This window comes from Porites lutea, chromosome 2, assembly GCF_958299795.1.
Source record: "Porites lutea chromosome 2, jaPorLute2.1, whole genome shotgun sequence".
Lineage (NCBI taxonomy): Eukaryota > Metazoa > Cnidaria > Anthozoa > Scleractinia > Poritidae > Porites > Porites lutea.
In genome coordinates this window covers 48,780,451-48,901,539 of record NC_133202.1, presented here as the reverse complement: position 1 = coordinate 48,901,539, position 121,089 = coordinate 48,780,451, and the positions used below count along the sequence as shown (strand labels likewise).

Here is a 121,089-nt window from a genome sequence, read left to right as displayed (position 1 = left end):
TCGTGTTGCTCAAGTGCTCTTTAAAAAATTGCAAGTGTTTCGCTTACATTTGAATTTAACCCCATCCAGATTCAGTGATGCCTTTAAAACTAACGCGTCAATTTTAAAAGTTTTTGCATAAGGCAGTTTCCGTTTAGCGGTTAGTGTTAGTCTGACCGTTTACATAAAGTTATGGAGATCTTGTAAGGACGAATTGAAATATATGAAATGATTCATAAATTGTTTTGAACTGCGGATGAAGGTATGAAAATGAACATGATCATCGCAGTAAAATGCGCAGCCTATTCGGTTACTTTTGCCAGTCTGAAAAGCGTTAACGTTAATCAAATGTACCCGTCGGATACATCTAGAAATCCGTTTTAACCTTACCTTGTGTTTCATTCGATCTTCGATCTTTTACAGAAAACCTCTTTTTGAGCAAACTTTAACCATTTTACCAAATTATTTTAGTATATTTGGTTAAAAACAGTATCCAAAGGAACATGAACAGAAGAGGTGAGAAACGCGTACTAAATGTTTCCGAAGCAAAGGAAAGCCTTTTTTTTAATCGCGCTCGAGTATAGCTTTTTTTTTTTTTTTTTTTTCATTTTGCTGTAGGCCGTTTGACTCGAACTTACAGTAAGGTTATTTGACTACCACCAGATTAGAATACTTATTTGTGACGTAAGCAATTGCATGCCCTCAAATCGATTGAAACTTAATTATGACAAAATTTCTCGTATTTGGTTCCCATTTTTATCCTTTGCTGTTGCTTCGCCTCTATTGTCATTGGCAATGATTTCATAAGCTCAGATATTCGTGTGATTTTTAATGCTCTCAAATTGCGTAAATATACGATAAATATTGTTTTAACTGTTTTTAATATAAATGGTTTCGCTTTGCGTAAACTAAATAAAGATAAATTATCATGAAAATTACGTAAACACGGAATATAACTGATTCAATAAAAGGTTGCTTGGGCGTTGGGCAATAATGCGCACTGGGGAGCTATTGTTTGGCGGTCACTGAAGCATATCATTTCAGTAAGTTTCGTAATTTCAAATGCTTAAGCCTAACTACCAATGACAAATTGCCAAAGTAACCTTTATTGAACTAGGTTTATACACAGTCCAAGTTTGCTTATTAAAAAGTGACAACAGAAGTTAAACAACTGCCACCTCCAACTTCTCCTCTCCCCCTCATTTTTTCTTTTATTTATTTTCCCTCGATCAACCACCATCACATATCTACTTTTTTTTTTTTCACCACAACCACCACCAACACATTTCTGTTGTACTTTCCCCACCACCACCACCATATTTCTATTGTTTTCCGTCCACCACGACCATACCATTTATTCAGTTTATCCTCCTCATCATCTTCATCAGAATCATCTGTATTGTTTTTTCAAAAAAAATTGTAATCAGCCAGAAACTTATTCCTGAATCAGCCTAATGAGAGTTTTTGTTTGCTTTGTTTTATATATATATATATATATATATATACAGCTTTCACCCTGCTCTCCTACTACTGGTTTCGAAAAACTCCGTTTTTCAATAGTGTCTATGTTGACATGGGATTAAGAGGCGTAAGAATGTGAACGTTTTAAATGAGAACCCCTTAAAGTAGACGGGGTCTTCGACCGAGCTTTTCAAGTTTTAGCTTTAAGAAAACTATGACGGGCCACAACTTCCTCTGGGTGATTGAGAAAGACCGATGGTCTTCAAATTATTTCAACTTCCATTGCCAGCTAAGGTCTGCTGTCGGTGATTTAACGTTTACTGGTGAATGACAGGTGTGATTAAAAGGAGAAAGGTAAAATAAAACCGCATGGGTTAAACGACTGCAAATTTGAGGCCTGTAATTTAAACAAACTGCAGAAAATACAGAGTTTTATTACCATTTTCAATACCATTCTACTCATTCCGTAGAAGTAAACATGACGAACCTTTAATGATCTATGCCGGAGCTCATTGAGGGTATATATTAGTATCGATGCGTTTTTGTTAAATTTTATATGCTTTGAGTCTGAGTGAGGAGTATTGCAGACCGAGTATTACAGTCTGTTCCTAGTCATCACTTGCACCTTTTATACCAAGAGAAGCAAAATGTAAGTAACTGCTTTCTTTCGTATTTTATCTCAAATGAAAAAAAAAACTTAAGGCAGCTGTAAATTTATTCTTTCAAGACAGAGTTTTCCATAAACTTGAAGAAAATAATATTCTTTTTGAGGATATAGACATACGTGTTAATTTAGACGCAACACTTTTTTCAGGTTCTAATCTTAATTTTGGCTACCCTCTTGGCTATGTTCACGCTATCCCGGATAGCTTTTCCTGCCGACACGTAAAAGGTTTCCGGTATAGTAGGAACACGGATCCAATATGTAACTCTCCACTTTAAGAGATCGGGGCGGTTCAACTTCGCTCCGTTACAGAAATCGTGACGAAATCAATGTTAACAAGTCTTATCGGATTTACAGGACGTGCAACAGTTTTCGTGCAGGCGCACAAGGTAATAAAAACTGGCTTACGCTTGCCTCCCAGAGCTAATATAGTTCATACATTTCAGTCAACTGTTATTCTTGGAGGCTTCACAAGAAACAAAAGAACAACAACAACAACAACAACAAAATGAAGCCAGGATAAATTTGAACCACACAACATTATTTTGATCTCTTTTGTCATAGTTGACAGTCAGTGAACACTATCCGCCAATAACTCCTTTTAAGGTTGATTTCACTTCAAGCAAGTGTAACTTTACTTTTTTTTCATGCAAATCAGTAACAGTTAATCATGAACAGCTGTCTCCCGCGCTGGCACGAGGTATATAACTCCTTGATAGGAAATAAGGCGGGCCATAACCAATCGGTAGAGACAATTATCAAAAACCGTTAATGTTAATAACCCTGTCTTAACTCGGAAACAAGTTGAGGAGGCAAACTTTTATCGACGCGGTGTTGCAAAGTTTTTTCCGTTTCGAGTCTTGAGTAAAGCATGACTAAAGAATTAGCAATCAGACACCGGATATCGGATATATCCGTCTTCGACCTGCAAAATTCTTCAGATCATAACTCGTACGAAAGCGAATTTAAAGATGATTTTACTTTTCAAAATAATTCAGTGTCTCATACTTTAATGAAATGAAAGCATGCTTTTCTGACCACCCCTATTGATGTTAAATTCCCGTTTTGGAAAGCAAAGGATGGGTAGCCTGCGAGCAAGCTCTCCTATTTGGGCGAGTGAAACGAGTCTCGCGAGAACGCGCGAGCGAGCGGCGAAGCCGCGAGGGGCAGCGGCTAGGATGTAGGATGTTTAGTGTACTCTTTTTGGCTCACACATTCTTCCAATAGAAGGTTTTTTTTTTTACCAGCGAATGCCTGATTCTGTCTAAACGCTGGAGCCGTGATATATTAGTGGAAACTGAAACAATAAAATTTAGATATTAACAACGAAACGGAAATGACTGAAACAACGTGAATTGAGAAACATCACATATCTCAAAATCTAAGTGGGTCAGAAACTGTTGCCGTTTGATACCTAGACTCAACCATTTTTTTGTTGTTATTGAAGGTGCCATTTGGAAACAATCAATGTTAGAAGCGCAAGGTTGACCAGAATGCCCCTTTAATCAAAGGATGCCTGACGAAGTAGACGATATCCGGTTTGCAGTGCTGACCACAGAATGTTGTTTTATATTTATAATCAACACCTTTACGATTGTCGCCTTTGCAAGAAGTCGTCGTCTACGCAAGCGCAGTACATACCTGGTAATAAACCAAACTGTGGCTGATTTGCTGGTTGGAGCTGTGGCGGGACCCGTGTACCAAAATGGTCTACCAGGACCGCAACATGTTCTCAGTTGGAGAAAATGTTGGAGGGCGATTATTGACAGCTTTTATATAGTTTCAGTAGGCAATCTAGCATTGATTTCTTTAGAGCGACTACACGCCACACTTTATCCATTTAACCACTGCTTGGTCCGGAAACGTGTTTACTGTAAGACTATCTTTTGCAGTTGGTTTGGGTCCTTCATTCTAGCATCTGTATTTGACATTCTTGAAATATACGAACCGGTTGCATCTCAAGGTGCGTGGCAAAGCTTTACTTTCGTTACCCTTACACTTCTTACAGCAGCATATGTTATCATTTCATCAAAGGTGTTGAGCAAGCCTTATGCCCAGCGGTTTAGCTCAGTTATTCTAGTGGAGCGAAAACTTTCCATAACTTTATTAATAGTCACCGCAGTCTCTATAGCTACTCTTCTTCCATGGGCAATAACAAGTTGTATTTCTCTACGTTTAGGTTACGCGAGGATTCAATTACCATACAAAAATGTTACAACCCTTATACTTGCAATTTATTACCTAAACTCGATCTTGAATCCACTGATTTATGCCATTACTGAAAGCGACAGTTCAGGAGGGCTTTGAAAGGACTTTTCTGCAAAATACTTCATCTACTTGTCGGGCCCAACCCATTGACCTTCTAGAAATGTAGTGGGCGGTAAACACCACTAAAAAAGAGACCCAAGGGTTAGGGGCCTCTTTGAAGCTATGTTTTGAAACTGAATGAAATTCTAGGGAAATGTTAAATGGGTCTTAGCTTGCAAACCAGTCTACGTTGTCCCATTTATTGATAGTTTTACTTCTTGCTGTTTTATTTACAATATGTTATCTTAGAATTTAGAGATAAATCATAACTGTAAAAAAAAATAATAATTACAATAATAATAAAATCTCAAATCTGATTCGACACTATGCGCCATCGCGGGCGCTCACTTGAGTGGAGTATCCTGTGTTCTAATTAAGGAAAAGCTTGAAATGTCACAAAGTTTCGTTATAGTTATGATTAATTGGTAACAGAAAGCTTCGTGTCGTCTAATTCGGTCTGTAACAACGCTGGTGATTAAACAAATCGGACTCTCTCTAGTATGCAGTCGTCCGCTGATTTTGTTAATTGATCACTCGTACGATTACAGACCGAAATGGACTCCAGTCAGTCCTATTACCATTATTTATAGCGGAGCACCATGGGTAAATAAATCTACCCATCCCAGAAAATTTGGTAATCACGTGACCGACCGACCGAGCGACCGTCCGTCCGCACCAGAGGCATACCAATGTTTACTCTCACACTTTCTAGCTACTTTGGGAGCCCAGGAGAAAGGTGATTGCACATCAATGTTGTCATCAATCGACAGCTGTCAAAACAGGGTATCCGCTGACCAGTATAACCTGAGCGTATCGCCGGGTATCAGGTGTCGACCCATTAAGGTCGAGTAATTTCTGAAGTTATCCGCTGACAATTTACTCGTTTTCAATTGATCGCAGGCACACGTTTACTTTTTTTTAAAATTCATATCAAATATGTTGTGTTTACGCCAGTATCGCTCCGCACTATTACGACTTTTAAAATACAGGCGGGGAAGACCTTTTCTTACCATGGTCACGTGTGGGTCACACTCCACGTCAATTTTTATGCTCTGATTGGTTAAAATTTGACAGGTGAGTTCATGTGTAAAACTTATGCTGCATCTTGAAAGTTGCTTACTTTGACAGCTGAAGCTGACAGAGTTTTGGGTCAACTTGTGATGTTTATAACTGTCTTTTTCCACTGGATGTACAAAATGAAATACAGCTGCTATCAAGAGTGTTCTCTTATTCATGGCTGGTTTGTTAATTGGGTTTTTGGTTGAGAAATGTGTCGCTTGTCAAAGCCGATAATCCGATTTCGGATGGCATCGTTTTTGTTTTTTTTCACCTTCCTGGATGCGTACGAGAATTATAAAGGCTCAAGCGATCCTTGCCTTACTCGATAGCTTTCAGGAGCTGCATCTCGAAATATGGTAAGCCTGAGTAATTATTGTATTTATATCTAATTTCATGAAGTCCAGCGGCGCAGTTTATGAAGCTAGTTTATGCACGTTTGTATTAAGATTTGACTGAGACGCTGATCTGACCTAGTATGAGGTTTGATATAAGCTTAAGCTTACATTTGTTGGCATGTACATCACCTCTAGCTTTTATTGTTAAACTGTGTTATAGGACTGGATTTCTGCAGGTTTCTACAAGCTACAACCATTTGCAAAAGTCGGCTTGAGTCACTGTACCGTATTTCGGCTAAAATGGCCTGTCCATGATCTTGTGCTCGTGACCCCCCCCCCCCCCCCCCCCCCCTTCACCCCTTTTCAAAGTTGCTAGCAATACAAGACCATGCTCAAAACTTGGAGGAACAACTTTGAATGGGGGGAGGAGGGGGGTCACTATTTTATCCCACAGACCTGTGGCTAGCAGCGATTTGAAGCAAGACAGGTTGTTTTTTGGTGAGAGTGTCTCAACATTTTTGCAACTGGTTGTAGCTTAGGATAACTCTATGGGAACCTTTTTATTGATAAAAGTGGCCTTGTCCTTTTGGCCGCTATTACCGAAGAAAATAGTACCGTCCAACGGGATATCCTGAGTTTTAGTAACAGTTGTTGGGAGGTATAACATATCTGGGTTTTTTATTGTTAAACGGTGTTGTACAACTTGATTTCTGTAGGTTTCTGGCTGTATAGGAATGTTTTTATTCATAAAAGTGACCCTGTCCTTTTGGCCGGTATTACCGAAGAAAATAGTACCGTCCAGCGGGACATCCTGAGTTTTAGCAACATTTGTTAGGAGGTATATCATATCTGGGTTTTTATTGTTAAAGCGTGATTCTTTAGGTTTCCAAAAGGTCAGGGTAACTAAGTAGGAGTGTTTTTTTTTTTCTTAAAAAATGCCTTGTCCTTTTGCCTTGTATTTTCTAAGGAAATAGTACCGCCTAGCAGGACATCCCTAACTATGTCAGCAGTTGTTTGCATGTATTACTAAATGACATGCAGCTTGTTATTGTTACGTTGTAATACATACCTTGCTCTCTGAAGGCTTTTTCTTACCAGCTGAAGACAGCTGAACAAAGATAGTTTTATTCATTCCTTGTTGTTGTAATCACCTAAGAATGTCCACCCAGGGGGACAATCTATAGGGGGTACTCAAAACTGACAGCTAGGGGTACCTTTTTTTGTCAGGGAAGCGTCATTTCATGGTATACTTTGCGATGTTTGAGATTCTCATGTTCTTTGAAAAATTCCTGATTGATCACATCAGCAGTCGATTATGTAAATGATATCCTTCCATCATGTTATACAGTTAGACCTATTATTGTCATAAATATTATGTTTATTGTAATTATTTATTATTGTTATAGAATCATTGTTATTTCCTGCCCTCATTATTTTTGTGTTGTTTGACTGGTCAGTATCACTCAGCAAAAAGAAGGTTGGTACCGTTGGCTGTACTCTCTGGGTGGCACTATCAAAACAAATCAAAATTCTTTTTTTTTTTGGGACAACAACATTATTCTCACCCCCCCTCCCCCCCCCCATTCCCTCCACCCCTCCCCCCACTTCTCCATACTGAAATTGTGGTTCAATTTTATCCTTGGTGTAAATTTTATTTTCTTTTGTTTCAAACTCATTATCATACACTACCATACTCAAAAACCTACCTACCTTGGCAGCAACCAACCTTGGTTGTTGATTCTGGAGACTCTCTATTTTTAACTTCCCCCCTCTCCCCAACTGTCAACAGCCCCAATAACCCAACTACCGGTCGGAGAAATAACTCATGTAAACAAGATCCTTGCGTTGCTCTGTGCTGCTCACTAGTGTTCATTTCAAAAAAATTGAAAAAAGAATTGAACAAAAAAAACTTTGAAGAGGAAGCTAGGCTAAATAGACATTACATTGTAACTGTTTACCAATTTCATAACAAGAAACCGTAAAATTCAAAAAATGAGCCCCTCCATGTATAAGCCCCTCAAAAGGGGCCTTTGAAAAATATAAGCCCCGGGGCTTATTTTCGGAATTTTACGGTATGCTTTGTTCTTCGTTCGTGGACGAAATTGCAGAAACTCATCAGTGACAAGTTCTGTTCAATTTCTACATTAGAGATGTACCACAGCAATTAAACTCAACTGATTGTGGTGTCTTTGTCTGTATGGTAAGTTTTGCTATTTCATCACCTTTGCAATGAACATTATTGAATGGAAAGTCATTCATTATGCAATTCCATCAAAATAAATATGAACTTTTAAGTATTATCCATCAAAACAATTTTCATACATCACTACTGTTACAGATTAGTTTGCAGAGTACCTCGGCAGGGTATAATGCCCAACTACAAGCATGTATTAAAAATGGGGCACCCAACGTCAATTTTCTGAAAATATCTGTTCACCTAGAATTTTCGGGAGCCTTTTTTTTTGGCTGAAATTTTCGAAAATGTAAGTTTTGATCCCTATAATTTTCAGATCACTAGACTTTCAGCTAGGAAATCAGAACAGATGAAACAATTTTAGGGGATAAAAATATGCCTACATCTACCCTTTAAATACTAAAATACGTTCAACAATGCTATCTTTAAGTGGTTTTGAACCATATTCGCGTTGGGTGCCCCTGTTAAAAGTTCAGACGCTAGACAATTTTCAAAAATAAAAACCATTCCTGTTTGGTTATCCTTGGATTTCAAATGTCAAACCAGAAAAATGGTTTTGCACTTCCCCGATCTGATTACAACAACAAGGAATGAATTAAACTATCTTCGTTCAGGTGTCCCCAGCTGGTAGGAAAAAGCCTTCAGAGAGCAAGGTATGTATTACAATGTAACAATAACAAGCTGCATGTCATGTAGTGATACATGCAAGCAACTGCTGACATAGTTTAGGATGTCCTGCTAGGCGGTACTATTTCCTTAGATAATACAGGCCAAAAGTACAAGGCATTTTATAAGGGAAAAAAAACACTCCTGTTTAGTTACCCAGGCCTTTTAGAAACCTAAAGAATGACCGTTTAGCAATAAAAAACCCAGATATGATATGCCTCCTAACAAATGTTGCTAAAACTCAGGATGTCCCGCTGGACGGTTCCATTTTCTGCCAAAAGGACAAGGCCACTTTTATGAATAAAAATATTCCTATACAGTTATCCTAAGCTTTCTCGATCTAATCTCCAAGCAAGTGGGAGTGAATGCCGCTGTAAGCGCCTTCTTGTCTTTTATCAAATCATGGCATGACGTTAAGGTCTCTATTAAATAAAGGCCCCGAAGGGGTGTCTCATTTTTTGTCTAGGATTACTCTGGCGCATCGTTTCTGTAAATTGATTACGTCTTGGACGTGCGGCTTTGGTTTGCTCCATGTCCCCAAGACAATAACCCCCGTAGTCAAGTATTAGCTGGATAAGTGAGTTGTAAAACAAACTTCTCAGCTTTCAGTCACAGAAATTTATCTGTTCTTTTCAAAAGGCGAAGTCGCTTTCCTATATTCGATACCGTTATTTAAAAACAGTTGTCTATCTTTATGCCAGGTAGTTTAGTATCGGCTACATAATCAAGCTGAACCTCAACTGTTCTCACATTCAGATTTCTGCCGTTCAAGCAGTTAGCCCCAAACTTATGCTGTAGACAATCGCTTGCAGGGACGAGAATCATCACCAAACAAACGTAAACGCAAACACAACTTACATATGAGCTTCTGGGAACGAAAACTCGAACTTACCCTATGGCTATGTGGAAGACGAGCTCAGAGCACTAGCCTAATCACCAATTAACCGACTGCTGCTTCAGCCACGAACACTGAGATACACTTTAGAAAATAGAAGTAGTTGATTATGTAACTGAAAAGGAAGCAGCGTACTTACCACGGAAACTGCAAGGTACTGTTCTCTGTGACGCAACCAGCAGTCAAATGAAAGTTATGCTGCTTGTTAGCTCTAATCAATGGTCAATTTTCTGTACGAGTCATAGAACCGTGAAATCTCGACATTTTGACACTTTTCCAATCGTGAGCTAATGAACCGTTCACCCGCTAGATCACTCTTTCTGTTGACATTTGCTTGAAAGAACTATCTTTGATCCTAGCGCACTTGTAAAATGGATTAAAGGTAAGAAGGCAGTCTTTGCCAAATCATTGATATCGTATCAGAGGATTACGGTTTTTGTTTGATATTAGTCAAAACTAAATCAACTGCGGTAAAGATACAGTCCAGTTCAGAACATCAGGTTAAATTTTCAAAGCTATTCCCGGCGTTGTTTAGCATTGGTCACCCAGTGAACGCCCTTACATAATGGAGACCGTAAGAAAAGGGTGGGTGGTTTTGAGTATTTTTAGAGTCGGGGGTATTTATTTTTAGTGCCATTTAAGAGCGACGGTCAGGAAAAAACGACCAAAATCTTAATTTCGTGACAAGAGTTGAAAAATGAATTTCTTTCATTTTTTGTTCATAGAAAGCTTTTAGGTAGATAAGAAACCTAATGTAGATTGTTTCCTCCAAAAACTTTTTATTTGTAAGAAAAACTAGAAGATCGGTTATCGATGTCGGAGTCCCAGACTGCCCTAATTTTTAACCTGAAATTCGCTAACATCAACTTTCCTTGCGTTCGCAAACGAAGTCGTATGGAGAAATTTGGACACTTTCCACGACCAGAAAAATTCTTTTTCTTCCACTAGAAGATACTTTCAGGGCAATAGCGAAGCTCGTCGTACTGAAATAATTCAAAAATGAGGGATAGGTTTTCAGGATAACAAAAACTTAAGTTCGTTACTCATTATCGACGGCAATATTTAACATGTGGTATAACTCCAAATTCTTTTCATGCTATTTAAATCACACATTTAGACATTCATTAAAAACATACCTGGGAATTGGCTTGGGTTATTGAAGGAAATCTCTGTAAGACACCATCGAAGTTCAGGAATTTTCATGGCAGGCCGATGGTAGCTGTGTAAACACTTCCAATTTCGAAATTCACAAAAGTAGAAACTTACAGCCTAAAGGCTCGTTTTTCGTAGTTCTTGCAGGTTTTCCCATTGCAAAGTTGCTTATTTCAATCAAAGAGTGGAGTAAAAAGGTGAAACTGGGTCAATTTTAGCCATTTTGAAACACTGAACTCTACCAGACGGCGACTCCGCGTGACAATCTCTTCCGTGACAACACCTGACATAACGTACGTTTGAAGAGATGGTGCCGTCAAAATAACAGTCACGGAATCACGTTAGTAACACAACACAGTTCTTGAAAGAGTAACATTTTCGGTGCCGACAGTATTTTGAAGAAGAAAAATATCAAACGTGCTAGTAATCTGGTACTCACTTTTTATCGAGAAATAAGGACTTTAACAATGGTAATTCGCTAAGGATGACGGAACTGGAAGATATTTCGTCTTGTTACTTTACGATCGAGGGAACTTGGAGCCGTTAAATTGTTACGGCCCATCGTCGTACTCGTACTCGGGTCATTAAAAGCCCCGCGAGACTGGACCTGTGAGAGTAGAATAAATTATGTAGATAACACGTCACGTGACTTCCTTGCTAGTCGCTCGTAGATTTGTTGTAAGTCGGGTTCCCGGGCAGTACATCAACCTGTTGTAAATTGGTGTGTATTGTAAATCGAGCGGATTAAAGTTGTGTTCAAGCGTTCAAGTTTGTATTCCATCGCTTCCTTAACATGGTCCTTCACAGCCGGATACAAGGTGACATTTGAACAGTAAATTTGTAATTCTTCGCAAGGTCATCACCACGTGGGCGATAAGATGGCCGCCAATCCAAAGACCGAAAATGATGATTTATCGCAACTTACAGTCGATCAGCTGCGAAAGCTGCTTCAAGAAAAAGGATTACCAACTACTGGAAAAAAGAAGGTCTTGATTGAAAGGTTGGTAGACGATTCAAAGTCAAATGTTGTCAAACCAGAGTCGAAGGAAGAAATGAATCTTGCTGAGTCAGCGGAGTCTTCGAGTGAAGTAGAAATTCAACAGATTAATTCGATCAGACGCAAAGCCAAAGCCTTGCAAATAGATATGGACGGGCTGATTCGGGAAATTTCGGAGCTTAGTCAAAGTACCAGTAACAAAGTGAAAGTAAAGCTGAGAATTGAAAGACTTACCGTGCATAGAGAGAAATATCTTCAGCTGAGAAATGAAATAGTCGCGCTGATCGCGGAGGATATGATAGAAGAAGAACTTCGCAAATGGGGAGACCTTTTACGTGTGGTGGATAAAGCTATCGATGTTGCTCATGAATACCTCCAAAAGGATTCCAAAGTGGAAGATCATCAGTCTTCAAAAGAAAATACACATACTGACAGTCGTCAATCTTCAAGTCTTAAATTGCCCAGGATTGAACTGCCAAAGTTTAATGGGGATGTGTTGAAATTTCAAAACTTCTGGGACCAGTTTGAAGCCGCAGTGCATAACAATGATGACTTACCTAAGGTACAGAAGTTTACTTACCTACGCTCAGTGCTTACTGGTAATGCTTTACAAACAATAGAAGGATTTGAAGTAACTGGAGCAAATTATCAAGCAGCGGTCCATTGCCTCCAACACAGGTATGGAAGAAAACGTATGATAATCTCATCCCTTGTGAAATCTGTCATCCAGATGGATGCTAAGTCGGCGGTCAGCGCATCCGCCCTTAGAGATCTTTATGACACATTTATGAATAGAACCAGAGCCTTAGAAGCGCTTGGTGAAGATCCAACGAGTCATGGTTGTATTTTGTTACCCATCTTTGAGACCAAGTTGCCACCTCAGTTACTAGAAAAATGGGAGTTGGAGCTTGCAGACACTCAAGAGGATAAAATAGATCTTGAGTTGTTTTTCAAATTTCTGAACCGCCAAGTTGTATCCAAAGAGGCGGGGGAGAGAGGTTGTAATGTGAACAATACCCAAAGCAATCGCAGTTCTGATAAGGGTAGAGATAACAGAAGAAAGCCTTCATTTCCTCGAATGGGTGGTGAGGATGGAGCGTATACAGCCTCTGCATTACTTGGTGAGGCACGCGAGCTAACTGGTCCAAGCTGCAATTTCTGTAAGGCAGGTCACGAGTCGCCAAATTGCCCAGTTTTCAATGACAAGTCACTAGATGACAGGTGGAAGCTAGTTCAAGAGAATAAACTGTGTTTCAATTGTTTAAAGCCCAGCAACCACAAGCACTTTTCCAAGATTTGTCGCCAACCTAAGTGTTCTGTGGCAAATTGTGGCCGCCGTCATCATAAATTGTTACATGGTCAGCAGTTAGTGGCTACACCCCAGCAGCCTTCCAACATCAGTTTAAGTGGGTTAGCGTCAGCTAAACCGGCATTGCCCTTGAAGGAAACACTGCTACAGACAGCGCTGGCGAGGTTAACTGTCAATGGTCAAGAAATGAAAGTCCGTGTTTTGCTAGACTCTGGTAGTCAACGTTCATATGTGCGCAAGAACATTGCAGAGTCCCTTGGCTTGCAAGGTCCTTCAGAGTTATTAAGTGTTACAATGCTCGGTGGAACAACTAGTGAAACCAAGAGATTGCAGAGAGTTAAATTTGCACTTTCGCCAATGAAAGGAGATTCCAAGGTGGAGATGGAGGCCCTTGCTATTCCCAAGATTTGTAACCCCCTCGGGCCAGTGCAGTTAGACTTTCGTAAGAACTCTCATCTTCAAGGTTTAACTCTCGCAGATTCCTACCCTCGCGATTCCGTCCAAGTAGACGTCCTTATTGGTGCAGACTTTTACTACTCGTTCGTAACTGGGTTGTACAAGAAAGGTAGTTCATCTGAATCACTTGTTGCTGTTGAATCTCATCTCGGGTGGATTCTTACCGGACAAGTAAACCGTTACTCAAGGTATACCACATCCATGCTTACCGTTGTAGAAAACAGTGGACTCACTAAAAGCTTGAAAAGATTCTGGGAACTGGAATCTATTGGCATCGCTGAGACTGAAAACACTGTTGTTTCCCGGGAGGAGGAAGTTGCTGTTGCTGACTTCAATAGAGGATTGAAATTTGACGGAAAGAACTATGAAGTACGACTACCGTGGAAACGTGACCCTCCTAAACTGGAAAGTAACTACATGCAAGCTGTTAGACGTCTGGAAAGCATCGAAAGAAGGTTAAGACATAACCCTGTGAAAGCTAAAGCTTACAATTCTGCAATCAATGAATATGTAGAGAAAGGATTTGCAGAGGTAGTGCCTAACGAGAATGATGAAGATAGAACTGTACGCTACCTGCCGCATCATGCTGTGTTCCGTGATGACAAAACGACGACTAAGTGCAGAATCGTGTTTGATGCTTCCGCGCGAGAAGGAGATGGTGTTTCTCTCAACGATTGTGTCCTTCCCGGTCCTGCTTTACAGCCCAACCTTGCATCTGTACTCATTCGATTTCGTACAAACAGAATTGGTCTCATAGCAGATATTGAAAAGATGTTTCTTCAGGTCAAGCTAGCGCCAGAGGATCGAGACGTTCACCGCTACCTGTGGAGAGATTTACAGTCTAACGAAACACCCAAAGTTTATAGAATGCAAAGACTGACATTTGGTGTGAACTCAAGTCCATTCCTTGCTATTTCGACGGTCCATGCTCATGCAAAAAAATACGCAGAACTGTTCCCAAATGCAGTCCAAGAAATTCTACAAAACATGTATGTGGATGACGTCCTAACAGGAGCCGATACGGTGGACTCGACTGTGAAACTTCAACGAGACATGTTAGAGATCATGTGTAAAGCGGCGTTTAACTTGACAAAGTGGGCAAGTAACTCACAGCTCGTAATGGATGCTATTGCCCCAGCCAAAAGAGCCTCATCGCCACTGGTGGAGTTTGAGTCGAGTGAACCCCTTAAAGCGCTTGGAGTCTCATGGGATTTGACCTCTGACCACTTCCGATTTCTTGCACCGGGTGGAATTGTCTTATCTCCGGATCCAATGACAAAGAGAAGCCTGCTTAGTCTAGCGTCGAAAATATTTGACCCTTTAGGGTTGATATCTCCTTTCACTGTCAGAGCCAAAATCCTCTTCCAAGAACTGTGGTTAAAAGGATTATTGTGGGATGACCCTTTGGACAGTGAAATTAAAGCAAAGTGGCTACATTGGAAGTCAGAGTTGTTGCAACTGAAAGGTGTGACCATACCCCGATGCTTCGGAAATGGCGTCACGCAAGAGTCTAAGATAGAGCTACATGGTTTTGGAGATGCCTCTCCTAAAGCGTACGGAGCAGCAGTTTACATCAGAATAGCAGACAAGCAAGGTCATGTATCCTCGCAGCTGGTAATATCAAAGTCCCGAGTTGCACCTATCAAGAAAGTGTCACTACCCAGACTGGAACTTTTAGCTGCAGTTGTAAATGCCAGGTTGTTGAAGTTTGTTGTAGACACTTTGCCTATGGAAGTGACTAGTGTTGTGTGTTGGACTGATAGTATGGTGGCACTGCATTGGGTAAAAGGTCAGAGTTCTCGTTGGAAACCATTCGTGGCGAATCGAGTGGCAGAAATACAGTCCACGTGGGATCCTGAGTGTTGGAGGTACTGTGCTAGTAAGGAGAATCCTGCAGATTTGTTGACGCGTGGGTTGAGCTGTGATGATATGATTGCCAATATCTTATGGTGGAATGGACCTCGGTGGCTGTCTTCGAGTGACAAACCTTTACCCGTTCAGCCCCAAGGTGGTACTGTCTCCTCTGAAGTATGCGAAGAGGAAAGGAAAATTGCTCATGGTTGTACAGTAGTCGTTAGAGAGCCGTTAATTGATATGTCGCGTTACGGGACATGGTTAAAGTTGATTCGAGTAACCGCTTATGTACTGAGAGCAGTCAAGTTGTTCAAGACTAAATGTAAGTCTTCTGAAAGTGAACTGTCGGCAGAAGAAGTGAAGAAGGCAGAGCTTAAGTGTTGTAAGTGGGTACAGGAAGAGGTCTATAAAGAAGATTACCAGTTGCTAAAGTCCGGACAAACTCTTCCCAAGAACAGTCGCCTTCTCAAACTAGACCCGTATTATGACAGAGAGGATCAGGTTATAAGAGTTGGTGGCCGACTGCAGTTTGCTGATCTACTTGAACAGACCAAGCATCAAGTAATATTGCCTCACGGACATCCCGAAGTCGCAAAGATGGTACTAGACCTACACAAGATCATGTTACATGCGGGCCCAGAAGGCATACTGTCAACCTTAAGACAGAAAATTTGGCTGACCAAAGGGAGACGAGAAGTCAAACGTGTTATCAGAAGATGCGTGGCTTGCCAAAAACAGCGAGTTGGACCTTGCGCGCAAAAAATGGGCCCATTGCCGGAAGAGAGAGTTTCATGTTCACCAGCTTTCGCGCATGTTGGAACTGACTTTGCAGGACCTCTCTATGTAAAAGAAGGTTCAACCATACAGAAAGTGTACGTTTGTCTATTCACATGCGCATCATCTCGTATGATTCACTTGGAACTAACACACAGCCTTACCACTGATGAGTTTCTACAAGCCTTTAGTCGCATGACAAGCCGCAGAGGTCTTTGCCATACAGTGTGGTCCGACAACGCAAAAACCTTTAAGGCTGCAAGCAAGGAAATCCAGAAATTGTATGATCCTAGTACTCAAAGTCGAACGGTGTGGGATACATTGGATCGAAATCGAATTAATTCTGAGCTCTCGTCGAAAGGGATTACGTGGAAATTCATCACCGAGCGTTCACCATGGCGAGGCGGATGGTGGGAACGATTTTTCAGAGCAATCAAAGAATCATTGCGTAAAGTGCTTGGAAAGGCACTTCTCACCTTTTCTGAGTTGAACACATTATTAATTCGAATTGAAGGCATCATCAACTCGCGACCATTAACGGCAGTGAGCGACGATTGCAGAGACCCTTTGCCGGTTACACCTGCTCATCTTGCAATTGGTAGACCAATTAACCAGTTACCTGAGAGTAAAGAAGAAAACTTGGAGGAATCTAGTAAAAGAACTGTCGAAAGGTATCTTTACCTACAGAGACTACTTAACCACTATTGGAAACGTTGGCAACGAGAATATCTGCACCTTCTGTCCGTGAGAAGTAAATGGCAAGAGGAAAACCCCTCCATTCGAGAAGGTGATATCGTATTGGTCTCAGATGATAATGTATCGCGTACCAAGTGGCCAATGGCCAGGGTGGAAAAGGTTCATCCTGGTAAGGACGGACTCGTGCGAACGGCTACCGTGAAAGCACAGAAGGGTGTATTCAACAGGCCTGTTCAACGCTTACACAGATTGGAAATTGATGCAGCGGCCCCACAAGTTACCCGTGAAGCTGATGTTCCTGTTGACGGTGGGGAGAAGCCGCGAGCGAACTCTGTTAATGTTAAAAGTGTACCTATTCGTAAGCCTAAGAAGAGAGTTGTCCTCCCCGAAGGAGGACAAGGTGGGGAGAATGTTACGGCCCATCGTCGTACTCGTACTCGGGTCATTAAAAGCCCCGCGAGACTGGACCTGTGAGAGTAGAATAAATTATGTAGATAACACGTCACGTGACTTCCTTGCTAGTCGCTCGTAGATTTGTTGTAAGTCGGGTTCCCGGGCAGTACATCAACCTGTTGTAAATCGGTGTGTATTGTAAATCGAGCGGATTAAAGTTGTGTTCAAGCGTTCAAGTTTGTATTCCATCGCTTCCTTAACAAAATAAGTTGTTTTGGTCACGCTTCACTATATTTACCCGACTTCGATGCTTTCGTTTGGAGGCGGCTTTTAGGAACCCAAGCCAATTGTCAGGTATGTTTTAGATGAATGTCTAAATGTGTGAATAAACCAGGACTGGGAAAATTTGGAGCTATACCACATGAAGAATAATGTCGCAGAAAACAACTACTAAATTAATGTTTTTGTCACCGTAAAAACCTGTTCTTCGTTTTTGAATTATGTCAGCTTAACGAGTCTCGATACTGCTTTGAGAGTACCTTCTATTGAAAGAAGAAGAGTTGTTCTATTGATGGAAAGTGCCCAAATTTCTCCTTGCGCCTTTATTTGCGAACGCCAGGAGAGTTGATGTTAGCAAATGTCGGGTTGAAAATACGGCCATTTTGGGACTCCGACCACAAAACTGATATTTTAACTTTTCTCAAAAATAAAAGGCTTTTGCGAGAACAACTTACATCAGATAACTTATCTACCTAATAGCTATTTATGGACAAAAAATGAAGGAAATCAAATTTTCAACACTTGCCACTCGATGATCGATATTTCCTGACCGTCGCTCTTAAAAGCCATCTGTGCATGATTTAACAAAAAAGCCATCGTTTATGATTTTTCCAAAAAACTGTTATCATTAAATAGTTTGGAAATGAATAAACTGACGATGAATGGCGAAATTTAGAATTTTAGACCAGACGTCACATTCCCATGTTCAGTTTAGAAAAGGACACGTCATTCATGTTCACTGAACTTGGAATGGACGCGAATGACGCCGGTGTTTTGTAGGAATAAACTTCTTTCGTGGAAACAATCATACCGCTGGGCCGAAAAGTCCCAAGTACATATTTACTGAACGACTTGCCATTTCATTGACTTATTCTAGTTTTGGCTTTTTAAAAACTAGGGGTTTTTCCTACTTATAATTCCGAATAGATTAGCATCTCTGCGGTAGCAGTCACCTGAGTGAGATACACCAGCCAATCCGTATTTCGAAAAGTACAAATTATTAGCTACAAATGCTCTTCTTTTTTCACCACTCTTATATAATTCTATCTCGTTCCAAATGCGCATACTTCTTCAGTTTTCAAAGAACTGACAAAAGTAAATAGAAATAATTTCTATTCTTTTGAAAAACGACTCATCTTTTCCACAACTTTAACCCGAGCCTTTAATACGCCGGTGGAATGCAGACGAAAGCGGGTTTAAAGCGATCAAAGAAGGACTAAATTCCCTCCAACTACTAGAAAATATAGCGGGAAGCGGCCAGAGAAGTCAGAGAAAGCTGAGTTTCGTCGTGCGGAGAAGATCTGGAAAAGGTACTTGGTCCTGGATTACTGAATTGGGGAAAATTAAAATGAGGGATTCGTTCGATAAGCAATATCGTATGATTTCCTGACGGTGGCGAATGACCGTCGAGTTAGAAAGACGGGAATTCCCGTAGTTGTTGATTATGTAAGCTTAAATGATTTTTATTGAGGGTCGCTAACTGGATTCAGCTGTATGGTGATGCTCTTCACTCCCAGCAGCAGCAGCAGCAGCAGCTCCCAGCAGTCGATTATGTAAATGATATCCTTCCATCATGTTATACAGTTAGACCTATTATTGTCATAAATATTATGTTTATTGTAATTATTTATTATTGTTATAGAATCATTGTTATTTCCTGCCCTAATTATTTTTGTGTTGTTTGACTGGTCAGTATCACTCAGCAAAAAGAAGGTTGGTACCGTTGGCTGTACTCTCTGGGTGGCACTATCAAAACAAATCAAAATTCTTTTTTTTTTTGGGACAACAACATTATTCTCACCCCCCCTCCCCCCCCATTCCCTCCACCCCTCCCCCCACTTCTCCATACTGAAATTGTGGTTCAATTTTATCCTTGGTGTAAATTTTATTTTCTTTTGTTTCAAACTCATTATCATACACTACCATACTCAAAAACCTACCTACCTTGGCAGCAACCAACCTTGGTTGTTGATTCTGGAGACTCTCTATTTTTAACTTCCCCCCTCTCCCCAACTGTCAACAGCCCCAATAACCCAACTACCGGTCGGAGAAATAACTCATGTAAACAAGATCCTTGCGTTGCTCTGTGCTGCTCACTAGTGTTCATTTCAAAAAAATTGAAAAAAGAATTGAACAAAAAAAACTTTGAAGAGGAAGCTAGGCTAAATAGACATTACATTGTAACTGTTTACCAATTTCATAACAAGAAACCGTAAAATTCAAAAAATGAGCCCCTCCATGTATAAGCCCCTCAAAAGGGGCCTTTGAAAAATATAAGCCCCGGGGCTTATTCTCGGAATTTTACGGTATGCTTTGTTCTTCGTTCGTGGACGAAATTGCAGAAACTCATCAGTGACAAGTTCTGTTCAATTTCTACATTAGAGATGTACCACAGCAATTAAACTCAACTGATTGTGGTGTCTTTGTCTGTATGGTAGGTTTTGCTATTTCATCACCTTTGCAATGAACATTATTGAATGGAAAGTCATTCATTATGCAATTCCATCAAAATAAATATGAACTTTTAAGTATTATCCATCAAAACAATTTTCATACATCACTACTGTTACAGATTAGTTTGCAGAGTACCTCGGCAGGGTATAATGCCCAACTACAAGCATGTATTAAAACAGGGGCACCCAACGTCAATTTTCTGAAAATATCTGTTCACCTAGAATTTTCGGGAGCCTTTTTTTTTGGCTGAAATTTTCGAAAATGTAAGTTTTGATCCCTATAATTTTCAGATCACTAGACTTTCAGCTAGGAAATCAGAACAGATGAAACAATTTTAGGGGATAAAAATATGCCTACATCTACCCTTTAAATACTAAAATACGTTCAACAATGCTATCTTTAAGTGGTTTTGAACCATATTCGCGTTGGGTGCCCCTGTTAAAAGTTCAGACGCTAGACAATTTTCAAAAATAAAAACCATTCCTGTTTGGTTATCCTTGGATTTCAAATGTCAAACCAGAAAAATGGTTTTGCTCTTCCCCGATCTGATTACAACAACAAGGAATGAATTAAACTATCTTCGTTCAGGTGTCCCCAGCTGGTAGGAAAAAGCCTTCAGAGAGCAAGGTATGTATTACAATGTAACAATAACAAGCTGCATGTCATGTAGTGATACATGCAAGCAACTGCTGACATAGTTTAGGATGTCCTGCTAGGCGGTACTATTTCCTTAGATAATACAGGCCAAAAGTACAAGGCATTTTATACGGGAAAAAAAACACTCCTGTTTAGTTACCCAGGCCTTTTAGAAACCTAAAGAATGACCGTTTAGCAATAAAAAACCCAGATATGATATGCCTCCTAACAAATGTTGCTAAAACTCAGGATGTCCCGCTGGACGGTTCCATTTTCTGCCAAAAGGACAAGGCCACTTTTATGAATAAAAATATTCCTATACAGTTATCCTAAGCTTTCTCGATCTAATCTCCAAGCAAGTGGGAGTGAATGCCGCTGTAAGCGCCTTCTTGTCTTTTATCAAATCATGGCATGACGTTAAGGTCTCTATTAAATAAAGGCCCCGAAGGGGTGTCTCATTTTTTGTCTAGGATTACTCTGGCGCATCGTTTCTGTAAATTGATTACGTCTTGGACGTGCGGCTTTGGTTTGCTCCATGTCCCCAAGACAATAACCCCCGTAGTCAAGTATTAGCTGGATAAGTGAGTTGTAAAACAAACTTCTCAGCTTTCAGTCACAGAAATTTATCTGTTCTTTTCAAAAGGCGAAGTCGCTTTCCTATATTCGATACCGTTATTTAAAAACAGTTGTCTATCTTTATGCCAGGTAGTTTAGTATCGGCTACATAATCAAGCTGAACCTCAACTGTTCTCACATTCAGATTTCTGCCGTTCAAGCAGTTAGCCCCAAACTTATGCTGTAGACAATCGCTTGCAGGGACGAGAATCATCACCAAACAAACGTAAACGCAAACACAACTTACATATGAGCTTCTGGGAACGAAAACTCGAACTTACCCTATGGCTATGTGGAAGACGAGCTCAGAGCACTAGCCTAATCACCAATTAACCGACTGCTGCTTCAGCCACTGGAACACTGAGATACACTTTAGAAAATAGAAGTAGTTGATTATGTAACTGAAAAGGAAGCAGCGTACTTACCACGGAAACTGCAAGGTACTGTTCTCTGTGACGCAACCAGCAGTCAAATGAAAGTTATGCTGCTTGTTAGCTCTAATCAATGGTCAATTTTCTGTACGAGTCATAGAACCGTGAAATCTCGACATTTTGACACTTTTCCAATCGTGAGCTAATGAACCGTTCACCCGCTAGATCATTCTTTCTGTTGACATTTGCTTGAAAGAACTATCTTTGATCCTAGCGCACTTGTAAAATGGATTAAAGGTAAGAAGGCAGTCTTTGCCAAATCATTGATATCGTATCAGAGGATTACGGTTTTTGTTTGATATTAGTCAAAACTAAATCAACTGCGGTAAAGATACAGTCCAGTTCAGAACATCAGGTTAAATTTTCAAAGCTATTCCCGGCGTTGTTTAGCATTGGTCACCCAGTGAACGCCCTTACATAATGGAGACCGTAAGAAAAGGGTGGGTGGTTTTGAGTATTTTTAGAGTCGGGGGTATTTATTTTTAGTGCCTATTTAAGAGCGACGGTCAGGAAAAAACGACCAAAATCTTAATTTCGTGACAAGAGTTGAAAAATGAATTTCTTTCATTTTTTGTTCATAGAAAGCTTTTAGGTAGATAAGAAACCTAATGTAGATTGTTTCCTCCAAAAACTTTTTATTTGTAAGAAAAACTAGAAGATCGGTTATCGATGTCGGAGTCCCAGACTGCCCTAATTTTTAACCTGAAATTCGCTAACATCAACTTTCCTTGCGTTCGCAAACGAAGCCGTATGGAGAAATTTGGACACTTTCCACGACCAGAAAAATTCTTTTTCTTCCACTAGAAGATACTTTCAGGGCAATAGCGAAGCTCGTCGCACTGAAATAATTCAAAAATGAGGGATAGGTTTTCAGGATAACAAAAACTTAAGTTCGTTACTCATTATCGACGGCAATATTTAACATGTGGTATAACTCCAAATTCTTTTCATGCTATTTAAATCACACATTTAGACATTCATTAAAAACATACCTGGGAATTGGCTTGGGTTATTGAAGGAAATCTCTGTAAGACACCATCGAAGTTCAGGAATTTTCATGGCAGGCCGATGGTAGCTGTGTAAACACTTCCAATTTCGAAATTCACAAAAGTAGAAACTTACAGCCTAAAGGCTCGTTTTTCGTAGTTCTTGCAGGTTTTCCCATTGCAAAGTTGCTTATTTCAATCAAAGAGTGGAGTAAAAAGGTGAAACTGGGTCAATTTTAGCCATTTTGAAACACTGAACTCTACCAGACGGCGACTCCGCGTGACAATCTCTTCCGTGACAACACCTGACATAACGTACGTTTGAAGAGATGGTGCCGTCAAAATAACAGTCACGGAATCACGTTAGTAACACAACGCAGTTCTTGAAAGAGTAACATTTTCGGTGCCGACAGTACTTTGAAGAAGAAAAATATCAAACGTGCTAGTAATCTGGTAGTCACTTTTTATCGAGAAATAAGGACTTTAACAATGGTAATTCGCTAAGGATGACGGAACTGGAAGATATTTCGTCTTGTTACTTTACGATCGAGAGAACTTGGAGCCGTTAAATAAGTTGTTTTGGTCACGCTTCACTATATTTACCCGACTTCGATGCTTTCGTTTGGAGGCGGCTTTTAGGAACCCAAGCCAATTGTCAGGTATGTTTTAGATGAATGTCTAAATGTGTGAATAAACCAGGACTGGGAAAATTTGGAGCTATACCACATGAAGAATAATGTCGCAGAAAACAACTACTAAATTAATGTTTTTGTCACCGTAAAAACCTGTTCTTCGTTTTTGAATTATGTCAGCTTAACGAGTCTCGATACTGCTTTGAGAGTACCTTCTATTGAAAGAAGAAGAGTTGTTCTATTGATGGAAAGTGCCCAAATTTCTCCTTGCGCCTTTATTTGCGAACGCGAGGAGAGTTGATGTTAGCAAATGTCGGGTTGAAAATACGGCCATTTTGGGACTCCGACCACAAAACTGATATTTTAACTTTTCTCAAAAATAAAAGGCTTTTGCGAGAACAACTTACATCAGATAACTTATCTACCTAATAGCTATTTATGGACAAAAAATGAAGGAAATCAAATTTTCAACACTTGCCACTCGATGATCGATATTTCCTGACCGTCGCTCTTAAAAGCCATCTGTGCATGATTTAACAAAAAAGCCATCGTTTATGATTTTTCCAAAAAACTGTTATCATTAAATAGTTTGGAAATGAATAAACTGACGATGAATGGCGAAATTTAGAATTTTAGACCAGACGTCACATTCCCATGTTCAGTTTAGAAAAAGACACGTCATTCATGTTCACTGAACTTGGAATGGACGCGAATGACGCCGGTGTTTTGTAGGAATAAACTTCTTTCGTGGAAACAATCATACCGCTGGGCCGAAAAGTCCCAAGTACATATTTACTGAACGACTTGCCATTTCATTGACTTATTCTAGTTTTGGCTTTTTAAAAACTAGGGGTTTTTCCTACTTATAATTCCGAATAGATTAGCATCTCTGCGGTAGCAGTCACCTGAGTGAGATACACCAGCCAATCCGTATTTCGAAAAGTACAAATTATTAGCTACAAATGTTCTTCTTTTTTCACCACTCTTATATAATTCTATCTCGTTCCAAATGCGCATACTTCTTCAGTTTTCAAAGAACTGACAAAAGTAAATAGAAATAATTTCTATTCTTTTGAAAAACGACTCATCTTTTCCACAACTTTAACCCGAGCCTTTAATACGCCGGTGGAATGCAGACGAAAGCGGGTTTAAAGCGATCAAAGAAGGACTAAATTCCCTCCAACTACTAGAAAATATAGCGGGAAGCGGCCAGAGAAGTCAGAGAAAGCTGAGTTTCGTCGTGCGGAGAAGATCTGGAAAAGGTACTTGGTCCTGGATTACTGAATTGGGGAAAATTAAAATGAGGGATTCGTTCGATAAGCAATATCGTATGATTTCCTGACGGTGGCGAATGACCGTCGAGTTAGAAAGACGGGAATTCCCGTAGTTGTTGATTATGTAAGCTTAAATGATTTTTATTGAGGGTCGCTGACTGGATTCAGCTGTATGGTGATGCTCTTCACTCCCTCTAAATTTTCTAAACATCAGCCGAAGCGGGGTAAGTCTATTTTGGGTTCCTTTGTATCATCTTCAAATGGATACCTATTATTATTTTAGCACAAAAACGTGTTAAGGTCGACACCAATCATTCGATCATTTTATAAATTCTCAATAACTGCTAATTGTGTGAAAGTGTAATGTTCACGGAGAATGTTGATGGAGATCACTATTTCTTAAGCCTGATCGCACTGAAACAGCTCAGTTCAGTCACAGTTCTAGTCCATCAGCTGGGGGGTTGTATGGCTCACTTACGGGGAACAAACAAAACATGTGTAATCTAAATCTTTGAGTAAAAAGCATCACAAAAATGCATGATAGCAAGGATAGAACGGTAGCTTTCACTTTGTAAATCGAATTTTAAATTTGCCACTTAAACCCTTTGGTGACGGCCGGCGAGTAGCGAAAAAACCGCATTTTTCACCAATTCCTCTTCTTTGGACATGGTTTTCGACTAATTAGCATGGCTAAAAGAATGGTCAAAAATGAATTTTGCATCAAAAAAAGGCATATTTTCCTACTAATCGAACGTAATTAAATATTTTTTTGTTTTTTACGAATGCGCACAAGCCAAAATTTGGCGTTTTTATTTGCGAATCTATTTCGATCTTTCTCTATCGCTCTCTTTTTTTCTTTGCCTTTCTTCTTTATTCGCAGTTTTTTGCCCACTTTGTCGTTTTTTTTGCATAGAATTGTGGCTAGCCAACTTTTTATTACTTAGGAAAGGAAAAAAAATAATCTTCAAAGAGTAGCAGATAAACTGCCTCATTGGCAGTGGATTTTTCCTCAAAATGTTACCTTTTTTGTGAGTGCAACGTTGTTAGGATTAGTCAGAATATCCAAGACGAGAAATCGCTGGAAACTTTTTGTGACGTTGTTGCTTACAAATTTATTAACTTAAACTGAAAGCTAAATTGGTCTAGGAAGGAAAACATGCATGATCATGCATCGTTCCGTATGGAGTGATAACGACCAAAGCAGTCGTGGAAGGTTTAAGGCCATCGAAATCACAATGCTAGAAGAATATGTTTACAGCGTTGTAACTTCGTTTTCTAGGGAAAGAAATCATACCTCTACCAAGAGGCAATAAGGCACAAATATGAGCAGACAACGTGCTCCGGGGGGGGGGGGGGGGGCGGGGCACTCAAGGGAAGTCTTGGTAGAGCTGGGCTGCCGAGGCCGAGACCTGTTTAAGATTCTGACATTGATTTGTTTCGTTTTACATAAGAATCAAATAGTTTTTCAAACTAACATCACGGAAATAAATACTTTGGAAAAAAATTGTTGGTATTGCAATTTTAAAATGCTCATCGCTAGCCTTCAGAGTCTATTTAAGGCTTCCAGCTCAAAAAGACACTGTTCAAGACGCTTTTGAGCGAATTTACTATTAAAATAGAATTTAACGATTCTACCCCTGTTTTAATACTCAAGACCTTGTGTTTAGCAGCACATACCTGACCTGTATAAGCCAAATAAGGGAGTGCGCTCCCCTCCCCCCCCCCCAACTCGAAACGTGCTCCACTCTTCAGTCTAGAGCTTGTTTTAGAACCAGAGCACTATCATCCCATAACTGACATCATTTGCATAACACCATCCTGCAATGCTGACTCTGGCGTTTGGAAATTTAACATAAACATAGATTCACATGTACTGCATTTGCTGCTCAAACATCATAAGCTGAAGGAGGTTCATACGCATGAGTTGCAACTACTCTACGGTAATGTACCAACGAGGGGAGCAGAACGATGGTTCTTCACATTGAGGCTTGATAAATGTAGCTCCTGTGTTCACACACGGGTGCTTCTGTATCTTGGATTTAAAGTTCTCATTGGATACTGATCACTCTTTCCCCGCGATACTCGCCATAACTCGGACGTACCCTCCGTTGGTTGAAGAAACTGGACTTCTTTCCACTTCCCTTTACCAAAGAAGGCAGAGATGTTATCACAGCCTGTGATCGAGTTTACACCTATAAGAGCTCCTCGTGAAGCAGTGGTTAACATCGCCTCGGTCGAGTCACATAGAATGTTCGTGCCTCTTCCCTTTTGACACCTTTTCAAAGTCAAGTTTGTGCTATGAGTAAGCATTAGGACAAAGACATCAGTCTCAGTGTCAGTGTATCAGAGTGCATCACACTGTCATTCCTGCGCGCACGCCGAGCATGGAGAACAATACGCGTATCAGCCTCTTCGTCATGGAACTGTACCTCAGGAACAGGGTCTCTGCCGCATCACCATGTGTTAACGTCTAATCGCCCGACTGATCTTCGGTTGTCACATGGGAAGTCCGTGATCTAGTTGCTAAGTCTGCTTCTAAATGCTTCGGTTTTGCCCTGTGTCACTAGGAATTTGGCGATTTCAGCTTATTTGCGTTGGCACGTAGCAGCTCGTTCCATGATTTCACAGTATAGTGCATCGCAGTAAATCCCCATATTGTACACTGGCTCTCGGCTTGCCCGAACTGTCCTAGAAGTGCTATCCAAGCACAAGAGGAAGTACTAGATCCTTGTTGCGAACCTTATGTACGGCCTTCACCTTGGCTTTCTTCACTGGATCAAAGAAAGCGTGGGATTGGATGAGCAACGGCTCATTACAAAGTCATTCGCTGGCTGCTTTCTCTTGCCTGTGGAGGGTAGTCAGTCATCACTCACTTCTGTGTAGATAAGCTTGGCGAGTTGCAAATCTCTCTCGTAGTTCGGCCATTATGTTGATTTTGATGAGACGCGCGGGGAATTCACATTCAGCTGAAATCAAAATTCACGTTCAGCTGAAATCTCTCAGACTGATTCCGGTCATGGACGCGTGACTGGATGAGGTTGTCCACTAAGATATTGTTTTCAAGAAGAGGCATTATTCAATACACTTACAATGTAAAAATATGATTTATTAACTTACTCTTTTCTGAAACAATTTTCTAAACCTTACATTTTTTCCAGTTATTAAACAAATTGCGAACTGCCGGTGTTATTGATGAGTGACCAATAACGGGCGATGTTGATTCGCATAGGACGTCAGGTAGTTATAATTTAAGCACTAGAATAAAAGGAAGTCATGTTTTTAGTTCAAATGTGTTTTAAACCCAGGCTAAAACAATATTTGTTTACGTTAAACGAATAAAACCAACTTTTCAGCCTTCCCCGAAATTCAAGATGGCGGCCAAAAGGAGATCATGGGGGGCAAATTTAAATTTCGATTTTCAAAGTAAAAGCTACCGTTTTATCCTTGCTATCATGCATTTTTGTGATGCTTAATATTTAAAGATTAATATGTGACATGTTTCGGCTGTTTCCCTCGAGTGAGTCATAAACCCAAATTTTCGGCTCTCAGCTGATGGACTATTCAGTTTTTAAGTGTGGATCGTAGTGGGTATTTTTACACTGATTAAATCTGTGAAATTAATTGTTTTAAGGGTATAAGGAGTGTAACCACATGAATCAGAGATTTTTAGTAAACAAAGTAATTGCACTTTTGAGCTTTCGTCAAACTCAGGTGGTTGTGAGTTTTAGGTTTGATGTTTAGACTATCTTGTTTGTGTTTTTGCGGTGACTCGAATCTCGATTTGAAATGCCTGTATTTGATTTTTTTTTTTAAGTTTAATGATGAGAATTTGTACTTTTAATTGAATTCGAGTTTTTTTTCTTATGCCATGATTAAAAGGTACTTGAAGTTATTCATAACTTGTGATCAATAATAGATGTTGTTTAGTGTTGTTGAGAGAAGATGGCGATGACCAGCCTTTAATTTTACAAACAAAACTAATCCTAAAGGAAACATCGAAGATAGTGCATGTCCAGCGTTAAGTAAAACAGTTTGGCCTTCCTGATGCAACAGAGCAGCTTAGCCTTTTTAGGCTGTGGCTTTGTGAGAATTTTATTCTCCAGGTGTCTCAGAGAGAACTAAAAATGCGCTTTCAGATATTGATTGAATCTCTGTCCAGCATTAAGAAATACAGCTTGGACTTTCTGACGCGACAGAGCAGCTTAGCCTTTTTAGGCTGTGGTTCTGTGAGAATTTTGGTTCTCCAGGTGTCTCAGAGGGAAATAAAAAATAGCTTTATTTTTAAGACATTTAAGTATTTAGTTCCCAGTATTGTATCGTGTTGCTCAAGTGCTCTTTAAAATATTGCAAGTGTTTCGCTTACATTTGAATTTAACCCCATCCAGATCCAGTGAGGCCTTTAAAACTAACGCGTCAATTTCAAAAGTTTTTGCATAAGGCAGTTTCCGTTTGGCGGTTAGTGTTAGTCTGGCCTTGAATGAAGATTCCATAAAAAGGTTGCGTTTACATAAAGTTATGGAGATCTTGTAAGGACGAATTGAAATACATGAAATGATTCATAAATTGTTTTGAAATGCGGATGAAGGTATGAAAATGAACATGATCATCGCAGTAAAATGCGCAGCCTATTCGGTTACTTTTGCCAGTCTGAAAAGCGTTAATCAAATGTACCCGTCGGATACATCTAGAAATCCGTTTTAACCTTGCCTTGTTTTTCATTCGATCTTCGATCTTTTACAGAAAACCTTTTTTTTTTAGCAAACTTTAACCATTTTATCACATTATTTTATTATATTTGGTTAAAAACAGTATCCAAAGGAACATGAACAGAAGAGGTGAGAAACGCGTACTAAATGTTTCCGAAGCAAAGGAAAGCCTTTTTTTAATCGCGCTGGAGTATAGCTTTTTTTTTTTTCTTTTTTTTTTCATTTTGCTGTAGGCCGTTTGACTCGAACTTACAGTACGGTTATTTTACTACCACCAGATTAGAATACTTATTTGTGACGTAAGCAATTGCATGCCCTCAAATCGATTGAAACTTAATTATGACAAAATTTCTCGTATTTGGCTCCCATTTTTATCCTTTGCTGTTGCTTCGCCTCTATTGTCATTGGCAATGATTTTATAAGCTCAGACATTGGTGTGATTTTTAATGCTCTCAAATTGCGTAAATATACGATAAATATTGTTTTAACTGTTTTTAATATAAATGGTTTCGCTTTGCGTAAACTAAATAAAGATAAATTATCATGAAAATTACGTAAACACGGAATATAACTGATTCAATAAAAGGTTGCTTGGGCGTTGGGCAATAATGCGCACTGGGGAGCTATTGTTTGGCGGTCACTGAAGCATATCATTTCAGTAAGTTTCGTAATTTCAAATGCTTAAGCCCAACTACCAATGACAAATTGCCAAAGCAACCTTTATTGAACTAGGTTTATACACAGTCCAAGTTTACTTATTAAAAAGTGACAACAGAGGTTAAACAACTGCCACCTCCAACTTCTCCTCTCCCCCTCATTTTTTCTTTTATTTATTTTCCCTCGATCAACCACCCTCACATATCTATTGTTTTTTTTTTTTTACCACCACAACCACCACCAACACATTTCTGTTGTACTTTCCCCGCCACCACCACCATATTTCTATTGTTTTCCGTCCACCACCACCACCATAGCATTTATTCAGTTTATCCTCCCCCTCCCCCTCCTCCTCATCGTCATCATCATCATTATCATCATCAGAATCATCTTTATCGTTTTTTCAAAAAAAATTCTAATCAGCCAGGAGCGTATTCCTGAATCAGCTCATAAATGTCGAAGTTAATTTACCTAGAAAACCTCTGAGAATCCTCAAAGAAGTTGCATAATCAGAGTTTTTGTTTGTTTTGTTTTGTTTTTATAATAATACAACTTTTACCCTGCTCTCCTACTACTGGTTTCCGTTTTTCAATAGTGTCTATGTTGACATAGGATTAAGAGGCATAAGAATGTGAACGTTTTAAATGAGAACCCGACCTTCGCAAGTTTTAGCTTTAAGAAAACTATGATGGGCCACAACTTCCTTCTGGGTGATTGAGAAAGAGCGATGGTCTTCGAATTATTGCAACTTCCATTGCCAGCTAAGGTCTGCTGTCGGTGATTTAACGTTTACTGGTGAACGACAGGTGTGATTAAAAGAAGAAAGGTAAAATAAAACCGCGTGGGTTAAACGACTGCAAACTCGAGGCCTGTAATTTAAACAAACTGCGGAAAAGATAGAGTTTTATTACCATATTTAATACCATTCTAATCATTCCGTAGTGGTAAACATGACAAACCTTTAATGATCTAAACACCGGAGCTCATTGAGGGTATATATTAGTATCGATGCGTTTTTGTTAAATTTTATGTTTTGAGTCTGAGTGTGGAGTATTGCAGACCGAGTATTACAGTCTGTTCCTAGTCATCACTTGCACCTTTTATACCAAGAGAAGCAAAATGTAAGTAACTGCTTTCTTTTGTTTTTAATCTCAAATGAGAAAAAAAACTTAAAGCAGCTGTAAATTTAATCTTTCAAGACAGAGTTTTCCATAAACTTGAAGAAAATAATATTCTGGTTGGGGATATAGACATACGTGTTAATTTAGGCCCCAAACGTTTTTCAGGATCTAATCTTAATTTTGGCTGTGTTCACGCTATCCCGGATAGCAATAACTCCTTTTAAGGTTGATTTCACTTCAAGCCAGTGTATCTTTGCTTCTTTTTCATGCAAATCAGTAACAGTTAATCATGAACAGCTGTCTCCCGCGCTTGCACGAGGCATAACTGCTTGATAGAAAATAAGGCGGACCATAACCAATCGGTAGAGACAATTATCAAAAACTGTTAATGTTAATAACCCTGTCTTAACTCGGAAACAAGTTGAGGAGGCAAACTTTTATCGACGCGGTGTTGCAAAGTTTTTTCCGCTTCGAGTCTTGAGTAAAGCATGACTAAAGAATTAGCAATCAGACACCGGATATCGGATATATCCGTCTTCGACCTGCAAAATTCTTCAGATCATAACTCGTACGAAAGCGAATTTAATGATGATTTTACTATTCAAAATAATTCAGTGTCTCATACTTTAAAGAAATGAAAGCATGCTTCTTTGAACACCCCTATTGACGTTAAATTCCCGTTTTGGTAAGCAAATTCAGGACGTACATTACCAGAAATTTAAGACAAAATGGCGGACGCCCAGACTCGGCCCAGACCTTCCGCTCTCTAAGAATGGCCGCCGATCGTTATAGAGAAATGTATGGAGAAAATTGAAGAAGTGCAAATTTCAGATCTGAAGTAGCACACACGACATTTGCCGACCTCTAAATTTTAAGTGTACGTACCATATCATTATTTACGGTAGTTTTGGTCTCTCGAAAGTTCGCCAACGGGCCGCAAACAACATATTTTACGAACGGCCGTTACGGTTCCTTGAGCTCTCTAATTCTTTCAAAAAAGCTTAGAGGTGCCTACCTTCTCTCCACATTTTAGAACATTTCGTTGATGTGAATCCGTGGTGCCGACCTCTCTAGTCATCGATCGATGTTCAAACTTTAAAACGTGATAAAAATCAGCCTTGATCCATTTCCCAAATGGCCGCAAAATTTGCGATAAAAGAGGGAAAAATACATCCATTTCTGCGATAAAAGCGGTACAAAAAGCACCACTTCGCTTATTATTCCTTGTGAAAAGTAAGGTTTCTGTCTCCAGTTTGTTTTGATCGCCATCTTTGGCTGAGAGCCTGGCTTTTTACAACATAATATCGCTGGCTAAGTGTACTGTGGGCCCTGATTTTTGAAAATTATTTTTACTCTGCCAAGTCACGCATGTAACGAAGTTGTTTCTTCTCTCTAAAATCATCATTCGAACAGGCGCCCGGACTCTAATTTCCCCTTTTTCATTATTCCTTGTATTGACCACCTCAAAAAAGAAATGAAATTGACTCAGATCCTTTGATAGTGTGTCATTTTAGTCCTTGTTTCACTTCTACGCACTGCTTTGTTTATGCCGCCATCTTGATATAATTTGAAACCGCGTGCCAAATACTTCGCGGGCGCAAAATGTCGCCGATTTCTGGTAATGAGGATGTTTAGTCCACTCTATTTGGCCCACACATTCTTCCAATGGAAGGTTTTTTTTTTTTTTTTTGTACCAGCGAATGCCCGACTCTGTCTAAACGATGGAGCCGTGATATATTAGTGGAAACTGAAACACTAAAATTTAAAATATGTGACAACGACAACATGGATTGAAAAACATCACATATCTCAAAATCTAACTTGGTCAGAAACTGTTGCCGTTGGATACCTAGACTCAACCTTTTGTTGTTGTTGTTGAAGGTTCCATTTGGAAACAATCAATGTTAGAAGCGCAATGTTGACAAGAATACCCCTTTAATCAAAGGATGCCTGACTAAGAAGAGGATATCCGGTTTGCAGTGCTGACCACAGAATTTTGTTTTATATTTATAATCAACACATTTACAGTTGTCGCCTTTGCAAGAAGTCGCCGTCTACGCAAGCGCAGTACATACCTGGTAATAAACCAAACTGTGGCTGATTTGCTGGTTGGAGCTGTGGCGGGACCTGTGTACCAAAATGGTCTACCAGGACCGCAACATGGTCTCAGTTGGAGAAACTGTTGGAGGGCGATCATTGACAGCTTTTGTATAGTTTCAGTAGGCAATCTAGCATTAATTTCTTTAGAGCGACTACACGCCACACTTTATCCATTTAACCACTGCTTGGTCCGGAAACGTGTTTACTGTAAGATTATCTTTTGCAGTTGGTTTGGGTCCTTCATTCTAGCATCTGCATTAGTCATTCTTGAAATAAATCAACCGGTTGCATCTGAAGGTGCATGGCTAAGCTATACTTTCGTTACCCTTGCACTTCTTACAGCAGCATATGTTATCATTTTATCAAAGGTTTTAAGCAAGCCTTATGCCCAGCGGTTTAGCTCAGTTATTCTAGTGGAGAGAAAACTTTCCATAACTTTATTGATAGTCACCGCAGCCTCTATAGTTACTCTTCTTCCATGGACAATAACAAGTTGTATTTCTCTACGTTTAGGTTACTTCAGGATTCAATTAGCATACACAAATGTTACAACCCTTATACTTGCAATTTATTACCTAAACTCGATCTTGAATCCACTGGTTTATGCCATTAGACTGCGACAGTTCAGGAGGGCTTTGAAAGGGCTTTTCTGCAAGAATACTTCATCTACAGGACGGGCCTTACCCACTGACCTTCAAGAAATGTAGTGGGCGGTAAACATCACTAAAAAAAAGACCCAAGGGTTAGGGGCCTCTTTGAAGCCGTTTTGAAATGAAATTCTAGGGAATTGTTAAATGGGTCTTTATTGATAGTTTTACTTCCTGCTGTTTTAGTAACAATATGTTTTCTTAGAATTTGGAGACTAATCATAACTGTAAGTTTTGTTATAGTTATGTTATGATTAATTGGAAACAGAAAGCTTCGTGTCGTCTAATTTGGTCTGTAATAACGCTGCTGATTAAACAAATCGGACTCCCTCTATGCAGTCGTCCGCTGATTTTGTTAATTGATCACTCGTACGATTACACACTGAAATGGACTCCACTCAGTCCATACCATAATTTGTAGAAAATGTAAGATTCAAGTCGACAACTGAAATAAACGGTCCTGAATAATTCCAATGAATGGAACTGGCAAAAGCGACTAATTGTGTGTAGATATAGTGAACGGTGGATGGCCATTTAAGGTAAAGCTTAGTGCTCTGTGGCAAATTGAGGTTATTCATTTGCCTTGAAAGTGATTCTAAATCTGTACTGTATCTCGGCATCACGATGTTGAAACAGCTCTCCAGCAAGGTAGAGAGAATAAGAGAGAAAGGTAACAAACACTTTACAAAGCTTTAATTCAAAAAACAACTTGTCGCGAGGATGCAAATTTAAGGGTCTATTTGCTTCCCGTGCGAGTATAGATTGATTGTGGTAAGGGCGCCAATTAAGACTATTAATTTGTCAATAAAGTCGAAGTTACACACCTAGCTAGCGAAATAAAAGCTGTATATAGAGAATTACTGTAAAAATTACAAAATAGCCATTGATCATTTGTGAATGTTGGACGTTTTCTCCTGCTCCCCTTTCATGACGGACACTTCTGTAAATGGACATGGATCGGCCTTTCTGTTAACATATCCATACTGGCGATTATTATCAGACCTTTCCTTTAAAATGTCTTAACATTGCTAAGGAAAGAAATGATAATATTTAATACTTATGGACTTATGGACTTACAGCTATGCAATCAATAGAAACATTAAGGACAAAGAAAAAAGTGACTACCTCCTCACATTTTCAATAAAAAAACTAGGGGCCCATTCCTTAAATGACTTGAGATTTCAAGGGAAAGACAAGTTCTGAGATGTCTGCCAAGACATGCCCTTCTTGCCACCTTGCACTTAGACCCGAAATTACCATCTTTCAACGCCCACTTCTTTGACACTCTGCTGGTACAGCTTCAAGAGTGAATAAAATTTCTTGCTGTACGTCGTTGACGCTTTTTATTTGTTTGTTTGTTTGTAAGTCCAAAGCAGAACCTCCTTTGCAAATCGATAGTGCTAAACGAATATAAAAAAATGATCGTTTTCTCGCCATTAATCTTACACTATTAGGTAATGTATCGACATTCTTTGAGTGTTATACCAAGGGCAGATTTGGGGGTGGACCGCAGGGGGCCCCGGCCCCCGCTTTTGTGGTTTATTAAATATTTCAGCATTACATATTCAATAAGGATTCCAGGCATTTGCTAGATTTAAGCGTCCAGGATGCACTGGATTGCATCTTAGAGAACTTCAATCACAAATATTTTCCCGGAGGAGCATGCGCCCGAAACTCACTAGAAAAGTGCGCCGTTCGCAGTCCTGATGGGCGCTATCACGCCCATATTGCCACAGTATAATATATCCCTAGGCGCCCTCTATCACAAAATCCTCCGTCCGTCCCTGAATACAAAGTGATCAACAGTACAGAGTTGCTGCCCTTTTAGAAGAAAAACTGAAAATTATTGGCGAAATAGCCTTACAATTATTTGAAATTCAATTAGTTTCATCGAGTTTAACCAGAAGTCCATACAGAATGATTGATCCACGTTGCTTGGTAGACCACTCAATCTCCTGGTTGCTAAACTTAGGGTCAATCTCAGAGGTAGCACCAATCGTCTGTGGTCCAACCTGATAGCTATCAGGGTTGATACACAATTGAAGAACGGCTTTGGTGTTCAACGTCTTTCTCGTCAGAGGGTCCTCAAAACTACAGAATTACAAGAACAATACAAAAAGCATGTTACTACATCAAGGGACGTGGTATATTTGATTTGAGTCATACTCATCTCCAAATTGTTCTCATAGTGTATTAGTTTGAAATCAAGACCGGTTGCTACTTTAATTAATGATCAAGATTTAACGATTCTACTTCCAAGGGTTAAGAAATGTTGGGGGTCTTCTTCTTGGGATATCCTTTGCAAAACGGGTATTATAGAAAGGAATGTTTCCCAGTTAAATTGTGACAAACCTAAGCTACTATACTCCTACTTCAAGGATTGGCGTAGCAGTAGCGCATTAAGGTTCAGATTTAGCAATGGGTTTAGTAACCAAAACAACAATTTTGCACGTGCATCACGCTTTCTTGTACATTTCTCTGCCGTCACAGCACGACTACGACGTGAAAATGCCCAACTTCACGTCGTTCAAAGGAAGTAAACAAGCGACGACGAAATTTCTCTCTCTCTTTCCGAACTTGGATATGGTTCTTTGGAATTCAACTTTAGTAGGGTTTACGTACATTTGACAATTAAAAGTCAGTGACTTGGGGTAATCGAAATGAAGATTGAAAGAACTCGAATTTACTTTTTCAGCGACGCTTTCGCTTTCGTCGCCTTCCTCGGGTATTCCCTAATAAAAGCAAGAGCACATTACTTAGGAAAATTCAATCCCTTTACCATATATAACACAGATGTTAAACCTTGGCCACGTTCACGGCACTGGAAGAATTTTTAACAGGTTGAAAATTTGAAGTTTTAAGGAGTTTCGTTCACACGAAACCACCTTAACTGTACAGAGATTTAGATGCATGGCCGTTCAAAAATTTGAACGTTAAACTCGAGGTCAAATTTTATATGGTACGGTCCAAGATTTGACAGGCGAGGAGTGACCACCAGAAGGCCCTGGGCCGCACTACGCAAAATTTTGTTTCTTATGCCAAAACAAAAACTGTCAAAAGGAAGCAATTTCTAGTGCAACGAGTTCCTTTGTCGGCTCATCTTATTTTGCGAACATCATCAATTAAAGTTCCTTTAAATGACGTTTCTATTTATATGAAAAATATCGCTTGACTTTCGGAGCGAAAATAATGAGCGGTTCCGTGCGAAAGAGGTGTGGCGGTAAATTCTTCAGCCAGTCAAAAATTCGTCCAGTTGCCTCGTGAACGTAGGCTAAGGAAGGTACATGAAGCGTTTCAAGTTACCTTTTGGGTTTCGCGTAGCAGTTGTGTCCTGAGTATCGAACACTCGGTGATACAAAGATCTGCTTTGTGTCAAACCCTGAGGGTTTTCTGTTATCGTTGAAATGTCCCTCCTCCTCGCTTAGTTTTCTTCCCCCAAGAGCTACATCACCTGCACAGTACAAGAAAAAACGCAATCAAAAGACGGATCATTATTAGCAGCTGTGAATAGAGAGGAGAAGTGTGACGTCACGTTACCATGGTAGCACTATTTTTGGACGACAACAAAAACCAACGACGACGGCGACGGCAAGGAGAACGGCAAAAAGTAATATGTTTATATTAACAAACAACAACTTTGCATTTTTACATTTCTTTGCCGTCGTTGCACCTGACTACGACATGAAACTTTCTAATTTCACGAGCCCGCTTTATGGAGTAGGTGAAGACAACACAAAAATTGTCGCTTTCTTTTTCTAAACTTAGATAGCGATAGATACGGTCCCAAAGAAGGTTCCGCAAAGATTTGCCAAATTAAATGAAGTTGAATAAGATCGGTGAAGTTTGAAGTACTGTGAATAGACTGAGTGCGAAAAGAGTTACTTTATCGGTTTGTTGTCATCCAGACATTTTGCTACCATGGCAACGTGACTTAACAACTTCTCCTCTCTATAGAACCCTATATAAAAAAACAGCCTAGAATTAAAGAATATCGTATATAATCCATGGCAAGAATATATCACTGTATGTTAAACTCGTGATCTCGGTAAATAGGCTATTACCTTTTATAAACCCCCTCCCACCACCAACACCACCCGTTAATCAATGGGTCGGTTCCTTACTGTTCAGAATGATTCCCGGTCTATAGACAATATCGGAGTCCGAAATAGGATAATATAAATTTGCCACTAGATTATGGACAAATATGACCCGGAAAACTTTTTCTTGGGCAAAAAATAAAAAAAAAATACCTGGTATGAGAAGGTCGCCGCATTCCAAAATGGCGTTAACGCTATCTACTCTTGTGCCATGAAATGCGACGTGCCACTTGTTAAATACATCCAAGGCAAGAGCTCGATGGTGGACCCTAACACAGAATATAAAACAAATTAGTTGTTTTAATACAAGTTAGTACAAATAAAATGGTATATTTAATCAGAAATATCGATCAGGTTGGGTATAAAGGTACTCATTCACTATGGCAGGCAAAGTAACAGCATTAACAAAATGTTAAAATAGCAATATTTTATTACAACGGTTATTACGGTGCTTAGCTTTTTTTGTAGCAAATGTTACAAGTAGACCGATCGGGATGTCAATATTTTAAGACAACTGCGTTCCCAGAGTTTTCAACTCTTGGAAAATGGGAGAAAGAAACTCTGGAAACAACAAAGTCATAGGCAAGTTTGGCTCCGCACGTCAAGACAGGCAGTTACGTTATAAATCTTGCAATGGCACCGCTGGCTATTGCCATCCCTCTTGGAATTTGTACCACTTGCACTACATTTTTTTCCGCTTGGAATGTATATAAAAGGCGAATTACAAGTAAATCATTTTCAATTTTATATCGTTAAAACTCACTTAAGCCCAAACCGACACCATCCTATGGGAATCCCATAGTCCTTTGCAGGCTCTCCTCGAGTGTAATACAGCTTGTCACCCCGAGCTGCGTGGCATTCCGTACAAAAGCATCTGTCGTATTTAGGGTCGAAGAAAACATCTAGGAAAAGGGACAATCCGTATTGCATAAAAAAAATCATGAGATTTATCCTTCATCTAATTTGCATTACGATCACAATAATTTTGTTTCAGTCCCAGTTCATTCACTAAATTTAAATTCCACTTCTTTATAGGAAAAATTAAAAAACAAAGCCAATGACTTACTTGACGAATTAATGCAACTAGTTCCTTGATCTCGGGGGCAGAAGATATTTACCTGATAGTTTAAGTGACGACTTAAATCTCCGGCATTTTTCTTGGTAGTCACAGTGAGTACGACGTTGCAAGTGCGGATCAACTGGAAACAAAAGTCACTATTTTGGCATAGAGCATTAAAGCACAAGTTGGCACGACACTACATTAAGATTAGTTTTCCGGAACCTAAGAGGGGAAAAAGGACAGTCGCCACGTAGGTGTCATGATATTTTCGGAATATAAACTGAAGCGGCATTTTTGTTACTTTGACACCCACCATTTTCAATAAGTGAAAAGTACTTTAATATTTCAAATCGAGCAACCTGATCTAAAACAAAATGTTTACACAAAATTCAAATGAAATAAATCCAGCAGTAATGTAATGCAGAGAGAGAGGAGTACATAAAAATTTTAATAACATATAAATAAGTTTCCTCAAAGTAGCATTAGATAATTCAACTGTACCAAGGAAGGCAAGTGGAAAATTTAGAAATGAAACTTGTTCAGAAATTCAACAGTGTGTTATGATCCATAGTGTAATGTGGAAATTATTTGTTGAAGAATCTCGGGCATATGATGATGATGATGATGATGATGATGATGATGATAATGATGATGATCGTTGCAAGTGCGATGATGGTAATGATGATGATGATGATGATGATGATGATCGCTGCAAGTGCGGTGATGGTGATGATGATGATGATGGTGATGATGATGATGATGATGATGATGATGATGATGGTGATGGTGATGGTGATGGTGATGGTGATGGTGATGGTGATGATGATGTTGATGATGATGACATTGATAATGATCAAAAATCACATCAACCATCACTTAACTAAATGTTATGTTTGGGTTACCTTGTCTGTATGCAGTTTCTCTGAGCTCCAAAAGAACTCTTTTGGCAGCCTCCTGGACAGCTTGGTTCGCACTTTTACTTGTGCGCGATAGCTCTTCCATTGCGCTCGCGCTTTCTTTTATTTTGGCTTTCCCTTTGGAATTCTTTGCAATGATCCACAATGAGTTTGCAGCACATTCCTTTTCAATGATTCCGCCTTTACCAATGAGCGAAACTAGCAGTGCAACGACGTCTCGGTCCAGCATATTTTCCAGGTTCTTTTCGTTGAAAAGCAAATTACCCAGGCCAACAGCAATTTCCTGAGCTGACCAAGTCGAACCTTCTGATCTACCGCGCAGGTCTGGCTGATCTAAGGCATTGCGCAACATACCAAGGATATAGCTTAATACCTGAAATAACAAACAGAGACGTTTGTTATTGCATTATATTTAATTGTAAGCACCTTCGCCAGCAATTTCAACATGACAAGCAAGAACGTAGGCGACTGTTTCTAATAAATATTACTGATTTCTTTCAATATTCTCTGTTATAGCTGTGATATGGACCGGAAATCTGAAAAACAAAGGTATATTAACCATTTATCAAATTTTACACCATTTTTACATTACACTGCAATATTTCGTGTTCTACTGTTAGTGGAAAAAAAAGGACATACCCTACTTTCGGCTTCTAATAGCTTCTTCTGTTCATCAGAAGCTATATATGAAAGCGTCAATGTGGCCACTACAACGACTCCCATATCATCTGCCTTAAGGAATGGTGCAATTCTCTCTAGCGCTCTCAGTTCACAGAGAATCTGGCGATTTTCTGAAGCCTTGGCACAGTTGTGTAGAATGTTGATGGCGGAACGAATGAGGTCTTTTCGTTTCTGTTCGATGGAAAGCGAGAAATTGATCAATTTATTTCTATATTTGTTTTAAAGAAAAAAATCGAATTTGCTTATCCTTCCCTTTTCACTTATTTCCTACCACTTAACTACCTGCAAACATTTTTTATATATCATAATAGACCTTGAAGTTAGACTCGATGACCCAAGAGAGCGGCGGAAATCAAGCCTATCCTAAAGTGTGACGTCATAAAAACTAAATTTGTGAAATTATGGGATTTGTGGGGATATTCTGAAAGAACAACATCAAAAAAGCGTACTTGCAAAAACTTGCATTTTGGAGCATTGAGATATTAGCACTGTTATATTCTGATGACTCCACACAAATCCTTCTAAATTTTACTCTGTTCATAACATTATGAGCAAAGGCCCGAACTTGAATTTGCCCTTTGTCACAAAAAAAACCTTGTCAACGAAAAGCTTAATCTTCTTCTTTGGAAACATGATAAATTCTGGACTCGCCTCATTTTTAAAACTCCTGGCACCATAAGTGTCTAGATCATTTAATACAATCTTAAACAAGCCACTTCGACCAAGTCCTCTAGCCATTCTTAAACTGGCATCTGAGTAGTTCCAGAATACGCTACGAACCACCAACATCCCAAGCCAGCCATTCTTGGTCTCCATACCCATATCCATTAAGCGACACAGAAGTTTCGTCAGATGCAATGGAGCATCAATTTCCGCCAAATGATCACCATACTTTTGCCTGAGTTCCCGATCATCTGTTTCTTCATAAGGTTGTAAAATGTCCTTCGCCACTTTTCCCACTACAGCCAGAATATCTTCGTATGACCCTTCTTTTAAGATGTTTATGGTGTTGTTCATTCGAACCATAACTGAAACAGCATCTACTTGGTCTTGGTTGCTTGTTTGTGTTTCCGCTGTACCACCTGAAAGGTAAAGAGCAGTGCTAAAGGTATGGAAAAACGGGCAACAAAAAGCGTGCAACTTGTCTTGCAACATTGCTGCAAAACGATTTGAATAGCGAAATGCGCGTTTTACCGCCCACATCAAACCCGTCTTACAAAAAATCAGGGTGTTAACAGGTTTGAACGTGAGTGGTAAAACGCGCAACATCGCTTTTCAACTCGTTTTGTAGCAATGTTGCAAGACAAGTTGCACGTTTTTTGTTGCCCGTTTTTCCGTCCCTTAAGACAAGCAAGAGTGAAATTTCAAAGCCTATTTTATATTATGTTGTGTTATGTTATGTTATGTTATGTTATGTTATGTTATGTTATGTTATGTTGTTATGTTATGTTATGTTATGTTATGTTATGTTATGTTATGTTATGTTATGTTATGCTATGTTATGTTATTTATTCATTCATTCCTTTCTTTCTGAATTTTTCTTAATGAAATATGGTTCACATCCTCGTCCCCAGAGCCCTATCGTATTCGTCCCTGGGCACCAGGTTGTGTGATTCATTGCTTCAAGAAAAGCTCCGAAATGTGGTCAACGAGATTAATGAGATTATCAAATCGCAACGTTTTCTTTTGTTTTGAGCAGGTCTTAGAAAAGATCTTCACTTATTGTAAGCGAATCTGTAGCCTGCGTGGAAGGCGTTTGAAAGGGAAGGGAAAGGGGGTTTGGGGCGCGAGGAGCGCGCGAGGAGGGAGGGAGGGAGGGTTTCCCTCCCTCCCTCCTCGCGCGCCCCTCGCGTTTCTCTCGCACCTAAAACTCCCTTTCCCTTCCCTTTCAAACGCCTGCCACGCAGGCTAGTGAATCTGGTGAAGCAGAGTAAGTTTGTCAAGTTAAAACGTTTTCTTACCATTTTATAATCACAAACCACCAAGTTTTATAATACAACGAAGTTGAAAAAGATGCATAAGCATGGGCGATCCAGGAACTGAATTTCTGTACCTCGGGGATCCAACTTGACTACACTGTTAATTGAATCCGATAATTTATCCCTCGACGCCTTTACACATTAGTTTTTACAACGTGGACGTTTGCTTTCATTCGCAGTACGCTTGATACTGTACTCCTGCTACTTAAAATTCGTTGATGGTATTCTAGCACTACAAACGAATTTTAACGAAATCTGGACATCAAGCTCAATGGTTGATAGCCAGAGTGAAACTCAAGTGTTATTGTTAAGTAACGCTATGAAGGTTTACAGGAAGAGACTCTTCGGGGGGTAATTATTTCAGTTTTTATTTTAATGTACTTAGTTTATCAAGCACTTTAAATAATACTCAGACCGGGATCTAGACCCCACCGACCCTTTTTCTATCCTAGATCCACTATTAGTTAACAGTGACAGTGCATTTGCATACCAGTTATAGTTACTTCCTCTGTCTGGCCAAACACATCTACTACTCCGTAAAGTACAGAAGGGATAGTTTTTATGCGCTTTCCAACATCCACTCCGTTAATGAAAAAATGTAAGGTGTCGTCCGACTTTCTCATAACCCCCACGCGGTCACCTACCTGTTAATGAAAACAAACTTTCAAAATCACACAAGGAAAGAGCTGCATCATTACATCCAATTTACATCAAAAAGGACAACACTGACTCATGTAAGGGAATCTGGATTCCGGGAATCCGGGAAATTTTTGCTTCTGAAATCCGGAATCCTTGGCTTTGGAATCTGGGATGCAGCATGCAGCTCAAGGAATCCAGATTCCAGAATTTAAGTTCAACTGACATAGACTGAAATCCAGTACCTGGACTGATCCAGAATCCACAGCGTGGTATCCAAAATCCAAGACTATCTTGGACTGCCTTACAGGGGGTGGGGGGAGGGGGGAACAGGCGAGTCATAGCATCTTGGCCTTTATTCCCTCAGGAAATAGTGGAATGTGGGTTTGGTTGGCAAAATAGCGATGCAGAGCTAAACAAAAGGGGGAGTACCGAGGAATGAAGGTTCAGGATATGAACCCAAATTCAGGAGAGCAAAGGCTATTTGAAGTGAAATGAAACAGAGGTTTGACTGTCTCTAACGAGGTGTGATTTGTTCCTAACATAAGAGACCTCCTCGGCTCTCTTTCGATTTTTAATCACTAAACCCTTCACGCCCAAGATAAGATACAAGCTGATAACAAATTCATCGGAGGAAGCCACAGATTAAATATAGTGTGAAAGCACAAGTCTATGATAAGACTACTGCAGCACAAATTTAGTTTTTAGAAGAGTACATGTGACAACATTCCAAGTTTTACCAGGTTCTGTCTTCTTACAGCCTTAAAATATATTACTTTAACTACTCACCTGACCCACCAGAATACACTGAATATTAATCGTTTGCCAGTGTTTTCTGGCCAGATGATATCAATAGAGCTACCCTTAAAAGGACTTACCGTCAAATTGTCCAAGTTCTTAGATACCGTGGTCATTTCTTTGCCATTATTGACGATTTTATCAGAAGTGAGGGCAAAAGTCGTTCCTTGTGAGCAGGAAGTTATTGTTGAAGGGAACTGCAACTGATCAGCAGGAACAGTTGTGGCACCAATGTCCAGGGATCCAAACCATTTGGGCACTTTACTGTCCAAACGAACCTCAAACAATTCATCATCCTGCAGAGGCTGGCTTGTCACTACAACTCCTTGATTGAAACACTGAAGAGCACTGTTTATCAAAACAAACAGCATTTTAAAACAGCTTTAGCCATGCACAAGCAAAAAGGACGCATTAAGAAGGGGAGAAATATTTCTCACATAACCCAAATAGGGTTCTTCAATCCCTTTATCCCGACCCGAAATTTCGTGCAATCCCGTCATCCCGAGAGTTCCTTTTGGCATCCCACCTCCTGTGCTTACTTTCAATTCCGAATCTCACCCCGATAATAATAATCTATAGTAATAATTAATAATAAATTATTTATTAGGCGCAAAATAGCATTCAAATATATGATCTAATGCGCATTTAAAATCCCGAGTCCCGAGTCTCAAATAATTAAAGGTAAATCGTATCCCGAAAAACCTAGTATTGGGGATCCTCAGTTAAGCCCTCAGAAACATCTGCAGTCACTTTTGGACAAATTCATTGCATTCACATCAAACTTTTAAGGCGGAAAAACTTTGTTTGTTTTTTTTTGTTTTTTTTTTTCCAATACTTAAATAAGTGGGAAAAAGTTTTCGACTTGGGTCAGTAGGTTATTGTCCTTATAGCGCCATTAAAATAAAACTGATAGATGAGAGTCCTACTGATACTAAAACCTATATGGGTTAAATTGATAAACCAATGGCCTAATCAAAGAAGCAAATGCAAAAGCATCATGATCAGTGAAAACAGTTTTGCAGTTGACGTTTCATCAAGAGGTTCATTTCTTACTCGATTCTTTTTGCCTTCTTTCCGGCACACATCACAGCAATATTGGCCCCACAGGTGTGGCTAAACTTGTATGACTCCGAGGATTTCACAGGGTCAGCAGAGTTTGTTGCGACCTGGCCAGGGGATGAGGTGTTCGGAGACTGAGGAGGTGATGTAGAACTGGGTGATTTTGGCGGAGGTCTCACTGTGGTGGAATAAGCTGAGGAAGTCGACCTCTTTTTAGAGGCTTCCAGCTTAGCTAGCAAATTATCTTTGAAAACATAAAAAATGAAAAGTAATGATGATGATGATGATGATGATGATGATGATGATGATGATAACTTTTACTTGTAACTTTTATTGTAGTCTTAAACGGTTTTAACCTTGTGCACGTTTTCTTTTTATATATACATTTTTTTTTTTTTATTTATTAGACTTTTAATTTATTTTGCCAGCAGGACCCCGTTGATAACAGTACTTGGTAGGTATTTAAGGAGTGACTTAAAGATTGCGAAACGATCAGTGTGAAGAGTAGCCTCGACAACACAAAAGCTGTGGTCGTCAAGAACCGTAAAAGAATTTTTTAAAATAAATCAAGATAGTGTAAAGCTTGAGATAAAGTCTGGATGACCAATAATAGAGTTCTAAAGTGATGACGTCATGAAAATTAAATTTCTGAAATTTTGGGATTTGTCAGGATATTCAAGAAGAACAACGTCCAAGAGCCCCCTTAACAAAAATAAGCATTTCGGGGCAACTGTCTCTGAGATATTAGCCCAGTTATGTTCTGATAACTCCACATAAATCCTTCTAAATTTGACTTGGGTCCAGCTATTGTCTACAATACACCGAATAGCGCATGCGCCGGTACAAAAACCATATAACAACTGGCGGTTTTTGCAAAAGAGGGAGGCTGCGCTGCGCAGATCGTGAAAGTGGATTGTCACATATTGGACGGTTTTCTGCTACTTTTTGTGGCAGTGTGATCTGGTATTGGAACCGTGGCAATGATTCGGAGCGACGAATGGAACCGAAAAAAAGCGTTAGTAAATATCTAGGTTTGAGGATTAGGATTTGGTGCACTAGAGCTACTTAGTACCGCTCCGGTACGACGTTTGATGAGTGTGTTTCAGTTCTAGACCGTTGTGTTCATACCAGGCCAGATCATGTTGACATGAAAAGCTATCCGTCATACTGTAGATACAGCGTTCGTTTTAACTTGTATTTGGATATATTTGGCATAGTTTTACGAAGTCTCCTGATACAGGGTCAACTCTCGTCTTGCGGGCACCGCGCTATAACAGATACCCCGATAATACGGACAGCAGCTAAATATAAGTCTCCGGCAAAAACAAATTACAGACGTTTAACTGAAATAAAATCCGGCTACAGACTATCGCTAATGAGGGTACCAACTCACTTCAGTTTGAGGACAAGTATTCTACAAGAACAAAAACATTATTTATACCGCTTACCAGAACCCAGAACTGAAGCAATTAAAACAACATTCTTCTATTCCTCCATAAAATGCTCTAGAACCAACCACCTCCTTTAGCTTGACGAAGACTACACCGTATAATAACACCGGCTCGAAATATACAGTGGATGATTTTAAAGTTAAAAGTTATTCTGATCCTTAAGAAAATTCGTAGTTTTTAAATACCGTTGCAAATGGATTCTCCTTTTTACTAATTTATTCACATTCGTTTTTTAACATTTCTTGAGTTTTCAATGTTTAAAATTTTCAAAAATTTTTAAAGATCTTTTAAAGCATTCTGTGGCAATGAAACGACAACGATCTTGCAGCTCATGAGAGTGGTCACTAGTTATAGATTTAATTTACATTTACTTTTTTCAACAACTAACCCACCTCCACGTCCAAGATACTTCATTTTGATGTCACAGTTGCCGTACACAGCACTTGCACATGGGCAAAGAGGTATCAGAGGGTTACGGGGTAAATTACTGAAGGCAACTCCCAGGTGTGTTTCCTCTGTAGCAAAGCTTAGAATGCAAAGAATAATACAACATCAGTTTCAGAATGCGAAACTGCAGTAATGATGTCCTTCTAATCTTGGTCAACTGGCAGGTGTACTTACACGTGGAATCATGGGGTGAAACGACATCTTATTCAAAATTTTGAGTCAGTAACAACCTAGCCCAGTTCTCTCGAAAGATGTTAAGTCTCTGTGTCCTCTCCACTTAAGGGACGTTTCAAGAATAATTAAAAGGCATCCAATTACACATTAACAGGGGAAGAATCCCGACTATTTTGCAAGGGCGGGCAAGGATTTGAAGTCGGAAATACCGAGAAACAAAATCCAGCTTGAGGCAAGAGCGGGAGTTGAACTCGAGTCCTCCCTGGTTGCAAGTCCATCGATCTAACCGCAATGCAATGTAAATCATGAAATTTCAACCAAAGATATCTCTCTCAGAGAGTAGTCTATTTACAGCCAACCAGCCCACTCTCCTATATAAGGTTGGTAAAAACTGGCAGCCTCTTCTGGATGAAAGACACCCGAGATAGAGTTGGGTTGGATGAGGCGGGAAGAGAAAAATAATCATCTGAAAGAGGAGCCATGGAGCGGAGAGAGGGAAAGACAAGATATAAAGCCATAATTACAACCTTTGTGTCTTCTCTCGAAAATAATAATTAACGGCACGGTGTGTGTGCCTTAAGAGGCGGGTCGACTGGGCAAGACCGCGAAAAATAGTTTATGTGGAAATTACCGTCAAACGGCCGCCAAGTGAGTTTCCATCATATTTTAGGCAAGTTTAGCTAAGATAACACCAAACGAGAGCACGAGAGCAGGCTGAAAGGCCGGAAAGCGACTTCTCGTACTCGCAATTTGCCTCTCCAGCTGTCATTGGTCAATTCGTTTTTGTTTTTGTTTTGTTTTGTTTTTTTTGCTCCCGCGGTCGTCTCTGTCGTCACGTTGTCTCTGCTAAATCTGCCGAATAGTGCGAGGAGAACAAGCGCGCGCTCGAAAGAGGAATATCACTTTCCAGCTGGCGAGAAGATAATAACAAGAAAAGATCAAAAACTAAACAACAGTAGAGATATTTCAGTTAAGTAAAACGCTAAAACATATTGACTGGATTACCTCAGCGTGGCATTGTCCATGTCAAGTATAACATATACCGTATCTGGTACTACAAAAGTTGGAAAATTCGCTGGATAGGATGTCTCCTGCCCATTGTGAAAGGACACTTTCTTACTTAAATTCCATCCCCATGATTGTGAGTTCGACCCTACTAAGGGGATGTAACCGAGGCACTGGAGAGGTGCCTGAGGCGTAGCTATTCCAATGACTGCATTCGATCCCCGTTCGTCTTCTTCCCACGTTATTTCCCACACATGTCGGCCTTGTCTGTAACCTTTCTTCCCTGGTTTAACGAAAAAAGAAAGATAAATCAAGGCTAATAATGAAACCAACAATTCATATTCTACACCTACAACGTAGGTCGGCCGACAAATAAGTAGAAGAAAGAAAGGCTGACTGATTTATTTATTTAGTTATTTTATTGAGTTATTTTATTATTTATCTATTCATTGTATTATTATATTTTGGGGGGCTGCAATGTAGCACCGAAAAACTCTTCGTCCAAGGGGGATGCAAAGTACGGAAAGAAACTCTTCTCTTGGTCCAAAACATATCAGTCAATCCTAGTCTTGAGTATTCAAAATGGTACGTTAACGTTTTCAGAACGTCTTTAGACAAGCTCGAAAAAAAAAAAAAATCCGCAAATTGAACAAGGAAGACGAGTTTTCTCAACGAGAATCAGGCTTAGCGTAAAATAGAATTGTTGCACATCCCTAGCTATCTCTTGGTTCTGAATTGCTTTTGAGGAAGAGGAATTTCTTGAATAGTAAACATACCTCTTATGGCGTCTGTAGTGAGAGGAGAGGGCAGTCGTCTAGCTGTCAGCCTGTCACGCAACACTCTGAACTTTGGGGAGCAGTCCTCTGGATCCCAAGCATGCTCAAACTGTTCAGAGGGTATTTGTGATTCCTCTGCTGCTTCACGCAGAGCATCAAGAAGCGCGCGCTCAAAAAGTGAGTTCACCCCTCCCTGACGTACATGAATGGACTGTTCAACACCCATGGTTGCTGTTATGAAGAAAAAAGGAGATGTGGGAAACTGGGACTCAGTATGGCGTCAGTATCACGTGTTTGGAAAAATCCCACCCCCACGAACTTTCTCTCTTGCTCGATGCTTCTGAATTTTCTGATGTTGTCTCTGATTGTTATCCTGAAAAAATGATGTATTGCTAGTTTTGAAGATCATCTGAAGAAAGTCTACGATTGGGTCCATTTCATTCAGAAGAAGAAAGTAAGAGGAAGCTAATTTGTGTTTCAGCGTCATGTTTTGTGTTTCTAAGTTTGCTTTCATAAACACACTTTTATTGTTAATACATGGAATTCGTGGAAATTCACCAGGCTATGACAATGTATATACACCACTACCTAAAATAGAAAATTAATAAATAAATAAAATAGAGGTGAAGGGAAGGAGAACCTAACATTGTTCTCTCAGCCCAATGCCCAGAGTTTTTTGCCGACTCCTACTCTCACCAAGAGAGAATAGATCATTCTCTCTTGCTCTCACCAATCCTCCACTGTTTCCAAAATGGAAATGTTTTGAAATGATCTCAATATAACACAGTGCACTAATTAAATTTCTGTCTTAAGTCGATCACGAGTGACATATACTCCTGACTTTACCTTTTAAAACGAAAAAGTGCGCGAAATTATTAGAGTCTTTCTATGAGCATCCAAACTTTGAGCCAAGGGGTTTTCTTTAGGTCCTTTCAGATGGATATTTCTGATACTATAATTGATACTTTAATTGATTTATGGGAGGGAAAAAGCTAACAAAGAGAATAGTTTTTGAAGCGGGCGAGGGGTTAACACATCAAGTCAAACTTTCAAATTTTGATATGCATAACCTCATTGTCATTTCGAAAATCAAACTAAATAGTGCAGAGAGACATGTACAATACCTGCACACTCTCCCGGTTTTCCCTGGAGTCTCCAACTTTTTCATCAAATCTCCAGGTTTCCTGGTTAGAGCACCAAATCTCCCGGATAAAATGGACTTTTGAGCATTTATGTGCTTTAGTTTGAAATATAGCCCTTTTTTTCACAAAATTCGAACTTTTTTTAGTCATTGTAAGGTTTCTGGGACATTTTTGCACATATTTAACCGGCAAAGATTAGTTCGTCATTACAATAATGAAAGCGAATTTTGATAGCATGTACCTCATATAAGACGTCATATAATGTCGTAAGCCATGGCGGCTGGTTCCATTTGTGGGCGGGGGGGTGGGGGGGTGAGGTTGTTGGTGCTGTTGACATTCGGGGGGAAGGGGTAGTGCAAAAATAGAGAGTCTTCAGATTTTAAACCTCTGAAGTTTGGCAGGTCCGATGTACACAGTATGAAAGGGCTTACGAAATGACTGAGAAAGTACATACTCGGCGTGCTATTTCGAATATTGATTTAACCGGCGAACGTATCCTTTCGAGATTTTGATCGCCAAAACAAGTGTTAGCGTGACTTCTAAACAAGTGATCTTTTACTTCCGGTTCAGATCTTGATTTCTGCTTTCGTTTTGTTTCTTGTATTATACCACTACGGTATTTCTATTTCAGTGTACATGTGTGTACGATATTTAAATTTCAATTAACATTGTGTAAATAGTCATTTTACTGTGGACGCTGCTTACATTTCATTTTCGAAATTTAACAATATCCTTTGCAAAAGAAAAATTAAAGCGTAAAATTGCACCTATTATAAACAGGAGCCCTTTTATAAATGATTCTAAGAAAAACACTTCTAAGGCGGTAAGGCCTAGGTTGAATAATTTACGGTAGGCTATTTTGCCTATCATATCAAAACAGATGAATCTCTAGCTCTCTTCACTGCGCAAATCAGTACAATTATAGAAACATAGAACATAAAGAAAACGTTTATGTTAATTAGACGTGGCACTGGACGAAAAACGTTTTATTCATTGACTGCTGCACATCGATTAGGAAAAGAGAATAATGAAAGTCATTCTGCTCAAAATCGTCCCTGAAATCTTCCTTCAAGTCTGGCCTGCTGACTGCGGGTTTTCAGCGCAAACACACATCTTTAAGCTAAGGACTTTCTTGGAATAGACGTCATATTTCAGAATCGCAAAATAAAGTAAAGTTCCCAAATGTAATTGAGCTTCGCTCCTGGTTCCAACTATCTGCACAGGCGCGACCACGCAGACAAGAGAAATTACACTTCACTTTTCAACACTAAATAAGGTTATTATTTCCCCTGTTTACCTAACGTCTAAAATTATTCCTCTTACCTCGAATGCACCATCGAAATTTGAAGCAGACAAGCAAGTGAAAGCTCTACATTTTCCAACGGAGTGAAAATCGAAAGTTGCAAAGCACTTCTTCCGGGATCATTCCCAGACCTCCTCGCCATGGTTGAGTTGAAGGCGTATTCGTTTCCAGGATTTCCCCGAGAAGGTTGTTGCGCAGAGGCCTATGTAAAAAGACCCTGTCCGCCGAAAAAATGATACCTGTCTTTTTTAATAATTTCTTAATTAGGTTTCCATGGTTTCTCTCATATCCAGATTGATTTATTGAAATAACTTAGAAAAGTAATCGGCTCCTGCTTAGAAAAAAAAAAAGAAAAAAAAAATGATATAAATCATTGCTCATTCATTTTAAGAGGCAGTCTCCCTAAAAGCGTTCCACTCGATTTCGGACTCGACAAACTTTTACCTTATATTTTTGCCATCAATACTACTATCCATCCTAATAGCGAAATTGCAGTTAGAATGAGGAAATTGTTTATTTTAGTGCCATTCCCAGCATTTCATTGCTGGACGACCGTTGGCGGCTAAAATATGCAAATTTTAGTCTCTGTTATACGGGTTTTTTAACGATCGTTTAAAAGTACTTCGGATCATCAAATACTAGACTATTTGCACTCATTTGGAAGCATATCGCTTCTTCTTACTGTTCCAATACCATTAAGGCATTATCTTTCGGTAATCAGCAAAAACTGGTCGTCTTTATTTCACTAATCCAATTAAGAAAGCAAAATGCACGAATAAATGCCTCAAAATCATCAGAAAATTCTCCAAAGTGGCACCTAAGTCAGAGCTAAAAACATGTTTTAGTTAAGGATTAATAGCTATTTTGTCAAGTTATGCATTAAAACTTTTGGCACATCGCGATTCAGAATTGAAGCTTTCAACTCAAATTTAGTCAAATGTTCAATTTGAGTTGCGTGACAGTACCGGCCGCTGTCACAGCAAAATCCTCAGTTATTTAAATACTTGCCACTTATAAGTAAGATATGCTTCATTTTCACTCCAAAACTATATTGAAATTCCCTTTTTCCCTTTGCCAATGATATATATTGTTCAAAAATTAGTTCAGGATGTAAAAGATACCTTTCCAAGTTTCATTTAGGGCATGTAGGGTTGGTTGGTTGGTTTATTCATTTGTTTATTTATTTACTTATTTATTTATTTATTTATTTATTTGCCTGTCGATTCATTTATACTGATTTTTCACAGTGTCAGTGATCGATTCTCGAAAGTTTTCCGTTTATTATTTAACCAGTTTTTCTTGTTATAATGTCTTTGACAAGTTTTGCGTTGTCAAAACAATAGATAAGCTTCATGCATGCGTTGATTATATACCCAGGCATCGGCTCTTCCACACCACTATAATTTCTTTTGTGAATCCCTCCCTTTGTAGGATCGTGAAGAAAGCCAAGGTTACCAATTTGGAAGCCGTATTCACTTGCGTCTTCATTGATAAAAGTTTGGACAATTCCGATATTCACTTTCAGCACCTTGGAGTTCCTCAACGCTGGGATAAACTTTGAAACACCTGCCACGATGCGCTGGGCTCTGATATGTTTATCTCTGTCCGAGAGATTGAAATACATTCGGAGGAATGCTGGTTCCAGTTCGCCAGATGAACTTGTCATTGCAATGTTCGTCTCTCGAGCGTACGTCATCATTCCAGTTCCATCACCTTTGTTGCAAAACATACCGAACGGACCCATGCAGAAGAACATCGATGGCAGGTTGGCAAGCTCTTCAGATAGACGCACTTTAACTAATGCCTTGATTCGATTGAATCGTCTCCTAAAAATGACAATATTATAAAGAGAGCAATGCTAATCTTTATTAAGCGATCAAACTCTTTTAGTAGTTGGTTTTTAACGAGAGTCTTAGCGGGCAAAACTGAGGGTGGGGAGAGGGGAGGGGTGGAGCAACCTCGTCCCCAGGGCGCCTTTCCCTGGCTTTGGAAAAGCGCCCTGGGGACGAGGTAAGGGGTGGAGGTCAGGAAGTAGAGGTTAGACTATACGTTACATTTACTTGAGTATAATCATTTAATTATTATTATTATCTCTTTTATTACAGTCCTTATTTGGTGGTGTTCTTTTTGTGCACCAGCCGGGCGCAAACCATGCACCTAGAGCGTCAGTCACTCAAGTCAATCATTCTGTTCATACACTGAGCACCTTTCTGAGGATTCGCGCAGATCCCAGCATGGCTATATTATTATTATTATTATTATTGTTATTATTATTATTATTATTATTATTATTATTATTATTATTATTATTATTATTATTATTATTATTATTGCCAATACTCTCAGAAAAAGGTGTAAATCTGGTTTTCATTGGCTCCAGGCAACAACCAGTTGCTAGAGTATTATTATTCTTATTGTTATTATTATTGTTATTACTACTATTTTACATTAAAAGCTTTGTACTTAGCTCGCATTGAAACAGAGGCTTGGGACAAATCAGAAAAGGCCCATTACACTGTTAGGTGGGTAGGGTTCTTCAAAACTTACCCAGGGGTGAGGAAACAAAAAGACACAAACGAACGACGAATTGCAGCATTGTAGCACGCGAGCTATCAGGGATCTCGGAGTGATGAAAGGATAATGCGCAAACAACTGGAGCGCGAAATAACGCGTTAATTCACATCGCTTGGTTCATAGAGCGCCTTTATTGCAGGCTAAACAGCGTCCAAAGCTCTGGACAAAAATCACCAGACCGACGTAAGCTGTCACCCACTAATCCAACCCACTACTCTCCAGTGCAAACTTTACAGTCGCCCAAAATAAGACAGTCAAGTACAAGATTCCTCAAGACATAAAGCAAACACTAAAATTATTAATATATAGATTTAGCCAAGGTTAAAAATCAAAGAGTGCATTTATATACTTTTAATTACTTAAAACCAAAAAATTAAAACGAATAAGCTTCAACCTATGCAAAGAAATCCAAAAATTTATAGTTTACTGGTTTTAAAACAAAAAGAGAAAATTATAAACCAAGTTCGATCATAGTAATAGTCTTAGAAAGAATTTTTACCCATAGTTAATAGCCCATGAAATAAATGTTTTATAAAGGCTGGTTGTCATTTACGAATCTCTTTGGCTGCGTCCAGTTTAGGCTTTGGCATAATTTGTCATAACGAGCACAATTTTCACCTACTTTGCCAAAAAAGCACTGCTATTAAAATTTGCACTTTTGGCCAGTTTTGCAGCACAAAATTGTCATTTATTGATTATACAATCATTCTTTTTGACCCGATATCAGTTGCAGGCAAGCAGAAGTAACACAGGAAGCTGACTCTGATTCCACAGGACTCAACGAATGCAAATAACTACAGCTCGGTTACCCACGATGGTGCCCAAGTGCTGGTTTTTACCAATTGTTAATAGGACAATTGCACGATGACGTCATTTTACTACAACTACCAGAATCCTTGAGTTTGTTTTTTTTTTTTTTTCTGCAAATTAAGGCTATTGTTCTTTAATCCCCAGCGGGATTGAGAAATTTTAATAACAAAGCAAATCCGAACTGAATTCTGGTAGTTGTAGTCAAATATCGTCATTGTGCAATTGTCCTATTGTTTGAGTTGTTCCTGGGGTGTGACCAAAAAAGCGTGACCAAGCAAGACGCAAAGCTTTAAAAATATATTTTCGATTATTTTGTCGTAAGTCGAAGGCAAGGAACTTTGATCTAGATTTTTACTCGTTGAATTGGATAAATTGGTTGCCCCTAAAATGGTTAATTTTGCGCCAAAAACGAAACGAAATGTACATGTTGCGACTCCCTTCCCTACCCTACTGAGTTTTCTACCCCTCCCCCCAGAGGGTGTAAAGGCGGACGGGCGTACGCCGAGGTCATAGCCAAATTTTTTGTCATCGAGAGGTTACCATTGTCTATGGAGCTTCGCGCGCAAGGACGCTCTACTATTATCTAGCTAGGCGATTAGAGAAGCAGAGTTATTTACCTCGCTTTAGTGACTCCAAGCATCTTGTTGAATTTAGAAATGTTATACCATGACGCATTCACGATGATATCAGTGGAAACTCTGACCATATTGCCTTGAAATACGTTCACTGAATCTACCACATACCCTCCATAATCACTAGTTGTTATGCTGAGAGCTTTTGTGTATCTGCGAACTCTAACGGTATCTTTGTGTTGCTCTAGTTGTTGCACAATATACTCTCTCATCCTTGGCCAGTCCAGAAACTCCTCTGCTGTCTCGATACCCATGTGTACCTTTTCAATTTCCACGTCTGCTTCAAATTCATGAGGCTCTAGAATCCGAAAAATGTTTGCCGGTGGGCCAACAACTTCGTAACTCGGGTCTTCCTTTACCATCTTTGAGTATTCTTCTTTGATAGCTTCAAATGTTTCAAGAATATCTCTGCAAGGCACTGTCGAGTCTTTCATAATGAAATACCTGCCTCGACGAAGTGGGTGAGATTGTTGTCGGCCGATCTCTTGTCGAAATCGTCCATAACTTCTGAGGAAGTCTAAAGTGACATGCAGATAATATAGAGCTGTATTCTTGTCAGCATAATGGAATCCTAAGCCAAGACGGCCAGGGGTGGCATCACTAGTTTCTCTCATCAATTCTTGATTCTTTTCCAGCAAGTGAATGTTAAATTTCCCAGTTCGGGCCAATTCAAGTGCAGTACAACAACCGCCCACACCTCCACCAATGATAACAACAGTTTGCCGTTTCGTTTTTGTGTCCATTTGCAGTAACTGTAAAGGTGTACTGGTGTACGTGTCAGAACGAACTAGTCTAGCCATATGGGGTTAATTTTTGCTTGCTTTTTAAATGGTTCAAGATTCAATTTCTGTAAAAGAAAACAATTCAAATAGTACGTACATATACATGGAATAAAATTGCTTAGCGGACTAGTGCGCACGACGGGATCAAAATCGTACAAAGCAGGCTCCTGCACAAAGGAACTAACAACCTCGTTCCCAGTGTCCAGGCGAGTAGACACCAAGTTATATTTTTGACCATTTTTCAAGAGGGATTAAGAACATGTTTTCCTGCTAGGTCTGAACCCCAGACAACTTTCATCTTCTTAGACCGTGAATTTTGAACAGTGTGACCCCTTCAGCAGGAACATTGTTGATGATTTAATACAGAGATTTAAGGACCTTTATAGCTAATAAAATACATCTAAGCGAACGTTTATTCGAGAAAAAAGTTGACCTTTTTACCCTAGCCAAGAGCCTTCCCGCAGGCTCTGACTGTCTCGCCTTGCAAGAGTTGAGCCAAAGTGCTTGTATGGCCTATACGGGGATGTGACGATGAACAGACAGTGAACAGAGTATGAACAGGGTATTATTTTTGTCCTCTCTGTCCTAAACAGGGTATATAATTTTGTGCGAGCCTCTCTTTAACAGGGTAATAATAAACATCTGGGTATTGTCTGCACGACTTTTTTGAATTGCATGATGAAATTTGGTTTGTACTTCAATTACACAAAAGCAAAGATTGTGATGTGAATTTCGTCAGTTGCATTGCCAAGACGGCGTTCATTTTGACCTTTGTCCTATACAGGGTGATAAAATTGAGGGTGTTGTCCTAAATATGCAGGGTATACATTTTACTTTGTTTTTTATCCTATGCAGCGGCTCACCTATACTTAAATATTAGCTGAGTATGCCCTCGGATGGCCTCGTACGGTTAGTCGGTAAAACAAAGCGACCGTAAACGGTAGATTTACTTTTGAAGGTCATTGAACCTCGCTTAACTTTTACTTTTACGTTTACGCGAGACCAAGACCTTTCATGTATTGCCTTTATTTCATTTACGCACGTAAAATTTACGTGAATACACGCATAAAATTATGGGATAGTAGAATCCACTCTAAGCTAGGCGTTTGACTTTTGACTTAAGTTCTTTGATCCGCGCCGCGTGCCACCTTCTTTGCGCGAGGTGAATTTCGCTCACTCTACTATAGCCCTAAGAATAATCTTGGTGCTCTTAAAACCCATTTTTAATCTGACCTGACATGACACGACCAAAAATCGGACACGGCTGGGAAATGTAACTGTTAATCTGTTGACACCAAAAACTACATCTCTAAAAAGAGGGGGAGGAGGGGGTTGGGGGTAAGTATGCCCCTTCTCTGAATTTTTCGCGTCTTAAAAAGGGAACCCTGTCCCTGTCTGTATTTCACTATTGTTTTTGCGCCTATATTCGTCGTCGCCGCATTTTCAACCTATCTTTGTGTCGTTTGTCGCCATTTTATCAGTCTTATGTAACTGTTTCGGGGCCATCCTGGTTATCGGAATTTCACCATACCAGGGATTAATTAAGCTCGCATCACGTCAAAGTCCAGATAGTGTCGTTACACGTAGTTAGTTTAGCACGAAATGTCGCGGAAAAGTATAACTATAGCAGAAATAAAAGGAAAAAAATCTACAACTCCCAAATATCACTATATCAGATTAATGTTCGTCTTACACCAAAACCAAACCGAACCAAACAAGTTGAGAACTGACACCTCAGTGGGGGAGGGGGGTACTCTAGATTTCATTTGACAGGGATGATCAAAGGATTTTTTGGGGTTTGAAATTTTCGATTCCGGGATTTTTTGGGTAGGAAAATTTGGCAAGAATATTTTTGGGTAGGTATGATTTAAGTAGTTATTTTGGGGGAGTTCAAAACAATATGAAGATTCATGGTAGTGCCCACGTATACGTATCCCAGGCACATACTTCTGCGAATAAAGTACAACCAAACTTTAATGCTTTCTGAAAAATTTTAAGGCTCGAGAATTCGGCATGGGATTCTTTGAGGGTTAACTTTTGGTCCAGGGATTTTTTGGACTTTTGTTGGAAGCCCTATGGATTTTTTTGGGTTTTGATTTTTTTCCCCCATTCGATCATCCCCATCACTTGAAATCCGGAGTACCGGAGTACCCCCTCCTCCCCTCCCCCTCCCCCGGGACTGACACACTGTCGGCTGACACTGTGTCCAATTCCTTTTTGTTCTTGCAAATAAAGCATTTGGTGTTGTTGGCGTCCAGTGTGTGGCCCTGCAAGTCTCCCCTGCACGAGATCGAATAAGAAACTTGGACAATTTTTGAGGAGCAGAAAAAACAGGGTTGCCTGGAGAAAAACCTCTTTGAGCAGAGATCATTAACACACATTGCTGGGAGGTGAAAGCTCTCTCCACTACGCCATCCCTGCTTCCCGGCTAAAACAAGTCTGGCGAATGGCTTAAGTGGGAGGACATAAGAAGCAGGTTTGGGAAAAAAAATATAAGATTGGACTGTTGCGTTCAGTAAATTACTTACATAAAACGAGAAAGTTAGGGACGTTCCAAGCGAAAACCTTCAGCCCAGCTTTGTCTTGAGAGCGATCGAGGTCCCGCAGGTCAATAGCACTCGTCTGATGAGATTTACCCGGAGCATTTACCTTTCTTATTATCGTGACGTCATTCACGAGTTAGGTTTCATTTTTAGTTATCCAAGGTGAACGCCTGATTTTTGTGTCCTTTTTAGAGTGAGAGCCGACTGATTGGCTCTTACATCAGCAAGGACATGTGAGTAAGGCGCCGGGAACGACATTCTTTTCCGAGCGTATTACTGATTGTATTTAGAAGGATTATTTAGTGAGCCAAAATTTTAGGTTGCCGGTTAAAATAAAAAATAAAGCGCTAAAAGATTCAATAATTAACGGTGGCAAGATCGAAGTAAAAATTTTCATCCAACTGACGTCATTGGACTGCGGTGCTCATGTATTTATAAAAACGAATAAGAATGCGATCGTATTTCCAAGACTCCGATAGTTTCACGTACCCCTTTCCATGCTCGAGTTCACCTTGAGTTATGCTTCCTAAAGATCTATCGCCACAAACATTATAATTCGTTATTGTGTGGGAGGAAAACGAGATGGCAATGTTACCTGTTACTATTGTATGGATCTGTTTATACAGACACCACTCATCAGCATCCCTGGTATACATTAGGGCCAAGTTTCAAGTGAAATGAATGCCAGTCATTTATCACGTAGCCGAACGTGTTTCTGTTAATACAGTCAACTCTTTCTAAGACGGACACCTTTGGGACCGGCACTAAGTGTCCGTCTTAGAGAGGTGTCCGTCTTATGGAGAGTCAAATAAAGGGAGTAAGGAAAGGCAGGGACCAACTCTAAGTGTCCGTTTTACAGAGGTGTCCGTCTTATAGAGGTGTCCGTTAAGAGAGAGTCGACTTTATTCCGCTCAGTCCTATAGTCCAAATGAGAGCCTGTTCACGGCATTTATCATGGCAAGAATAGAATTTACTGATGACAGCCCCGTAACGTTTCAATTTGGTATTCTTATCACCCCTGCAAAACTTAACTAAACACTTGAGTCAACTCTACCCTTCTCATTGTCCTATGCCCTACCTGCCTGGGGGATGGGGTGGGCGATACACCAATAGTCTATACGGCCCGAGAAGGCTCCGCCCAAAAGAGTAACCTTATCCTTTTTCAGGTGTTAGCTTTAGGTAAGTTCGCTAGTTGGAGTATATAAAGGGGTAGGGAAGTCTGTCATTTCGGTCTGTAAAATGACCTAAAAGGGCTGACAGATGCATCTCATGACTTCAAAAAGTAAAAAAAAAAATGCATTCATAGCAAATAAAAGGGATGCAAAGTTCTCAACTAGGTATGTGAAAGCGGTACCATTTGTCACCTATGAAACTGTAGGGTAACATTTCTGCCATAAACGGGAAAAGGGTGACCTCAGGAGGAGGGGGGGGGGTGAACTGAAAAATTAGTCCTCCTCAGGGAGGAGTCTTCCCCTATAAAACTTTGTTGAGTACCCCCGGCCCGGTCTGTTATTTTGTCGCAAGAGAAGACTTTTACGTTGTGTTGTTTATCGTCCTTGATGATCCCATTCCTTAGTTCATAAGGTACTGGCCAGACTCACAAAATACAACTCCTGAAGAAAATCGACGGAAAGCTGGTACTACCCGGCCCCACCCAGCCATTTGCCAAATTAAGGTTGGATAATGGCGCATTTAGGAAATCATCCTTGACTTCGAGGGTATCAGCGAAACACTTATAGTTTTGCCTTTGCTGGTTTACATGCAGCAGCAGAAAGGAGAAAAAAAAAAGAAACTAGTTTTTCTTGTTCGTTTAATTAGGAGAACAGATACAAAACAAGTCATTAATGCAAAAATATATACCACCAAAAGTTCCAAATTTTGCTGGTAGTATATGCTTGATCGAATCTTAGTGTTCATCATACTACTGAGAATTACTACTGGCAATACGAAATCATACAAAATTAAAACCACCACGAATCAACACGCAGGAGTCTGCCCAGGTGACTTTGTCTTGGACCGGGGACTGACTTGAGGGATCGAGTTGAGATAGATTTTTTTTTTAGTTCTATAAAGGTGTATTGTAGGTTAATTTTTGTGCGCTTATTTCTAGGAATAGCTTCTTTTAGTGTATACATATACATTTTTATCTTTAGTCTAGTTTCTCTTAAAACTTTTTATGTAAACGGCTCACTGGAAGAGCATTTTTAATGAAGTAACTGAAAGCTTGATTGTTTTTGTCGTTGGCCTTATGGAAATTAACCGTTTCATTATCTGTATACACAATTACTTTTTTAAATATAGTTGTGGCTATTCGAATTTTAATTTGTTGGTAATTCTAGGAAGAAGTTATAGTGTCGCTGATTCCTTGAGTTATAGTAAATCTTGGCAAACCGTTCACTAGACCTTAAACTAAACTGAACGTGTTTCCCATAGTGCGAGCCAGACCAGCTTAAAATACCAAAAATACCAAACCAGGTGAAATCGTTGATGGCTAATACCTGGAATAATATACTAATGCACAATACTAAATAACTGAATTTCCTGAAACCCTGAAAGCAACAAAATGTAACCGTATAAGTGGATACGAAGTGCTTTACTTAATAGCCTGCTTAAGATCCGACGACGGCAGACGTCTGTGACGGCGAGCGGAAGTGAAATTACTGCTAGAAAGACTTCCGGCTGCCGTCGTTGCGAAGTTTCCCGCCGTAGCGACCTTATCTGTGACGTGAAGAAGGCCATTTTGCCGTCGCGTGTAAAACGTGAGTAAACTTGATCAAAATAATGCCATTTAAACACATTTTGAGCGAAATTCTTTAGCACTGTTAACAGTTTATTCTCAGTAGACCATTTTTGTCGAATTTCTAAGCGACTTAAACGATTTGAACACGGTATTTAAATTAAATTTGTTTGCCTTCTCTAGACAGTTTGACTCGTTAATCGCCATGGACTCGGTCAACTCGACAAAGAAAGCAACCGAGTCAGTTTTACAAGTTTTTTTCTTGTGTTTATTGATGTGTTAATAACAATTATGATATCGTAGACTTGTTTCGGCAGTAAATTGAGGTCCAATGGATTATGTCATTCATCTTTTCTCGAAATAGCTTCTTTTTTTTTTTAACTCGGCTTCTCTTACAATGTAATTTTGATCAAGAGCTTTCAGTAAGGCAAAAAAAAATGCATCGTCGTTGAGACACGAAACGCTTGCTTCTCGAAACTGCTCAAAATACAACATCACGATTAGTTTATGCTTGAATTAGGCGGCATATTGCACATGTACACATGTACGCAAACATGACTGAGACCGCTTTGATTTGCTTTAGAAAGATCTGAACTGATTTAACGGTGAATCGATTTAACCGGTTTCCAAGGTCCCCTGTTCGCATGTATACGAGTCAGGCAACCCCATTGCCTCTTTAAGAACAGCTGGTACGTCACTTTTCCCGAAACGAAATTCTGCTAAGCATTCACTTTCGTCAAGCCTCTCGAGGTCAAAATGTTCGTAATTCTGGTAGGGAAAATCCGGATTTTTAGATCTGTTGACATCATACAACAGTAAAAATTCACCTTCTGATATGTCGCCATCATCGAAACTTGTCAGTAACAATTCACGAACCTTTCTAAAAGTAGCCATCGCTCTTGTATTTATTTCTTAACTTCAACAGGAAAAGGCGCTACAACAACCCGCCGTCGCGCGAGCTTTCTTAATGCTATTTTTCGCGCTATTGCGACGTCAACCTCACCTCAAGCCCCCTCGACCAAGTCTGCCGTCGTAGAATCTCGCCGTCGTCGGATCTCAAGCTCACTAATGTAATACCCAAACCTGTCCTTCCCTGGGCCTGAGAGAAGGATTTGTCAATGTCTTAACAAATTGTTTGAACAATCGACCGCCTCATATTTCCTTACTTGCAACTCAAGCTTCTTAAGATGATGTCCTTGACAAGCTTTGCATTGTCAAAGCAATATATAAGCTTCATACAGGCATTTATTATATATCCGGGCATTGGCTCTTCCACGCCACTGTAATTTCTTTTGTGAATCCCACCTTTTGTAGGATCGTGAATAAAGCCCAGGTTCCCAATCTGGAAGCCGTGATCAATTGTGTCTTCATTCATGAAGGTTTGGACAATCCCAACATTTACTTTCAGCACCTCGGCTTTTCGCAAGTGTGGTATAAAATTTGAAATACCAGCCACAATGCGTTGACCTTTTAGATTCTTCTCTCTCTCTGGAAACTTGAAATACATATGGGAAAATTCTGGTTCTAGCTCGCCAGATGAACTTGTCACTGCAATGTTCGTCTCCGGAGCGTAAGTCGTCATTCCAATTCTGTCACCTTTGTTAGAAAACATGCCGAACGGACCCATGCAGAAGAACATCGATGGCATGTCGGCAAGCTCTTCAGGTAGTCGCACTGTAGCTATTGCCTTGATGCGATTGCATCTTTTCCTATCAAAATTTAAAAATAAAATAAAAAACTTTATTAATTAAACGAAACCAAACGTGCTTCACCAAGGTCAATATTGAAAATATCCAGGGGTTGACTTCCATATAATGTAGACAAGGATGCTTTCTTGTTTGGGATTTTTCAAAGTTGTAGGCACAATAAGGACATTTGATATTTGATAATGATGATGATGATGATGATGATAATGATGATGATGATGATGATGAAAAATGGGTTTCCCAAAGCTTTTTATTTTCTACATTGGATTCTAAGTGGCATGCGCGAGAGACGACAGTTTGTACAAGTGAATGATTAAACAACCGAGCTGGTTGACTTGCAATTCGGGGTACCACAGGGTTTGATTTTGGGGCCAGTTTTAATTAATTCATAGGCAAACGATCTTAACGATATCCATGACTGCACCGTTTGAGACTTGAATAGCGCCATGGGAACCCTTGTAGACTGGTCGAACAATTCCAACTTACTGCTTAATGCTAAAAAGACCAAGCAAATGATGAGTGAATAAATTGGAACTGCGATTACCTAGACTGCGATTACCTGCACGATTACCTACGATTACATGTGAAGTGCTACAGTAAAAACCCGCATACAAGAACATGCGGATTAAGAACACCCCGGCTGAAATTTGGTAAAAAAGGAGCATATATATAAGAACACATTCAGCCTGAAAATTGAAAATTGTTCTTATATATAAAAACTCTTCCCTTTTCAGTTTAATAGAACAGTGTCTGTAGCTTTACTGTGGAATTAATGTTGTGTGTCTCAAGTTTAATTTTCCCTCAAAGTTATGTATTTCATCATAGTTAGTAAATCCCTTACATTTTTTTAGAAGCAAAAAAATTAAGAACACTTAAGAACACTTTCAGGCTGATTTCACCTAAAATACCCGATATATAAGAACCCAATCAGCCTGAACCCAGAAAATGGGTGTTCTTGTATGCGGGTTTTTACTGTATCTACGAGGTTCCTGACCCTGTACCTCTGGGAACAGTGCTAGAAAGAGTCAACTTGCACTAGTCAGTCCTTGCCATGTGGATCTAAGAAAACCTCAAATGGACTTTTCGCGTGAGTAACACCGTATCATCGTGCTTTGCAGCTACCGGTACATCAACAATCAAGAAGATCAGAAACATGGCACCCAAAACTTAGAGGAAGCAATTGGTACGTTGAGGCATTCGTACATTCGAAGCTTGATTTTAACGACATTATATTTTACCCACTACCGCAATACCTTGAACAGCTGTTGAAACAAAATTACAGCGAGTTCCAAGATAGGCTGCAAGTTTTGTTAACAACTATTACACAAAACTGGCTGATGTTATTGGGTTAAGATGGCTCCCTGTTAAGGACTGAACCGAATTCCGTAGAGAGCCTTTTTTGACACCCACTGGCCGAGCTATTGAACTCTGGAAAGACGTCGGCATTTACATACGAACACGTGCATCGCACGGAGACTATTATAAATCAACAAAATTAAAGGATGGACAAACGTACATTGGAGAAAATTGTGCGAGCAATACCTCCACACCGGCCCAGACGCAGTCTAACTTGTAGTCGTCAGGAGTGGGAATTGAACATGTATTACTTACCTGGCATTAGTAACCCCCAGCATCTTGTTGAACTTGGTAATGTTGTACCACGATGCGTTCACAATGACATCTGTGGAGATCCTCACCACATTCCCTTGAAATATGTTCAGTGCATCTACTACATATCCACCACATTCATGGGTTACTGCGCTGAAAGCTTTAGTATTCCTTCTAACTTTGACGCTATCTCTGTTTTGCTCTAGTTGATGGATGATATATTCTCTCAGTCTTCCCCAGTCTAACAATTCCTCAGCTGTCTCTATGCCCATTTCTATCTTTCTAATGTCCACATCTGCCTGAAATTCATGAGGCTCCAAAATGCGAAAAATGTCTTCCGGTGGACCGACAACTTCGTAACTCGGGTCTTCCTTTACCATCTTTGTGTATTCTTCTTTGATAGCTTCAAATGTTTCCAGAATATCTCTGCAAGGCACTGCCGAGTCTTTCATTATGAAATACCTACCTCGACGAAGTGGGTGAGATTGTTGTCGGCCGATCTCCTGCCTGAAATTTCCATAACTTCGGATGAAGTCTAAAGTGACATGCAGATAATATAGAGCTGTATTCTTGTCAGCATAATGGAATCCTAAGCCAAGACGGCCAGGGGTGGCATCACTAGTTTCTCTCATCAATTCGTGATTCTTTTCCAGCAAGTGAATGTTAAATTTCCCAGTTCGGGCCAATTCAAGAGCAGTACAACAACCGCCCACACCTCCACCAATGATAACAACAGTTTGCCGTTTCCTCTCTAAATCGATCTGTGGCGCTTGAAAGGTTGTACTGGTGTAAGTGTCAGAACGCACTAGTTTAGCCATATCAGTTGGAATTGTACGTGCTTCCCACTCAGGTTTATAAGGTATTACTGAAAAGTAATCAAACAATCGAAGTGATCATTACAAACGAGGACTCTAAAGAGTGGATGTCGGTAAATATTGATCCGTCAGGTCTGTATCACCCTGATTTGTAATAATTATAAACAACAGGATCTGTAATATCAACCGGATTTGCAATAAAAATCAACGTGATATGTAATAACAACAGCATCTGTAATAAGAATCAACCTAATATGTAATAAAATAACTAACGGGATTTGCAACTAACTTTCAACAAGATTTGTAATAACATACAGGATTTGTAATAACCTATTAACAGGATTTGTAATAACGCTGCGAAAGGTGAGTCACTTATTTTTGTACTGTCTTGAAAAACATTTCTTAAAGATAACTCACTATTCTCCCACTTATGGAAGGGTTTGGATATTCCATAAAGTTAGGGATTGAAAAGGCCAATTTGGAGGCGTTTAGGGGAGAGGGTGTGGGGTTAATATATTCCACATATCTGCCTACACAAATGACCTCTGACATTCAAACCCAAAAAGGAAGTCACTCGCCTTCTGCGGGGCATTTGCCCGCCTTCAGTTCCGGGGGTGAGGCATTAGCACAACAGATTTCCACCCCAATTGGAATCTGCTTGAGGATATTTCTAACCCGCCATGCTGTGACGTTAAGCTATAAGCTCTGGACTGGTTATTCGTTTCGCGGCTCTCAGCCCGGGTTTTACAAGCCCGAGACGATGTGTCACGAAAAAATCGTTTTAAAAAGTAATTCGAACAACAAAGAACTTATTCAGAAACATGCATAATTATACAGATTTTAAATAGTGATTTACTCAGTTTGAACAAGAGCCATCAATATGGCTCTTGGTTTGAAAGAAAACGTAATATTTTGAAGATTTGTCATTATTTTCGATATTTCTAACGTTTTCGTTCGATGAAAAAATGGCAAATTTCAAATCCCGATATCGTCGACTAGTAAGTAAAGAGTCTTACACCAAGTTAAAGAGGGTTATCTCATCTCTCAAAATCTGTTGTCCAAATTTTTGAGGCCGGAAAAAAACATGAAGTACTTTTCTGAAATTTGAGCTTTCCAGACTCAGCGGGCTAAAAACTCGGGAAAATGCAATATTATTAAGAAACCAGTTTGAGCAACAGTGGTTTAATGTTATCAGCTATCAGAAACCACGACGTGTTTATCCAGCGATCTGATAAAACTTAAATCCCTTTTCCGCCAAGAGTTTAGAGTTTAGCCATCGTCTGCTGCCAAAAACGCACGGGTCACGTATGGTTGCATGTCAAAGGGTGTGTATAAAATGCGAGCCATGATGCGAGCCATGGCAGTGAGCCATGAAGTGCATTGAAGACTCGTTAAAAAAACAAAAAATAAAAAATGAAAAACGGTAATACGAAAAACATTAACTGAAAGCTAACCGTTTTTGATACCTAAACAGCGATTAACCATAGCCCTAAAATGAGTGCTTAACCCTAATCCGTAAAGTGAACGCTGTGGCTACATGGCCGGTAACCGGTCAAGCTGTTGAAAACACTAAATGACCGGCAGTAAATTTCACAAAATCGAAAAATTCCAGCTAATCTAAACCTGATTCATATGTCGAAAGTTTTATCATTTTGCAATCGGGAGGAGGCTCAACCTCCTTCAATAACGATAACAGTGCTAACTTTTCTGGTGAAAAAAAGTGTAATGAAGAATTCCACGGTGTCTATTTTTCGACAATACGCGAAAAAACTTTGAATGAAATTTTGTACTCGTAGTCGTTCCTGGAATCTAAAGGTCTCTATTTAGAACTCTTTTCTGCTCGACTGCCGGTCAAGGTGTTGAAAACACTAAATGACCGGCAGTCCTTATATTCTCCGTAAATTTCACAAATCGAAAAAAACCAGCTAAACCAAACTATCATGTGTCGATTAAGAAAAGTCAAGCGATCCTAAAATGCTTTATAGATCTCAAGAATAGCGTTTGGTTCACGATGGGCTTAGAAGACGAAAGAGAGAATATGGCCTGCCGGTCATTTAGTGCACCTTGACCTGCAGTCGAACTCAAAAAAGTTGTTCTACGTGTCCTAAAACATGGTTTCGTTTTCTGAGCCCAGCGTAATCCACACGCTATTCTTGAGATCTATAAAGCATTTCAGGATCGCTTGACTTTTCTAAATCGACATATGATTAGCTGGAATTTTTCGATCTTGTGAAATTTACTGAGAACATAGGACTGTATTTAGTGTTTTGAAAACCTTGACCGGCAGTCGAGCTGAAAAAAGTTCTAAGTGTCACACAAAACATAGTTTCGTCTTCTGAGCCCAGCGTGAACCAAACGCTAGACTCGAGATCTATAAAGCATTTCAGGATCGCTTGACTTTTCTCAATCCGGCGACATATGATAGTTTGGTTTAGCTAGATTTTTTCGATTTGCGAAATTTACTGAGAATATAAAACTGCCGGTCATTTAGTGTTTTGAAAACCTTGACCGGTTACCGGCCATTTGAAAGCTCCCAGTCAGTACAATGAGCGCTTAACTGCCTAATCAGTAAAATGAGTGCTCAACTCCTAATCTGTAAATTTGCAGTTTTTACTTGTTTTTACTTTATTTTTACCGATGGCTCTTGTGATGGCTCGCTGGCTCGCAGTTTGTCAAGACGCGTTAAGTTAAAGGGCAAAGAACTATATAAACTTTAATCAAAGGCTCCTAGGAGCGAGCTCATGGATGAATTGAATTAGTGTAGAAAAGACAGTTCAATAATCAAAGAAAAACATATAAATCTTTTTGAACGGTTCATTGTGTATGGACTTACCAAAATACAGCGTGACTCGAAGTATGCTACTGCATGTGCACCTTTTTTATCAGCGCAGCATTTCTACTTACAAAGCAAAGATCACTTTTAAAACAAATTATTAACGCTTTTTAGTTGTAAAATAATTTGCTTTCTCATGTGACTGTCAAACACTTTCCGAACGACAGTGCACTTTCTTGTAAAATAGCCAAGTTTTGCATACATGAGTTTTATTTAAACCGTGGTTTTAAAAGTGCGATGCTTTCAAATAAATTTTTCCATATGATGAGTACGTAACGGTTAGTATATGCGGTACGAGCTATATTAAATACAGAATACAGGGGCGTTTATGGCTAAATTGAACTGCTTTAGAACATGCTTTTGATAAACACGAGCTAAAAATTATTTTAATACATGTAAAACGGATTAAGCTCAAAGCAGTACGTGCTCTGAACTAGCCAAGTAATTTAAACGCAGTGGAAGTATCCGATTGCCTTTCGCCAGAGACTTGTTTATATACCAGCGCAGCATTTCTTGTAGAAATTACATTAATAGCACTGCTAAATGGAATCACCGACAAACAAGAGCCTGCTTTAAGGCAAAGATCACCTAAGAATTCAAGTGAAATAGCGTAACGCTTGTTGGTTCTAAAACCTGTGCTTCTAGTTGACACAAATGTGCACAATTCGTCCAAATATGCAACAATGATCCACGCTCAATTATTTCAATGTCCTTTTAACAATTCTAAGTCCATTTCTTGCGGATGATATTATCAGTGTTCTTTAGAACATTTCCATTTATACAAAACCCATCTCTATAATTGATGTGTCGGAAAAAAATTCGCCTTACTAGTACCCTCTAGAATATTCCAAACATATACGTAAAAGGCACTTGGAAAAAAAAGCAATACTAAGTAAGGGAGGTTGGAGTAAAGTGTTTAATCTGACTTTAATGAATAAAATTAATGAGAATCGAGTGAGTGAGTGAGTGAGTGAGTGAGTGAGTGAGTGAGTGATCGAGTGCCATTCGAGTGCCTCCAAAAGCCCATGGCATGACTACGTCATCCATGAGCTAAAAATCACAACTTCTTTGCGTCCAGGAATTGGATTTTAGCGAACAGAGCAATGCCTATGAGTGTATTTTTCATACCTTTGCATGGGTTCCCTAGATATTGGAAATAGAAAACATGAAGGACAGCATCGGCAAAAGCATCTTGGGCTGGAAAGCACCAGATATGTGCTAGATAACATCAACGTAAACCAGATAACTGAGATGAGTCATCCATATGTCAGCGGCGTCTTACAAAATGACTGCAACGATCCCCTTCCGCTCAGTTGATCGATCGCAGCAGGCTTCTGCCCCGGCAGCGAGGAATGCGATGTTATATTTGAGTTAGTTTGAGTTATGAAACGGTCAATATTGTCGTTTACAGTATAAATTACTAGAAAAAAAATGTGAAAACTGTAATAGACTCAAGTGGTATAAGACTCTTTACTGAAATCGAGGTACGACGACTTTGGGCTTTGAATTTTGCCATTTGTTCATCGAAAGAAAACGTTCAAAATATTGAAAATAATGAAAAATCTCCAAAATACCATAAAATTCCGAAAATAAGCCCCTCCAAATATAAGCCCCCCAAAGTCGTAACGCAAAAAATCCTCCGTTAAATCGCCCCTCCAAATATAAGCCCCCCCGAGGGGGGGCTTGTACTTGGAATTTGCTCTCGAATACAAAGTAAAACAAAGCGAAAATGCTAAATTTCCTTCCTACTACAAGCTAGTCCAATCGATTCTGAAACAAAAATTTTCCTCCTTAGATAAGCCCCTCCGAATATAAGCCCTTCCAAAAATAAGCCCCTCAAAAAGGGCCTTTGAAAAATATAAGCCCCGGGCTTATTTTCGGAATTTTACCGTATTACATTTTCGGTCAAACTGAGTAAATCACCACTTAAAATGTGTATAATTATGTACTTTTCTGAATAAGTTATTTGTTGTTCGCATCACAATTGATTTGATTTTAAAACGATTTTTTCCTGACACACTGTCTGGGGCATGTAAAAACTGGTCCCGAGAGCCGCGAAACCAACCAACCTCAGGCTTTAAACTTACCGCACAGTCGTATTGTCATATTTTGATGAATTCAGCGAGAAATTGAACAGTAGTTGAACAGTAGATGACTATTCTGCCATAAATTCCACCCCTCTCCGCCTTTTTAACCAAAAAGATTATATTCTATATATTAATTTTCATACCGTCATCTTTTCCCGAAGTTCATAGCTGTTTTACGTCTTTTACGGCACTCAGTAGTCATCTAGACAAACGGCTCAAGTGTCGGTGAGTATTCTTCAAAATGTTTTTATTTCGTAGCTAAAGAAAAAAAAGTAATGAAAAAAGAACAATCTTTGACCTACCTCACATTCTGACAACGGGCCCTAAAACTATAACAAAACGCTATGGCTTGTCTCACATCAGCACCCATGCAGGTCTACCCTAAGAGCAGAGAGGTTTCTCTCTTGAATGGCTTTAATATAGCGTTTACCAAGTCGTTCGCGTCAGAAACCTCGCAGGGTGGCCCATCCAGGTCATGCCGCGAGGGCAGATTATCTTTAATACATCTATAGGTTGATCCACAGGGAGCTTCCACAATCTGTTTGTGTAACCGATTGTTATTCAGCAAATGTATTGGATTTACGTACAGATTTATCGCCAAATATGTATAAGAAAATTAGCAATTGATTCATGGGTGAGCGTGCCTATGTCGAGATATGAAGAGTAAGAGTTGCTCTCAACTCTAACCTTTTGAGTGCTCTACGAGCTTCCCAACTGCTCAATTTATCGACAGTGCAGAGCTGATAGCGTGAACCAATTGTTTTATAACATTTTCATTACAATCAATGTGGAAGTTAACTTAAAATTTCATTACCACAGTGCGCGGTCAGAGAGCGCAGTTCATATGTCAATGTCTATGTGACTATTTGTTGTTTTTAACTAATAGTTTTGTGGTTTAAAAATGTTTCTCATCTTCAAGCTGAGAGAAAGTTTACAGAAGTCAAAAGGTATTAGAAGCCATACTGAGATGGAAAACTATTAATGCCGAAAAAAATTCTTTTAAAGGAGAATGCTTTGCAAGGAATGATTTGCACATGCCGGCATAGCTTGAGCTAAATGGGCATACAAGCACGCTCGCGCTGTTGAACTGGATTTGGCGAATATCCTAGCTATGTTATAATATACCGCAGGTAAGATCGTAATGCAACGTTTATTGAACGTTGATCCATATACATATATTTAGTAATATATCCCTATAGAAGAATCAAAGTACGGTACTTGATCCAATAATTTACTATAAAATCCTTCGGGATACTGGCAAGTCACGAAAGGCGACCTAAGCCAAATTATTTCTTTCCTTCATGATTCTTTTTTGTTTAGGTCTAGCTTTTTCATAAGGTTTTAGTAGCGTCTGGTTGCGGGCCATGATTTCCGATAGATTTTTCTATTCGGAGTTCGCCAGTTTTTGCCGAGCACAGCTAGAGTTCAGTTTTTCTTTTCTTATCGAAAACACCTTTAAAAGATGGGAGGTTAAATCGCGTAAATTTCAACTCGTACCCTTGACGATTGGCGGCGAAATCGCGAAGATATTGTCGTCGTCGATCGACCACTCGCTATCGGCATGGGTTGGACTTCTGAATGGGACACGGATCAGGACCTTAGTGAACTTATTATACCTTGGAATCGGGGATAATCATTGGAACTATGTTAACTTTGAGACCTTGGAAATACATTGCAATTAATTTTTAACCGTATCAAGAGCATCTTGAAATATTAAACTTTCATCTTGGATTAAAACATTGGAACTTTATCGAACTTTGTAACCCTGGGTTCGACCCTGGATAAAGCAAGCGGATGTTTTGTTTTGTTTTGTTTCATTAACCTGAAACTACAATGTTTATTTCTCTTTGAAAAAGTTACCTGTGGCAACTTACTACCAAGATATGACGCATCTTTATAAAAATAGTTCCTGTTCAGGTTAATCAGAGAGCATTATGCGCATGTTCTCCATTACTTGTTTCCGTTAACATTCCAATTTAAGTTACACGGGTAAACCTTGTTTTGATGCAAAATAACTTCTTTTTCTTGTCCAAATCGTGCTATGAAAATAACTACATAGCGATAGATCAAAACAAGATCAACTCCATCCTTGCGACCACTGACAACTATAAATTTAGCTTGCGTAGCAGTTGTTGAAAGGGGTAGGGGATAGAGAGGAAGCAAAAAGGGGATGTGGATTGGGGAGAAATAGTATAGCCTGCGCAGGCTACTGTAAATTCAGTCATAAGCACATTAAACCAACCCATACAGGTAACCTACTCATCGATGCTCATAACATGACACATCTTTTCGGTCTCGCTAATTTTTCCAAATTCAGATAGAACGCCACTATGCTTCCATAGACCAACGCATCCCACGGAAGCGACTTTAGGCGTCTTGTTATAACTCTTAAAATTACTGTGCATTCCCATTTGTTGGTAGCGACAGATCCAAGATCATATCCTGTCTGTCACTCTCTAGTTGGTCAATAAATGTTCTTGCTGGGCGACCCCTTGAGCGTCTGCCGTGCTTCGGATCCCAAAGTAGTAGCTGGAGTATAACTACTGGTATTTTTGGTAGACATGTTACTAAGTAGGAGCGGGGGGGATGGTATTTTTGATCTTGTACATTGAAGGGGTGGACTTGCGTACGGACGATTTTGTCTTACCAATGGTGCTCCGCTGCGCGCGAAAGCTCGTCTATAAAGTACAAAACATGCGATGGACAACCTAAAAACGATCAATTGAAACACTTGACTAATAAAATGCTCGTCGTAATCGAACCAAACAGGTAAGCGGGAGTTCCGGATTCCTTCAGTTAATTCCCAGAACTATACTGGATAACTTTCCGTGCCGACACGAAAAGCTATGTGGTAGAGTAGGGGGATCCGATATGTGACCCTCCACTTTGGAGATCGGCGCCTCTCCGTTACAGAAATCGCGCCGAAATCATGCGATCACCGTTTTTATGTGTGAACAGAAGCCCTATCCGGCACGGTTTCCGCCCCTGCGTAAAACTCATCCAGTAGAGGCAGACTCGTACCCAGTCGCCATTTATGTGTTTTGGGGGTGAGAGAAGAGTCAGGGTTAGGTTGAGGCGCGCGCGGGGTCTCATGGGAAGGGACGCAATTTTTCCTTCACCCCTTCCCATGAGACGCTGCGCGCCCTTCTCAACCTAACCCCCACTCTTCTCTCACCTTTTGAGGTGGACCACTTTTCTCGGTCGTACCGGTTGGAAGTTTGGTTGAATGGATCGCGCCCTGAATTATGCAGGTGAACTTTGACCCAGCCCAAGACTTTTTTTTCGGTGTGAAAACAAGGTCTAGGCTGGTCTGCCGATCGTGTGATTGTACATCTGGGAACTTGAATTAGACGAATGCAAAAGAAAAGCTAGAGGTGTTTATCTGCCAATAGCCTTAGTTTTTACGAGTTATTCGGTGATATTTCACTTGTGTTAAACGTCAGAAGATTATGTGTGGTTGTTGATGGTCTTATCAGTGCTGCGAAAGTGTGTGATTGTGTGATTTCCGCATGGTGTTGACAGGTTTGCGGTCGCGTGGTTTTCGCTAAAATATTCCGTGCCTGCCATAAAAACGCTTGTTCCTTTTTTTAGGTTTCCTGGTTGTATCTTGGAAAAGCAACTCTCGACTCACGAAAATTGGATCTAGGTCTAGTTTCAGCGACCCCTAATGGCTTTGAACCAAAAGGCCGGTTTTTGCAGATAACAAGGTGATAATTTGTGTAGTATGTTTCATTCAGTTTGATGTCTATTCCATGCGAAACACTGTCGTTTATCGGACCGCGAAAAAAGTGTTGTTTTGCTAAAACTATTCAAGTTGTTATGTAAGCCTTAACCAAGCACCTTTTCGCTGTAGTTCACTCAACTTTAAAATTTCTAGACTGAAATGACACCAGTTTTAAACTTTACGGAGTTGGATTACTGACTTAAACGTTCTAAAATTTGCGTCATTTTAAAATGATTCTAGTAACCACTTACTTACTGCCCGGCGTCAGATAAAGGCCTTTAATCGGGCTTTCAATGATTTATTGTTTTAAATTGCCAAGTAGTACTATGAGTTTTTTTTTTTTTTTGCTTACCCGATTTTCGAAAATCCAGCTATAAATATATTCACAAATTCCAACGGGAAGAACACCTGTTTATTACTCTCGCTATTGTGTATTTTCAAATTTCAAACACTTACGTGAATATTTTAGTTATGTCGAAGCTGACCCTGTATGAATTTGTCAATAATGTTTGTATCTCGGCAGTGGTGATTTTTAATTCGAAAGTGGACTATTCAACCCTCTTAATTCGGACACCCGTTAAAACGGACAACGGACACTTGTTTCTTGCCCAATCAACAGATTCTCATAAAAAGGCAACCTTGCTAATGCGGGCACTTCTTTATGAAGTATGGGCTGTAAAAGACCTTTCCTTTCTGAAGGTAAAAAACCTTCAGTTGACAGCATGTCGATGTTTCCGGCGGCGACAGTACACCCGATAGGATAATTTGTTAGACATCAATTTCAATTTCAGACGGGCCAGTATGCAGAGAACGCACGCTTTCGATTAGAGCGGTTTTCACTTGACTGTCGTAAAACCAAAACCAAAGTAAATACACTAGCCAACCAAAGGGCGTAGTAAAACCAAAACCAAAACTAAAACCAATCCCTTTCGACAGTCAAGTGAAAACCGCTCTAATGGAAGTTTACTTTACTTGAAGTAGTTTGAAATTGGCCATTTTCCATATAAAATTGTCGAATTTACCAAATTCAGTATGAAGCAGGTTAATTTGTAAACCGAATTCGAAGAAAAAGCAATTCACATGTTGTCTTTGCTCGAGCGATGTTTGAGTTTTTCGTGATTAGTCCTCGCAATGACGGCTTTGTGAAGGCTAGAGAAGTTTAAGTTGACGATTTTTATGTCTTCCGTTATTTCTTTATTACGTTTTTTGTTCTGATTTTAAAGGTGTTTTTTGGCTTTATATAATAACATGACTTGCTTATAATTAATACGTACACCCTATTATTACGGACACTCTGCCTCAGAGGTCGTAACCAAGGATTTAGACGATTTACATATTCTTGATGTTTCGCTTTATAACTGGATGACTTTTTAGAATCTTAAACTCAATTTGAATCAAACCCCGGGGAGAGGAGAGGGGGGGAGGGGGGGGGGGGCACACAATCTGTTGAGTAACCAATTGTAATTTTGCTGCTTAACAAGCCATCCTAAGCCACGAGTGGGAAAACTTTAGGGGAAGCAAATCGATTAAAAATCGATACAGATTTTGTACAATCTGATTGGTCGGCTTGGAAGAAGAGATAATCGATAAAGATTTTAGGCAATCGTATTGGCTGGCTTTGCAATTTTTGGTACAACCGAACCGGATTTTTACCGTGGGAGTGCCACAGGCATCCCACGGAATAACTCCTCTAGTGGGGTTAATTTAACTCCTTACCGTGGAGTTTTTGTTTTTTTTTTGGAGGGGGGGGGGGGGGGGGAGTTATTATTTTAACTCCAAAATGGAGTTTAAAGAACTTTTTTTCGGGAGTAAAAATGACCCCAGATATTGAGGGGTTAAAATAACCCCCAAAAAGGAGTTATCCTGTACCTAAAATTCAGAGACAAAGTAACTCCAAAAAGAGTAAAGACAACCCATGTAAGGAGTAAAAATAACCCCTTTTTCAGAGTTATTTTAACTCCATACTGGGGTTTAAATAGCCTAAACAGCCTTATTAATCCTAGCTTGTTTTATGATTTATTTATTTAATCTACTGCGTTGTGTAAAATCTAGGGATCCCGTTGGTTGACGGTAGTGTGTGTATAACCAAACAAGCTGAAAAACAAATATATTAACAAACAAACAAACCATACCATACCAAACTGATAGGTCCAAGGGCTACTCTACAGAGATAATTTGGTTGTCCCTTTCCCCCTCTTACAATGTAAATCGAAGCGTTTTTAATGCTAATGAAATAAAGTAAGTTATAAAATTGTGTGGCCTTTTTGGGTTCATTTCATTCATTGAACTCAAACGCTCAGGTACAGCAGGGGCATCCAATGACTTTCTTCCCGTAAGATAACTGTTAGAAGGAGCAAATATTGCCTAGAAATTTCTGAAGCTCGAGAAAGGCTGAAACTAAAAGTTTTTGGATAACCGCACCCATTCATCATAAAGACATTCGGAGTTTTTCTACTTAACTTACTTAGTACTATTTCCGGTTGTTGTTTCACATTTCGTTAGCGAATATTGTGAACAAATGGTCTCCTGAAATTTTGGTATAAGAGAAAACATACCCTTGGATTTGCTCTTTTTTTTTTCAGGGTAGCTAATAGTTTCGGGTGAGACAAAAAAAAGCCACCAAAAAAACGACCAAAGTCCCCCTAAGACATCCGAGCAGATAAACAGATTTATCCAAACAGGCTTCTAAAACATACAGAAAACCATTTGAGATACTTCTGACGCATTTGAAAGCATTCCGTCGTGAAGTGCCCCAATAAAAAAAAACGAAAAAAGTTGTGTTCTTCTCGAGACATACAAATCAGGCAAATTAGATAAATTATGTTGTCTTTTAATCTCTATGCAAATATTCAGCTACAGAATGATAGTCTGGAGTATTTTGATCAGTACAGTCATCATGTCCGACCGACCACATATAGGATTTCGTTAAACACTGTTGCGGATGACCAACTCGTGTTATTTATAGCTCTGCATTTTGTGGCACACGGCCTGCATACTGCTAGTAAGGTTTATAATATCAACAGCCATAATTGTCTCTTGGTAATATTTATTCACTATTTACTCAGTTTTTATCTGACGAAGACGAAGTTATAAAAAGAGATGAGAAAACGCAGAAAGTAAGACCGCACTTTAACTAGTTCGACCTAAGGTATTAAAACACATATCCCTGTTGGTGTGAAATGGGTTGATCGTATGCATACAGCCGTCCTTAATTTACATATTCCTCCAATGTGAACGTTCGTAAAAACAGGATTGTCCTTATTTCCGAGCGTGTTCAGCTCAGTGATAGCGAAGAACCACCACCGGGAGGCTTACAAACACGAGTAGAAGATCGACCCGGGACATCATCGTCATCTTGTTTACCTGTTAAAAATAAAAAAAAATAAAAAAAATTCAATGAAACGAGCTAAGATAAATTTAAGAAGCTCATACGCTACTCTGATCGAATGCAGACGGGTCACTTTTATCATAAATTCAATGTAACAGGAATTTAAATTAGCAGACGAGTTTTCATATGAAACTGCACGTTTAAACATGTTTACTTCGCTTCTTATGTTGTGGGTACGACTGCGTATATTGGGATCTTTCGCAAAGAGGGAGTATACAGAATGTAATAGACGCTACATGTATAGCAGCAATGTATTTTTTAACCAACTACAAAAACATACACCTCTTAATTATTACGCAAAGAAATACGAGGCTCTTGACACAATTAAAAAAGACCCGTTTAAATCAGGGTACTAGGCCACCTCAAACCTGGTTTCCTGCAAAGTGTTCCTCACTCACCAGAGAGCTCGAAGCCAGACTTGTGAAGGTCCCTCGAGGCACCAGTTCTCCTCTGTTCTTGATTCTTTTGTTTGCGCTGTGACGGGGACACAACAGGTGGAGGCTCAGACGACTCAATATGGATAACAGGCCCAGTATATGGTTCTCTTTCCACTTTGACGAGTTTGCGAGTCTAAAATGAAATAACCATCACAGTCAACCATTTCCACCTTTGAAAAATTGGCGTCGCATTCACGTAGGTTTCACTAGCGATCAGGATGCACTCATAAGCGAAAGCATGATGTTGATAAGCACAACGATTAAAATGCTTCCTCTCATCGTGCTTTCGCTAAGGCTTCCCATTGTGCTTTCCTCAAACGTCCCTCGCTCGATGAAAATGTTCGCAAAGAAAGGCGGGAAGGTGGAAACCCTCCCATTGTCCCTTGCGCTTCGTCACCAGTCGCTCGCGTGTCACTCGCGTTTCGCGCTAAAATGCGAAAAAGGGAAGCGCAAGAGGAGGAGGAGGCAGGTTCATTGGGTATTGTTCCCAAAATATGATCTCCTCAAAGCCCCTGACTGATCCACTTCGGTCGATCGTCGGACAAGCCGCTCTCTTGTCTCATATAAACCCAATTGAGGTGCTTGGACTACCTGTGATCTTACCTCATCCCGTTTGATGGTCCGGCCATACATGTATGAAGAGAAGGGTGGGTTGGGGATAAACCGACCAGAACCGCGAACCACATTGAGCTGCAATAAATAAAAAGCATGCAATGAATGGAGAAAATAAAGGATTACTTGACAGCGTTACAAAAAGCTTCCGATACAATCTGAAATAAGGAATTCCATCATAAATCTCAGTAAATACCGTCGATTTATTCAAGCGATAAACTAGGGGCTACTTACCATCTACAAGGGAAAATCAAATATTTAAGGCTATTCCGGCCGTTAAGGAAGCTTCAGAAAATATGAGCTGTAAATTGATAAGGTGCAATTTATTTTTCTACTCTTTTACTCTGTTCTGATGATTTGGATATACTTTGTAGTGGTGGGTTGTTCTCCAACCACGCCAAATTTTAAAGTTTTATGTTTTTGCACAAGATTTCCACCAGGGTGGTTTCAGTGAAATGGTAAGAACCCCATGAATGAGGTGTGCTCGCGTTTTTCAACTTTTGGAAGAATAATCCTTAAAGATTTCAACTCAATCTTACAATTACTTTGAAACAAAATTTACTAGGCACTTGTGTTGAAAATAACAAAACCAGAGCAGCTAACTAAAGGTGAAAACCTCGAATAATAACATATCAAACAACGTAAAACAGAAGCCACGTCTTGTTTCTATCAGCTATCATTGTGAACCATGAGTAGTTATTATTTCAGGAGAGAGCTAAGCTGCAAATATTCTAGAGCTTGATGAGAAGTCAAATAGGAGCGATAAAGAAAATTATTAATTAGCACGACGACAAAAAAAAAAAAACAATGAAAGGAAGGTAAAAACGAAAACTATTTTCAAACCAACAATTGCCCCGAAATTTTCAAACAGATTTTGGGAACCCTTTCTAGAAAAAAGGCCCTTTATAAGAAGAAAAATGATTGAACTAACCTCACCACGTTCGTAAACTACTTTTCCTTGACAGATTGTTACATCAGCTGCTCCGTGGCATTCCATTCCTTCAAAGATGTTAAAGTCCACCGCCTGCCAAAAGAAAAAGTTGTACGATTAAACGCTATCAAAAAAGGGACCATTGGATCCGAAGAAGGCGGCATAAACTTCTTCTTCATCACGATGATTCCAACTTACTTCTTTTGTCAAATATAGGCGAAATCTTTTGGAGTTGAATTCCTAACAACCATATCCGAAATCAGAAAGAGAAAGAAAATTTCGCAGTGACCTGTTTACGACCTCTAAGGCTCTTTCACGTTGTAAAAACATGCAGTGACATGTACAAAATGTAATGTACAAAAAAGTGTGCAGCACGGGCCACTAGGATTTCTACCACAACACAGCGTTTGCAACATTGTCGCGAAATGACGGTCTTGTTGCCTTTTGTTGCCTTGGCGTCGTCGGATCTTAAGCTGTGTTCATCCTATACCGGATAGCTTTCGTGCGGACACGAAAATCTCTCCAGTATAATAGCGATATACGACTCTCCACTTCAGATATTAGTGCAGCACAGCTTCTTTCCGTTACAGAAATCGCGCCGAAATCACCGTTCTAAGGTGTGAACAGAGGCCTTATCTGGTATGGCTTTCGTGCCGTGCCGGCCCAAAAGTAGTCTGCTACACAGCCGTTTTAAGTGTCGTCACGCAACGTTCCTCCCCACTAAGAGGAGGAGCGTTGCGTGACGACACCAAAAACGGCTGTGTGGCAGACTAGCCCAAAAGCTATATCCGATGTAACGGAACACGGCATTACGGTCCTTAGTGTTCAAGACGTTGGAGAGAATTGTCTGTGTAATATTATAATGTGGTTTTAACACAGTTCCCGATACAGAACCACTTGTTCATTTTCACAGATTTACATGTTTCATATCTTACTTGGTGATGAGTTTTGGCAGATATCACACGGGTGGCTTCCGGGTCCCACACAACCACATCAGCATCGGAGCCAGGGGCAATACGACCCTAAAACATACATGTGCACGATATCAGATATAAATTTCATAATTTTTGTGAGTGCTTAAGAGTGAGAAACACTCGCTCGCAACCTCACGCTCTAAAAAAAGAAGCGAAACAAACCACGAACATAAAAATGCTATTGACTCCGTTGAGGCTTATAGATCTACGGAGCGCTCTACCGATTGAGCTACGAAGCCCCGTGCAAACGGACGCAACACTGTTGTTTAACAACTCCTAACATTGTTAATTGTTATGTTATGTCCGTTTTCACACCCTGTTGCACGTGCCAACCATGTTGGGAGTTGTTGCGTCCAATTGCACGCAGCTTGAGGCAAACTGGAAGCAAGGTGCCAGAATTCAGGTATTTGGTCGCTGCAGTGGAGAATATGTCTAAACTTCAAGCTCAGAATTTAGAAGTCGTACAAGTGGGACTGGAAGTATGTTTTTTATTGATTATCTTTAAGTATACGGGGTGTAGAAAAAGCGTGAATCTGATATGAGCTCTTAGAATGATACCGGTGGCTCTCGAAAATGATTATATAATTAATTTGGGGAAAAGACTCGAATACGTCAAGATGGGTGAAAATACGAGACTTAATGGTAACAAGAATAAATTGTCTGAGTCTAGTGTAATAAGAAAATTTTGAGATAGTCATACTGTTAGTGTTTTATACCACTGCAATTTACCTTTTGAGGATAGATATTGAAAATTTTGGCCGCGGTAGTGCTAGTTACTGCAACAAAACGGCAGGGATCCATCTTTCCTGATGCCTACAACAAAAGAGAAGGAAATTCTGTGCATCAAAGAAAATAAGGCTTTCCACCCTTATCACCACAGGCAAACGATAAGATAAACTCATTCCGTGACCACGTTCTGGCACGCTATCAAGGGCGGGGTTTTACGCGCCAAGGCTACGAGCGAAACAAACATACACGACAGCCTGGTGGAAGGCTTAACAGAACTCGAAAATGTCTACCAAATATACATGAATGTATTAATGTAGATTACGAAAGGATAATCTTGTGTAGATAAACTTGTAGCAAAGAGCGCGTACAGTAACCACCAATTTGAATTAACAGGTGACTTCATGAAGAGACAGTTAGCAAGTATATGTTCTCTGGACTGAGTCGAGGATCAACTGGAATTTCATTTCTCGTCTCTTATCACCTATCTTTTTTTTCTTTTTTTTTTAATTAACACCAGTGGATAACTCACCACGCCTTTTTCCCAAATTACAGACATTCTATCTTCAACACCTGGGTCAAGACAAAAAGAGTAAAAAAAAATGTATCTTTTTCACTATTTTGTATGCAATTATCATATCCCTCGGCTAATTTACGCCCAAATAAGATATAAGGCAGTCTTCCAGCCAGGAACGTCTTTAAAGGTCTTTTCAGTGTTGACCAGAATCAATAATACTGCCTTTGCTTTGGCCGTAAAATACCCAAATGACATCTCTTAATGCAAGTGGTTTGTGTAGCAATGAGATTATATCGATGGCTAATCAATGCCATCAGCGACTAAACATTTTGTGGCACATCGTTTACTCGTCCTTGAATACTCATCCTTATCATCAATATTTAGTGAACTGATACCCCAAAATTAATAATATCTAATAATTAGATATTGATTTCATCCATTAATTATGTCCAGAAGGCACACCTTTCATAAGGCTCGATTTCCGAGGGAGGAGCGCGGGCTCATTTACCGAAGAGCGCCTGGTAATCGAGCCTTGCACGTGTAACTTTCATTTAAAAGGCATGATCCATCCTTAACTAAGTCCGACCACAGCTTTGTTTTAGACAAAATATTCACAGCTTAGCAGGATAGCTGAAAAGACCTTTGCACCGCGGACTGCTGCAATTGAACGGACAGTAAGATTTGAGGATACTTTACCATTAACCCCGTTTGGAATCTTCCGGAAATCATTTTTTCCAAGCGCCTTTTGATCTGCAGAAAACGTACAATTGTCTGTTCCAGTTAACTGTAGGTCATCACTATAAATACAACGAACCAAAAAATCCCTTAAAAGACAAGCAAACTACACAGTACACTTCAGCATTATTAGTGATGAACTCAGTTTTATAAAAAAGTAAATAAGTAAAGGTCGGTGTAACAACACAATATTAGCCCAGTTTTAAACAAACACACAAACAAAAAAATTAGTACACCAGTTTCACTGTCAGAACAACCGCTTGCTACCTACGCGAAACTAAGTTATGGGAAGCGAGATTTTCAAAGGCAGAGGGACGGAGAGGGGGATACGCATCGCCGAAGGAGAGGGTCAAAAACTATAACCCGGGTAAGAACGACGATATTTGGCAAAAGAGATTGAAATCACGGTATAGCTGGCTTAAATAGGCAAAAGGACTCCTCCGAGACTTCCACACGATTGTCTGAAATGCCCTGGGGTGCTACGAGAATACTAGCATTGCGCGCAGACAGAATCCGTGGTAATTCTAACAGTGAAAATAATAGATAAATGGAGAATGTGCCGCTAAATAGATGCAGATCATCAGGCCCTGATGCCCTTCATAGGCAAGCAAGGGGAACTTGCTTAAAGGAGCTGTGTCACGAAATTCATCAAATTTCAAACATTTGGAGCTGCCACAAAATTAAGTGAAACATAAATAAATAATTAATAAATTAATTAATTAAAAACCACTTAAAACATTAACAGAAGGTATAAATACATGTAACACAGCAAATACAAAGGAGGCACGGCTGGGCAAACTTGAAGAATATTAAAACGGAAATAAAAATTATGGTTTTTGAAAACTTGTTAGCATAACAGTTTTTCAAAATTTATTTTTGTTGTCTGTAACGTTTAATTTAATGCTCGACCCAAGTTGGGCGACATATTCAGTCTGACATGAAGCATTGATATAAGATATAAGACGACATTGCTGTGCTGATTGCAAACAGGACTTTGAGCGAGATGCTAAAAGATCCAGTTTGCTAAATTTAAGAAAGGTCTCTGATGAGTCACTTGGCTGCGACGAAAGACCGGTTGTCAGACTGCAAGAAGCCAAGATTCAAACGTTTTTCACACGTTTTGCCACGAATTGGACAAAAGGAAATAAGATAAAAAAAAAAAAAAGAAAGAAAGAAAGCCACCAACAAAACTACTCACTTGGCTAGAAGATCCATAAGGAATCCAGGGGTTGTCGGGTCAGGTCTGAGTGGTGGACCCATGACATGACCTGAAAAAGTGAAAAACAAGTAATTACAAATATCATTACAAATTATTATTTTGCCAAACAACATGAAATAATGGAGTTATGAGGTACATTGTAGCCTTCAATAGTCATACCAAATGAAAATAATTATATACATGTCCAACCCTGACAATAAATTCTCAGAGATTAAAAGTGTTTTAAGATGGAATCCATTAGGAAATTGAGTAATTTTAATTTTCAGAGGACAAAAACCTTGTACCAGAATAATATCAGAATAATTTTATTCATTTCTTTATTAATTTATTTTTATACCTGCTGCATGTCTCCAACACTTGTGCCAGTAATTTGTTCCATCAGTACCTAAGCTTGCAGCAATGGGTTCACCCACAACAACAACTCCTCGCCTACGTGCATCTGCGATAGCCTGGGCAGAAGTCTTACTCATCACATGAACAATGTAAAGGGGGCAGTTTAACTGCAAGTGCAAGAAAGCGCAAATCAAAACAAGAAGAATGATGAAGCGTTGATAGAGCCTTCCACGTTTACACATGGTTAGGAAGAATTAGCAACCATTGTCGTGGCATCTTAAAATCAATAAAGTTGCCAAGTTTGAAAGTGATAATAATAAAGTTACATGTATGACTCTACAAAGTTACAGAATTCTACAGAAACTTGAATGATGGGGGACAAGTTTGTCCTTTCCACCATCCTCGGAGACCCAGGGGCAGATAGTGGGGGCGAGGGAAAGTTTAAAATTCTGGCTTCTAAAGTCTAAAGTTCTGGCTTCTGATTGGTGCCAGAAAATTTGTGTTTTTCTGGCACCAATCAGAAGCCACAACGGCGGCGACTGTTTGAAACTGGTCTAGTAAGACAATGTCCCCAGGGGCTCTTCTGGCCGTTCTTTACTTTTCTTTTGTGTCATATTTTTCCGCCTGTTTAGACTTTCCCTTGCCCTCACTATCTGCCCCTGGGTCTCCGAGGATGGCTTTCCACTATACATGCACAAGCATCTGTATGATTTTGCAACTTTGCATGAATGTCATTGCTCATTGCTGACACATCACTTTTCCAACTTGGCAAGTTTAAAAATTTTAGGGTACTGTTTGCAGTGGTGTTGACAGATTTTCACTACCGGGTCCTCGAAAAAGTTGACTGAGAAAAAAAAAACAACAACAACAACAACAACTGTTTTTTTTAGCCAGTTGAGAAGTAAAGAAGTAAAGAAGTAAAGCCCAAACCTGATTGGCTATCATCATAGCTCTAACACAAGCTTCTGTCTCTACTTCCTCCGTGCGGCACATCTCATGTCCCTCAGGGCCAGTTATGCCAAGAGCAACCATCTTCTTGGCATTCTGCAACAGAAAAAAAAAACAAAACAATATTAATAATAAAATACCCGAAAAATGTACCATTGTAGCAACTGTCATGTTGACAGACAGTTGTGAAGCTTTACTAGCATAAAGTTTTAAGGTTATAGCATCACTACAGATAACTGTCAATGTACACTACCTAGAAGAAATAGTCTGTTAATACACAAAAGAGGAAAAATTTCCAATCTCACTTCCTAAAATAGCTGAAAAAAGCGGAAAATTAACAGACTAACATTTTACATACCCAGTGAAATACATGAAATACATACTGCCTTAAGCGAGTCACCTCAAAAAGTTATTTTGCTGTAGACAATAATAATGCTTTGTTTATGTGCAGTCTGGTCTCTATCTTCAGAGAAAATGGTGACTCTCCATTTCCCCAATAAATTACAAAACAAAGCAAGAATGCTGAATCGTAATAAACCAATAATAATATCAGACTCATTTACACCACGCACAAAATATTGCGACTCGTCATCGTCTACCAAAACAATAATTAACTAGGTTTAATATTAGCCAATAAATTACATGCATAATTATGTCATACATGGCATTATAATAACTCTAGTCTACCTCTGCGATAAGAGTTCCATTCTCAGCATGAACTTGTGCAATGGCTCCAATATCTTTACACTTGCTGTAACAATGATACATCTGCCACAAGGGGTAATAACAGATGAACAAAGAACATTAGTAACAAGCGTACATGTACATATAACTGATATTATTAGACTGCAAAACAGTCCGTATTTCTGCGTATTCAAGTACGCGCAAGCAGTCAAACAAAAGGCCATGCTTTACCGATTTCTTTACTGATTTGGAGAAAAAAACCCGACTGTTTTGCAGTCTAATATCATATAGACTGTAGTTGGGTAACCACCAACAACTAATCAGGTGAAAATATACGTACATGTACTGTATTTTCATTTTATTCATGCATGAATTTATTTTTATTTATTTTTTAATACCGACAGGAAAATATAATTATGCCTGCTTTGATTCAAAGAAGAAAGTTGAATTCTGTGAATATAAAGATGTACGTAATAAAATGCTACTTTACCTCTTCATCAGTTAGCATAAAAACATCTTTATAAGCCATGAAGGTTTTAAATGAATTTATACCTGTAAAATAAGGACAAGTAACTAAGATTTTTCTTAACTGCAGCAATAATTGTTCCTTCATGCAACTTCCGTACCTGCGGACAGTGTGAAAAAGGAGCTCTTATTGTTGACCATCAGATTGGATACTTTGCTTTTTGCATTATTTTGTTACATTACAGTCACTGAAAAGGTGGATAGAGCTATGCTATAGATAAATCTCAACCCAAATTCTTATCCACTGGACAGCTATTTATCCATTGGAAATCACTATTCAACCTCTGAACAACTGACATCTGGTTTGTATTTTCAGTCAAATGATAGCGGCAGCATGGACATATTCACTAAGCCCTTTAATTTTTAATGCTACCTTTTTCTTTAACAAGTGTTTCCATCTCTTCTCCAACTTCATCACTCCACCATGTCACGGCTACATGGAAGGAATAATCACAGCAAACTGCAAATCAATGAAACCACCATTAGTACTTAACGCTTCGAATAATCTCTCCTTGGAAGTGGCACACTTTCCTTTACAATTCACGCCCTTTACTGCATCCAAAGCAACAGACAGCAAAATTAAAATTGTTGTTACTGTTACTAGTTTTGGAACTGCATACATTTTTAGCATCCTCCTGATGAACAGTTACAACTTCAATGTACAATGTACATTGTATACTACATTGTATTAATTTTATTAACATTGTATTAATTTTATTAGGCTGCATATATTGTGGTTAAAAAAATATCCTTGGTTCAAATTTCAATTTCGTTCCTTAGCTTCAAACTTATCATCATACTGTACAGTGCGAATTATTTGCCAAAAACAAAGGAAACATGACATTTGAACTAACAACACAAATTTAAGGAAACCATGATGAACATACTGTACCAAACTATTTGAAAAAAATAAATTATAGTCTCAAAGTCTCAGCTTTTTTTTAGTCTTATAGCTTTCAACTGTATAGCAGAGTCTTGTCATTACATAAATCAGACATGTGATAATAAATGACTTTGCGATACAGTCAAAAGCTACAAGACTAAAAAATCTGAGACTTTGAGACTAGCATTTACTTTTTCAATTTTGCTTAGCAAAGTCAAGAAAGCATTCATGGAATTATACCAAAATGTTTTCAAGGGTTTAAGTCAATCCAATGTATTTGGTGGTCATATCCATTCTGCATCTGTATAATGATGTTTTCACCAAATGCACTGCAGGCATTTTATAGGGATACCTACAATTGTAAACCCTGGTAAATAAGTTAAGAGTAACTTGTACCTTTCTCGTCAGCCCATTTTCTCCATTTTTCGTAAGCTTCCAACAACGATTCACCCTTTTGTGGAATCACAAAGTCAACTGTGATAGAGAAAAATATCAAACAAAAACGTCATTGTATGATACATATGTACAGCTGTATCTATCACAACAATAAAATTTAACACTTTATTTATAATTATAATGAAACTAATCTTTAGTTTATTTTGTAGCTTTCAAATAATATAAAGACTTAATATTCTATTTACGTAGACTGCATATCAATTAAATTAAGTTTCATTGTACAGTCACGTACATGTATAACAGTTCTACAGGGCTGCCACTAAAATTTCACATCACTGTGCATTGTGCATTACAGTATAAACTGTACTGTAGAGGTACGGATTTATATGGCTACAAGGTACCTGGGGTTCTTTTGATACTTTTTTTTTTGTCTGGATTATCACTCACTGATCATGGTGGTTCCTCCAGCCAGTGCTGCTCTTGTTCCAGAGTAAAAGTCATCAACAGCAACAGTACCCATAAATGGAAGCTGCATGTGTGTGTGACTGTCAATTCCACCTGAATGAATACAGTTATCATGCAAAGTGATAGTTGGTGAGTGTTAAGAAAAATATTGACACTACATGTAGTGTTACTCATTTGCAAATTTCAGTATCTGCTGGTTGATAGTTGGCTGTTTGCTGGCGCAGTTGGCTGATAATAGCCAGTACGGTTTTAAGCAAAATTGTAGGCTGGTCGTCCACTGACAGGCTGCCCAGCCAGTACCTTATCTATTGCCTGGTTTCCATAATTGATCCAATCACCTCAGTCATCTCAAAATAATAATGTTCACAAGATTGGGACAATTATATGAAAACACTACCTGGACGAATGCAAAAGACCCAGACGATTGGGATGACCTTAATCATTTTGGGTAGAACTGAGTTTTTGCAGACAAATTGGACAATATTTTTTATTGTGTAGAATTTGAAGTGATCACATGGAAAAATTCTCAGACGACTAAGATGATTGGAGCAATTGAAGGCTATCCCAGAAATCATCACTCTTATTCTTAAATGGATGGGGCAATCGGGATGAATGTTATGGAAACCAGGCTTTAACTGTAGCTGAAGATGCATCCTGAAAAGCTCCTGTAGTTCAATGCTTTGGAAACGTGGGTATAAGGTTGGTATTTATGGTCAACTGTCAGTAGCCTGTTGGTGATGTGTCCAGGTAAACTGCCTGACAAGCAGACCAGGGCTCAAAAATTAATAACCACTTATCAAAGGACAATATCTAGCCAAGATAACCATTTGTCCAGACAAACTTTTGGTTTACCGTTCACTTTGAGCGGCACTCAAAAGTAAATGAGCGAGCAGAAAAATATATAGAATTACTACTTTGAATTCACACCATTACAAGTCATTTCAAGAAGACAAGCATCTTTCTCACTTTATGTTTTTACCTGTTAGGCTAGTACCTTCAAGTTATTACATCGTGTTATTTTTAATACATGTTTTTTGACTGGTCAGAAGAGAGATGTGACTAAGCATAAATTTCTTTGGCTGGTTAACACAACCTTGGAATGACCAGAAACTGTCCCACAGTCCTACAGACAGATATTCAGAAAACTAATCATCACAATAAAACAGTGAAAACTACAGTTCAAAAAATGCTGCCTTATGTCTAGTAGGATTATTACCTGGGATGACAAGTTTTTTATTAGCATCAATAACTCTTGCTCCACCAGGAACAACAAGATTTTTACCAACATCCCTGAAAAGGGGAGGTTAGGCAAAGTTTAACAAACAACAACAAAATTAATTATTATTATTATTATTATTATTATTATTATTATTATTATTATTATTATTATCATTTTTTATGTCTATTTTGATTAAAGTTATAATATATACATGTACATGTACATGTATTGTGGCACAATTCTCTTCTTTTCTTTCAATGAAAGGATTTACCTGTGACTGTACTACCCATGCTAGCTTGCTTTTTCATTATAATCCCTCTCTAACTGACTGAGTAAAATAAAAATTAAATTAAGATGCAGTGTGCAAAGAAAGTATGGTCCAATAGCCAGGGGCTAGTGGATTTTGCTTAGGGGTATTCAAATTGCAGAAGAACTGTAATCATCTTGCTCATCAAATATCTATTTTTCAGGCTAGTTAAGGTGACTTTGAGCTAGAACAGGCTAGCTACAGCTTGCCCAAATAGCAAACTGTATAACTGACTTTCGTTGCACCCTGGGATAGTTTAAAAGTAATTATTTTATCAAAAATAAAAGAATATTTGCATCTAAATGTAACTACAATTTTGCAGTTCATTTCTTACTTTATCAGTCCACTTTCAATGAAAACATCAGCCTCGACCATTTCATCATCATTGACAACAATTCCACCCTTTATGAAGATGCGATCTTTCTGAGCCTGTAACACAACAATTAAGAGAAGGCTGGCTGGTGAATTTCATACACATTCATGTACATGTACAAAATGGAACTCATCTGCAAAAAAAACATCATGCTCACAACACGGATATTACAAAACTGTTAGTTATAAGCTGTGGTTTAATTAAATGCTCTGATTTCATTTCTTTGTTGTTGTTTTTTTTTTTGTTCATTTCTTTTCATACTAAAGCAAAGAAAAACTGAACATGAAACAACAGAGAGAAAATTCTTTGCCTTCATGTTGTAAGTTACAAGTACGTATACATGTACAATACTTGCATGGAATTGCAAAGCAAATGTACAAAGCTCAGTGGGAAAAAGAAAAGTTCTGAATAAAAGAACATTAAACACAAGCAATGTACTGTTCCAAAAGGTCAAAACAGCAGATGGTGGTTGTTACAGAACCTTGGCAAGAATCACATCCATTAATTTGTTCTTTACTCTACAAAACCTTGAAGTCAAAGGCTAAACAGTACAAAAAACAATGACTTCACCAGCTGGAGTATTTTCAATTACAGTGTCCTGTGCTGTTTCAAAGTGAGTCATTATACCCTAATCCCTAATATAACAAGCTGCTTTACTTCAGCACATTATCTACACATACATTATACCATGTAAGATGCATTATCAATTGAAAAAGTATTATAATAAGATAAAACATATATTGTACACCGACATACATGTAAATTTAAGCTGCCACTTAAAGTCAAGTATAAGTGGGAAATCATTAGTGAAGCCTTTGTTCACTGTAACTACATGTACCTTCTAAAGCTGGTTTATAAAAATGACTCATTTTTTTATTTTATTAAACAAAACCAACAACATACATGTAGTGGTGTACCACTGTATATACATCCTACATGCACGATAGGATCTTTTAAGGATGCTATGACTTTTGAGTCTGTGGAAAAGTCACTGTGGTGTGACCATTTAATGAAACCTAGATTGTATTTGGCAGTGTACAATGTACTGTTATCAAGCACATATTTCTTTTTCAGCAGTATTATTATTTTTTTCTTTTGGTAGTGAAGTAAAAACCAGAAAAACATTACCAGTTACGAACTAAACTTTCATTTTTTTACATGGACAAAAAAATTGTTTTACAAATGCAAGTCAAGTAAGAATCTGATACCAAACATGATGTCATGAATCGAAGCACTCGAGAATGGACCATCTGAAGAAGTCCTTTTCAAGAACTGGTGCAAAAATATGGAATAGTATTCCCAACAGTGGCAGAGCTCTATCTAAATATAAATTTAAGAATACCCCAAAAAGTTGGCCACTGGATATTTTGATACAGGAGGATACTTATTTTGGTGTGCGTACTTTAATTGACATATTGAGTAAATATTAAATTTTCAGTTTAATTTCATTCACTCCTTATTTCATTTATCTATTTTCAAATATATGTATTCTCTGTCTTGTTAATTTAATATGTTGATGTTCGAGTATCTGTTTAACTTTTTTTTTATGTTTCAACCCTATTATTGTAACTTTTTTTACTTTTCCTTCCTGCCTCGATTAGCTGTAGGCTACTTTGCAGGCAAGGATTAACTATAGCACATACCCAAAGTGTTTTTAATAAACGTAAACATGAACTTCAAAAAAGGTTACATACTTGAAGAAGACGCTGAAGTCATTGATAGAGGGACTTCAGAACAAATTCAGAGGATTATTGTAACAGGATTTTCATTAAGAATTCTAGTAGCAGGAGAAAGGTGTAATACTACAGGAGAATATTTTGAAAGAGGCTCCATGTCTGAATAAAAAATAGTCATAGGCTACTGAAAGTTTGCAGGAGAATTCTGCATAGTAAACGGAGAATTCTCTCATCTCAGATGCCCAATGAACGTCCTGTTGTAAAACAAAAAGATATTGAACCCTATATCTTCCTGGCTCACTGACACATCAAAAGATAATTCTATTGTTGGATGGATTGTGCATAGAATCATGCACCTGTTTTCCATGCAGACTTTTTCTGAAGTACAGCTATATTATCCTATTACCAGCTTCCAGAAGGGAGTTTATTTACTGAATAACGTTTCTCGCGTTTTGCAACTAAAATACGAAGAGATGCTCACTTATTTGACCTTGCCCATCAACATTGTGAATTTGGTATTTTAATAAAACTTAAAAGTTTTATTGCCTATTTTAAATAAGACATGCAACAGCATCAAATATTTTCTTGTGTGATTGTGGCTACAAACTACTTTGTAAACAATGCCAAGTTCAGAATAAATATTTTAACAACAACTTTATATGCTTGAAAAATATTTTCAAAAGAAATGTTATATTTTACTTTATCATTCTACATAAGGTCAATGATGTTCTGGTTTCAGATTAAAACATATTCTCATTTACAGAATCTATAAGGTTAAGAAACAGTTTCCTTTCAGCAAAAGCATTGAATAGACAAAGAAATATTGTTCATTGTTTATAATTTTCTACATTCTATACTTTGTCTGCTTGACAATTGCATGCAATATTGATAAACCATTTTTGTGGAGAGAATTTAGATGTTCATACTATTGCAAGAAGTACCGATAAAAAATTAAAGTGAAATATGTGGCTAAAAGGTTACCCAAGAACGAAATAAACAGTTTTAAGCTCTTAAATGTATAAGAAGACTTAAAATCACTGACGTACAACACCTTTAAAGACCTGATAATTGAACAAATCAAGGGCGAAAGCGTTAAATATTTTAAAATGGCAAATTCACACAATAGTTACATATGTGAGTGCAATCAGTGTCGAGCGTGATACAAAAAGTCATGTAAATCACGTTCAAATAACTACTAAAATATTCCAAAACATGTCATGGAAAATAAACTCAAGAAGGCTTATGAAATGCTTCAAAAAATTATAATAATTTGACCATTATTTCAAAATCAAATAAGCTTTCATGTAAAACAGTAAATTAAAGATTGAAGACGAGGCGCTTTGTCAGGGAACAATAAACATACACAGGAACAGCTAACTTAAATAATTTATAACATGTAGCGTCTAAAACGTTTGAAGTTGAACTTCTCTGCATAAATATGATAAACTTTCTAAAAGAAGGAAAATTATCATCTCTACCTTAGTAACCTGAAACGCCCATAAATTACAAATTCATTACAATTCACACGTCTGTAACTGTCGCTGAAATGTTCATGCACGCTTTCAAGCGCCAGATAATTGATGTTTACAAATGCGCCACTCAACGCTAATGTAGATCGAAAAGATGGCAAGCTATTTACTGCATCTCATATTTTTACATGGGGTACTTGAAAGTCAATTTGCGGTACCATATTCTTGATTATCAAGGACAGCATTTTAACAACGTAAGTTTAAAAAGGATGCCTCTGCAAAACGGGTCAAACACTTCGGACCCTTCAGCAGCTTTGCAAAAAATCAACAATCTCGAATCGATTCGAAATGGCTGTGATCGCAAGTACCAATCAGTGATTTTACACCTTTTATCGATAGTTGTGTTACTCATTGAAGCTTTAAGCAACAGTAAACGTCTACTCACCATTGCGGACGCCATTTTCTATTTATCCTGTGCCGACTTGTGCAATGAGCTAGTCGATGAAGGTGAAAAGAAATAGGCGCGCATAAGAGGCTCTGCGCTTGGGATTGTGGGATGGTCTAAACGTTGGACATCTGTCACGCAACGACGCGTGACAGACTACAGTTCAGTGGAACGGTAGTGGAACCACTTCTCGACGTTTCGCAGCTTTTTTTTCCATCTTGCTGAAAAATCCGCTAGCTACGCAGGCTAGCACAAAACTTTCGCCATAACCGGCTTTCATTAAATCCCGGTTTATCTTCATGACCAAAATACCAAGTGAGCTCTTGGACGAAGATGACATGTAGCATGCGTAGCAGGCGTCGAAAGGAGTAGGGGATAGGGGAAAAAAAGGGGAAAAGGGAGGGGTGTAGGGGAGAGAGGGTTAGGGTTAGGGTTAGGGTTAGGGTTACAGGTTAGGGCTGATTCCCTGGGTAAGGGTCAAAGCCTGAACAGGCTCATTTAGGAAAGAGGGGAGACAGGAGGGACGGCCGCATACGTAAGCTAAGCCTGAGGAAGAGGAGCACTAGTCAGTTTCGCCAAAGAAAAAATGCCCGCTGAAATAAAGAACAAGAGATCCTGCATTCTAAAAATATATTTAGAAATAAGAAAAATGTTTCCTATTTCTAGCCCTCCGCATAGAATCTCAAAGCCCGTTTCCAGGCGGCCGTTTAAGAGTCTACCCTCCCCGGCCTCCCGTGACATCTTTCTCCTTCGCCAACTTATTGGAGGCGGAGGAGCAGTGGAGGAGTTGGGCGAAATACAAAAAAATACTGATTCGCGCGTGGAAAAAAAATTCAAGCACGCCAAATAACCCTAATACATATTCATGCACTGGCCTAAAAAAACTTCATACAAGGGAAATGAAGGGAAATGTCATTAAACGAAAAAAAACAAATCTTGAAAAAACTTCATGCAACCCCAAAATTCCCCAATCACCACCCCCCCCCCCCCCCCCCCGCGCAAAAAAAAAATGGTAATGGTCCGCCCCTTGCCGTAATCTAGATCCTTTTTTACAAGAGATTATGCCACCTCATTTGTTCGTAATTCTGGTTTTCACGTTCCTTTCTATAAAATTCATTAATTGATGGCTTGATCCGATCAGTCACGGAATGATCCTGGGTGGTAACTTCCGCCCGGTTCCTTCTCTCCGAGACTGTCATTGAATTCATTTAGAAAACAAACTGTTTCCAAGCAAAAACTTTTTTCTCCCTCTTTTCCTAGTTTTGCCGTCTGTTTCTTGCTTTATGGGTTTAAAGTAGCACTACTATACAGTCATTGTGTCCTTTAGAAAAAAATTTTCCGGTAAGATCAAATTCCCACTGCAAGCTATTACTGGCCTACAATCACGCCAAAATGAGATGAAAATGTGCATGAAAAATAATTTTTTACTTTGCAATTTGCCTACTAGGAATCAGAGGGAGTGGTCATATGGTATCCAAAATTAAATTTTGCGAGAAAAAAAATTCAACTTTTGTTAGCCTGTGTCACAGACAACTACTTTTTATGGGATAGATTAAATCCACAATTGTTGGGAAAGGACTGCAACAGCGCAAACTCACGATGACCCCTGAATTGGGCACCCCTTTCCAAAGATCTTCCATAACCTTGATTCCTATGAATAAAAAAAAGGGAGAAATAAACATGACAATGAATAAGAATTAATTAAATGATAGTCAACTGTTGGTCACGGACAGTGAAGGGGAAACAAAGCGTATATTTAAATGGCGAAAATTAGCAACATCCGGTCCGACCTATTAGTTTTGACAGAGATCCTCTCTTGGTTAAATTGGAATTTGTACAATTGCACTTGACAGTCCATTAGTCCATTATGTTTTCTCTATTTCAGTATATCATCCGACTGGTTTGATCACTCACTCTCACGATCGAGTCATTGGGGCGCAGTGGCGTCTTTGCTGTTTGACTAAGCCAATTAAGGCAGCTACGGCCCTTCATCGTGGATCGGCAGGAGGCTAACACCGGTTGAAGACTCTCTCCTTAGTCACAAGACGATAAGGTAAGTTATCACGAATTATCTTCTCTAAAAAATTAACACCTATAAACCCCCTCATACAGTGGTTCTCTTAGACTTCGGATATAGGGAAGTAAGCAAAGGTAGGCGAATCGAGTTGGCTGAGAAAAAATAGACTGAAAAAAAAATTAACCCACCTTATAACACAGATTGTTTTTAATTCAAATATTATAACAGATAACTAAAATGAGCAAAATCTTAGAAGTACCCAATAAAAAATATTCTCGCACTCGTGACTAGTCGGAGACTGACACTGAGTTTATCTCTTTTTTTATGCTTTCTGTTCATACTGACTGGTGGAACTTTAAAACATAATCGTCAAAAAAAGTATTCAAACAGAATAAATCACTTATGGCCAATTATGCTACAAGTATACAGAGTTGACGCCGACGCCTTTTTTAAAGTCAGGCGATATGTTTGTGCGGTTTGTCAAAGGCTACGAATACGGGTTAAAGTCTATCTCCGTTTACGAATTTCCTAGTTTTCAACTTAAAAGAGAAACACGTTTACAGTACAAAGATTAATCCTGGCCGTATTATCTTTCAAAGGTCAACACAGCAAATCGTTGTTTGCGAAAGCATTAGTCATTATAGCACGTGCTAAACTTTTTACATACTGAAACGGCAAATTAAAATTCATTTATTATGATATACTGATATAAAATTACACACCTCGAAAAGCAAGCAACAAAAGCAGTCAATTTGTCAGTGCGATATTAAATCTTGTGATTTATGTTTTTAAAAATGCTACGATTTTTTTATTTTGTTTATTTATTTTTCATCTTATGTTGTGAACAACGTGGGTTGTCCCAGAGTTTCCAGAGTTTCTTTATTGCGCATGACACGCACTTATCTCCGGATTAATAAAAGAGCAAATTGGGAAAAGTCATTTAATTTTAACCTCATCAGCAAAGATTTGATACTGCGCGCGGAAACTAATCTAAGCAGCTGACGTAAACGATTTCGGTTAGTTCTTCACAGCTCGGCTGATTGTGATGTAAGCATTTTGTTCGGTTTATTTAAATTTCAGGGGCTTCAGAGCTGCTTTAAATAGTCCGCAATGGAGGGAACCCCTTACTTAGTGGGAGACGATGCAGAGAGTGGACTACCATCTAGCAAGAAAGAAGTTAGTTACGATACATTTGGCTTTTCCGACGATTCTGTACCAACAGCGGCTAAAATTAAGGACGAGCAAGATTTAAATTACTTAAGAAACAAGTTGAGTTTATTGGAATACTCACTTGAACAGCAAAGAGCCACTTCCAGTTACCTGAGGGAAGAAAGGGACGAGGTTATCACTCTTAACAGCTCACTACGACATGAAGTCGAAGAACTTCGCACTGAGGTACACCGCAAGGGGAAATCAAGGTCTTCTAAACTTCCGCAATGTAAAGAATGTGAAGTCCACAACACAGGTATTTTATTTAATATAAATTGAGAGATCTCTTGTATCGTGATTAGTTAAAGACATTCAGAGATTCTTTTTTATCATTGTTTATTTATTTTAACGGAGCAAATTACCAACTGGAAAACAAAGAGTAGGAAAAAAAATTGATAAAAATTGTCTGATAAAAACTGGGATGGATACTCGATCTATTCTTAATTATCTATTTCTTCACGATTGAAGTGCGTGTTTTTTCTTTTTTAAAATGTTTAGCAATGCTCCAATTTACAAAGAATAGCGACATTACAGTTTAAATTGACTATCTATCTATTGGCGCGTGCGTCCGTTTAGGAACTGATTTGTTACGGGGAAGTGGTGGAATGCATATCTTGGACTTTGAACCTAAACCAAACCGATTTTTGTTCGTTAATAGGAAACAAAATTCCGGCTTTGATCTTCCAGTATAACATCAAAGCTATACTTTACTCTTGAGAATAGAAAAAAAAAAGAGCTTTAAAGGAGGATAATTGTTTATAATTCTTAAAAGTCCTATAATTTCCAGACGTTTCGGGCTTGGCCTCAGTTTGCCACTGTCGAGGGCTGTGCGTGTCTCTCCAATTGAACTTCAGCCGATGTTATGGTAACAGTCAAGGAAGGTTGGAATCCCCTTAACTTCATGGGGCTTTGCACGAAGATCGGGGAGGTACTCCCCATAATGCCATATACGAGCAGGCTCCGCCTGAAAGCTCGGGTTCCTTTTTCCGACTCCAGGAATCATTCTGTGGGATATGAAAATGCAGGAATTTCACTAGTTGAAGTATATGAAAGAGTAGCGAAATCTGTCATTCATTCATCAATTCAAGGGCTATCAGCTAAACAGACGAATCTAATGAATGTTCCGTTTTGCACACTTAGACGACCAAAGTTCTAAACTATAGGTTTGTGAAAGTGGTATCATGCAGTTGTCAATAGAAGGTATATAAAGGGGTGCCTATTCTGTCAAAACTGGAATATATAGAAAAGCCCCCCCCCGGGGGGGGGGAAGAGCACGAAACCGGCCTAGTGGGACTTCATGTTCGTATACATTTTATAGACTGGCTCCCTCCTACTCAAGGTTGGAATGGAAATAGTTCGTAACCACTCATATTTAGATTCATGTCTTGTTGAAAAGCTGATAATTGGCTACGAGTACCGCTGGTGCAAGGAGAAACATGAGCGTCCGAAGACATCCTAAAACGAAGAAGCACGTCAGATAAGCGTTTCTGAGGGCTTGGCCTGAAGGGTCGAAATCAATGCAAAATCGCTTGTATGGACGCGGAGCTTTGGTGAGGAGAGTGCCTGATACACTCAACTCCGTTCGGTATTAATGAAAAAGTACAGCGTCTTCGATCCTCATTTGAGATCCCCTTCCTGTGCCATATTAGAGCATTTTACGCTTAAGTGGAATAAAAGAATCGGCTTGGACAACTATGAAGCCTGATTGTAAGATGTTTATTTTGTCTTTAGGACCTCTAAAGGAAGAGCAAACAGTCCTGGATTGTATGCTCGGTTTGCCAAGGAAATGTGTTCGTGGCTTAGTCAAAAGGGCAGGGCTGTTCATTTGGTGGACAGGTGTTTGGACAAATGAAGGTGAGGAGCTTTGTAGCTAGCATAAAGCCAAATGAGTTCCTTAGCCCATAAAGCAAGACATATAGGTAATGATTGGGTTGCCAGTCTCCCTTAATCGTTTACAGGGTATGGGTATTAAAAATTCAACAAAATGCAAAAACGCATTGAATATTTCCGCCAAGGGGAAAATATAATGGATTTTTGGATTACACAACGACGGGGAGAAAAGAAAGAGCCGTTATGAAACAGTGTGGTGCGATCGTTTTATGGATCACTTCCCTGTACCACTCGTAAGTGACCTAATACATTGCAATTGGGTCACAACTGATGGTTTCATTCGAGAGTTGAGAGGATTGTTTAATTCTATCGAGTGTAATCAGTTGTTAAAAAAAATTAATGTCTCGTTCACGGTACACTAATATTGATGACTGGTAAACTCGGTTCAATCCTTCGATCGAGGCGGTAAAGAAGTTGCTGTTGTTTAGCATATCATGTGGCTATTTGTTAAAAAAAAACCCAGTATCATTCAGGGTGAACACCAATCTTCAGTACATGCGCACTGAACCTAGATGGAGATATGTTTCGGCAGTCCCGAGCCCGCTTGCCTGACTTGTCACTGTTTGTAAATAGCTTCTAAATTGGTTTCCTCTCGCCAGTTAGGGTTTTTAAACATGTTACTCCTGTTATGTTTCATTTAGATTATTTGATTGTGGTTATTTCATTAGTATACGCGCTTCTATAATCTAGCTACAGACTCAGTCAGGGCTGAATGCACTTCCATAATAAGCGCTAAAGATTTACAATTTTGTAATTGGCCTGTCCTGATTTTAATTTTATTTCGTGTGTTGGAATCCATCATGCACGTTTGCTTTAGACAAAAAGCGTTTTTTTTAAGCCGAGTTGGACTCTTTGTTATTGTATTTTCTTTACAGGTCTTGCAATGTTGCGAATTGAAAATAAGTGGGTGGAGATGCAGCAAACAAAAATCGAGTTAGAACAAGAAAATGCAAAATTGGTCCAGCAAGTGTACGATTTACAAATACAATTAACGGAGAAAGAAGTAGAAGTTATTAGAGAAATTGAACGCAACAAAGAGCTTACAAACAGACTGATCAAAAGAAATGGCATTTCTTGCGACAGGAATCATCCCTGCGAGAAAACAGCTAAACACGTTAATGCCGTGGCGGATTTTTCTGAGAGTTTAGGTGAGGAAGTTGAAAAAATAAAAGGAGTGATGGATCGAGGGCTTTCTAAATTCGAAAAAGTTTATCTTGAAGTTGATCGTTTAAGTGAAAGCCAGAGGTTACTTGAAATTGCTGAACGCAACCTCGATAAAAGAGTGCAAGAGCTGGCGGAGTCCATTACGCATGACTGTCCACATTGCAGCGTTGGATCATCGCAGGCGCGTGAAGTCACGGGAATGGATGAAACCGATAAGGAGAAAGCTGTTTTGCAACACAAGGCTAACTTAGAAATAACTTCAGTTCGCGGTGATGAAAGCAAACCAGCAAAAGCTATGAAAATGTTTAAGCGTGCTCTACCTTCTGTATATGGAGTATTTTGCTGTAGTTGCCGCGCGTTAGTTTTGTTTTTGCTCACATTTCTAGTCACAGGTGTTCTGTTTCATTTTCTGTTAGTTTCCAGTAGTTTTAGATTGCCATCCTCTCCAGCAGAGGATTATTACGGCGTCGATTTATTTGCTTTGTGGAGTTATTTTATCAATTGGTTGTTTTACCTTATGGTGACTATTTAACCTTTCAAATGATCATTGGATAGCTCATCAGACGACTCAACGCTGGGACTCAACGGCACCCTCTCTTGAAGCGTGGTCCAAAATGCCCGGAGAGAACAGTAGCAAGTTGCTTAATTTTTATCAGTGTCAGATGGATGTAATTTAGATATTGATATTAATTTAGTTATTAATGTCGTTAGAATAAAACAAGCAGAAGTTAACTGTGGCCTTATTTATTAAGGGTCTATTAACATTATCCATTCATCATGATATTTCATATGAATCATATGAAACTAAATCGTCACCACTGCCATAGGGATCCCCATGCATCCGATCATCATTAGTATTATTATTGTCATTGTTATTATCAATCTATTTAATGATATTTTATATGAATCATATGAAACTATATATGAAACTGTCATCTTAAAGATAAATTTTACAAGTTATGGTGACTACTGCCCGAAATTATGAAAAGGTGTGACTGATAAAATTGTAACCCTTGAAATACCTCTTAGCCTGAGAAAACAGTTGACATTTTGAACGACTCCACCACTCTGGTTTCCCCGCGAAATGTGTTCTGAGGAACGAACGGAGATATTCCATCGACTCGTGCCAGATCTGGATAGTGCCTCTGATTGGTTGAAGCAAATGTCCGACCAGACGCGACCAATCTGAAGCACTAACACCCACATCTTGATAGTGACTAGCCTGTTCTAGGCTCCGAGATAGTCGGGTCCGAGGGGATTATGAAAATAAAACGCGTACCTTCCACTTTCGCGTCTTCCCCACTCTTTTGCCTCTTCCGCACTATCTGAGAGCCTGGAACGGGCTAGATAGTGACGCGTTTCTCAGACGTTTTTTCGCGGGGTAACCAGCGGTGGCGTAGTGAAATGTCCGCTGTTTTCTCAGGCCGTTGAACTGCTTCTTTGAGTTCCTAGAGGCCCTTCATGTCTGTACTACACTCGCTGACATAGTTGACATGAATGTTTACCAAGTAATAACCGCCGTTGTCAAATAAGAAAAACATCGGGGGCAACCAACGAGAATATGGTTCAAAACCACTTAAACATTGCATTGTTAAACGTATTTTAGCATTCTACGGTAGATATAGGCATAAATTTATCTCCTAATTTTTTTTATCAGTTCGGATTTCCTAGGTGAACGTCTAGTGATCCGAAAATTATAGGGACCAAAACTTACCTTTTCGAAAATTCAGCCAGAAAGAAAAGGCTCCCGAAAATTCCAGGTGTTCTTTTTAGGCAAAAAAATCCGTTAAAAATGGCCAATTATACCATTCTTTAGATGTTCGAAAATCCTTGGAGAGACAGGCAAGCAAGGAATTTTACAACAAATGTTCCGAAAATTCTAGATCTCAAATCGTCTTCCGAACAGATATTTTCCGAAAATTGACGTTGGGTGCCCCTGAAAAATGAAAGTAACTAAAAAATATGTTATTAACAAACCGTTTGAGTGCGAAAAAAGTGAGTTGATCTGTGAAACTAAGATATGTCTATTGCTCGGGGCTGGGGTAGGGGGGTTACTCAATAATGTTTTCTACGGGAAGACTCCGCCCCGAGGTTCAACCATACCATTTTTGACAGAAAAAAGTACCCCTTTCGTAAACAGTCGAACCTCTAATAACGGCCACGTCTCTACAACGGCCACATTTCTGGCAGACAGTCCATACATTGACTCTTGTTTGAAACCTCTCTACAACGGTCACTTTCTTCTGTCCCCAAGGTGACCGTTGTGGAGTGTTCAACTGTACCTTCTATTCATGGTACACCCCTTCAACGTACATACTTAATAAGAACAAAATCTCTAAAACGGGAAGTATTTTTGTCATTTTAATTTTCGTTTAACATTTAATAAAATAAAATGACATAAACACAGGGCACGTATTTTCCAACATTTTTAGTTAAAGACCCTCATAATACCTAACGTTAGATTATCCTATCCTTTCACATACTGCAACTTATGAATTCCCTAACATTTCATTCATTTATACCTGAACGAAGCCTAAAAAAGTTGCTCCTTTCGGGCTGATCTGGTAAATGCCTGGCTGTATCATAAATGACTATTAATTCTAACGGTAGTTACCAAGTGAACTAAACAACGACATGTTCTTCCTCTTTTCCTGCGTTATGTCTTAGTTAAATCCATTAAGCACCGTTTCAACGAGCAACAGTTTCGTGGAAATGCCACGGTATTAATTTCCACTTAGTTTTCCTATGAAAAGAAAATATATAACACCACTAGAACCATTGCAATACAGGATATAATCAACTTTGTGCAATGGAGTTCTATTTTCTTTCCTAAGATAACGATCTTATTGTGCTGAAAAATAGAGCAGCCATGACACTTTGCGTGCAGCCCAAGTAATTCGACCAGCAGTTGGTCTAGGCGTTCCAGGTCGCCATCCATTTTAATGCATCTATCAGCCTGTTGTTTAAACCTGTGTTCAAAAATCCGGTACTGCTGCTTTTGCTGAAGTAACTCGTTGCTTCTCCTGTCCAGCAACTTTCGCAAATCTTTGGTGAAGTCTTGGGGGCCTCTTCGCTGAAATGGTTTCCACAGTGATGAAACTGGTAAGCTTCCTCTACGTGTTTGGGAAGGCACAAAATCGTCGTTACCTGATTATAGGCAAAAAACTGCGTAAGCCTCCAAACCTTTTTTCGGGGAGGGGAGGGTGGTACTCCCAAGTAAAGGTGGTTGAGATGCTTGGTAATACCTTAAAGGAGCGAGACCAATTTAGGCGTGGTTTAAGCCTTTATTTGATCTTAAAAGAAGACCCTACTCCAACACAGTGTGACAATATTTGCCAATGTTTATGTGGATATTTCGCTACTTACAGCCCTAAGTAAGTAAAAATTGACAATTAATCAGGTCCTGAGCACCCTAAGTAAGACCAAAATCTGTACTTTCTACCCCTACGGGAAACGACGAGCATCCCCAGTCAGATCTCTTTTCAATGCAGGGAAGTCCACCACGGGAAACTTCCTGATCTCTTAAGATATCAAAAAGGAACAATTTGTCTCACCTGAAGATTTTTGAGGCTACAAGTAAAGTACTGAAGCTTTTTATTGTAAGACTTACTCTAAAATATCTATTTGGCTACAGAAATTTATTCATCGACAATAACTGGACCCAGGGCTTAATCCATTTTTATGTGCAAGCCATGTTATTACAGTTGTCGTTACAAGTAGAGGCTTCAAGTTACAATCCGTTTCGGTATAGAGTGTTTTCACGTGGCCAGCATCCGTGATGCAGATGCGTTGAGTCAAAAGATAGTTTTTACATATAAAAAAAAAAGGTTCAACTTCCTAAGGATTTGTTTGGAACACCTACTGACACTGGCATGGGGAACATATTTGCCTGCTATAACCCGTAGGGTCTCTAGTGCTTGTGTTACAGCTGGAAACGAATATACATGTCTTGGCTTCACTGAAGGGCCAAGCTATTCGAAGACCCTCGGAGCTTGGAAGCAAATTTAACCCTCGGAAGAGGTTTTTTCGGAGTTGTTACCTAGACGATTAAACATTAGCACCTGACGTTTTCAGTAGCTGTTCGTTCATCTCTCACACGCATTTTGAGACAAGTTTAGTAATGATCAGTTTCTATGGTTACGAGATATGACGTCAAAATAAAGTTTGTGGAAAAAATGAAGCAAAGTACTTATTTATGTTTTATTTCACATGTCAGGCACAAAAAAATAATTAAAAAAAGGTTGCCAAATCTCGCTGTTTTTATCTGATTTCTAAATCTCAAGTACTGTTAGGGATTGTAGTAAATTACTCTTCGCAATAAATTACCTTTCTCTTGTTTTCCATCTGTGATCTCCTTATCGTTTTCCTCTTTACAATTCCTTTTTATCAATGCAGCCGAAATTGTTTTTTCTTTTAGAAGCTCATTATTCAGCCTTCTCACTTCCTTTTTTAGCTGTTCGTTTTCACTCCTCTCTGCATCTCTCTCCTTTTTCATCTGATTTGCTTTACCCTCCTGTGTTGCCATCACAATTTCCACTTCCGACAGTTTTCTTGAGAGACGCCTAATGCAAACCTCGGCGCTGTCATGATTTGAATCTATTGTTTGTTCTGTGGACATTGTATTTACCAGCTGTGATCTGAGAGTAAGAAAAAAGATACCAGGCGTAGAAAGGGTTAGGATATTGGGAGGAAGGAAAAAAAGGAGGAGTATATCTAGGGGCGGGGAGAGAGGGTTATGGTTTTAAGATTTAGTGGGGCAAAATTAAGGTTTACTCAGTCAAGGCCAGTTTAGAATGCTAGTGTACTGACCTACGCGCTAAAGAGAATAGAGAAAAAACCTCTCTTTGTTGAAGCAAACTCTAAGGTCACGTTTCACTTTATCACGAGCTTATGACTCGTGTTTAGCCTTTCACTGCAACACGTTGTTTGATTGCTCTCCCTTTTTCTCTTTGTGACTGCTACGCAGGTTAAGCTAGGTCATTGTCTCTGTATCGGTGCACCGTTAGCCGGCAAGTTTCTAATTTAATACAACATGTTTTTGGAATAAACATGACCGTACAAGAAACACCTGTGTGATTAAGACTCTGCTTACATGGAGTGGGGGACCCCGGTCTAGTGGGGTAGGTTTCTTTTGTTTTGTGTCCCCCAGAGCGTGAAAACAAAAGAAGCCAACCCCACTAGACCGGGGTCCCCTACTCCATGTAAATAGGGGCCCGTTTCTCGAAAGTCCCGATAATTAACGGGCCCGGTAAACTGTCGCCGTTTATATTAAAGATCGAGGTCTCAATAGTTTTGCATCTAGCATGATAAAACCATCAGTTAGTGAAACACAATGGAGTAGTCTGCTAGCCAGGACCCGCGCTCTTATTCTTTATATTTCGATTTGAATATTTGATTACGGACCCGAAAAGTTACCGGGACTTTCGAGAAACGGGCCCCAGGCCCTAAGTTTGCGCAATGGGGCAACATATTTAGCAAATCCTTCCCAACTGCATTAATTAACAATTAGTTCATGCGTCAGTGTGCGTATGTCGAGATATTGCGTACGCGGGAAGTTTGGAGTGCACGAAAGAGGCGTAAGAGTTGCACGAGGCGTAGCCGAGTGCAACTCTAGCCTCTTGAGTGCTCTCCAAACTTCCCAAGTGCTCAATATCTCGACATACGCACAGCTGCAGCATGAACTAATTGTTTTATAACATTATCAAAGCGATCAACGCACCAGTTAACTTAAAATTATATTATTGTAGGGCGCGCTCAAAGCAGTACGCGTCAATGTTTGTGCGTATATTTTTTTTCCTCACAGTTAAGCTTATGTTTTTATCCTGAAACTGAGAGAAAGTATACTCTAAAATGATTGTAAAATCCATATTTAAGTGCCGGAAAACTATTAATTCACCGAAAAATTGTCATTGAGAGAAAACAACTTTGCAAAGAATGATCTCACGCCATAGCCCGCACAGCTGGTGGAGATGGCAACAACAACAACAACAACAACAACACTTACCTCTTTTCCTTACTATCGGTTAACAAATTCAAACGTTTCCTCTTAAATTTCCTTATAAAACATATGGTAAACGCTTTATCGTGTACCGCCGAGTTATGGATGCACTCAGGAGACTCAGGATTGCTAAGTTATTGATGTCATCAGCGTGCTCAATAGGAATATGAAGCACGCTCGCGCTACTGAATTTGATTAGGGGAATTTTCTAGCTATGTTATAATAGAAATTTACGTATGATGTATCACTCTTCTTATATCTCTTCTTTCATTCCTTTGAAAGATTTGTTACAAGTTACGTGACCGGCATTATCCACTGAACAGCTTACTTTGATAGACCAACCGCCCCAGTGTTACAGTCCGGTTGACCGGGCTTCCCGGTTTCCGAGATCTCGCTTGATCTGAATCCTTTGTAAAATTTTTGATGTGTTCATATGAGGGGGGACTTGCTCGGTTCCGAGATCTCGGTTTTTCCAACCAGGATCTCTGTAGAGCTGGCTGGAAATTTTGCCATGTGAGCACTTCAACCCGCGGTTACCGGGATGAAAGCGGGATAAATTCTGGCCGTTCGGATGGTATCGTCTTGCATTGCCTGCATATTTTCAACATCATAAGCTTTCCATTTAACTGCACTGATATAGCCTTGAGTGTTGCCAATGCTATGATAGGCGCGAAAGTTGTTGAAATTATTTTGTTTCGCTTTTTTGGGCCTTTTCTCGTCTCGGAAACCGTGCTGAAGTTTCTCATGAGAACCCAAGGCGAAATTGGTCCCGGTAACCTGGCTAGCGCGGTCAACCGGGCTTGCGTGAAGAAGCGTTAATTATAACTAGTAAGAATAAACCAACTAAAGCTGCAGGAAGTGTAATTAGCAACTGTTCAATTTGTTTGGCATTTTATATTCATTTTCTTTTTTATTTCATTTTGTAAAATAAATCATTTCTTTGCTGAAAGTGAGGTTGTGATAGAGTAATTTTATGAAAGAGAAATGCTATTTTCACAGCAATATCTTTGTTGGTTTCAAACTCGCAAGATAAAAGCTCTTGTAGAATATGGAGAAATCCCCCTTCACATACGGTATCGTTTATACAGGCGCAAAGTTGTATCATCCACGACAAAACAGCTTTCCTCTTAAATAATTAACATCTTACTTGCCGTTTTTGAAACTGTAAGCAAACTAAAATAAGAAAATTGTTAGTTTGACTAGCAGAAGTATGAATTAACGCTTGAAAAGCAGTTGCTGTCATTGAAAAATCCGTCTTTGCCAATTGCGTTTGTCCACTCGATAATGCGATTTCAAATGTATTATCATAATACATGTGCTAAGAAAAGGAATCATTATGGTTATTGATGTTTATGTTAATCGCTCAAAAACCGGTTAGATTTATTTCTTCAAGGCTGTGCTGAAACACATCCATGAATTCTTTACCAAAATCTTGAATCGTGGGAGGTGTACAAAAACTGAACCACAAAATACAACCTAGAAAAAACTGACGAAATAAAATTAAAAGAAGTATAGAAAAATTAATGCTCTGAAAATAGGTGAGAATATTCTAACAACAACGGCAAGCAATTCCCTGAGTGATTTGTCTACGATTCGTAATAACGTCTAATTATTGTTTATAGATCCTCTACTGATATTTGAAGCGTTAGATAAAGAAAACTTCAACTGAAAATTCAATCACCTTAGTGATATTTTAACCACCGTTATTATTAAAAGTATTCATCTAAACAGTTTCTAAATACATCGTACCTCAGTTAGCGAGGGAAAGGAAAAGAAGAGTCAATTTTTTTGCATAACTAGCACCTTTTAAACATATTTCAAGTCATTCTTACCTATTTTCACCGCAAAGTTAAAGATCCTTTGAAAGAACGCTAATGTCGAATAAAACTCACTTGCAACAGCGGGTTTTTAATTAGTTCTACAAGCAGACGCGTCCACATTGCCAAGTATTTGACGTAAAACTGACAGGTGGTTGTAAAGCAAGAAGAACAGGAAAAAGCGAATAAAAAATGTGATTTTTTAAAGATACTTCTTGGAACGCTTTTGTTGTTGGAAACACTGTTTCTTGAAGTTGTTAAATTGTACTCCAAAATATTGTCAAGAACACAAACATATCTTTGGATATTTTGTGAATTATAGACCAAGTCACCCTATTTTGGACTATAATGAAGTGGACTTACAACCCCTCTTTTTTAAAGACAAAAAAAAAAAAAGAAAAACGACAAATAAAAGCAAACAAACAACAGCAAAATCAAAACATATAAAAACAGAACAAAAAACAGAAACTAAAAACCTCATAATATTTTATGCCGTATTTAAGTTGTGTCGATTGATAAAAAATGGTGCTTTTAATAAAGTTGATGTGTTTCAAGGGCTTTTTTTCATTTCTTTGCGATTTTATCTATACCTCCCATTGCAAAACAAAAGCACCAATTTCGATACAAGATCCTAAAATTTTAACACTATTTTTAGGGCATGTCCCGCGTTCTCATTGGCTGGCATTTTCCCTATGAAGTCAATAGTTAGAAATTAAAATTACCCTGGGCCCAGTTGTTCGAAGGCCGATCAGTGCTTAACCCGGGGTTAAATTTTACCCGGGTTTCTTTTTCTTGTGTTCAAAAGCATTTTCTTGGATGATTTTCCGTGCTATTTTTAGAGCTTCCAATCATCAACTTGTCGACAAAAAGAATTAAAGCTGAAATGCTTTTTAAGCTTTCAAATCTGAATTCTAATCTCGCACTAACCCTGGGTTATCTTAACCCAGCTTTGAACAAAGATCGGCCCTGGTATTTATGCCATACCAATGAATAACTGATGAATATAAACTGCAGATAGTGTTCCGTTTACTAAAACGATTAGATTGGACGGAAGTAAATGATTATAAAGATAATGCAAAACACTCATTCCACGTTAAGTGGGTAAATTACCATTTTTTTGGTGTCCATGGCAAGTTTTGGGGAGTCGAATTGTTTTCCCATAATTATTTCGCTGAAATAAGTGTCCAAAAAATGCAATGTTGCTATGTCCACAGAGAGAGTGGGTATAGAAGGTTACGGTATATTTTTGCTTGTCGCCTTATACTATGGAAACAATCAATCAATGTCTCGGGAGGGACCTAAACTAAAGTCCTACATGATCATTTCTCACTGCAGGTCAGTTTTGTTCCTTTTAACTACAGTGAACTGGTGTCCGCTATTTTTATGAAACTTCCGTTACCGATCTGAGGGCAGATCACAAATGGCCTAGAAATAAATACTGCGAATGATTTACATCGGGTAAATATTACTTAAGTTTGCTCTTTTTGATACGCAATACAGAATATGAGGAGCAGAAGCCTGTGGAAAGAAATTCCCTCTCACAATAGCAGTAAGAAAAAATGAAAAGTGGGTCGTGCTGATTTTTGTGGTGACGGAGGAGCTAGTGAGGATTATTATGGAGTATGTTTTGTTTTTCCGAGTTATTAATTTCACTTCAAGATGTAACAGAAAAGGTAGAATTGTAACTTCCGTTACTGTAACTTCCGTTTACCAAGAATTTGTCCGGTCTCTAAAACGTGGGATAAACGTCAGGAAAATTTCAGGAAATGCTGTCACACGATTGCCCCATCAAACAACCCAAGCCTTGATGACATCTGGTGAATATTTCGTCATAAGTAACCCTCATACGAGTGCCATTGGTGAGATACCTCTCTGTCAAGTGTGATAAGGGAATTTTAGCTGAGTTTGTGTTCGACGAGTTTTTTTTGCATAGTTTAAAGAAGTTTATTTTCCTTTGAAGTATTTCTAGGCAATTTAGGAATATAAGATGAAAATGGGACAGGCATCTTGATCATTTTGTTACTTTTTTTAAAGTAACGGAGGTTACACAAAACAGGAAGTGGATTATCTGAAGCTGTTTTCGCTAGTTCAACCCTCTTTTCTGTGAATGGACCTTACAATATTCATGTATTACAATTCTTGTACGAATTCTAACAGATTACCATGTATCTATTAATTTTTTTCTTTCAATTCAATTTATTTTGCTCATTTTGTTGTTTTTAGCCTTGTTCCACCCAAAAATTCCAAAATTTCATCCAAAATTGTTTAGCATTAATTCAATTCAATGGAATAAGTCATATGCGTTGTTATTTAAGACGGTCTGTAATCCCAAAAGTAAGTAGTTGGAAGAGAAATGAAATATTACCTTCCTTCTGTAACTTCCGTTACCGAAACTTATTTGATAATCACTCGTTTTCTACTAGATCACATGTTTCCAAACTATAAAAAAGGTAAACAACACTTTCTTTCCTTCACATTAAGCAAAATAATGTTTAGTCTGACGGCTTTTTTAAAGAAAAAACATTAAAAAAAACACAGCAATTTTAAATTCTCAATATTTTGTTACGTCAGACCAAAGTACACCAAGGCAGAACAACTTGACTTTTTCATTCCTTGAGCCACTGACTTGACTAAAATGTAAAACTCAGACCTTAGCCTTCCACGGATTTCATTTTAAACATTTTATAGTATGCTAAATTGAAAAAAACATACTATAATGCAACACTGTGCTGTTTCAAGCCATACAAAATATCACACTACATGCTATTAAATAACAGGCTATAACTTTTTATAGATAAAAGATATGTTGACCAAATTTTGGTTTCTAACCCTTCAAGAATACATCTTTCGGTTAAACTAACTACTTGTCTGATTTGTTGACCTTCGATTTTTCTAAAATCCTTGGCACAATTTACCCACTTAACGTGGAATGAGTGAAAAGGCAGTTTTTACAACTCAGACACAAAAATGTAAATAATGCAGCAATAACGGTTACCCGTTTACCCACAATCTCTTGAGGGCGGTTGATTATATCCACTCATTACGAAATGCTCTTAACATCGATTTGAAATTAGAAAGAATCTCAATGTTTTATCTTTTTTCATTTATCTATTTGTTTCTATTGTTATGGAGAATAAGAAAAACTGGAGCTTCCTATATGTAAATTAAAAGCTGTGTGTTCTTTCCACTGCCCTATCTTTCTCCCCCAGTGACGTCACTTAACTTTTGTTGTTTAGCTATGAACAGTAGAATTTGCTGGGAGAGAGAGGAGCCAACAATCAACAATGGAAGGCACTTAATCCCTCTCTTAAGAGGCCCTCAACAGTGAATTGCAGACAAATTGGACCACTATCCTTAATTTCAAGCTTCCTAGACTTACCGGATAAATAATGGTAATTGAACTGAGTGGAGTGAAATTTGGTCTGAAATCATACGCGTGATTTCAAAATCGAACGAGCGCGCAGCACGAGTTCGATTTGAAATCACAAGTATGATTTCAGACCAAAATTGTTTTGTATTCGAAACAGAAATGATGCGATATAGAACAAAAATGGTGCGATTTAAAAGGGAAATGATGCGATTTAGAACATGAATGACGCGATTTGGAGCAGATGCGTTTTAAAGCAAAAAATGGTGCGATTTAGGAATAAATCACACTGCTGAGAGCCAATCATATTGCACGGCTAACCAGTGATTTCAAAGTGGATGTAATAAGAGGTTGTAATTGGGTTAGTATAGGTAATAGCATGATTAGTAGTGATATTTGGCATAAATACCACGAGTGATGTTTCGAAATTGTTATACGTAATTTCACGAGCCGTTAGGCAAGTGAAATTTGAGACAATTTTGAAATATCATGAGTTGTATTTGTGCCAAATATCAAGTACAAATCATGCTATTATTTGTTTATACTACTACCTGGAAAAGGTTTGTAATTTTCACATGTAGGTATTTCAAATTAAGGTAAAATACCACTGCTCTAAGCCAATCATATAGCAGAAATGTATTAAGTAATACCAAGAGCCTGTTGATACAGGAGTTGAGAATCGGCCAAAATTTTATCAGCCAGCGAAATGAACGTAGATTTAACTGATAGCTGAGAAGTAGCTCTGAGACGGATAAATTTCACCTCAGTATCTTTTGGATATCATGCTGCAAATAAGCCAGTTTTAGCATAGTTAATCCTAGTTATTATTCATCCAAAATATTTCCCCAATTCTGATTGGCTAAAAGCACGCGCATAATTCCCCATAACCAGTTACTGATGACCAAATTTGGAAGAATTTTGTGTTTAAGAGGAAATGACGTCAAAATGCAGTCTGCTACAGGTTAATGAACCTTTAACCGAGAAGACCTGGGGACGAGGTTGAGTTGTTTTGGTTGTGAAAACAAAAATGGCCGACACTTCACTAGTTTCAAGAGTAAGAACTACAGCTGGAACTAGACAAAGTAATAGCTAAAAGCATAGCAAAAACAGCAAGAAGACAACTCGGAGGGCGACATCTGTTATTTGGAGAATATTTGCGAAGCTGGACAAACCTAAACGTACACTATCGAAGATGAACTTAACATTGATGGATCGATGGAGGTAAGCATGTTTTAGCTATGTTTTTAACTAGGAATTATTTTGAATGAATAATAAAACAATTATTGAATACGGCTTTCGTATCGCATGAAGAATTATGGAGATCGAGGAGGGTGTTATATAACACCCTCCTCGATCTCCATAATTCTTCATAACATACTCAGCCTCATTCATTAACTGTTAATTAACGACTGATGGGAATATCGCGATACGTTACTTAGCCCCTTTAAGGGGGAGGGGTGTAGGAATGGCCCACTAGCCATTGACACTGAGGTGAATAATTGTTTTAGTTTGTACTAAAACAGTGAGATAATTGAGCACAAAAATGATGATTTTTAACTCATTTACTGTTGCCAACAATTACAATTTTGGCGCGCAATGACCGATCGGCCGCGGTCGTCGCTTTTTCTTGCCGACAAATAAAACTTTTGAAGGCATTTGCTTAGCTCTTGCGGGGAAATTTCTTCAAAAGGAGTTGTGAATTCTTTTGGTATTTAAAATCATTCTATAAAAAAGATTATTTAATTTAGTTTTAAGTTTATTTATGAACAAGTCACCTAAATAAAGTAACGCAAGACTTAAGCTTAATTTGCATTTGTAAAAAAAAACAACGGTTTTATCGATAAATTCAAGTGGAAAAGACAAAGCTTTACCTTTTTGAACTTCCAAATCGAACTTCATCACCTTCTTCGTGTATTTTGGGAACAGGTTGCTTGATTAGTTGTGAAATTCATTGTTTGTTACGGCAGCAAACCAGGAAGACATTTTGCTCGCAACTTACGCGAGTTTGGCGTCGCTCGCTCGGAGGAACTGGAGGTGAATCAGTGAACAGTGCAGGATATTCACGGATTGAATAACCAGCCAGAGCCCGCGAAAAACACTATCCACTGTCTTAGTATATACTAAACAGATTTATCAAGGGCTAAAAGCGAAACATAAAGAGAAAGTAATGGGACTTGTAACCACTGCAAAGAAAACGATCTTGAATAAAAGAGCTCTCTAGACCCGGTAATTGTTGGGACTTTCAAGAAACGGGTCTCTGAGGATTTCAACGTTGAATATGGAACTTTAGCCTGCGATTAGTTGAAAACTAGTAGCTGGTCAGCGGTAAACGTAAAAACACGTGATCTCGATGGGTTTACACCTGCGCCAGCAGTACGGTCATGTGATACTGGTCAGTGGATACCCTGTTTTGGCAGCTGCCAATTGAAAGTGTGACCAGCAAATTTTCTTATATGGATAGGTAACCAAATTTCTTAACTTGGGGCTATGCTAGTGCGCGGTTCGCGCGCGCCTGAAGCTCCGCCATAAGCGATTTTTATCTGATAATCTATAAATAACAATAATGATAATAAAAAAGATGCCAGTCAGGAACTGTGTGCCATATAACTTTATCCTGAAAACTTGCAACAATTTTTTGAAGAAAGAAGTAAGGATCTTTGAGTTATTTTTTCAAATATTCCAACGTAGATATAGTAAGATCTAGAAACAGACTGCAAACTGTTATCAACCTGTTTTGTATATACGTTACGTATACTAACAGTTTTACAAATGTTACAATAAAGTATTTGATTTAATCAAACGTATTTGAAAAGTCTATTTTTTCCTTGTTTTCAGAAGCCTAATCAGAGTGAAAATTAAACTGTAAGTGGCTCTCGGGTTGCCTCTCTCCTCCACTTATTTAGATTGATTCTAATCCTAATTGACAGATCGATTTGTGTTCAGTTTAGGTCATGCATATTTTGCAAACTGGTCTATTGTATATATAGCCCTCCATTTTTACATTATTCTGTTCTCAAAAGAAGACTCATTCCCTCCTTAGTCAAGGGATACTTTGTGTTTGGGAATAAGGGGAGTGAGGTTCAGCCTTTTCTTATATGACTCACCCCCCCCCCCCCCCCCCCCCTTTAACCCTTTAAACCCTAAGATCAAAATTTGAATTCTCATTTGTTGCCTCATTCATTTACTACAGAAGTAGTGGCTAGAAGGTGATTAAATATCAAGCAAATTTATCTTGTGTGATCATGTCCGCAATTCTCATGACCACTCTGTTTTACAAAGCATTGATATTAAAAGGACAAATTTGATACTGATCACTCTTAGGGCTTAAAGGGTTAAAAGTCGATCAAAGTGCACCTTCACTAAGGAGGCAACTCAAGGGCATTGAGGAAAGCTACCAGTATTTCATCCATTAAAATTGAGAAACAAAAAGCTATCTTTATCTACGAACTAGACTTGTGGTATTTTTAATGGTTCATTAATTTTATTTCAAACTAGATAGTGCCCGCAAAGTGGAAAGCGCCCGTTTTGATTTCGAATGCTTTCGAAAGACAGTTATGGACTAGAAATGTAAAGTAGCACCTTTAAAACCTGTGGAAAGAATCCTGTGGCGTGATCATTCAAATGAAATATTCAAACTATTGCACTATTCCATTTATTCTACAATGTTTTCCAAACTGAATTTGAAAGTTCTGAAAGAGATTCCGCAATATCAACCAAAAATCACGTTTTTCCCTTGAAGCATGCATGGCAACTGGTATCGTTCCAATATGGCAATTGTTTGTCCTAGACGAGTTATGTTACCATTGCACATCTTTCATGACAAATCATCTTCAGGTGTGGAATCCCATTTTTATATATTAGAATAAAATGAAGACAGAATTCAATAAGAGTTTTACTTTCTATCTTGGTGCTGAATTAAAAGAATCATGTAATTTTGCAAAGTTCAGGTTAAACTTCTAGCATCTCTCTATTCAGTTTGACGATCAATTCCCCTTCATTTTCCAGTGTCTCCATGACGACTGAAACTGGGGGATCCAAGAATCCGCGCCTTAATTTCTAGGTCCTTAAAGAGAAATAGAGACGAACAAGTACAATAGAGGAAGTATTAAATTTGTTAAAAGCCTTTTGGTTTCTGCTTCTACTCGTCCAAAGAGATCAAACAATCTTGATCTGAATACTGGGTTAGACAAAAAACAAGGTAAAATCCTTTTTCCTTCCTAACTGTGGATTTTCAGGGCTCATACATGGCTTTGTTTTTGGTTTTTGTTTAACAATCGGCAAAGCTCTGTTATACTTTTCTCAGATTCATACCTTGTGTGTGATAATTGTTCCCCTATAAACTTCTCCCCTCATTGATTAATTAACAGCAATTAACGGGAGTGTTCTCTGCAATTTTCCCAGAGGAATTTCCCTAATCAAGACGATTCAAAAGTAGCAATTTCCACCTAACGTTAGGGCTTACAGAATGACGCAGTAGGCGTGTTTTCTGTCGTTATTGCTTGTAATAGTCAAGTGGTTCGAAACAAAACTATTTAGAAACTGCTGCACATCCCTGTTTCCTTCTTTCTCAGCTATACCAATAGCTGTGTCTCCATCGTGAGTCCGCTTCACAATCATCTCTCCTCCTTGTTTGAGAAGGAGATCGGCAACAGCCACTGTTCCGTCTTTAGCGGAGTGATGAAGGGCGTTCCACCCATTCTTATCCACAGCCTGTTTGTCAGCTCCATGTGTCAGTAAAAAGTTCACTAGTTCCGGATGACTGTAGCGGGAGGCGATATGCAGAGGAACTGAACCGTCTCCCGCTTGGCAGTTTAAAGGCATGCCAAGCCTCTTAAGCATTTCAATTACTTCTTCGTGGCCACCTTTACAAGCGTAATGCAAAGTATTCCAACCTTCGTCGTCAACTTCGTACATGTTTGCACCCCTCTCTAAGAGACAGTTAATAATGTCACCATTACCTTTTGATGCCGCACAATGCATTGCAGTAACACCTTTTTGTGTTTTCTGATTAGGGCTCACTCCATGCTCGAGAAGTGTTTCTACAGCTTTCACATAACCCCCCAGGCTCGCTAGATGAATCGCCTTACATTCACTGTTGTCACTAGCGTCTTGATTAGCTTCACGAGACAACAGAGAAACTATGACTTCAGTTTGACCAGCTTTGGCAGCCAGAAGTAATGGCGTCAAATTATCGTAGGTTAAACAGTCCACCTCTACACCCAGTTCGAGGAGAAGCTCCAGTATTGCTATATGGCCATGATGACTTGCGGTATGCAATGCGTTCCATCCGTCATTGTCATGGACGTGTTCATCAGCTCCCTTTGAAAGAAGTAACCGCACGGCTTCTGGGTGGTCGTGAATCGTTGCAATGTGAAGCGGAGTTCTACCTTCTTTTGTTTTTGCATTGGGATCTAGACCTAGCTCGAGAATTGTTTCTATCGCGATGACATGTCCATTTTGACACGCAAAGTGTAACACGTTCCACCCTTGGTTATCGACAGCATTAATATCAGCTCCTTTTGAAATGAGGAAGTTTAGGGTACTTGCGTGGCCATTAAAGGCCGCAGAGTGAATTGGAACTAGCCCATTGTTGGCTTGAACGTTTGGCTCCATTCCGCAATTAATTAACGATTCGATCAGGTCTGTTTGACCCCCTTGGCTGGCGAAATGAAGTACAGTAACGCCTTCATTGTCCACGCCATTTAGGTCCCCACCCTGTGAAAGTAAGTATTCCAAGCATTCTTTGTTCCCACGCAGTGCCGCAATTCCAATAGGGCTTAGACCGGAGTAAGTTCCATAGTTGGGATCGATTCCCTTGTGGAATAGTTTGTCCACAACAAAAAGGTGGCCTCCTTTACAAGCGTGATGTAAGGCAGTCCATCCCTGGTTGTCCTTTGCCAGAAGGTCCGAATTTTGAGACAAAAGGAAATCCAACACATCTTGATGACCATGCCGCGCTGCAATATGGAGCGGAGTGATTCCTAAAAGTGATTGTGCATTTATGTCAACACCTTGACTAATAATTGACTCCATGACAACTTGAGGCAATTTACCACCCTGAGCAGCGTAATGAAGTATATTCCAGTAGTCATTATCCGTGCCCATTATGTCGGCGTTCTTTCTCATCAAGTATTTCACCACTTCCCCCTGACCATAACGAGCTGCAATGTGAATAGGAAGTGTCCCTTGTGAGGTTCGAGCGTTGACGTTGACGCATGCTTTAAGTAACTCTCGAATGACAGTCAAGTGACCTCCGAGACAAGCGAAATGCAAGGCCGTCCATCCAAATTTGTCTGAACTGTTTGGGTGAGCTCCCTTACAGATTAAAAACTCCACTACCTCTGGATGCCCGTGGCAACCTGCGATCATTAATGGGGTACAACCGCCGTTTATTCTAGTATCAGCCTCCATTCCAGTCTTGAGAAGTGTTTCCACCACATCCACGTGACCATTCTGACAAGCTGAATGCAGCGCATTCCAACCGTCTTTATCAACCACATCGACATCAGCACCACAGGCAATTAGGAAGTCCACGGCTTTGGAATGACCATTTTTTGCTGCAGTGTGAACTGGCGTAGGTCCGTTTTTGAGTGGTACATTGGATTTAATGCCATGCTTCAAAAGAACCTCTATTACAGGAACATGGCCGCCTCTGCTAGCAAGAAACATCGAATTCCTGCCATTGCCATCCACTACATTTCCGTCGCAGCCGAATGTAAGGAGAAGGTTCACAGCGTTTTCATGGCCGTTTGATGCAGCGAGATGTAAAGGGGTAGCACCCGTTTTGGCTTTTACGTTGGGATCTGTACCATGGACCAACAAAAGTTGCATAACAGTTACATGTCCGCCAGCACTAGCCCAGTGAAGAGCTGTCCAACCTTCTTCGTCCACCGCGTTAACATTGGCCCCTAAGGAGAGCAAATACCTGACAGTATTGGTGTTACCATATCGGGCAGCTATGTGAATGAGAGCCATGCCATGAGCCTTTGCGTTAGCACCAGCTTTTTTGATTGCTAAGCGTTCGACTGTCTTAACATCTCCATGTTTGCAAGCATTCCAAAGTTTTGATAAGGTTCTTTTGTTTGCTTGGATTACTCCTCCATCGTGACAGCCTGTCACCATTATTCAGTGACCAAGCATTTTTCCTGATATCCTTTTCCAGTCCGTGTAGCTGATAAGCAATGGTACCTGAAACACAAGTTAGAATGGTTTTAGTTGAAAATGGTTTAGGAATCGGAACTGCAAAGAAATAAGGCACACCCTTCACCATCCCCTCCCATTATCAAAATAAACGTGGATCATTTGAAGCGCACTTTGTCATACTCTGCGCCCTGGATGAGTTGTGACAGCGGTGGCATCGCCTCCCTCTCTTAAGTTCACCTGCAAATACTCTAACATGGAAAAGAGGAAAAGAGTATCAGTACCAATGCAGCTGAATGTCCAACGCGATAGCTCCTTGCCCACCATACGTAGAGATAGTGATATTACAAACTCAGCGTCTTTATGACACATTTGCATGTATCGCACATGGCAAAATAAATGGAGCGTTTTGCAGTTTTCCTCTGCTTAATCATTTATTGGATTTACGCGAAAGATCCAGCTATCTTTCTGTTCATTGAATAAAAAAAAATTATGTTTCATATTTAAAAGGCATTATAATGTTTCGCAGATATGCCGCTTTTTAAGTCCATTAGCAACGTACGTATGATACCAAAAAAAAGGATTTACCTTTTATTAGCACCAAATGTATTAGTTTTAGTCATGAATAATATAATTAAAGCCTTTTTATATTTAATTTGCTATAATTAAGAGCATGGTGTTGATTTGATGATTATGAAATGGCAAGAGTGTGTAATATTAATATAATTTAAATGAAAGTGAGAGCCGGAACTATTAAAGGGATATTCCATCTTCTTGTTCAGAAAAATTGATTTTCTGTTTTATAAAATGACTAAATTGACTTGATAATAACCTACGACGTGTGTTTGTTTAATTTTTCGTAACAATTTGATTTGAAGTTATTTTAATTTCCTCCTAGGTTACCATTGCTCCCTCAATAACAGAAAATGGTAAAAAAAAAAAAAATGGAAAGAAAGTATAACTCTTACCAATGAACAGGAAAACATACTTAGCTACAAACTGGAATCGAATACTTCTGAGAAACATGAGGAGTGACTCGAATCGACTGAAAAAATCGATCTTAACACCACGCAAGATAATTGCAAATGCATTAAAAAACATAGTGGTCAACTTTCATTACCCTGCCAACCAACTGAACTGATTAGCAAATAGATGTGAGTAATAACTGCAATATTCGGTAGCGAATACTCCGTAGTGACAAGATGAACATAAAGCACTAGTGTCGAATTTTTTAGCAAAATAGTGTTACGGACTCTTATTTCTATATTTTATTACAAGGTCAGTGCTAACAGTGTTAGGAAATTGATGCCGTTGTCACGAACGAATGCAAATAAGCAGTGCGAAAAAAAGGAATATATATATATATAAAGAAACTCGACAAGTACGCAATGCAATAAGTGAAACCACAAGAAGTTAATGGATTAAAAACATACAAAGTCTAAACTGTCGCAAAATGCAAGCCAGGTATTCAGTGAAACGTCAATATTTTACGGCCTAAGTTATTTCCACCTAATTCAAATTTTGTTTAAGCAAACGCTCCGTATATTTTTTGTCAATATAATTTCAAATGGAGTAATTTATTCAAACGAGAATAAATCAAAATGGCAGGTCTTCACTTTATTTACACAAAATACCTCACAGGCGACCTCTTCCACTTTAACAATTTGACTAGTGATGGTGGATAAAGATTTCAGGTACTTGAAAACATGGAAGTGTGATTTCTTTTTGTATTGGCAAAATGACTTTCTTCTTGCAGCTGAAGGAAATCGAATTCATAATGGTTATTTTTAGGCCGGTTTTAATGATAAACTTTTATTTTCGAATGCGAATAGATAACATCCATGCTGTACCATTGAGGATTTCTGCTTAAAATTTCAGTCTTTTAGATAGGTTGTTGTGCATTGTTTTGGTGATAAAGATTTTCTTCTCCTTTTTTCTCAGCCAAATATAAATACAAGGGTTTCAGAACGAGTTGTTAAGGGAGACTATAGTTATCAAGACTAAGGCGCTAAAAACATAAATATTATCTCCACTGCAGTGCACCTTAAAAATATAAAATCATATCCGCTTGAAATGTTTTAAAGAGTGAGTGCCCATGCAGGAAAGAAATGATTTATTACGTATTTGTTCCTCTGTTAAGATTCTAGGAGCGTGATACTTCTTATTTAAACTTCAACTTACCTTTGCAATGAAATAACAGCCGCTATATCGCCCCAAGTTCTATTTGCACTTCCACGTTCCTGCGAAAGCATACAAAATGCAAAATTACCAAAAGTATAAACAAAAAATTGGACGCAGCGGGAAAACGCGGATGGCCCACTAACCACCGCGCGGTAACAACAACCTAGTGAGCAAAACAGGTGAAATGGGATTGAGATCTTTAAACGTGGCTTCTATAGTGGATCAAAATTGACCCTTAAGTATCCATAACTTCTCCGCTTTATACCTATCCACACATTTTGGCCCAAATTGAACCGTTTTGCCGCATCGAGAGAAACTGACTTCGGTCTTTGTTTGAATATTAACGACTTTCACTGACTTTGTGTGGTATACATAATTTATGATTTCAGGCGGAAAACATCAGGCGTCCAAACGCGCTTAAGTCGCCTATCTATACGGCAATAGCGTTTACCTAATTTTCTCGGCTTTACCTTATACCTTATAGTTTCGTTTTATCATTTCATTGGCGTACCAGGTGCGATATTTACAAAAAAATAATAATTGTAAAACATAAAAATAAAAATTACAATTTGAACTTTCGCATCATTTTGATGCGTCTATAATTGAATATCACAATAATTTGTTAATCAAAAGAATATACACGTTTATTTATTCATTCTCTTGCACATTCACGTCGGAATTATATCTCTGATACCATCTTGAGTTCAAAAGTAAGCGTTCATTCATTACCGGGCTCTTCGACAAATGACTGTGCAATGGTTGTGAATACTTTATTTGATATTTTATGTTTTTACATTGGAATGCGAGGGTAAAATAAACTAAACCGAAGCAATACAAGTCAAAAATAATATTAAATGACAAAAAAAAGTACAAAAATTTGTAATATCAACTTAAAGTTCGCAGTCGTAGGATATGTTATTTTATGTGCAAAAACATGAC

The 121,089-nt window shown here is 39.0% G+C and overlaps 8 protein-coding genes across 10 annotated transcripts; 2 read left to right on the top strand and 6 right to left on the bottom strand.

Annotated features, from left to right (window-relative positions):
- Positions 1-11,590: 11,590 nt before the first annotated feature.
- On the top strand, positions 11,591-17,272 carry LOC140926335 (uncharacterized). The gene has a single exon (XM_073376091.1). It carries the CDS (start codon positions 11,591-11,593, stop codon positions 17,270-17,272), a length of 5,682 nt encoding a protein of 1,893 aa, XP_073232192.1.
- A 16,231-nt stretch (positions 17,273-33,503) lies between these two features.
- LOC140928912 (neuralized-like protein 4) lies at positions 33,504-51,372 on the bottom strand. Its single transcript, XM_073378714.1, has 15 exons — positions 51,275-51,372; positions 48,810-49,040; positions 48,034-48,316; positions 46,800-46,933; positions 44,951-45,200; positions 43,978-44,245; positions 42,954-43,107; positions 41,136-41,566; positions 40,443-40,655; positions 39,789-40,176; positions 38,945-39,025; positions 38,590-38,728; positions 37,980-38,095; positions 37,033-37,180; positions 33,504-35,820 (listed from the first exon to the last, which is right to left on the bottom strand). The coding sequence occupies exons 2-15, from the start codon at positions 49,033-49,035 to the stop codon at positions 35,607-35,609; spliced, it is 3,045 nt and encodes a 1,014-aa protein (XP_073234815.1). The 5' UTR covers positions 49,036-49,040; positions 51,275-51,372; the 3' UTR covers positions 33,504-35,606.
- A 1,167-nt stretch (positions 51,373-52,539) lies between these two features.
- On the bottom strand, positions 52,540-56,070 carry LOC140926334 (uncharacterized). The gene is made up of 2 exons (XM_073376090.1): positions 55,256-56,070; positions 52,540-53,080 (listed from the first exon to the last, which is right to left on the bottom strand). Exons 1-2 carry the CDS (start codon positions 56,068-56,070, stop codon positions 52,540-52,542), a joined length of 1,356 nt encoding a protein of 451 aa, XP_073232191.1.
- A 6,424-nt stretch (positions 56,071-62,494) lies between these two features.
- Positions 62,495-65,503, bottom strand: LOC140926333 (uncharacterized). Its single transcript, XM_073376089.1, has 2 exons — positions 64,650-65,503; positions 62,495-63,041 (listed from the first exon to the last, which is right to left on the bottom strand). The coding sequence occupies exons 1-2, from the start codon at positions 65,462-65,464 to the stop codon at positions 62,495-62,497; spliced, it is 1,362 nt and encodes a 453-aa protein (XP_073232190.1). The 5' UTR covers positions 65,465-65,503.
- Positions 65,504-76,914: 11,411 nt separating this feature from the next.
- Positions 76,915-93,458, bottom strand: LOC140928911 (dihydropyrimidinase-like). Its single transcript, XM_073378713.1, has 19 exons — positions 93,368-93,458; positions 89,739-89,833; positions 89,095-89,168; positions 87,861-87,971; positions 87,414-87,491; positions 86,508-86,594; positions 86,100-86,161; positions 85,613-85,693; positions 84,908-85,021; positions 83,982-84,144; positions 83,624-83,693; positions 82,387-82,487; positions 81,706-81,746; positions 81,177-81,260; positions 80,409-80,495; positions 79,474-79,566; positions 78,534-78,620; positions 77,892-78,063; positions 76,915-77,468 (listed from the first exon to the last, which is right to left on the bottom strand). Exons 1-19 carry the CDS (start codon positions 93,380-93,382, stop codon positions 77,380-77,382), a joined length of 1,704 nt encoding a protein of 567 aa, XP_073234814.1. The 5' UTR covers positions 93,383-93,458; the 3' UTR covers positions 76,915-77,379.
- Positions 93,459-95,265: 1,807 nt separating this feature from the next.
- On the top strand, positions 95,266-100,379 carry LOC140928910 (uncharacterized). Of its 2 annotated transcripts, XM_073378711.1 has the most exons (4): positions 95,266-95,420; positions 96,465-96,849; positions 98,325-98,447; positions 99,359-100,379. In XM_073378711.1, the coding sequence occupies exons 2-4, from the start codon at positions 96,495-96,497 to the stop codon at positions 100,177-100,179; spliced, it is 1,299 nt and encodes a 432-aa protein (XP_073234812.1). In that variant the 5' UTR covers positions 95,266-95,420; positions 96,465-96,494; the 3' UTR covers positions 100,180-100,379. The 2 variants fall into 2 exon arrangements, with proteins under 2 accessions (XP_073234812.1, XP_073234813.1); XM_073378712.1 differs by lacking the exon at positions 95,266-95,420 and having other exon boundaries at positions 96,342-96,849.
- A 1,837-nt stretch (positions 100,380-102,216) lies between these two features.
- LOC140926332 (uncharacterized) lies at positions 102,217-107,569 on the bottom strand. The gene is made up of 3 exons (XM_073376085.1): positions 107,478-107,569; positions 103,974-104,284; positions 102,217-102,794 (listed from the first exon to the last, which is right to left on the bottom strand). The coding sequence occupies exons 2-3, from the start codon at positions 104,263-104,265 to the stop codon at positions 102,391-102,393; spliced, it is 696 nt and encodes a 231-aa protein (XP_073232186.1). The 5' UTR covers positions 104,266-104,284; positions 107,478-107,569; the 3' UTR covers positions 102,217-102,390.
- Positions 107,570-114,590: 7,021 nt separating this feature from the next.
- LOC140928909 (uncharacterized) lies at positions 114,591-120,505 on the bottom strand. Of its 2 annotated transcripts, XM_073378710.1 has the most exons (3): positions 120,416-120,505; positions 120,151-120,209; positions 114,591-118,017 (listed from the first exon to the last, which is right to left on the bottom strand). In XM_073378710.1, the coding sequence occupies exon 3, from the start codon at positions 117,949-117,951 to the stop codon at positions 115,288-115,290; it is 2,664 nt and encodes an 887-aa protein (XP_073234811.1). In that variant the 5' UTR covers positions 117,952-118,017; positions 120,151-120,209; positions 120,416-120,505; the 3' UTR covers positions 114,591-115,287. The 2 variants fall into 2 exon arrangements, with proteins under 2 accessions (XP_073234811.1, XP_073234810.1); XM_073378709.1 differs by having other exon boundaries at positions 120,151-120,483.
- Between the last annotated feature and the right edge of the window lie 584 nt (positions 120,506-121,089).

Bases quoted from the DNA above. Each gene is read 5' to 3' on its own strand.
- LOC140926332 (XM_073376085.1), bottom strand. From the start codon at position 104,265: ATGTCCACAGAACAAACAATAGATTCAAATCATGACAGCGCCGAGGTT. The intron at 102,795-103,973 runs GTAATTTATTGC...GCCTATAATCAG, and splicing joins AGATGGAAAACAAGAGAAAG to GTAACGACGATTTTGTGCCT.
- LOC140926333 (XM_073376089.1), bottom strand. From the start codon at position 65,464: ATGGCTAAACTAGTGCGTTCTGACACTTACACCAGTACAACCTTTCAA. The intron at 63,042-64,649 runs GTAAGTAATACA...AAATTTTGATAG, and splicing joins CTGGGGGTTACTAATGCCAG to GAAAAGATGCAATCGCATCA.
- LOC140926334 (XM_073376090.1), bottom strand. From the start codon at position 56,070: ATGGCTAGACTAGTTCGTTCTGACACGTACACCAGTACACCTTTACAG. The intron at 53,081-55,255 runs GTAAATAACTCT...TGTCATTTTTAG, and splicing joins CTTGGAGTCACTAAAGCGAG to GAGACGATTCAATCGAATCA.
- LOC140928909 (XM_073378710.1), bottom strand. From the start codon at position 117,951: ATGGTGACAGGCTGTCACGATGGAGGAGTAATCCAAGCAAACAAAAGA.
- LOC140928910 (XM_073378711.1), top strand. From the start codon at position 96,495: ATGGAGGGAACCCCTTACTTAGTGGGAGACGATGCAGAGAGTGGACTA. The intron at 96,850-98,324 runs GTATTTTATTTA...TTTTGTCTTTAG, and splicing joins ATGTGAAGTCCACAACACAG to GACCTCTAAAGGAAGAGCAA. The intron at 98,448-99,358 runs GTGAGGAGCTTT...TTTTCTTTACAG, and splicing joins AGGTGTTTGGACAAATGAAG to GTCTTGCAATGTTGCGAATT.
- LOC140928912 (XM_073378714.1), bottom strand. From the start codon at position 49,035: ATGGGTGTTGAACAGTCCATTCATGTACGTCAGGGAGGGGTGAACTCA. The intron at 41,567-42,953 runs GTATGCAAATGC...TTTACCTTTCAG, and splicing joins AGAGGAAGTAACTATAACTG to GTGGTACAGCGGAAACACAA. The intron at 40,656-41,135 runs GCGAGTCCAGAA...TCCATCGAACAG, and splicing joins CCAGGAGTTTTAAAAATGAG to AAACGAAAAGACCTCATTCG.
- LOC140928911 (XM_073378713.1), bottom strand. The intron at 89,169-89,738 runs GTAAGAAATGAA...TCCCCTTTTCAG, and splicing joins ATTGAAAGTGGACTGATAAA to GGATGTTGGTAAAAATCTTG. The intron at 86,162-86,507 runs GTAGCATTAAAA...CTTATTTTACAG, and splicing joins AACACTTGTTAAAGAAAAAG to GTATAAATTCATTTAAAACC.
- LOC140926335 (XM_073376091.1), top strand. From the start codon at position 11,591: ATGGCCGCCAATCCAAAGACCGAAAATGATGATTTATCGCAACTTACA.